Raw genomic sequence first — 144,179 nt, 5'->3', positions numbered from 1 at the left:
ATCTGAGGGTACTTGAGGGGCCCGGGCGACCTCGACTGGATATCGGCAGCGGCGGCAGGACTTGCCGTCAAAAATATTCACATGTATTTAATCTTCAATGTCCACAAGCACACTCTAAAGCTGGAGTTAAATTAGTTTCTACCTATCAACTTCAAAAAAACTTAGAATATGTTCTTCAACTGGAAATAATGTTTTTCACAATTCTTCTGTGTCACCCTCAGAAGGACATTTGGGGTGGAGGTCTGCACCGGGAGGTACACCCCAGTACCGCGCATTAAAATCTAGCGCCTAAAAGAACTCCTCTACTGGTGAAACAGTGAAATTAAAACCTATACCTACTTAGAACTTTACTCAGAAGATGTCACCACTAAAATCTGATGTAATTTTGTTATTGTGAAGTTTCCTGAACTGTGTGAATTTCTACTTGTTTTATTTTTCATTCATCAAGAAGTTTGGGCATTCTCTCATAAATGACACTACCATAGAACTATGATCATGCACCCTAGTGCGAAGTGAAAGAACCTTTGATTTAATGAAGTTTTGTATTCATAACTTTCTTTCCTAATTGATGTTCATTTATTTTTGGGTTGGCAATATTTCCTCTTTTATTTCCGCAAGTTTCGAATCTAGCCAATCCCTAATTTCTGTAATCAATTTTCTACCAATCACAGTATTCTTCTTTTTCTTCTTATTCTTCTTCTTCGATTTTCAGTGTAACGTTTAAATTCACCAATGAAAGTGAGAGGGTGTGGCTAGTTTAATCTTGAATTATCTCGAACTTCCCGCGAGGGTTTATAAACTGCGGATTTTCACGTCTCTTGGCCAATTGATCGTCATCTGACCTAGTGTGTGTGTCAAAGCAGGAGGCGGGCGGCTCCTCTTTCATCAGGCAGCAGTACACCGACAAGGTAATGACCACATAACATCTTTATTTCTTGCTAGCTCCGCAGTTTAACCACCTGAGAGAAAGTTCCGAATCATTAACTATGTAACCTAGTTTTCCTAAAAATGTAACTTTCTGCCGGCTAATGTAAAAACATAAAATCTTTAACTGTAAATCGGGGATAAAGAATGATGTACCCTCTCGAGCTCCCCCTCATATTGGTTTGAGGTGACTACGTTTTGTAACTTGTTTTCTTCCTTTCCGTAATGTCTTAATTTATTCTTATACGAGTCATCTCCATAATTTGGGAATAGCCCCTGTTACACCGGCCTAGTGCCCTTTAGGTTTTAAGTGTTCATATCTAGAAGTGTAAGTATTCGCCTCCATTCCTTTTGTGTTTCGGCCATTTATTTAGCCATTATTCTTGTTCCATGAAGGCCCAGTAGGTTGGGTATTAAATATCCCTGTTAATCATTTTCCTATTGTAAGTTGTGCTTTGAGAGGCCAGGAATTGTAAGTTGATGTTACCTTTAATAGGCTTGGAAAACTGAGAGCCTGTTAGCTCCTTTTCAAAGATTAACGAATGCCTCATGAGGGCTAGATGTTGTATTTTGGGAGCAAGTGCTCCATGGATTAGGGGGGATTTCTGCCCTTGAATGAATTTGTGCTCTTTGTAAATTTGAGCTGAGAGCTCAGGAAATGTAAAGCGAGCGGCTTGAAGCCCAGGACTTGTGAAATTCACTATATTCTATTTTCCTTTACTTATTTCTGAATTGCTAATCGTACCTGTTACATTGTTATTTGTTGATTTTTTAATTCTAAATATAACTTTAATATTGTAGTTAGACCCATTCCCCCCGGCATCTTCTTTAACCTCTTTCTGCTCCACGGGTAACTCCGTATCAATTATTATACATAACAAAATCACACCAACCTCAACAGAATCGAGTAGATATCAGTAAAATACCACGTAAGGTGAAACCTTGTCTGTGGTAATTTAGAATATTCATTACATAGAGAGAAATATATTTTTAAATGATGCCTGAAGTACGAGTATGGGTATGAGTGGATGATGGATATGATCAACAGCACATGGTGGAGCATCGAATAGAAATTGAATATGGTGACGTGATATTCTCATTTAGTTATTTCTTCAATAACAGTTTTATTATCCCTGACAAAGGATTTAAGACACTTCAGACTCATTTTCTGACTTAATGAAGTAGTTTGTAAAGAACCGGAAAGGACATTTTTGGAATGAAGTACAAGAAATTGCTCTTTGTTATGGTAAGTTTGGGTTTGTATATCATACAACGGTGGTACATCTTACTGCGTGTTGAATATTCATGTTTAATGTTCTCAATTATATTTTTGGTTTTGTTAATACATATAATTGACTACTTGGTAATAATCTTCCTTTCTAGTACATTATTCGTAATATAAGGTTTTGAACAACCTGTATTTCATTGATTACATTTTTGTAGGCTCCTCCCCATGCTAATATTCCGTAGCTAAGAATAGACTGAACTAAAGCGTAATAAATCTCTCTAAACAATTTCATACTGGATGTGTATTTTAAATTGTAAAATAAATAAACAGTTCTTCTGATTTGCTTTCTTAAATCGGTAATGTGACTTTTCCATTTCATGTTCGAATCAATTAATTATCGCTGAAGATGGTTTTCCGTGGTTTCCCATTTTCACACCAGGCAAATGCTGGGGCTGTACCTTATTTAAGGCCACGGCCGATTCCTTCCAACTCCTAGGCCTTTCCTATCCCATCGTCGCCATAAGACCTATCTGTGTCGGTGCGACGTAAAGCCCCTAGCAAATAATAATAATAATAATAATAATAATAATAATAATAATAATAATAATAATACCGGAAATCATGAACGTTACCGTAAAAAAGGGAATAAACATAGATTCAGACCACTATGTATCAGTAATCAAGTTTCGGCCAATCCCTCTCAACAAAAATAAGAACGAATCTACCATAATTCGCTTTGACACAAAAAAGCTCAGAGAAAGAGAGAATGAATTCAAAGAACTTGCCCAACCAGTGGAAAAAGACTTTAACAGCACAAGAAAGCAGATGATACAAGCTGCAAAAGGAGTGGCGGAAATCAAGAAGAGGAAGAAGCACACGTGGTGGAACGATAACTGCGAGAAGACCTTAGGGGATCGTCTGAATGCCTGGAAAAAGTATTACACCTCGAAAAAAAGAAGAAGATTGGAAGATGTACAAAACACAACAAGCACAAACAGCAAAAATAATACGCAGTAAGAAACGCAAGTATGAAAAGGAACTACTGGACAAGATTGAGCAAGACTTTCATAGAGGTGAGACCCGTGAATACTTCAGAAATTTTAATAAGAAGGTACAAGGATACAAGGCACCTTCCCTTTGCTTTCTAAGGAAAGATAGAACTCTTGCAACATCAAATGAAGAAAACTGCAAAATCTTAGCTAAGTATTTTAACGACCTTCTAAACTGTGAAAAACCAGCCAACCCCTATCAAAACAAACAAACCAGTGTGCCAAAACCTGCCATCTTCTTCACCAAATCGCGATGAAATCAAACGCCACATAAAGAGACTGAAAAATAACAAGGCTCCTGGTGAAGACTCCATGATTGCAGAACTGTGGAAACATGCCCCGGAAGAAGCAATTGACATCCTACACCAAACCATTGTAGATATATGGGAAAAAGAACAACTACCAGAGGACTGGAAGCTAGCCTTGATCCATCCTTTACACAAGAAAGGAAATATAAGAGATGTGAACAATTACCGTGGAATTTCTCTTCTGCCAGTAGCCTACAAAATCCTGTCACTATCCATCCTTGAAAGACTAGAACAGCAAATTGAGCACAAACTCGGGGAATACCAAGCAGATTTTCGGAAAGGCCGATCAAGTGCAGAACAAATACTTAACCTAAAAACCATAATAAGATACCATATGCTGAGAGGTCGAACCTATGTATCTACATTTGTAGACTTCAGGAAAGCAGACGACTCCATCGACCGTGATGTGTTGCTTAATATCCTTGCAGAAATGAGAGTCGATGAGAAACTGCTGGCGATAATAAGGGCAGCACTAACTAATACCAAATCCAAAGTAAAATTCCAAGGATGTCTGTCTGAACCCTTTGAGATCAAGACAGGCGTTCGACAGGGATATGGGCTGTCACCTCTTTTATTCAACTGCGTACTTGAGAAGGTAATACAGGAGTGGCGAAAGACGTTAAAAGAAAGAAACCTTTACAAACCCGTAAGGATTGGGACAAAGAAAAATGGAGTGGAAATAGATTGCTTAGCGTTCGCTGATGATATAGCCCTTATGGCAGAAAATTTCGAAAGTGCAACAGAACAGATCAATGTGTTGAAGGAAGTAGCAGAACAAACAGGTTTACAAATTTCCTTTCAAAAGACAGAAGTAATGTCAAATATCAAAGATGATACGGCACAACTAAACACCAAATATGGAATGGTAAACCGTGTTAGTAAATTTAAATACCTTGGGGAATGGATTCAGCAAAATGGACTTGACAAAGAGGCCATAGCAGCAAGAATCAAGAAAATGGAAGTCACTTTCCAAACCACCCGCAACATTTACAACAAAAAGTGCTTTTCCCTGAACACAAAAATTCGTCACTACAACACTGTCATCAAACCAGTATCACTGTATGCATCTGAATGCCTTATCCTGTCCGAGAAATGTTTGCTTGCGGATTTAGAGAGGAAAGAAAGAAAGATCTTACACACCATACTTGGTCCAAACTACCAAAATGGCATCTACATTAGAAAATCCAGGCAAGAAATATACTCTAAGATAGAGAAGATCACGGACACAATGCGTAAAGGCAGAGTTCGCTTCTACGGTCATATACGACGGATGATCGACTCTCGATGGACGAAACGTATCTTCAGTATATTTGACGCAAAACCAAAAACGGCAATGCCATGGTACGTTAATGTCAAGAAAGATCTTAAAGAACTGGGCCTACAAGCAGAAGATGCACAAGACCGAAATCTTTTCAGAGCAGCCATCAAGACTTTTGGGACTTTCCGGGACGAAAAACGGGCAACTGGTGCTAAATGGACAGAAGAACGTCGTGCTAAACACAGTGAGCTAATGAAGACGATGTGGATCAAGCGAAAGACGAACAAATGCCAGAATGTAGAGTGAGGCTTATCGTGGTCCCTAGTTGGCCGATTAGCGAAGTTGAATGAATGAATAATAATAATAGTAATAATTGTACCTGTTGGTGCACCTATACGCCGCACATTTGAATTTTCCGCCTTAAATTACTCCTCTACAGCTGAAACTCTAACCTTCTACGCTCTACGCTGCAAAGTTAAATCTTCCGCCAATAAATCCTCCTCTACCGGAGAAACTGTGAACTTTTAAAACTGCATTAATTCATGAGTTTTCTCAGAAGAGGTCTATACTATAAATTTTGGGATTACAAAGTTGTCTATACTGTGTGGATTTCAAAGTGTTTTGTTTTCTATGGATCAAGAAGTGTGGACATTCGCTAACAGATGTCTCTACCCAAAAACTATAATTACGCACCCTGGTGCGAAGTGAAGGAACTTTTGTTGAAGAAATTTTGTATTTATAAGTTTTGATCTTCACTAAATTTTGTTCTTTCATTTGTGGGTTGGCAATATTAAGCTTTCTTTCCGCCTGTTTTGAACTTAGCCAATCAGTAATTTCTGTAATTAATTTTCCACCTATCAGAGGTTTCTTCTTCGAATTTCCATGTGTAACTCTTAGCTACCCAATAAAGTTGAGCGGCTGTGTCTTTATTATACATGAAAGGTCTCGAATCTTCCACGAGGGTCTAAAAACTGCTGATTTTCTCGGCTCTTCGCCCCTCGAACAACATCTAGCTCAGGGTGTGGATATGTAGCAGGGGGCGGGAAGCGCCTCTTTCTTCAGGCAGCCGTTCTTCAACAAGGTAATGGCCGTTTAACATCTTTATTTCTTGCTAGCTCAGCAGTTTAACCCTCAGGGCAGGTCCGAAACTTTTAATATGTAAACAATCCATTGAAACATGTAAAATCTTTCCGGTCTTTGTAAAATGTTCATATAACTTTAACTGTAAATCGGGGATAGAGACTGCCTTACCCTCTCGAGCTCCCCTTCATCTTGAATTTAAGGTGACTACGTTTTTGTAACTGTTCTTCTATTCCTTCTTACTGTGTTTATTCTGTATACGTGTCACCTCCATAGTATGGGAATAGCCCCTGCTTATCGGCCTAGCGCCACTTAGGTTTTAACAAGCTTCATGTAGGAGTGCAAGTTCACGCCTCCATTCATCTTGGTATTTTGGGGCCATTTAATTAATTTGTTCTTTTTCCACGAAGGCCCATTAGATTGGGTACGGAATCCCCCTGTTTATATTTGTAAGTTGTGGCTTGATGGCAGTGGATTCTGAAGTCTAGGTAAAGCCTTTAATAGGCTTGGAAAATTGAGAGCATCTCAGCTCTCTCTTGGGTTTGAAAAGTGCCTCCGGGAGGCTTGAGGTTGAAAGTGGAGAGCAAGTGCTCCAGGTAATGAGGTGTTTTCTGCCCTTTGGTAATTTGTGGTTGTGAGCTGAGGGCTCAGGAATTGTAACTTGGGGCACGAAACCCAGAATTTGTAAAGACCTCTTAACTTGTGCCTTATTTGTAAAACTACTATCGTACCTGAATTTTCATTGTTATTTCACCTAGTGAAAAGTTGTTAAATTTTTGTTGTCTGTTGAAAATATAACCTTTATTTAAATTTTTAAATTCATCTTTCGGACTTATAGTTAGACCCATTCCAGCCCGCACCTTCTTTCACCTCTGCTGATCCATCAAAATACGGTAATAATAATAATAATAATAATAATAATAATAATAATAATAATAATAATAATAATAATAATAATAATAATAATGTATCCACAATCCAAGGAGAAGAAATTAAAACTCTGATTTTTTCCGATGATGTTTTTGTTTTATCTGATTGTGCAGAAGATCTGGAGAAATTGTTGAATGGCACGAGCATATTCTTGAAGAAAGTGTGCAAGATGAAAATAAATAAATCCAAAAAAGGAAAGTAATGGAGTGCAATCGAAGTCAGGTGATGCATAATATATTAGATTAGCAAATGATGCCTTAAAGTGGATGAGTATTGTTATTTGGATAGTAAAATAACTAACGATGACAGAAGTAAGGGAGACAAAAAATGAAGGCTAGCACAAGCGAGGAAGGCCTTTCTTAAGGAATGACATTTGTTCACTTCGAACATTGATATAAGAATTACAAATATGTCTGGAGTGTGGCATTATATGGACGATTACTACCACAGAAAGAAAGAGAGAGAAGCTCTTGAAACAACACAATACTGCAATGCATCATCAATCTCATATCTCAAAGTCTTCTGTGAAAAGAGGGGAGTCTGACGTCATCCACTTCTTCACGGAGATTCGTTCGGTCACCTGATTTCCTTTAATTCAACACGTCCAGTTTGTAACCAATTGCCGTGGAAGCTCAGTAGCACGGATAACTACCTGTTTACTTCTGGCAATTATTTCACACTGATTAGGCCGTTATGACAAGTCTAATAGGTTCCGGCAGTTCTGACATTCATGTTTCTTATGGCAGAAACTTTTTTCCACTCTAGTTGATCGAAAAATACTTTCATTTTGATACCTGCTTATTGAAGGTCTCCTCCTCTTTTCTGAGACATCACAGAGAATGCCGGATATACTAATAGTTCATTCCATGTTAAGAGGATGATGCGCTCTTGCTAAGAGTTTCACTCGCGGTAAATTAGTGATATGCTTGTGGGTTCGAGTATGTGAGCTTTAAGGAGGAGGATTTTTTCTCGTTTCAACAGCATCCTTCCCTGTTGTGGTCCAAGGCCGTTGAAAAAGAGGTAAATCTTCACCACTTATATTTACTACGTCTTCTTCGTTGGCGTTCTGTCGCGTATCACTGTTAGAGTCTAGTACTTCTAATTAATCCTCACTCTCGCTGAAACTTCTTCCTCTTCCACAGACTGTAAAAGACATAACGCACTTGCCTCATAGTCTTCATTAATAATTTCAGCGATAAATGATTGAATGAATTCCTAATACATTTACACAAACAAGTGACTGGCTACACTCAACCATGCTGCTGTTGTACTTTCGACGAGCGGGACTGGTGGCGCCACATCGAGCAGCTCTGCTCAACGGCACCACGGGAAAACGGCAGCAAGTATATTTGTGAACTCAGTAATTAAGTTCAAAATGAAAGGAGGAAGAAACTAAGCTGCAAAATATTTTTATGAACTCAAGGTGACTGTTAGTTTAGAGACAGCTCATTTTGGTTTTTAGGGCATAATGGGAAAAGGGTGCTGCATAAATTTGTGGAATCTGTATTTAAGTTCAAGATAAAAGGGAGAAGCTGCAAATTATTCCTTTGAAATCCGTATCGTCCCAAAACTCACGAGTCCCAAAACTCACGAATTCCAGGAAGAGGATTAGTAAGAACAGGTTTCTCTACCTGGGCCAGTCTCAAAACTCACGAGCAGGGCCAGTTCTTCCTTGAATGTGTAAATGCCCACCCTATTAGTGATGGGATAATAGAATACTTTTAATAATCGAATAACTTCCATGAGTTTCAAATATCATTCAGTACAAGTCACTGGGTGATATATCGCTTCATACCACAACATCAAAATCTTCAGTAACATCTATGAGAATATTAGAAAAACTACACACAGATGACTTCTCTTCAACAAACACAAGCTGCCGGCAATTCACAGCGTAGCGGATAACGCGTTACATGTACCAGAGCGATATAGAAGGAACATATACATACATACATACATACATTATCATTATAGACTGTTATGCCTTCCAGCGTTCAGTCTGCAAGCCTCTGAGAATTTACTAAACGTCGCCACAATCCTCGATTTGCAACTAGTGTTGTGGCCTCATTTAGTTCTATACCTCTTATCTTTAAATCGTTAGAAACAGAGTCTAACCATCGTCGTCTTGGTCTCCCTCTACTTCTCTTACCCTCCATAACGGAGTCCATTATTCTCCTAGGTAACCTATCCTCCTCCATTCGCCTCACATGACCCCACCACCGAAGCCGGTTTATGCGTACAGCTTCATCCATCGAGTTCATTCCTAAATTAGCCTTTATCTCCTCATTCCGAGTTCCCTCCTGCCATTGTTCCCACCTGTTTGTACCAGCAATCATTCTTGCTACTTTCATGTCTGTTACTTCTAACTTATGAATAAGATATCCTGAGTCCACCCAGCTTTCGCTCCCATAAAGCAAAGTTGGTCTGAAAACAGACCGATGTAAAGACAGTTTCGTCTGGGAGCTGACTTCATTCTTACGGAACACTGTTGATCGCAACTGCGAGCTCACTGCATTAGCTTTACTACACCTTGATTCAATCTCACTTACTATATTACCATCCTGGGAAAACACACAACCTAAATACTTGAAATTATCGACCTGTTCTAGCTTTGTATCACCAATCTGACATTCAATTCTGTTGGATTTCTTACCTACTGACATCAATTTAGTCTTCGAGAGGCTAATTTTCATACCATACTCATTGCACCTATTTTCAAGTTCCAAGATGTTAGACTGCAGGCTTTCGGCACAGTCTGCCATTAAGACCAAGTCGTCAGCATAGGCCAGGCTGCTTACTACATTTCCACCTAACTGAATCCCTCCCTGCCATTTTATACCTTTCAGCATATGATCCATATAAACTACAAACAGCAAAGGTGAAAGATTACAGCCTTGTCTAAGTCCTGTAAGTACCCTGAACCATGAACTCATTCTACCATCAATTCTCACTGAAGCCCAATTGTCAACATAAATGCCTTTGATTGATTTTAATAATCTACCTTTAATTCCATAGTCCCCCAGTATAGCGAACATCTTTTCCCTCGGTACCCTGTCATATGCTTTCTCTAGATCTACGAAACATAAACACAACTGCCTATTCCTCTCGTAGCATTTTTCAATTACCTGGCGCATACTGAAAATCTGATCCTGACAGCCTCTCTGTGGTCTGAAACCACACTGGTTTTCATCCAACTTCCTCTCAACGACTGATCGCACCCTCCCTTCCAAGATGCCTGTGAATACTTTGCCTGGTATACTAATCAATGAGATACCTCGATAGTTGTTGCAATCCTTCCTGTTCCCTTGCTTATAGATAGGTGCAATTACTGCTATTGTCCAATCTGAAGGTACCTTACCAACACTCCACGCTAATTTGACTACTCTATGAAGCCATTTCATCCCTGCCTTCCCACTATACTTCACCATTTCAGGTCTAATTTCATCTATTCCTGCTGCCTTATGACAATGGAGTTTATTTACTATCCTTTCCACTTCCTCAAGCATAATATCACCAACATCATTTTCCTCCTCCCCATGAGCTTGACTGTTTGCAACACCACCATGATGATTTCCTTTTACATTGAGAATATGTTCAAAATATTCCCTCCACCTCTCCAGTGATTCCCTGGGATCTGTTATGAGTTCACCTGAATTACTCAAAACACTGTTCATTTCCTTTTTCCCTCCCTTCCTAAGATTCTTTATTACTGTCCAGAAAGGTTTCCCTGCTGCTTGACCTAGCCTTTCCAGGTTATTACCAAAATCTTCCCATGACTTCTTTTTGGATTCTACAACTATTTGTTTCGCTCTGTTTCTTTCAAATACGTACAAATCCCTGTCTGCCTCGGCCCTTGTTTGGAGCCATTTCTGATAAGCCTTCTTTTTACGTTTACAGGCTGCTCTCACTTCATCATTCCACCAAGATGTTCGCCTTTTCCCATCTTTACACACAGTTGTTCCTAGGCATTCCCTTGCTGTTTCTACTACAGCATCCCTGTATGCCACCCATTCACTTTCTATATCCTGAACCTGCTTACTGTCTACTGTTCGAAACTTCTCACTAATCATATCCATGTACTTCTGTCTAATTTCCTCGTCCTGGAGATTTTCTACCCTTATTCGTTTGCAGACAGATTTCACTTTCTCTACCCTAGGCCTAGAGATACTTAGTTCACTACAGATCAGATAATGGTCTGTATCATCGAAAAATCCCCGAAAAACTCGTACATTCCTAAAAGATTTCCTGAATTCAAAGTCTGTTAAGATATAGTCTATTATGGATCTGGTACCCCTAGCCTCCCATGTGTAGCCGTTAATAGCCTTATGCTTGAAGAATGTATTCGTAACAGCTAAACCCATACTAGCACAGAAGTCAAGCAAACGCTTCCCATTCCCATTAGCTTCCATATCTTCCCCACATTTACCAATCACCCTTTCGTATCCTTCAGTTCTATTCCCAACTCTCGCATTGAAATCGCCCATTAGCACTATTCTATCCTTGCTGCTGTTCCTGACCACGATGTCACTCAATGCTTCATAAAACTTGTCAACTTCATCCTCATCTGCACCCTCACATGGTGAATACACGGACACAATTCTTGTCCTAATTCCTCCCACTGACAAATCTACCCACATCATTCGCTCACTTATGTGCCTAACAGAAACTATGTTGCGTGTAATGGTATTCCTGATAAAGAGCCCTACCCCAGACTCTGCCCTTCCCTTTCTAACACCCGTCAAGTACACTTTATAATCTCCTATCTCTTCCTCCTTATCTCCCCTTACCCGGATATCACTTACTCCTAGCACATCCAGATGCATCCTCTTTGCTGACTCAGCAAGTTCTACCTTCTTTCTTCCATAAGCCCCATTAATATTGATAGCTGCCCATCGAATTCCATTTCGTTCGCCAAGTTGTTTCCAAGGAGTCCCTCGCCTGTCAAATGGGAGTGGGACTCCATTACTCCCATAGGTCCGAGGCTTGCTTAAAGTGTTCTGAGCTCGGTAAATTCATGAAGCAGGATGCTGCCCTACTTGCACATAGTCCAAGTGAGGATCTCTCCTCTAACGGGTTATGGACCACCGGTGAATTGTGTAGTCCTAGCCGCCTGAGCACAAGGAGGGCCACGACTCAGAATATGTCCGAGATGCCCACTCCCATTCCATAGCAACTGGTATTCCGACTCTCAGGACCACTTACTAGGCCACTCAGCCGTTGCCCATGGTTCACGAACTTGGACGTGACTACAGTAACCCACAAACATGAACCATTATAGAAGGAAAATGAAGGCAAAAAAGTGATGGCTGTTCCCACCATTATGCTTCCTCCCTGTAAATGTATTTATGAAATAGAGAAAGCTGAGTAGTTATTTTACTAACTCACGGACACAAAAATGCATCATCCTTTTCCTTTCTTTCATAATACGATACAAATTACTTATACTATTCTTTACTCACGAGGAATAATGGGTGTCCTAGAGGGGGGGGGGGGTGTTCACTCATTGTAGGTCCATAAGAGCGATGGTGTTTTCTTAACATGGAATGATCTACTGCATCCTACAGTCAATACCTTGATGGACTAGAGTCTGCCGTGTAGGCAACACAGTGTACACCTATGTCCGTACTACAGACAATATGCTCGTGGACTGGCGCTAACAGTTCAAGAATCACATAGTCGTTTGACTTGCTTTTTTCCTTTGTTTTTTCCCGTCGTGGTGATCCGGATGATTTCGACTTCATCATTTCAAACGTTTCGCTAGCGGATTTGACTAATTCTCTGCAGAACTTGAAATATGGCCGTTGCTAAAACTACGACATTCTCAAGTTCCACAGCTGACATTCAGTTACCCTTCACAACAGAGACTGCCTCTTGCTGGGACTAGCGAAGAACTGTCACGGAAACATTCTGTAGTGCACCACAGCGACACTAGACGTCCAGCCCACGAATTTAATGACTCTGCTACATAGATTTCTTTCACTTCAAAAAGGAACGACAATAGCTTACTTTCGTTTGTTTTGTAGTTTTTTTTGTTTTTTTTTTTGCTTTCTTCTGCATATTATTGCCTTCTTCTTTCTTTCTTAATCAGTTTACCCTCCAGGGTTGGATTTTCCCTCAGACTCAGCGAGGGATCACACCTCTGCCACCTCAAGGGCGGTGTCCTGGAACGTGAGACTTTGGGTCGGGGGATAAAACTGGGGAGGAGGACCAGTAACTCGCCCAGGCGGCATCACCTGCTATGCAGAACTGGGACCTTGCGGGGGGATGGGAATATAGGATGGGATAGAGAAGGAGGAGGTAAGGAAGCGCCGTGGCCTTAACTTAGGTACCCTCCCTGAATTTGCCTGGAGGAGAAGTGGGAAACCACGGAAAACCACTTGGAGGATGAATGAGGTGGGAATCGAACTCACCTCTACTCAACTGACCTCCGGATGGTGAGTGGACCCCGTTCCAGCCCTCGTACTACTTTTTAAATTTCGTGGCAGAGCCGGGAATCGAACCCGGATCTCCGGGGTTAGTAACTAATCACGCTGACCACTACACCGCAGAGGTGGACGTATTATTTCCTACTGGTCATTTTTGAGGAAATTTGCATTCATTTGCAGTAACGTTTGCTCCTTAACTGTCAGAATGAATGAACTTCTTCATCATTGCAGCGTTTCACTATGGAGCAACATATCGGACGCGGGAGATTAAGTACGTAAAGGCTGCTATACAAGCAAAAGAGAGGAAGTCGTTGCAATTAGTTCCTTCGAAGTCAAATTACTGGAGAGTCTTTCAAAGTTCATCGTTTTATGCCCATCTTTGTCAAGCTTTATTAACTGCTAATACCCCACTAAAAACCAAACATTCTGCTTTAAGTAATTTTTTGCAGCATTATACGGTGCAGAATATTCCAGATGAATCTATGTTTCGAAATATTTACCTAGAAGGCTGCTACGAAAATACCATAGAAGGAATTAAATACAATGCAATCACTGATCTGCATTTAGGGCAGTCGCCCAGGCGGCAGATTCCTATTGTTTTCCTAGCCTTTCCTTAAATGATCGCAAAGAAATTGGAAATGTATTGAACATCTCCCTTGGTAAGTTATTCCGATCCCTAATTCCCCTTCCTATAAACGAATATTTGCCCAAATTTGTCCTCTTGATTTCCAGCTTTATCTTCATGTTATGATCTTTCCTACTTTTAAAGATACCACTCAAACTGATGTCATTCCACGCCATCTCTCCACTGACAGCTCGGAACATACCTCTTAGTCGAGCAGCTCGTCTCCTTTCTCCCAAATTCTTCCCAGCCAAAATTTTGCAACATTTTTGTAACGCTACTCTTTTGTCGAAAATCACCCAGAACAAATCGAGCTGCTTCTTTTTTCGATTTTTTCCAGTTCTTGAGTCAAGTAATCCTGGTGAGGGTCTCATACACTGGAACCATACTCTAGTTGGGGTCTTACCAGAGACTTATATGCCCTCTCCTTTACATCCTTACTGAATTCGCAGCTTTGTGGGGAATAAAGTAATTTCTATGGTTGAGACGAGTGATCAAGTGTGACTTTCAATTGCAAGTACAGTTTAGAGGTACATTGGAATTGGTACGCCTCCTAAATTTTTTCCTCTTACAACAGAAGTGCTTGAGAAGAACCACCAATTCATATGCAAACTGACTGATAATAGGATGTTTATTTTATTTCCACAGGGCATAGAACATGACAATTTTTCACTGTCCTTAACCAATGTTGTGCCTTTATAATGAAATTGGGTGCAGCGATTAAATAAGTTTACTAAAAAAATAGTTCATGTAACATGCTTGGCTCATGCCCTTCGTAGACTGTATGTACTAGAGCGTGCAAAATTTCCAAAAGTTGACAAACTCGTGTGAAATATGGAAAATGATTTTAAAAATCTTTCTCCAGGATAAGGTGGAAGTGCACCTGACATACCATTGTTTCCAGAACCTCTATTGGCTCGCTGGGGTACTTGGATCGATGCATGCACCTATTCTTACAATTTTAAAGTAGTGAAATCCATAATTGACGTTTGGGACAGGTAAAGTGCTGCAGGACTTTCTGGTTGATTCTGACTTGGAGGGTAGTTTGGCACACATAAATATTAACTTTTCTATTCGTCAGCCAGGTGAAACCATGGATATAATCCACCGCCTCCAGAGGGATACCAAGCAGAGATCTCGTTTGGGTACACTCTTTCGTCTAACAGGAGACACCGTGGAATGTAATCCACTGTCGCCACCCACAGGGGGATACAAAGCCGAGATCCCTATCCTATCAGGTACCCTCTTTCGTGAGACAGGGGACAGCGTGGATTGTAATCTACCGTCCCCACCTAGAGAGGGATAGCAAGCCGAGATCACTTTTGGGTACCCTCTTTCTTCAAACAGGGGACAGCGTGGTTTGTAATCTACCGTCCCCACCTAGAGAGGGATAGCAAGCCGAAATAACTTCTGGATATCCTCTTTCGTCAAACAGGAGACACAGTAGATTGTAATCTATCCCCACCTAGACAGGGATACCAAGCCGACATCTCTTATGGATACCCTTCCTTCGAAAATAATAAAGGTGTTCACTTATCCACCTATTCAATACTTTATCCACTTAAAGTGGTTACATAAACACAATAATACTTATTTGGGACATGTTTAGTCCTTAATTTAGGGCATTTTCAGCCTAAAATAATCTTCAAAAGTACATATAATAGTAATACAAATAGATGCTAAAATATTAACTAGTTACTAAAATTGGGTACATACAATGTGAATATCGGTACATTAATAAAAACGTGTTAATGGAACACTGTCAATGATCATACTAAAACTATCTTGTCAGAGACTAAAACTTCCTCCATTAAAAATACGCAGTTCTAATTAAAATGGTTCAAATAAAAATATTTGTGGATTCACCAATGTGATAAAGCGTATATTGCCAACAAAATGAGGGCGTAAACATTCAAGGCTGCTATTAAAGTCGTAAGAATGAAGGTATTAAAACATTCAAAGGTAGATATACTTAAAGGCGAAAGTGAAATATCGGTTGAATTATCGTAGAAGTGGCCCTTTGTACAGTTACGAAATATTGTCAGAGACCTTTGTCGAGAAATGCCGGTAGATTCTGGAATAATGTTCAGTGTTTAATCAATCAATCAATCAATCAATCAATCAATCAATCAATCAATCAATCAATCAATCAATCAATCAATACTGATCTGCATTTAGGGCAGTCGCCCAGGTGGCAGATTCCCTATCTGTTGTTTTCCTAGCCTTTTCTTAAATGATTTCAATGACATTGGAAATTAATTGAACATCTCCCTTGGTAAGTTATTCCAATCCCTAACTCCCCTCCCTATAAATGAATATTTGCCCCAATTTGTACTCCTGTAATCCAGCTTTATCTTCATATTGTGATCTTTTCTACTTTTAAAGACGCTATTCAAACTTATTCGTTTACTAATGTCATTCCACGCCATTTCTCCGCTGACAGCTCGGAACGTACCACTTAGTCGAGCAGCTCGTCTCCTTTCTCCCAGTTCTTTTTCCAAGTAAGTTGTTACTTGTTATCTACCGTTGCGTTATTAACCGCCCCTCTGTTGGCCAACAGTAGATTAGAGAGGGATACCAAGCTGACATCCCTTTTGAGTACCCTTCCTTCGTCAAACAGGAGACACCGTGGATTGTAATCTACCGTCCCCACCTAGAGAGGGATACCAGGCCGAGATCCCTAAAGGATACACTCTTTTTCAGACAGGACACACCCTGGCTTGTAATCTACTGGTCTCACCCACAAAGGAATCGAAGTTTGAGACCCCTTATGGGTATCCTCTTTCTTCAGACAGGAGATACCCGGGCTTGTAATCTACTGGTCCCACCCACAAAGGAATCGAAGTTTGAGACCCCTTATGGGTATCCTCTTTCTTCAGACAGGAGATACCCTGGCTTGTAATCTACTGTCCCACCCACTAAGGAATCGCAGTTTGTGAACCCTTATGGGTACCCTCTTTCTTCAGACAGGAGATACCCTGGCTTGTAATCTACTGTCCCACCCACTAAGGAATCGCAGTTTGTGAACCCTTACGGGTACACTCTTTCTTCAGGCAGGAGATACCCTGGCTTGTAATCTACTGTCCCACCCACTAAGGAATCGCAGTTTGTGAACCCTTATGGGTAACCTCTTTCTTCAGACAGGAGATATCCTGGCTTGTAATCTATTGTCCTACCCACTAAGGAATCGCAGTTTGAGACCACTAATGGCTACTCTCTCTCTTCAGACAGGAGACACCCTGGTTTGTAATCTATTGTTCCATCCACAAAGGAATCGCAGTTTGAGATCCTTTATGGGCAACCTTCCTTCGTCAAATAGGAGACACTGTGGATTGTATTCTACTGTCCCCATCCACAGATACCTACAGAGTAAACACAAGTTGAGATCCTTTTACAATGGACCCATAGGATGTGTCGTGGCCTGAGTTCAGTCCTGCTTATAAATCTCAAAGGAGCTGATATCGGCTTTGGCGATGATTCCTTGTCGATTCATCAGAACAAACGGACAAAATTAAAACGGCTGTTAGCGCATAAGAAACGAAGCGTGCGTACCTATCACACTGCACTCATTACTTTGTTTACCATCTGATGGCACCATTTACCACGCTGACATAATTACGTGTTTTACAATCGTCACGTAGTGAAGAAGTGTTCTGCATTCGATATGATAAGTTATCAGTTTCATAGAATTTAGAAAGTGTGTGAGTGTAGAACAATATAATTAGTTTGAATGCTTAAGGTGCGCCTCCTGATAACCCAGTTAGAGGGAAAAGCTGGCATGGGGCACAATCAGAATGAATACCTGGTAAGGAGGGCCATGGTTTTTAAGTGACTCAAGCCTAAGTGTAGGTTAAGAACATCATACTTCACAGCATGCCATGGATTCGCACTAAGATTGATTTTAACAATATAATTTATTTTCAAAATACATTAAATGTATCGCAAATGTTTCTAAATTTTGCCGACATTTTCCGATTATCAATTCCCACAACTTTCATGCTCGCAAGAATAAGATGCATTATCTCGAAACCTGCGGCATCAGTCCACATGGACATATTATATCGTGTTCATAATTTCTTGCCTGGATCTTTGGCGGAATGGTCGGCTTCGAAACCTTTGGTTTAGAGGGTCTCGGGCTCTAATCCCGGCCGGGTTCGGGATTTTAACTCCATGTCGTTAATTTCTCTTGCTTGGAGTCTGCGTTTTTCTAGTCCACATATCTTCATCAACGAACATCGTACAACTAGCAGTAGGGTATATATCTCGGCTCATAGGCCTAATGCGCATCAATTAATAACAATACGTTTATTCCAGCCACTGGCCATGGATATCTACTGAGAGGCCAAAAGTTATGGGAAGACACTGAATGTGATGTTAATAACGAGCTTCTCATTCCGCTAGCCCTCAGAACGGCTGCAACACGGCGAGGCATCGACTCTAAAAGGTGTTGGAATTGTTCTAGAGGGATCTGCACCCACGCATCTTGCACTGGTACACGGCTGGTGCAGCTGGTGCGGGGTTCATGAAGCGTACATCAGCGTCGACAGCATCCCATAAATGCTCGACTGGATTAAGATCGTGGGATCTGGAGGGCCAATCCATGCTCATAACTTCACTGGAGTGCTCCTCCAACCACCTGCGTGCCACCACAGAGCGGTGCCCCGTTTATTGGGTCAGTTTTCCAGTATTTTTACATGTCTTTCCTGCCCCATCCCCCAACCCTAGGAGTGTCTTTCCGCCTCAGTACTTATTTCAGATAGTAAGTAATTTTTGTACCAATTTCGGTCGAGAGCCGTGCTGGAACATACACATATACATCTACTAGCAAGATACCCGTGCTTCGCTACGGTATTTTACTGAAATTTATAATTGAATGTTTAACATTTTCGGTAGTTGGCTGTCGGTTGGGCTCATAAAATATATCCTCAGTTTGTACATAAAACGGTTTTGGAGGAATGATTATTTAATTTCGGATGTAAAACTAATATTAATACCATAGAATAGGAATGATTAAAACCCTATGTTAGTTGAAATCTAGGACGCCGAAGTGATCAACCTGCGCAATTGTGATTTGTACGTCGAACACTATTAGAGGTGTAGAATGTTTTCTTAGATAACATCTAGCACATAGAAGACCAACCTCCATATTCAACTTAAAGTTCGTACGTGAAACAGTTTTGGAAGAATGAATATTGTGCCATTTTAGAGTAAGTCCCTATCTAAACTACTTAGGGGAGAGATTTTTTTTGAAGTATACGATAATTGACACTTAGAACATAAAAACAACCTTCGTGTAAAATTACAACATTGTAGGTCAAACTTTTTAGAGAAATTAACAATTTCGTTTACCCCTTAGGGGTGGAATGTTTTCAAATATCTCCTATTTCATACCTGGGATTGAAAATATATTCCGCCACTTCCAATTTTATCTTCGTACATTGAACGTTTCTGGAGGAATGAATATAGTGTTGAGGATATTAAGCCCCATTTAACTCCCTGAGGGGTTATTTTTTCAAACCTCATGTTACTTAATACCTACGATATAATTTAAAATGTTTACTTCGTAAGTCAAGTGGTTTCAGAGAAATGAATATTTTTGTCATCAAACCTCACCCCACCTCCGCCAGTGAAAACCCCTCAGGTTTGTATTGTTTTAAAACCACCTCTTACTTGAAGTCTAAGACATATAGGAGCAACCATCGTGTGAAATTGCAGCCTCGTACGTCAAGCGGTTTCAGAGGAATATTTACTTGTATTTTGCCTGGGCGTTGATTGACAATCAGTGGATTTAGTCATTTGATAAAAGTAATCGTTCCTCGGCACTGCACTAAGACATTATCTGAAAATTCCCGAAGTGTAAAAACCCACCGAAAAATTGAGTTTCATCTACCCCAGTACCTCCTTGTAAACCACGTTTGTCGTGTTACCTTTTGGGGCTAATATGACCAGGCTACTGGCAGAGCTAACTCTGGAACATGCGACATACAACTGTCCATGTGAGAAACAGTCCTCTCTCAAGTCGATGCCGGCCAATCTCAGTGACTGCCCTTGAGATTTATTAATAGTCATGGCAAAGCACACCTTGAGAGGGAACTGTATTCTTTTAAACTCGAACGGATATTCCGTTGGGATTAAAGGTATTCTTGGGATGAAAACTGCCTCCCCCCGAGCAGACCCAGTGATTATTGTGGCTTCTACAATGTTTTTATGCAATGCTTTTACTTGTAGCCTAGTTCCATTGCACAATTTAGGCGGATTAAGATTTCTTAGTAACATTACAGGTGCTCCGAGTTTAAGAATGAGTTTATGTGACGGAAGAGCAGAAGGATTAAGAGTATTAAGAAATTCTACGGGGTAATGGATGGCGTCGTCCGTTTGGATCACTGAGTCAAAAGACCTGTATTCAACGTCTTGTTCTTTGATGACCTTTAATAGGAAGTCATTAATTGCGGCTGCTTTATCGTTCTTCGGAGTTAAGATGGCACGCTCGTACAACCATTCTATGGGCTTCTCCTTGATGTCACTTATATCAGGATATACTCTAGAAATTAGCTCAGGTAGGGAGCTAACCACTGTACCCAAATCTGAGGGGATGGTGACTTTACCTTCGACTGAAGGGTAATTTCCATCGCCTATTTTCAGTAATATCTCAGCGAAAAGCCCAGCAGATATATCACCTCTTAAATGGACCCTCATATTTCTATGAAGTGTAAGTTTCCTGATATGTTGCCACAAATATGAAGCCTTTAGGCACGATTTGACTTCATCTGCCCGTGTACCCCTAGGTATGACGGGTAATGTTTGGCGAAAATCTCCAGCTAAGAGCACGGTAACCCCTCCCATCAAGCTATTGTTTTCTCTTATATCTTGTAAGGTTCTACTGAGAGCCTCGAATCCGCCCTTGTGTGCCATTGTGCATTCATCCCAAATTATTAGCTTACACTCTCTCAAAACTTGCGCCATGTTACTCTGTTTGGAAATATTACACATAGGTGTCTCTACTCGCATCATGTTCAAGGGCAGTTTGAAAGCAGAGTGAGCTGTTTTACCTCCTTCCAGCAGCGTAGCAGCAATGCCTGAAGAAGCAACAGCCAAGGCTATCCCACGATCTTTTCGTATTCTTGCCAATAAAAGATTTATGACAAATGTCTTACCAGTGCCCCCTGGAGCGTCTAAGAAAAATGTCTGACCTATATCTCTTTCGATGCTTTCTAAAATTTGGTCATAAACATAGGACTGTTCATCGTTTAACGAATTTTCGTTAGCACTTACAAACTGTGCTAAAATATTTGCATCGTAGCTGATCTCCCGGAGGTAGTCTGTGTTTTGTAAGACTGCTTCACATCTTGATGGCTGAGGTAAACCATACTGTTGTAGGCACTGACCTCCCAAATATAGCACTGTATCTTCAAGACAAACCAAGCATTTATTGTATGCTTCACTTAAAATTAGGTGAACATATCCATGTTTTAATTCTGACTCCATTCGATGCCGTATGTCTTCAGAAAGGCTATCCTTGTATTTCTCCCAAAGATTTAAAGCATCTGACATCTGACAAAATATCAACATTACTGCAAAAAGTTCACGTAATCTAAATGGAAGACGACAAAGCGCAGCTTCTTCCATAGTTGCATCCCAGTGTCTTTCGTCTTCTAGTAAGCCTCGAGCCTTACATGCTGACTGATATGTAGGTTGAATCGTGCCATTAACAGTCTTCAAATCCAAGAAAGATGTGGGGCCTCGGACTTCATGAAGTAAAAGGCGAAGATAATAACACTCTGTATTATTAGGGTGGATAGTATACACCCTGCCTAAAGCCCGATCTTTCTTTATTCCCGGCCAGCCATTGACGTCATTTCCACGTTTTCTTCTCTCAAATCTATTATTTTTCCATATATAATAAGAGGGAACTTCAACATAAAGAAGTGTTTTTGCAAAATCATCTGTTTTGCATAAGTCAAAAAATGCTAAAAGTGTAGTTTTGGGTGGATTATTGATCATATTTATCAAGTTATTGGAGTCATTTGGATTAAAATAGACACGCTGTCCATTTTCTAAATGCACAGCGAGATGGAAGACAGTCGGGAACCTTTCATGAATGGGAAAAGCCAGAATTCTCCATACAGCCTCAGAGCTGCTTATATATCGACCATTCTCATAGAATTTAACTTCATCCTTTTCATTTTCAAGACTAAATGTTGCCTGATCACTCCCTTTATTAACATATTTACATATGTATTTGATGGATTTCACGGAGTTACAGTATTCCACATTAATATGAGCACCGAAAGTACGTGAAAGAACAGGGTTATATGGCACTACCCATCGGTTATCAAGGGTCATACCATTAACTTCAACAGTGAAACCACCATCTCCTGGAGCCCTTCGTCGATATTGTGGGTATCCGTCTTCTGCCGTTTGAGTTTCTTGGATGAGAGGTCGAGGAAACTTCTTGCTGCAGCTACCTGCTTTCATACAGGGTGATCTGGTATTTAAATGACCACAAGGCCCGTGGATCATATTCGCCTTGATAATTTCATGAAGGAGAGGATCTTCTGCAGGGTCTGGTATCTCTGCACAAATAACACTGTCTAATTTATCTGGAGAAATGCGTTGTTGTAGCCACAACAAAATGTGTATATGAGGCAGACCCCGTTTCTGCCATTCAACGGAATATATAAAACAACGCACTTCCCCAAACAAATTCCCCTTTGTTAGCAATGCCAAAAACACCTTAACTTTTAAGTGAGATACCCTAGCTGTGATATCATGACGGTCGTGAGGCTGTTGTCCAGATAGTAATTCACTTGCAATTTCTTTCCATCGAGGATTACATGTAAATGTAATGAATAGATCAGGACGACCGTAATGGCGAACGTATGTCATGGCGTCCTGAGTCTTTTCATGCATATACCGTGGTGACCCAGTGAAAGATGACGGAAGTACTATCATCTGACCAAGCTGAGCGACGTCGGTATCTTGTCTACCTATAGCATCTCTAAGGTGTATGTAATTATCAACTCTGATTTGCTCCTGGTTGCTTCTAATGAAATTTAGTCGCTCTGTCTCAATTTTCGCGTACATATCAACTAAGTATTGACTAAAAAGAGATCGGCAGTACAATAAATGGTTGGTTTCCATATGTCTGATCATTATACGGTAAGAATAAAAGTTTAACGCAGAAACTGTTTTTCGAAGGGGTAATTTCGTTTGCGGGTCAACCTGAGGGATGTCAATAGAGTAACCATCTTCACCACGAGGGAAAAGTAGTGGATACTGCAACGCATCATACGAACGGTGCACTTCACTGATGCGTTGCAATTTGTTACCATGACTTTGTAATACAATATCTCGTTTTTCAAACTGTTGTCCAACTATGACCAGTGCTACTTCGCTTGCTGTCGGTACATTAAATTGTCCTCTATGAGCATTGGCTGGTTTTCTATCAGCGTGTATTACAACTTCAAAGTCTTTAAAATTTTGAGGTACTTTCTCGAGAGTAGTTTTTAAGTCCTTTATGTATGGGTTATTATGGTGAAACATCGCCTGCAATTGTTTTACCAGGCCTTGCTTTACATCGGGGAAGTTGGTGCACCTTAAGCGCGCCTCCCTCTCATCCTCTCCAACAAAATAAATCTGTAGGAACTGAGGGTCTTTTTCAGGCAGAGGTTGCAGACTACCAATTAAGTGATACACTTGACCTTGCACTTTGAAAGTTGGCATAAACCCATCTTCCATAACTTTTTTTGCTCCAAAAGAAGTCATTTGAAAGCAGCCATTGTATATTCTAATGCGGTCCATGAAATGTATGTGCTCAGGATGCATACCCATGATCAAACTATAGAGCGGCTCAGGAAGGGGCAATAAAGCCGGAAGCTGTACTTTACCAGCGCTACAGCACATACCAGGCGACTCTTCTTTAAACTTAAGGGCGTTACAGTATACGCATTTATGACTCATAGTACCCAGGGATACGGCTGTATCGGTTTCATAAGCTATCTCCGAGTCATATTTCATCCCAGAAAAAGCTTTCGTCTTCCATGGAAGAGATCGCCTTTCCAATCGTCGTCCTGGATTATTCTGCGCATGTCTACGAACAACTGCTCTGTGAACCTCCGGATGTTTTTGCTGGTAATTAGCTGCAGCTGCTCTGTGAACCTCCGGATGATTCTGCTGGTAATTAGCTGCAGCTGCTCTGTGAACCTCCGGATGATTCTGCTGGTAATTAGCTGCAGCTGCTCTGTGAACCTCCGGATGATTCTGCTGGTAATTAGCTGCAGCTGTTCTGTGAACCTCCGGATGATTCTGCTCGTAATTAGCTGCAGCTGTTCTGTGAACCTCCGGATGATTCTGCTGGTAATTAGCTGCAGCTGTTCTGTGAACCTCCGGATGATTCTGCTCGTAATTAGCTGCAGCTGTTCTGTGAACCTCCGGATGATTCTGCTGGTAATTAGCTGCAGCTGTTCTGTGAACCTCCGGATGATTCTGCTCGTAATTAGCTGCAGCTGTTCTGTGAACCTCCGGATGATTCTGCTGGTAATTAGCTGCAGCTGTTCTGTGAACCTCCGGATGATTCTGCTGGTAATTAGCTGCAGCTGTTCTGTGAATTTCTCGGTTTTTTTGTTGATATTTAGTAGAAGATTGTAAGAGCTGTTTTTTCCTAATGGCGTCGGTAAATCTAGCACGACGTTTTCTAGTATATTCCTTAAAGGTAAGCATGCTATTAGAGCTGCCACGTACAGAAATAGATGTAGTCGACCCATCTTCATGAGGCACATACACATCAAAATGTCCATGAGACAGGTCTTGCATAGAAGTAAAACGCAGTCTCTTCACGGGGTTCCCTTCTACACCAAATTTCTCATGCAGCTCTCCATTGAGATAGACCTCGAACATTGTGAAATATATTTGTGCGGCAGCCACTAACTCGCATAAACCTCCATAAGTATGAAACTGCGACATATCAGTGAAGTAGTCGGCAGAACAGCTGTAATTATTTCCATCTCTATCATGTGACATTATACAAAAATCTTCCCAGTGACTCACCACGTGAGCCACTATCTCGTCACGAACCTCTCGGGCCATGACTTGAGTGTCATACAAAATAAAGGATATTGCCCTAAACAGGCAAGCTCCGTCACCAATAATTGGAACGATAGAATGGGGCATCATGGAGCCATTTATATTCAAATATTCAACGACCATACTAAATGTATTAGAATGCCTGAAATGTTATCAGTTGAATACACAACTGTATTCTGATTTACAATGCGTACAGAAAACAATGAACGCTAAACCAGAAAGTTATGAACTTGCGCTTGTGATGTCGTGTCTCAAGGCCACAGTCCCCACCGGACGATCCAACGCCCTAGAGAAATATCCCTTGAAGTGTATAAGTAAATATACAAACGTAAAACACTTATTTTATTAATTTAAAATAATGTGTTTATGACACCGTTTAATTCTAGGTATTCCGTGTTGCAACTCCGCTATTGTACGAACAAAGACAGATAGCTCAGAGCAATGAACACGAAGTGAAACGAAGTGCTGTTGGTGTCAGTTCCATAGTTCACGCGCATGTCAGGCAACAAACACTACACTCTCCCACCCCTACCTTCCCCCACGGACCCCTTCCGTACAATCTTACAAACGCTAGCAGGTCACGTGATTGGGAAGAGGTGGGTCTTACTCATCGATGTTCGGGGATCTAAATAAAATGCACCCTACTATTTTTGTAAGGTATGAAAACACAAAATGATACTATAGAAGGCCTCCTTTAAGAATGAGTTCAGGACGGAAGATCCAGTATGAAAGAAATACCCACAGAATAACATCTTCGGTTTTAGAGATATACGTATCGGTATCGTCATTAAACATTGTAGAAGTTTTTCACTTCTTTTTAGCTCCATTCGGTGGATTTTCGGAAAACGTTGAAATACGTGTTTATTTTTAAAGGAGATTCCAACTACCAATTTTCACGCCTGTAGCATGTAGATACATTTTAAAAATTCATCCCCCTTAAGTGGATTTTCCGTAAACAAAAAATACATGTTTCTTTATTTTTATTATTCTTATTTCTTCTATTTGTTTTACGTCGCACCGACACAGATAGGTCTTATGGTGTCGATGGGATAGAAATGGCCTGGGAATGGGAAGAAAGCGGCCGTGGCCTTAATTAAGGTACAACCTCAGCATTTGCCTGGTGTGAAAATGGGAAACCACGGAAAACCATCTTCAGGGCTGCGGACAGTGGGGTTCGAACCCACTATCTCCCGGATGCAAGTTCACAGCTGCGTGCTCCTAACCACACGGCCAACTCGCCCGATGTTTATTTTTAAAGAAGATTCCAAATACCAATGTTCATGTCTGTAACATCTTCAAATAAATGGCGTATAACTTTTAGTGCCGGGAGTATCCGAGGACATGTTCGGCTCGCCAGTTGCAAGTCTTTCGATTTGACCCCCATAGGCGACCTGCGCGTCGTGATGAGGATGAAGACAACACACACACCCAGCCCCCGAGCCAGCGAAATTAACTAAAGATGGTTAAATTTCCCGACCCTGCCGGGAATCGAACTGGGGACACCTGTGACCAAAGGCCAGCACGCTAACCGGTTAGCCATGGAGCCGGACACTAACATCTTCAGTATTTGATATATGAGTATCTTCATAAAAATAATTCAACTCTTTCTTCACTTCTTTTCAACCTCCCCCCCCCCCCCCCTTGCATAAGTGGATTTTCCAAAAAAAATGTGTTTCTTCATTTTTTAAGAAGATAGAGATAAAAAATACCATCTTTCACTTCTGTAACATGTTACGTTATACTGTAGAAATGTTCATTTTAAAAATTCACCCCCCTTTTCACCCACCCATTAAATGGATTTTCCAAAAACAAAAAAATACGTGTTTCTTTATTTTTAAAAGAGATCAAAAGTACAAATTTTCAGTTCTGTAATATCTTCAGTTTCTGAGATATATGTATCCTCATTAGAGGCATTCAACCCATTATTCACCCTTTTACACCCCTCCTATTGGGATTTAGAGACAGCAAAGAAACATGTGTTCCTTTATTTTTAAGGGAGATTCTAAACACCAATTTTTACATCCGTAAACGTTTAAAGTTCTGAGATGTAGACACACTCATTTTAAAAATTCACCCCTCTTTTAACCCCCCATTATCTGGATTTTCCAAAAACGAAAAAATACCTGTTTCTTTACTTTTAAAGTAGATCCCAAATACCTATTTTCAGGTCTGTAATATCGTCTGGTTCTGAAATATAAGTAGCCTCATTAAAGGTATTCAACCTCTTTTCCACCCTTTTCCACCCTTCCTATTAGGATTTTCCAAAAACAAAAAATACGTGTTTCTTTATTTTTAAAGGAGATTCTAAATACCAAATTTTACATCTATAAACTTTAAAAGTTTTGAGATATAGATACACTCATTTTAAACATTTCATCCCCCTTTTCACCCCCCCCATTATTTGGATTTTCCCAAAACGAAAAAATACCTGTTTCTTTATTTTTAAAGTAGATCCCAAATACCAATTTTCAGGTCTGTAATATATTCAGTTTCTAAGATATAAGTATTCTCTTTAAAGGCATTCAACCCAATTTTCACCCCCTTTTCACCCCTCCTATTGGGATTTTCCGAAAACAAAAAACTACGTGTTCCTTGATTTATAATGAAGATTCTAAATACCAATTTTTACATCTCTAAACTTTAAAACTTTTGAGATATAGATGCACTCATTCTAAAAATTCACCCCCCTTTTCACCCTCGCATTAATTGGATTTTCCAAAAACAAAAAATATGTGTTTCTTTATTTTTGAAAGCGATCAAAAGTACCAATTTTGAGGTCTGTAATATCTTCAGTTTCTGAGATATAAGTATTCTCTTTAAAGGCATTCAATCAATTTTTCACCCCTTTTTACCCCTCCTATTGGGATTTTCCGAAAACAAAAAAATACGTGTTCCTTTATTTTTAATGAAGATTCTAAATACCAATTTTTACATCTCTAAACTTTAAAAGTTTTGAGATATAGAAGCACTCATTTTAAAAATTCACCCCCCTTTCACCTTCGCATTAATTGGATTTTCCAAAAACAAAAAAATATGTGTTTCTTTCTTTTTGACAGCGATCGAAAGTACCAATTTTGAGGTCTGTAATATCTTCAGTTTCTGAGATATAAGTAGCGGTATCCTGATTAAAGGCATTCAACCCCTTTTTCACCCTTTTTCACCCCTCCTGTTGGGATTGTCTGAAAACAAAAAAATACGTGTTTCCTTATTTTTAAAGAAGATTCTAAATACCAATTTTCACATCTGTAACCTTTTAAAGTTTTGAGATATAGACACACTCATTTTAAAATTTCACCCCCCTTTTCACCCCCTTAGCGACGGAATATCCAAAAATCCTCTCTTAGCGAGCACCTACATTATAATATGAATATATCCCCAAAATTTCATTTCTTTATGTCCAGTAGTTTTGGCTCGGCGATGATGAATCAGTCAGTCAGTCAGTCAGTCAGTCAGGACAAGCTACTTTATATATATAGATGATCTCGGTCATTTTGGACATTTTTTGAGCACTTCTAAACTCCATTCCGATTCGTGCTTAAAGTGGACTTGAACGACATCCCCAGTGTCACTATTCATCTCAGCGAGACCTAAAACTATGGATTCGGCATTATTTTCGATCACACTGATCAACAAAAGGCAATTTTCGGCGGATATCTTAGTACCCAGCACCCATTCTACGACAACTCAACCATATTGATTCGATATATTCAAACCATTTGTCTCTATTATCCTCCGTTCTTGAGGTACACGACATTTACATTTACCATTACCATTTATGCAAGTCCAGCTCCATGACTAAACTGTCACAGGGGTCTCTGGTTCGATTCCCGGCAGGGTCGGGAATTTTAACCAGAATATTGGTTAATTTCACTGTCATGGCGGCTGGGTGTATGTGTCGTCTTCCGCGCAGGTCACCTACGGGTGTAAAATCAGAAGACCTCCACGTGGCGAGCCGATCTTGTCCTCGGACACTCCTAACACAAAACATTTCATTTTACCATTTACACATGTCTAACATTGAATCGAGGAAAACAACTCGCAGACAGAAGTTTCACTAGAGCACTGATTGCTACATGGAGAACTAATGAACATGGCTTTAGCTAAGATTAATTCAAATGCACCACATGGCACATATTGGATTTGTTTGTTATATAGCCGCACACGTAGAAAAACAGATTTGGCGAATTGATACAATCTCTGGATGCCAAAATGTCCAGTCATTGACAGTATAAAAATAATAAAATGATAATGTTCGGCTTTATATGAAAAATAACGAAAAAAAATTGAACACAATTCTCATTGAACACTGTTCCATAATATTTTTTGTAAAAATCTTCAGGTGTCCGCCTCTGTGGTGTAGTGGTTAGTGTGATTAGCTGCCACCCACGGAGTCCCGGGTTCGATCCCCGGCTCTGCCACGAAATTTGAAAAGTGGTACGAGGGCTGGAACGGGGTCCACTCAGCCTCGGTAGGTCAACTGAGTAGAGGTAGGTTCGATTCTACCTCAGCTATCCTGGAAGTGGTTTTCCGTTCTTTCCCACTTCTCCTCCAGGCAAATCCCTGGATGGTACCTAACTTAAGGCCACGGCCGCTTCCTTCCCTCTTCCTTGTCTATCCCTTCCAATCTTCCCATCCCCCGCTAGGCCCTTGTTCAGCATAGCAGGTGAGGCCGCCTGGGCGAGGTGCTGGTCATCCTCCCCAGTTGTATCCCCAGACCCAGAGTCTGAAGCTCCAGGACACTGCCCTTGAGGCGGTAGAGGTGGGACCCCTCGCTGAGTCCGAGGGACAAACCAACCCTGGAGGGTAAACAGATTAAGAAAGAAAGAAACATCTTCACAACTGATGCGATAGTGCAGAACGGTTTCCAGATTTTAAATCAGTACGAAAAACTGTACTAGAAACAGTAAACATCGTCCCAGGTATCTATCTCTTGTAAATTAGTGTTATTTGTGTATCTCACCCCGTCCAACCCCAACCCCCAGGATGCTAGGGGTGCCTTACTACTTTCTAAATACTCTCAAGAGTAAAATGAATAAATTGTAAAGTTTTGAACGCAATCGGTCGAGCATTTTTTTAGCCTGCAACTGATAAACAAACAAAGGAAGTTTCATTTTTTCTATACTGTAGATATGGACCATGACAATTACTGACAATGTAATGGACAGATAAATACCTATATTATGTACAGATTCCTGTCCAGCGTCTTGAACCGCTCCACTGCTCTTGGCGGGGCATCCATCAGTTCCATCTCGGCGAGAGCGTGATTACTATCTGATGGCACAAAACCTTAGTTGCGCAGTAATCGAGTCCATGTGCTGCAGAGTGAGCGCAATGGTATTGTGTCGCGGAAAATAACATCTGTAACGACGAAAAATCAGACCAACAAAGAAGAAGAAACCATGGTGGCAGCAGAAATATTCGTAGACAAAGTGTTATAGAGTGTGTAGGAGTGATCAGATTGGGTTCAACCTGGAGATGTGCACGGACAGGATATAGATTTTTAAAGGGGGAAAGATAAGTTATTGCCACAGTGCAATCTGTAGTGTCCACCACACACGGTTCCACCATAATCCCGAGAGTTACCGCAAGTGGCGAACTTATGGGGCCTTTATGCATCACCTTAAGAGAATCGAAAGGTTTGTTTCGTAAGACGGTGAAAAAGGAACATGAATATATTCATGTTGGTTGCACTAAATCCGTGGAAACAGAATCTATGCAAGTGAACGAATGGTGAATTGTTTTTTGTTATTGTGTTCGCCTGATTTGACAAAAAAACAATGGTGAACGAGGGGAATTCCTCAAGGCAGTATTATCGGACCTTTAAGCTTTCTTATATATATAAATGATATATGTAAAGGAGTGGAATCGGAGGTAAGGCTTTCTGCGGATGATGTTATTCTCTATAGAGTGATAAATAAGTTACAAGATTGTGAGCAACTGCAACGTGACCTCGAAAATGTTGTGAGATGGACAGCAGGCAATGATATGTTGATAAACGGGGTTAAAAATCAGGTTGTGAGTTTCACAAATAGGAAAAGTCCTCTCAGTTTTGATTACTGCGTTTATGGGGTGAAAATTCCTTTTGGGGATCATTGTAAGTATCTCGGTGTTAATATAAGGAAAGATCTTCATTGGGGTAATCACATAAATGGGATTGTAAATAAAGGGTACAGATCTCTGCACATGGTTATGAGGGTGTTTAGGGGTTGTAGTAAGGATGTAAAGGAGTGGGCATATAAGTCTCTGGTAAGACCCCAACTAGAGTATGGTTCCAGTGTATGGGACCCTCACCAGGATTACCTGACTCAAGAACTGGAAAAAATCCAAAGAAAAGCATCTCGATTTGTTCTGGGTGATTTCCGGCAAAAGAGTAGCGTTACAAAGATATTGCAAAGTTTGGGTTGGGAATAATTGAGAGAAAGAAGAAGAGCTGCTCGACTAAGTGGTATGTTCCGAGCTGTCAGCGGAGAGATGGCGTGAAATGACATTAGTAGACGAATAAGTTTGAGTGGCGTTTATAAAAGTAGGAAAGATCACAATATGAAGATAAAGTTGGAATTCAAGAGGACAAACTGGGGCAAATATTCATTTATAGGAAGGGGAGTTAGGGATTGGAATAACTTACCAAGGGAAACGTTCAATAAATTTCCAATTTCTTTTAAATCATTTAGGAAAAGGCTAGGAAAGCAACAGATAGGGAATCTGCCACCTGGGTGACTCCCCTAAATGCAGATCAGTACTCATTCATTCATTCATTAATGGCGTATTCAAACAAAATGCTCCCTTCTGTTAAAGTTGCGCTCATTCTGGATTCCTTTTCTGGACATAAATGTACACAAAATGAAGATGCCGTACAGCTGATGATGATGATCCCTTCTGGTGCTACAGCTTACCGATATTTAGAAATTTTATGATCCGTATTGAAGTGGGATTACAATAATTGAAATTAATAATGATCCTCCTGTTTAATACAAAGACATTTATTAATGTGAATCAATCACATGTCGTTACATGAGGTACTAGTTTCGGCGCTAAACTTGTGCCATCATCAGCCGACGAGTCAAATCAAGCAAACACAATAACAAAAAGCAACATACAACAATAAGAAAAAACAACTAGTCAAATCAGGCAAACACAGTAACAAAAAACAAATGTAAAACACACTGTAACACCTGCATAGAAGAATATTAAATAAAATATGGTGCATGATGATGTTGCACTTCAGTATAAAATCCTTTTAAAATGACGATGACTCCATTGTTTTGTACATATGGTGGTTTGTCCAGCTTGTATATGTCTTTAGTTCTTTGATCTTGTTGAAAGTATGCTGCAGAGTTTAATGTCATGTGAAGTTAACACTACGTATGATCTGTGGTTCGGTTCCGAGAAATAAACTGCATGTGATGGACTTGGTTAGACCCAAAGAATTAATTCTCACTTCAATAAGGGGGCTTTGGAACATTGAGCAGCCTACTTGATTGGTGGACGGAGTTTTAAAGTTGTTTTTTGTTATTGTGTTTGCCTGATTCGACTTGTTGGTTGATGATGGCACAAGTTTAGTGCCGAAACTAGTACCTCATGTGAACGACAAGTGATTGATTCACATTAATAAATGTCTCGGTATTGAATAGGAGGACCCTTATTAATTTCAATTATTGTGCTACAGCTTACTGTCAACCACTAGATATATATGACTTCGAGTTTAGAGTATGGAAAGGCTTTGTACGTAGATTACCTGACACTGTTCGATTATTTAATTTGGATATCATTTTGGTGCAGTGGAACACCAAGGCATGTAAAACAACTCCTATGGGATAAAATTCAACACTTCTACCACGAGCATAATTTTTGCAGAAGCTATAGGGAGTAACTTACTTTCGTGTGTAACGTCCCTTGTTATACTGATTAACACTTATTTTTGCCATAACACTATCGCCTTTACTAATCCACAATCAGTGTAGAAATTAAATTATTTATCTTAATGCCGCCGCGTTATTTTCACGACGTTCTACGCAATTACTAGTGAAATAAGAAAGAAGATTAGTACGCGGTCCCTCGACGAGTGAAACCAGCACGCGCCGCAGTCCTGTGTAGCCAAGAGCCAATTCAAACGTGCGAAATTTAACGCTTTCTGTAGGTCACATAAGCTTATTTTCCGAAAGAAATATTTTGGCAGTTGTGTTAATCTTGGCTCATTTAATGTGTGTGTGCAAAATTTACGGAAGATCCGTGATTCCCCGGTACGCGCCTTTCCCTCGTAGGCCAAAGTGCTAAATTTGAACATTTTAGATGTTCCAATTAAAGAGGGTCCATGTTTATAAGCTATAAATTTCATTTTTGTTCCGTACTGAAGGGCAATTATAAGAAATAAATTGACAAGTAAATGATATTACATCAGTCTCAGGACTAGTTTCATCCACTTAGTGGCCATCTTCAGCCAAGTAAAAATGAAACAGATTATGTGAAATATAAAACATATGTATACCAGACAAAGACAATGTTGCAGGAATAATTATAACATTGAAATACATGCAATAACAAGAATTATGGTTATGATCTTCTTGTCATAATATGATGTCCTTAAGTTGACTTAGGACCTCAGGCTAAGAAGTAAATCTCTAATGTCTGATGTTTGTTTGGTTTTTTCTTTGGTATTTGCTTTACGTCGCACTGACACAGATAGGTCTAATGGCGACGATGGGATTGGAAAGGCCTAGGAGTGGCCATGGCCTTAATTAAGATACAACCCCAGAATTTGCTTGGTGTGAAAATTGGAAACCACGGAAAACCGTTTTCAGGGCTGCCGACAGTGGGGTTCAAACCCACTATCTGCCGAATTCAATCTTACAGCCGCGCGCCCCTAACCGTACGGCCAACTCGCCCGGTAATATCTGATGTAGAACAAGCACTGACTTGTTGGAGGAAGCAGACAGACCATGTAAACAAAGGAGTGGGTAGGGAACAAACACTCCCTAACCCCACTGTCGGCTGCCCTGAAGATGGCTTACCGTGGTTTCCCATTTTCACACCAGACAAATGCCAAGGCTGTACCTTAATTGAGGCCACAGCCGCTTCCTTGCCCACGTATCTCTTTCCTGTCCCATCGTCGCCATAAGGCATATCTGTGTCGGTGCGACGTAAAGCAAATTCTAAAAAAATAATCCATGTAATCGTAATTGTAACGTAGGTAGAGAAGGAATAAATGGAACAATAACTGTTTAATCATTCATAAATTATTTGTTGAACCGCAGTTGGCCGCGATCTCACCCCAACATTTTGTCTACAGTAGTACATATTAGGTGACAGTTATGACGTTGGTCCGATATTCGAGGCCTGCAGAACACTTCACTAATTACTTGCTGTTTATCAATGGCTATGTTACTACGGAACGTGCCGTGGTGTCGAAAATATCACGAGAACTGTGAAGTTCGCGCTCAGGTGCAGGAAGACGGACGGGGTAACCTTGAGCCATTCAATCACCACGCTACTTTTAGGCAGTAGCATCCTGAAAAGTCAAACCAGATTGTTTCCTGGGATGCGGCGAGGTGTGCTGCTTGAGTGAGTAACTCCGGTATGTTTTGGTCCGTAAGTTACTATGCAGTTTGCTTCCTCATGGACACACGGCGAGGTGCGGGGTGCGGTGCGCGGCGAGAAGCGCTACTCCAGCATGATTTTACCCGTACCGTATTCATCGACACAACAGGAATAAACGACGGTGTGGCGGCGTGGTTTCGTTTTGTAGGTCAGATTTAAAGAGCACGGTTATACATACATCAGCTTCAACTGTAAACCCCGCTCCTCAGTTCATGTTCGTAGAGAATACCATTAATACGGTTAAGGTTCTCATTCCAGTAGTATACAGGCAACCTCAGACTGGGACAGGAAATAATGAGAGCCCTAAAAGACAGCCTAATGATGAATACAACACTTTACGAACATGTACTTGTATTTTTCCTTGTGACTTTGACATTAACCTAGTAACACAGACCACTGATAAGGTAAACATAATAAACCTGATAAGGTGAAGTTAATAAACTCGTTCAAGTCCCGTGACGTGGCTGTATTGCCACTTGAACCAAATAATCATGTTCGTACTGCAACTATAGCCTCAGACACGTTGATAGATCTCATGATAATGAATAATACATGTCCCTGACGTGTTTAAATATGACCTATTTTCTTTACTTATTGACAGCCTGTTCCTAAATTTCAACCTAAATACGTGACTTACTGAGATTTTAAAATCGTCGACTGACAGCAACTGAAGCACGATGTTTTTAACAGTGAATGGGAGAGTGTAATTCTGACAGAAAATATAGACGAAAAAGTCGAATTATTTAATTCTATTATCCATCGATTGTACAGCAAACATGCCCCTAAGATAATAGTGAAGGTCTCCCGGCCAGCCTACCCTTGGTTGACAACTCAACTTCATGGCTCATCGTGACATATTGTATCGACGCTATAAACAAATCTTGCCTAAAGCTATTTACAATATATGAACATTAATTAACTATCTGAAGCAAAATTAAAAAATGATCTGCAACAAGAAATACCAATATTTCCGACTTTTTTGGCAATAACTTCAACACCGGAAACAAATCCGGTCTTTAGATATTGGTATACCCGACGAACGTAATAACATTCCCCTTCATGCAACAAAATACTCACATGACTACGGTAATCCCAAATATTAGGAGAACAGTCAGTGCAAAAATACCATAAATTGTTTGCTCTGGCGACAGAGCAGGAAGTGAAGAAAGACATACTTTCGATTAAGTCTTCGGCTGTGGAAACTGATAATGTTCCTATTTCCTTAACAACATCAGTGATGTGTTGTAAATGATAACTGGTTTATTTGACGCCTGTCTTACCACAAGTCATTTTCTAGCTAAATCGAAATATTCCCTTCTCATCCCTAATCCAAAAAAGCCTCTAGAAAATTTTTTATCGGACCATCGCCCTGTATCTTTACATCAGCCCTCTCTAAAGACACAGGAAAACAAATCCATACACAATTGGTACAATGTTTGAAAAGGTATTCACTGTTGGATCCCTTTCAGTCAGGTTTAGGAAAGGGCACAGTCCTACGGCAGCCTTAGTAAGAATTACGGACGACATCATAAAAGCCTAGGATGAATGGAAACTCTTATAACTCTCCTAGTTTTCAGCAGCGCATTTAACACATTTAATACTGACATCTTCTCAACTAAGTTACAAGAACATCATCTCAGCTCATTTTCACTACGGCGTTTCCTCTCGTACCTCGTCAACAAACGTCAGCGTGTAGTTTTGGGTGATAAAATATCAGAATTGAACATTACAGTTACAGGCGTCCTACAAGGTTCTAAACTTGGACGACTTCTATGCATTCATTATATTTAAAAAATATTATATTAATGGTATCGCTAATCCCTTAAACACTGGGCGAGTTGGTCGTGCGCGTAGAGGCGTGCAGCTATGAGCTTGCATCCGGGAGATCGTGGGTTCGAGTCCCACTGTCCGCAGCCCTGAAGATGGTTTTCTGTGGCTTCCCATTTTCACACCAGTCAAATGCTGGGGTTGTACCTTAATTAAGGCCACGGCCGCTTCCTTCCAACTCCTAGCCCTTTCCTATCCCATCGTCGCCATAAGACCTATCTGTGTCGGTGCGACGTAAAGCAACTAGCAAAAAGAAAATCCCTTAAACAACTATACCCACCACTTCTATGCAGTTGACCTACGATTTTATAGCTTCTTCAAAATTCAATATATTGCCGCTTCCTTCCAACTCCTAGCCCTTTCCTATCCCATCGTCGCCATAAGACCTATCTGTGTCGGTGCGACGTAAAGCAACTAGCAAAAAGAAAATCCCTTAAACAACTATACCCACCACTTCTATGCAGTTGACCTACGATTTTATAGCTTATTCAAAATTCAATATATTGTGGTATGTTTGCTGTTTTGCTGAGCAGGGATGAAGGGGGGAACGATCAGACGTAGTCCCGCCCAATGCGTGACGTTGACGTGCCAGGGCGGCGCTTCTCGCTGCTCAGCTGATCTGACTGGAGCCGTCATTGGCCGTTACGTCCCTAGTAGCCTCGAGGGGCTGTAACTACGAGTTCCGCCGGACAAGAGATTTCTATGTCCGGAGGCTTCCACGAGCTTTGCTAGACCGATGCATTCCGAAGGGCTGGCCGCATGTACACTAGTGTCCAAAAGTTAAGCATAATCACTAAACGAGGCCATACCGCCTGAGAGGAATGTCAGACGGATTGCTGAACAAATGGAAGCTGAATCACACAACATATGTCACACAAGTTGTCCAAAAGAACAGTGTCAGAAAGGTTCTGGTGGCTAACCTACACCTTTGACAATAACTAACAAAATAAGGAAACGTATTCTACAACAAAATATAATATCGTCGTTGCCGGGACAAAACATCCTATGTGATAATATGTTTTGGAGGTATACTGACCCGCAGCACATACATTGTGAAGAGCGAGAATGCCTTGACAATATGCACACGATATTGCACCTTAGATGACAGAACCTTACAAGCCAACGTTCTAAGCTAAAATTATTTCACATAGGAGGTTCTGTCCCGGCAACGACGATATGCTGTTAATAGGGTGTATGGTTACCCCTAACGGCCACACATGTTTCGCAGCGACCTGGCATGCTCTCTATCCAAGATCTCTTATGGCAGTCGATCCCATTCCTCCGAAAGGGCAATGCGAAGGTCTTGAGGGTGCTTCGAAGAGGCTGATGGGGTGCAATTCGCCTCCCCAATGCATCCCAGGCATGTCATATAGGATTTAGATCCGCAGACCTCGCTGGCCAGTCCATGCGATGAATGTCTTCCCCAGCCAGAAATTCAACTACCAGAGCAGCGCGGTGCGGTCGGGCATTATCGTCCATTAAGAGGAAGTCTGGACCAACCGCACCTCTGAAGAGTCGAACATGTGGTGTCAGTACCTCATCCCTGTTTATCCTAGCATTAACAGTGTTCCTCGGACCACCCATTAAGATGTACAGGTCCGTACGGCCATTCAACATGATGCCACCCCACACCATGACGCCACCACCACCATACTGTTCCCTTCCACGATGTTCGTGTGGTTGTATCGGCTACCCGGTTCTCTCCAGATTAATGTGCGACGGGAATCGTTCTGCTAACTGAAGTGGGATTCATCTGGGAAAAGCACATGCCTCCATTCATTCATGGCCCAGTTTCGATGTTGAAGGCTCCACAGTAAACGGGCCCGTCTCCGTGTTGGAGAGAGCGGGTCGCACACCGCTGGACGTCGGGCAAACAGCCCTGCTGTTCTGAGCCTCCGGTACACAGTTTGCTGGGAAACGGCAACCCCTAGGACGGCTGCAAGCTCCGCCGACAATTGTCTTGCAGTGCACTCGGATTTCGTCGGGCGGTTAAGGTCAGATATTGGTCCTGTTGTGGGGTGGTTATCCTTGGTCGACCTGGTACTGGCTTACGACTAACATTTCTTGTGTCTCGAAATCTTCTCCAAAGCCTGGAAATAACACTTTGTGGCATATTGAAGGATACGGTGACTTCGGTCTGTGTCTGGCTGCTTCCAGGTGGCCGAGTATTCTACCCTGCAAAAGGGGGTCCAACTGGCGTCGTTGTGCCATAATGTTGTCACGTTCACCACGAGGCTACACTCCGCACACTGCAACAGGGCAAACACTACTGAGGGAATATGGGGCGCATGCACTGGCTGTGTTTACCTTGCGTTTACGCCGCTAGTCAAAGCAGGGAACACTCCTTTCCTATACAGAGCGAACACGCAAGGTTGGCAGGTGCATATGTCGTGCGATTTGCGGTCTATTACCTGTTGCCCTGCCTACTCGTAACTTATGCTTAACTTTTGGACACTAGTGTATATAAGTCAGGAGCGACTTGTCAGCGCAGTTTTGAGTTAGCGAGGAACTCAGTTGGAGGTCAGCTGAGAGTTGGTGTTGGTGCAGTCAGTGAGCGACCGAAGATGGCGAAGAGTGCAGTCAATCTGTGTGTAACAGCCTGCGGAGTGTTCGCCTGACGTGTGTGTGTGCTTGTCTTGGGGATGGATGCTGTGGAAGGATTTTGGGTGTCCCGGTGCAGCTTAAAGGGGACATTGAATGCCGACGTGTGCTTGCTACGATCGAAGGGTATTATTGATGTCGTTTATGTAAACACGAATTTCTTTATCACACTTCAGTTCGTACAAAGAGAAAAACATAGTGAGGTCGAAGAATATACAGAAGAATTCATACAGAGAGAAAATAAAGGCATCGTTAATCCTCCACATCCTCCCCACCCTGGCCGATCTCCAATGGTACGACCAGCTGTACCGGTCGGGTGATTGCCATTCCATCACTGAGTATGAGAACGGGAGTCCTCGCCTTCCCGTCACAGCCAGGTCCCACTCCAGTGATGCGAGCTCGTTGCCATATGTGAAGTGGATGCAGATCGTCTTGAAGCAGGACGACATCCCTCTTCCGGCACTTCGTCGACCTTCCGTCTGGTTGCCGCACCTCGTGGAAACTTCTTAGGGCGAGAAGGTACTCCTTCTTCCACCTCATCCAGAAGTCGTCTTGCATCTTTGCCCTTAGTCTTGCTTCTTTTCTCAGATCTGAATAGACGCTAGGTTCTAGGCCGTTGGACAATGTTGTTAATAGTCCCCCGTTAATTAAGTGGTTTGATGTCAGTACGTTGGGACCGTCTTGTGTAATTGGTCTGTTGTTAATGGCGGCTTCTATTTCTGCCAGTATTGTCAGAGTTTCATCTCCAATTGAGACGTGCCCAACACTTTTCTCAAACATCGTTTTGTTGTGCCCAACATTTGTGCCTGCCAGCCTCCCCACCAAGCCACCCGTGAAACAATGAATTTCCAGGATACACCGTTGTGGGCGAAATACTGGCTCGTACGTGGGTCTGTGAAGATCCGAGAAAGTTCCGCCAGTTCTCTGCTCACAGCTTGAATGGTCTTCGCATTGTCCGAGTAGAAGGTGTGAGGTAATCCGTGTCTGCTGGAGAAGCGTCTGAACGACATGATGAAGTATTCAGTACTCATGTCTGATGTTAATTCCAGGTGCAAATCCCTTGTAGTGGCGCAAGTGAACAGTACGATATACGATTTCTGTAACACGGTCCTCACCCTGACATATAGTGGACCGGCGAAGTCCACTCCCGTGGCCGTGAAAGGTTTAGTGGATTGTACGCGATCTACAAGTAGGGTCGCTTCTATTTCGTCTCCGTGGTGGTTCTTGGCGATTTTTCAATGGAAGCAAGCGTGAATGACTTTCTTAATGGACCGGCGTGCCTTTAAGATCCACTACTGCGAGCGTAGTTCGCGCAGCACAATTCTTACTTCAAGATGTTGTAGATGGATGTGCGTCTGCTTGATTAACAGTTTTGTAAATTGATACGATCCGTCGAGGAGAAGTGGATGCTTCTCTTGAGATGTCAGGTCTGCATGATCCAGGCTTCCCACCAGTCTGATGAGATCTCACTCCAGGAAGGGATTGTAGCGTACAATGTTGGAGTTAAATGGGAGATTAATTTTCTCTCGTAGACATGCGTGTTCTGCACCAAAGCTTCCCTCTTGTACAATGTAGATCGAACGCAGTTCCACAGTCTCCAGCTCCGTGGCAGTTAATTCATCGTCGTGTTTCTCCGTGCTTCGAACATACTTCATAAATCCGTAGAATCCAACCCATGATCCGAATCATCTTCCAATACGAGCTGAATCGACTGGCGTCTATGAGTCTTTCCCACGAAGCGTCGCAGAATACATGAACTTGATAGTTCTCTGGCGTTGTAGAAGATCCTATCCATCGAGGGATTTGAATGGCCGACAAGTGAATGAGGTTGCAAGTCCATATTTGCCACCTTCTTGCTAAGTCTATGGGTAGGAGATCGTCTCATGCTATCCCTCTACACCAAATATCCTGGAACAGGATTTTTCTTGCAATCGATATTGGCAACAGTAAACCAAACGGATCTTGCTGTAGCTTGTAGTACCTGTCTCTTCGCTGCCGGCCCTTCTGGTAGAGTTCCGATGACGTCTTTAGGGTCGAAAAGACAGTCCTTGAGCGTGTTCCAGTTAACCCCCAAAACTCGTGTCTCTCTCTTTTCCTCGCGCCCTTCGCCTCTCCATATATCCTTAAACAGTGCTGAATTGGTCGCCCACTTTGACACTGGCATTTGTATCTCTCGGAGAAGCCCTGTTATCTCGTAGTACACAGCAATGTTTTCATTGTCTCTTGTATACTGGCTGTGAAACCATCCATGAAGATCCCCTGATCTAGCAGTTTTGTAGCCAAGGGATACATGTCACAAAATACGGAAGCCAAATCACGTAATGTAGCTGATAAAAGGAATGAGCTGCATGTAAGTCCAAAAGGCAAGCAGGCGAATCTGTGTACTGCAGTGTTGTCAATTGTCTTCCAATCTCCGTTTTGCACTCTCTCCATTCCAAGCCATAGAAATCTCGTTAAGTCTCTGCCATTTTTATCCAGACACAACTGCAGAAAGGCTTGGTTCCGTCCCCAATTTAATCTAGTCGGCAGAGTCGGAAGCGGAGCAGTGTTGCCAGAATTTCTGGTAGGAGATTAGGCCCTGCCTCCAAAGCATCATTGAGTGATAGGGAACCCCTTTCATGGGATAAAGCATCAGAAACTATTCTCCACTTCGTCATGCCGTCTCTTTGCTTCTTTATAGCATGGTGAGGCAAATAGGTGTCGGTAACCGATTCAGCCTCGGGGGCCATCTCTACATGTCCCTTCGCAAAGTAGTCAGTCATTAGAGTGTGGTATACCTGTCGGAACTGTTTGTTACCATTAAGTTTGTTCTTCAGAGAATCAAAACGTCTCTCAGCGTTCCCGCGAATCAAGTGCAGTATTACTCCTTCCTTCCTTCCTTGGTAGTGAGACAACCCTCCTTCCAGCTTCCATTTTGAATGACTCATGAAAGCCTTCCAAGATTGAAGATTCCCTCGCAGTGAGTGCTCGTTGCTTATCTTCCTTTATATCTAGTGTCTCTGGATTCCAAAACTTGCGTAGATTGTCCTCGGAAGATAGTAATTCTGCATTGATACTGACGTGGTTTACGGACACGTGATTCACTGCAATACCAGCACTTATTTCCTCTAAGAATCCAACCGAACCTAGAGGGAAGAAATACTATGGAAATCGAAATGCGTATTGGCTGTTCGTCCTTCATCACCTGCCAGTACTGGTCTCCTATCAGAACCTCAATCGTCATATCGTCGGCATCATCTTGGGTGTCTGCTAGTTGCAGTTTGCGAAGGCATGCTAGATTCTGGATGTCAGGCGGATCGCTTGGGTGTGGTGAGTACGTGTTCCTGCTCTCGAATGCAGAGATTCGCACGGAATATTTCGTCCACATTCCTGGATGATGTGGTTCCTATCGCCATATCGTCCAATAAGAATCCTCTTGATTTCCTCGTATGCGTCTGTAGTCACCGCTATACCATCGATCAGCTCTTTAGGTTCTCCCTCACCGGGCGAGTTGGCCGTGCGCGTAGTGGCGCGCGGCTGTGAGCTTGCATCCGGGAGATAGTAGGTTCGAATCCCACTATCGGCAGCCCTGAAGATGGTTTTCTGTGTTTTCCCATTTTCACATCAGGCAAATGCTGGGGATGTACCTTAATTAAGGCCACGGTCGCTTCCTTCCAACTCCTAGGCCTTTCCTATCCCATCGTCGCCGTAAGACCTATCTGTGTCGGTGCGACGTAAAGCCCCCTAGCAAAAAAAAAAAAGTTCTCCCTCCAGGTATCCACGAAGGAAGACGTGCTTGTCGATAGTGTTGATGGTCGGTTTGTTATCTACCGCTGACCGGAATTGCTCCCAAAACTGCGACCATTTTTCTACATCTCCTGCGAATGGTTCTAGTTTGATAGTGGGTAATTTTATTGAGTGCATGATGGATAAGTGTGATGGCTCTGGAACTGCGGATGAAGGTCTGGAAGGGTCAAGATTCATAATTCCGAACGATTTAGATCATTTGTCACGAATGATGCATGTCGAATTAAATATCGCGCGCTTCGCGACCTCGATGTATTTCTCACACTCTATGACGTCTGCGTCATATTCGACGTCGGATAGACATTCCTGAATGCAATTATCGAGGGTAATGAGTTGATCTAATGTCTCTTGCAATCTCGTCAGGTTATATTCGTGATCTATTTCTGCGTCTGACGCTGCCTTTGTAATGTCATTACTGAATTTGGTTATGTTTGCTCGCACTGTCTTTCGTTTCCTCTTCATCAACATTAACGCCTTGTCTCCGTTCTCGTCTGCTATACTCGTGAAATATTACTTTAAACAGACTGCAAGGAGAGTTTTTGTCGTTTATGTTGCTATAAGTATCCGATAGATAGCAGCACTAGTCACTTATACGTTCTTAGATTATTTAGCACTCATTGTATTTAAGAAAACAAGATGGCTGCTCTTTCCATTCAAAATTACTGGCCACTCTCTCGAAAATAAAAGAATCTAGCATTTAGCTATACAACCTCAAATCAACCCTTAACCGGCAAACGTTCAACGAATAACATCCGTATAATATCTCAAAGTAATTCAAGTAGGTACTTTGGATACTCATAGCGTTCTCGATGTCGCGTGGCGGAGTACCATGTGATCGTGATGCGAAGCTCGTTTAATACAAATGTTGACAGTTTCGTTCACTTTATTCGCCAATTCTGAAGTCAACTAGTGAAAGTTTTCAAACTTGTCGTCTCGGTGTATCTTCGTGATTCATTCCGTATTTCGCTAAACTTCCCGGGTTTCGGCACCAACTTATGTCGTATATGTAAACACGAGTTTTCATTATTACACTTCATTTCGTACAAAGAGAAAAACACAGTGATGTCAAAGAAGATACAGAAGAATTCATACAGAGAGCAAATAAAGGCATCGTTAATCCTCCACAATTGAGGTGAACAATAGAAAAGTGCACATGCCATACGGCTGGAGATTTTGAGCTATTTGTATGATTCTGCAGCCTGTACCATCGTCTGTTCTAGCTACGAATTACGCTCATGTACTGTAGTTCATACCCATTTCCTAAAAATATGCTGCACGAAACATCTTCTTTATGATTTTCGATATCTATAATTGCCATTATGAATTAGGATTTTTCACTGGTCATTATTATAGTAGGTCATCAGAACGAGTTGCGCAAGCTGCTTACGTAGTTTCCAAGATGAAGGCAACAGCCAGTGAGTTTAATGAGTCTTTTGATACGAAGAGAGCAATTATAATGTTATTAGGTGGAGGAGAACATTATATATCAAGCAGATATCCTCATAACCTTAATGATACACCCGTAAATTTGCAGGCATCTTGTGGTCGTCATTGGAGCCTCGAGGATCGTGTCCTGCCTGCAAAGAATCGAAAAAAAATGAAATGTCGTATGGCTTTTAGTGCCGGCATAACCCAGGACGGGTTCGGCTCGCCAGGTGCAGGTCTTTCTATTTGACGCCCGTAGCCGACCTCCGCGTCGTGATGGGGATGAAATGATGATGAAGACAACACATACACCCAGCCCCCGTGCCATTGGAATTAACCAATTAAGGTGAAAATCCCCGACCCGGCCGGGAATCGAACCCAGGACCCTCTGAACCGAAGGCCAGAACGCTGACCGTTCAGCCAACGAGTCGGACTGCAAAGTATCGTGACAGACGAGAAATAAAGGCTCCCAAGTTCAGGGATGTTGAAAGTCTACTGTTGTCAGTACCACCTATACATGGTGGCGTCCTTCTCCATAGCTAAATGCTTAGCGTGCTGGCCTATTGGTCACAGGGGTCTTGGGTTCTATTCCCGGCAGGCTCTGAATTTTAACCACCATTGGTTAATTCCGCTGGCACTGGGGCTGGGTGTATGTGTCGTCTTTATCATCACTTCATTATCATCATGGCGCGCAGGTCGCCTACGGGAGTCAAATCCAAAAAGACCTGCACCTGGTGAGTTGAAGTCCTCGGACATATTCTGGCACTAAAAGCCATACGCCATTTCTTTTAATTTCATGGTGGTCGGAAACGAGGTGAACCTATTATATGAGCGTTAGAGGATTGGTCAAACTGATGAATAACTTAGGAAAAGCTCGGTATATCATACATGTTTCATTGTATAAGCTGCTCAAGTTAGCCAGTCAGATCATAATAATGTGATTGTCTTTACGTCCAACTAAATACTGTTCCGGTTTTCGGAGACACAAATGTACAGGAATTTAGTCCCACAGGAGTTCTTTTACGTGCTAGAAAGTCTACCCACACGAGATATTTTAGGTAAGGGTGTATTCTGCCCGAAGGCAGGTTCGAACCTCCGCAGAGGTGTGCCTGAGCGGGGGTTTACGTACGGTAGGGTGGCCAGTTCCTTTCCGCTCCTCCATTCCCTTACCCCCCACCAACAGCGCGTGGCAACCCATTCAAATATTGAACCACACCCAATTATGCTTAACTTCGGAGATCTCACGGCATCCGGTGTTTCAACACGGCTACGGCCGTTGGTACGAGATATTTGAGCATCTTCAAATACCATCGGACTCAGCCAGGATCGAACCTGCCAAGTCAACGACTCAGCCATCTGAGCCACTCAGCCCGGCCCAATCAGATCACCTCGCGGGAGAATTCAAATAGGCTTTGCGCGGTGTTACTAAATCTGTACGTGAATTAAGACCGGTATGTGAGCACCTGTAGAAGAATGAAACTTCGCCAAGGGAATACAGGTCTCCGAGCTGACAATACGCCCCCGAGCGAGTACACTCCGGTGACACTGGCTGAAATTGACGGTGTGTTCCTCTATGATGCTCATTTCTCGGCATGGCTCTCAAGCCAGATTTAGAAACACTGCCGTGCAAGGCCAATATGAATTCGCCCGCGAAGTGATCTGCTTGGCTAATTTCAGCAGCTGATAAAATGACAACGGAATAATATGGAATTATTTATTTCAAAGTATTTATCAGCATGGCCAGCACTCGTAACACTCACGTTGTTTCAGACCCCTGCAGACTCTTCCAGTTTGAGCGCTCGCCAGTGAGCAGCAGATTACTCAAAACTCACAGGAGTCTGTCTGCAACATGCAATACAGCACTGCGGCAAGGGGCGCAGGGTGAAGGGGAATATCGTTGAAGGAGTTGTTATGGCTGGGAATATATTATGAGATATTCAACAGACACGTTCAAGATGCAGTATGCAGTACTCACAGCTTGAAATCCTTTTCTTACCCTTTGTTAGTTACCAGCGTCTTGAGATCAGTTTGCTTGGTCATGAAGGATATTTAGCAAATTTAACAATATGTAAGGAATTTTTTTTATTTTATCACTTGTGGACTTTTGTCAGTTTGACAATGAATAATACACGTATAAATTAAAAATCCCCGGGGGGAGGAAAATCGCTTCTCCACGCAAGGTCTCTTTTTGTTCGGCCGGGTGATTCCACACCTCTACTATTTCACCCCGCCGATCCCAAACACGCATAACGGCCTGACACCTAGTTGGAAGTCGGCCTCCCACCATGTATACCTGTGTCATCGAAGAAGTCAGCCTTGCTCTCTCCAACGACGACATCCAGACTGCCCTCCGCGGGACCGGCGTCCATAGCGCCTCACGGCTCTATGATGGCCCCGACCCATCTCCCGATGTACTTCTGTATTTTGCCTTTGAAGACGACCGCAATCGCCTACAAGCAACCGGAGCGCTCCTCCATGGCTACCGATACCGAGCGACCTCTACTCCATCATATATATTAGCCCAGCTGCCAGAAGATGAACCTACTACGCCTGTTACAACTGCTTCACCCGTCGTAACCTCACCCCCTCCTCCATCGCCACCGTTGTTCCCTAGTCATACCAACCCTGTTACCACCACAACTACTACCACCACCGTCACCACCACCACTGCATCCACCTCCCCAACCCACCCTACCACCACTACAACTCTATCCCATCCTTTACCCCTTATGATGTCTACACTCCCTAACCCTCCCACCACTGATCAACCAAGACCTCAGTGTATAACCTTCCAGCCACCTGCCGAGCGAACAAACACTGGGACTTCAACAAACATGGCCAATTCACCATCACCACCACCGTCGCCCAACCGTACTCATAACTACAGCTGTGTTGCTTGCGGGGTGGACCCAAGTATTCCTACTGACATCATCGCTACTCACCTCCGTCAGCAAGGACTGCCCGTACAACGAGCACTTCGGATACACAACGCTGATGGTCCAACGTTTTTAGTTCGCCTCCACCTGCCGACGCCCGAAGACGTGAACCAACTCATCACTCATGGGATCAAGCTATATGACCGTCACCATCGTGTGGAACCCTCCCGTTCGCCTCCCCAACCTTCGACCCGATTTACCTTTCCTCGTCGCCGACCCCGGCCGGACCCTCCTCCTGTTTACCCATCTCCACCAGTTTGTCCTCCCCTTCCTCCGACTGGTTTCATCCCCCCAACCATCCCAACGTTTGAACTCCTTCGACTTCTCCTCACTTCACTTAATCACATGACAGCCAGCCTTCATCTCTTTACCTTGCACCTTTACCCCAGCACTTCCTTCTACACTTCATCTCTCCCCCTTGCACACCCCCTTATCCCTCACACCCTTTTGTAAATCATATATGTTTTCTGTATCATGTACTTATGACTTAAATAAAGCAATTGTGTAATACCCAGGCATAGGCACAATTCCTCTCCCATCTCCTAACTCTCCACATCCTTTACCCACCTCCTTCTTCCATCACATCTCCCCAACCCGCCCGCATCTCTTGGCCAGAGAGAGGGCGACACCCTCTAGGTGGCCCGCCCCACCCCTTCAGGGTGGGGAATGAAAGCATTGAAGCAGCAAAAATCCCCGGTCCTTCAACGACACTGCACTCCTGATGGCGTATTCACAAATCACAGAGTACGTGTCAAGTCTGATGAGCCCGCACAGTGTAATCCAGCATGACGTCTTATCGCCGCTTAGAAAAGTGTATTGGACAGGTGGACCGAGTGGTTTCGTGGGGTTTCACCCCTGGACTTGCATATTCCTCTACTAGCGCAATACAGCTCTTCATTTTTCCGATCCAGGCTAAAATCCTCCACCGCCACTCCTATATACTCTTCGTTCTAGTGAAGTCAAGTTTCTAGGAAGTTCAGCGTTCGTTTCTCTAGGAAGAGATATATCCGTACTACCAGTACATACCTATCACCACTGCTACAACCACTACAACTACCTCTACCATCACCATCACCACCGCCAATCAGCAAAGCCAATCAGCTGCCGAAGCCGCAGCAGTAGTCCATCACACAGCACTGATGTCTACGGTTATGAATCGTCCGAATTACCCTCATCACCTGTTAGTACAGCCTGCTCCTCGCCGCGTCGCAATAGAAAATCCACCTCCCAGCATCTCTGCTCCCTCTCAACCAGACTTCGACACCGTCGAAAACTCAGTCTCTCCCAACGCTATTCCCGATGCCAATTCCTTCCCTCTCCTACCAACCAAACGTCCTATCATTTCAACTCGTACGCTACAACCCCGTCCCCAAGGGACCCATTCATTACTCCGTTCCAATCCCGCGCCAGAATTCCGCTCAGCCCAGAAAATCCTTTCTACTCTCCTTCACTTCAGTATATAGAAGGACGACATTGCAGACATCCGCCCAACGGGACAAGGAATCGTCATCAAAGTGAACAACGAAGAAGCTGTAAACAAGATCTGCAACACCATCAGCCACGCTCAATTTGGTTCATCTGCACCATTTCAACAAGTCTCCCAGCCCGTCAGTACTTCACCATCGCCTCGCAACTACCTTTTCAGCTGCGTGATCGAGGGAGTTGACCCAGCCATCACGGAAGATACTGTAGTCAAAGAACATCAAGATGACGGTATTGCAGTACGGAAATCCATCCGAATTAAAAACACCACTGGACCGACCTACATGATTCGCCTCCTTTAACATCCACCAATGATTTGGACATATTGCTGGAACATGGTGTCTACATTTTTCGTCAACATCATCGGGTGGAACCCTTACGTACTCCTCCTCCTGTAGCTGTAAGATGAGGGCGATGCTTACAATATAATGATCACTGCACAGCTCAATGTCGCGCCGATAGACTGAACTGTGGCCACTGTAATCAGTCCCACTCTACACCTACTTGCCCCAACAAACGAGAACCTCCACAGTGCCACACCTCTGGACTTGCTTACACAACTTATTCAAAGACAGTGCAAAGCCGCCCCCCCCCAGCTCCCCCTGCAAACCGCCCAGATCTTGTGGCTCCTATCCGCACACTAGATAACCCCACTCTTCCGTCAGACTCCATCTACCCAGCACCAACCATAAGAGACCTCATCCGGTTTTTAACACAATCCTTGATGAACATCTTTCCATTCCATCGCCCCTTAATATTATCCCATCTCAAAGCAGCAGCCAATCAGGCATTCTATCTTCATTTTCAGGCCATTCACACAGGATTAAGCACACATTTCAACTTTCATTGTTTAGAAACCCAAGTATAATGCAGTTTGACCTACAGTAGCTCCCTCACAGACTTCAACTCTTCACAATGTGAGACAGTGCAACACTGTCGAAGATATTTCCAAACCCCATATCTGTTTGTATTAGTGTAGAATATGTGTAGATCTGTGTTTGTATAAATTTCCATTTATCATTAAAAGAACCTAATATTGCTATCTATGTATGCAATCAATCCCTATCATAGCTATTGTTACTGCAAGAAACAAATTAAATTCTAAAATCTTTCACCCAAGAGGCAAACCACCCCCCCCCACCCATTTCCTTCATTTTCTTACATCCTTTACCCACCGCCCTTTTCCATTATATTTAATCCTTGCACACATCCTCGATAAATAAATACTATCCGCACACACCATATAATTCCATACATCAAATCACCCTCCTCCCCATACCATCACTCGCTCTCCAACCTGCCGAAACTACTGGCCAGGGTAAAGGCGTTACCTTCAGGGTGGCCCGCCCCTCCCCTTCAGGGAGGGGAATGAGACATAGAAAAAAAATCCTCGACGGATACTTGCGCATCGATTCTCTATTTTTTTCGGCCAGGGTGACGCCTCATCTATAACTCGCACCTCGCCGAGCCCAAAGCACAAAGGCTGACACCACAATCGGAAGTTGGCTATATTCACTTACGTCCTCGATCCACTCCAACCTGGTCTCTTCGAAAATGGCATCACCACTGCACTTACCTCGACCGGCCTACATATATACTTCACGTCGTCCCGCCCTGGTGGTGGACCCAGCGCCTGCTCTGTCTACAATTGTTGCACCGCCGTTGACATCGTCTTATTCTTCCATCGTCCCAGCTACCACCACCACTACCACCACACCTATCACCACTACCGTCTTCGATTCTGCCGTCTCTACCGTTCCTGCCACCACTACCATTCTGTCTTATCCATTCCCTGTCATGAAGTTTCCTCCTCCTACTCAACACCATGTAGAACGGTCCGACTCACAGCAACTCAGAACACCAACTGATGCAACACCAAACACCAGCAGCAGCCGTCAGCCAACTGTCATCACCGCCGTCAACCTCATCCACTACTGCTGTCTACAGTTGTGTCGTTCGCGGCGTCGACCATTTCCATCCAGCAACAGACGTTCAACGTCACCTTCGTCGTCACGCCATTCCAGTCCGTAAGTCCTCTCGCATTTTCAACGGCTATGGCCCCACGTACTTAGTGCGTCTTCAACTATATACTGCAGCAGCCGTCGACCAACTCATAGCCAACGGTGCAACCCTCTACGGCCGTCTTCATAAAGTCGGACCTTCTCGTTCTCCTCCCCGCCCTAGATATCCCATCCCTACACCACATCGTCACACCCGGCCAGATCATCGTTCCCTTCAACCTGCACCCTACGTCCGCCCATATTCTCACCATCCATATATCTTTCCCCCCCACCGCTGACACTTGAACATCTAAGATATTTCACAACCGTCCTCTACCACATCGTCTCAACACTTCACCACCTTACCGTTCCTAGCAACTTCCAAACCGCCACTCTTGTGTAAATATTATTTTTTCCCATCCCCCTCAAACTTCACGCCTAATGCCCATCCTTTTCACTGCCAGCAGCGTAGCCCTTCCTCCTTCAATCTATCAAATCGCTTACCCACCCTTTTCATTTATCTCATCTCTCAGTTCTCTTCACCTTTCTTGGCCCGAGCGAGAGCGTCACTCTCTAGGGGGGGGGGGGGGCCGCCCTACATGAAAACAACAACAACAAAAATCCTCACATCACATCACGACAGATTCTCAAAGCCCGCTGTGGGAGACACACGCACAGGCTTTTCATCTCCAAATCGGACTACACTTACGTCCACGCATTCCTTCGGGTGGCCATCATCTATAGTTGCTACCCAGCCCACCCCTAAAAAACATAGGTTGACGCCTCGTTGGCTGTCGCCATGTACACCTGCGCCATCCTACACATTGTTCCAGCCATCTCCGAAGATGATATCTACACCGCCATCCGCTCCGCTGGCTTCCGCATACATGACGCCTATCGGCTATTGGACGGCACTAGTTCATAGCCATCTCCACTGAGTCTTCTCTACATACCAGCGGACCGGGCGAGTTGGCCGTGCGCGTAGAGGCGCGCGGCTGTGAGCTTGCATCCGGGAGATAGTAGGTTCGAATCTCACTATCGGTAGCCCTGAAGATGGTTTTCCGTGGTTTCCCATTTTCACACCAGGCAAATGCTGGGGCTGTACCTTAATTAAGGCCACGGCCGCTTCCTTCCAACTCCTAGGCCTTTCCTATCCCATCGTCGCTATAAGAATTACAGTATCTGTGTCGGTGCGACGTAAAGCCCCTAGCAAAAAAACATACCAACGTTGGACAACCAGCAGCGCCTCATCGACGCCGGCGTATCCGTTCATAAACCGTTTCTACCCCGTGGAATCTACTCCTCCATCCATACTTGCCCAACTCTCCGCAGACCCCATCACCCTCACCGTCGTCCACATGCTACCGACCATAACCTCGCAACAACCCACATCGACTTCCTCTTCCCTTTCCCCTACGACAACTATCACCACCACGACGCCTTTGTCCTCCTCTCATACGAATACCGGCTACATTTGTCATGACTTGCCACCCATCGCCCATTATGACCTTCTGCCTTCCACATTCTACATTTTCTACAACGGTAAACCCCCTCCCTATTTCTAACAACTCCTTGGCATCCACCGACTGAACGCAGCCATCGCCTCAATCATCGCCTCAAGACAACGTCGCAGCAGCACCACCCTCATCATCGTCCACGCAGCAATCCACATCTCATCATGGTCTCCCCAGCTATGTAATCCGTGGACTCGACCCTTCCATCTTTAGCCAAGACATCCTACAAGAACTTCACGCCGCCGGAATCCCTGCCTGTCGTGCGTTTCGCATTCAGACCAGTTCAGGACCAACGTATATGGTACGTCTCCTCCTCCCGACTGTCGCCGACGTCCAGCGCCTCATTGCCACCGGAGCCCCCATCTATGGTCATCGATATAGAGTGGAGCCTTCTCGTTCACCACCAGCACGCTCTCAAACCTGCACCAACCCTCGTCGCCCCCAGCCGACCCCTCCTCCCGTTCCACCTCCTCAACCCGTTAGTCCACCCAAATAATTTCTTCTTTTCGCCACCACCGTCCCCCCCCCCCCATGACCTTTTCCGCCTCTTACTCACTTCCCTTGTAACCTTCTCATCGGTATTTCATCCCCTTGCTCTTCAACTCCCTCATCACCTTGCTTAAAACTTCTCTTACCGAGCTCGATAGCTGCAGTCGCTTAAGTGCGGCGAGTATCCAGTATTCGGGAGACAGTAGGTTCGAACCCCCCTGTCGGCAGTCCTGAAAATGGTTTCCGTGGTTCCCATTTTCACACCAAGCAAATGCTGGGGCTGTACCTCAATTAAGGCCACGGCTGCTTCCTTCCCATTCCTAGCCTTTCCTGTCGCATCGTCGCCATAAGACCTATCTGTGTCGGCGCGACGTAAAGCAACTAGCAAGGAAAAAACTTCTCTTCCTTCAGTTCCGTCATGTCTCTCCTAAGTCATATATTAAACCGTCCACACGCATCTCACTATTTCTCGCTTCAAATTCCCATCTACCTACTTCTCTCGCTACTTCCCAACCAGCCGAAACTCCTGGCCAGGGTGAAGGCGTAACCTTCAAGGTGGCCCGCCCCTTCCCTTCAGGGAGAGGAACGAAAACTAGGAAAAAATCCGCAACTGTTTTCACCTTTACCTCATCCCAAACGATTTTTGATTCGGCCGGGTGACGCAGCAACTCTAACATCGCACCCAGCCGACCCAACAAAGCATATCGGCCAGACACCAAGTTGGAAATCGGCCTTCCCGCGATGTATTATATCTGTATAGTCCGTGATGTTGATCTTGCAATCTCCAACGAGGCCAACCAGACCGATCTCTGAACGCTCGGCGTTCATAGTGCCGCACAACTCTACGACGGTCCCGCACCATCACCGGATGTACTTCTGTATAACGACTCTGCAGATGCCTACTTCAACATTCACGATAATGGCGCGTTCATCCAACATCGCCTTCACCATGTGGAATCTACTCCTCCCAACGTCTTCGCGCAGCTCATGGACAACGCACCTGCTATAGCCGCTTCGCCCATCGCACCCCTCCATCCCCGTCACCACCAACACCCTCGTCCTCTAGTTACACCACCCCCGTTACTACCATTACTACTACTACCACCACCACTACCACCTCTGCGCACATGTCATTCAACACTCCTATTACCACCACAACGATGTCCCATCCCTTCCCCCTTATATGTGTTCTCTCCCCATCCCTCACACCCCTGATCTACCACGTCCCCAGAGTACATCTCATCAGCCACCTGCCGAGGGAATTATTACTCCTGATACTTTTGGAAGTATGTTACGTCCACCATCGACGCCACCACCTTCGGATCGTAATATCCTGTATAGCTGCGTTGTTCGCGGTGTGGAACCAAGTATACCAGCTAACGTCATCGCCAGGAACTCCGCCAGTCAGGACTGCCCGTGCGAAGAGCGTTTCGCATTTACAACGTCGACGGTTCGATCTTCTTAGTCAGACTCCATTTTCCAACTTCCGAAGACGCTCAATCCCCCCATCGACAACGGGATAAAGCTCTATGGCCGCCACCATCGAGTTGAACCATCTCGCTCGCCTCCCCAAACCTCGCCCCGACATACCACACCTCGTCACCGTCCCCGACCTGCCCCTCCTCCTCAAACACCTAGTCCACATCTCCGACCTTATCCACACCCACCCCGTTAGTTTTCGCCACCATCGCCAACCTCTCACCTCCTTAGCCTCCTACTCACTTCCCTTGTTAACTCCTCCTCCTTCTATCACATCCTTCTACCTCATTTTATCCTTTGCAACCTTGGTTAAACCTTCCCTTCTTGCCTTTTCTCCTATACAAGTATTTGTGAATCTGTCCATAAAGCAGTAGGTAACCTACACATCCTTTATTCTCATCACATCCTTGTACCTCATTTTATCCCTTGCAACCTTGGTTAAACCTTCCCTTCTGTGCTTTTCTCCTCCACAAGTATTTGTAAATCTGTCCATAAAGCACTAGGTAACCTACACATCCTTTATTCTCATCTCCTTAACTTCTTTATACCGCCTTTTACCCATCTCCCTCTTCTCTCAATTCTTCCCAACCCCGTCTAATCTCCCGGCCAGAGAGCTGAGCGTTACCCTCTAGGTGGCCCGCCGCACCCCTTCAGGGTGTGGAATGAAAACATTAGAAGTAAGTAAAAAATCCTCAGTTCTAGCCCTTCAGGTAGGCATCTCAATGTTGAAAACATCCTAGTGATATGAGCTACGATTTTAGCCAAATAAAATATAATAAAATATGAGAATATATATTCTTTATTTTTTTCCTAAAAATTACAAATTACAATCATTTTCTTAATCATCGCTATCCGGTCGATTAGATTAGCCATTTTCTATCACTACAAGCGCTAGTGTGAGTCAATGCATTGTTTCACTTAAGCCCTTATAACTACATTCGGTAAAGGAATTCTTCAAAAAATCCAAAACAAATGAGGGTATAGAACCAAAGGAAATATTACAGAAACAATTATGTAAATAAGTTAATTTGGCGAGGACATGAATCGGAAAGAAAACGAGTAAAGAAACATGCGATTTTAGGCTGCTTTTCGGGAACTGCATTTAGGCCGGAAGTGATTTTCGATTTTTCTAAAATTTAATAGAGCTATCCAAGACTCACAATTTGAAACCTTTCCGGGCCCTTTAGCCCTTCAACTTTCAGCACAATTGAGTAAGTTGCTTAATTTTACGTTGTCTGCCAAGAAATGTTTGCAACATTAAATCTCTTCGATGGATGCACGGCTGGTCCGACAGCGCGAGGAGGCCTACTGCTACTCAGTCGAGCTGAGTTATACTGAGATGTGAAAACAGTACAAGAAGTCTTGCACTGGAAAACAGAGATTACGAACACAATAAACATGGTCTCTCATATAAACTCAGACCGAACGCACGATGTTTGTTCTCCGCGCTATGGCAGCTGCCTCAGCCGGACTTATGCTGCGCTCGGCCGCCCTGCATTAAGCGTGTATACATTATCTGTGCTGGAAGTGTCGCCCTTCCTAGGTTATACAGACATTGTAACTGGTAACCACATTCTAACTGACGCGACTGAGTTCTGCCACTGTAATGTTTCTGATTTAATTCGTAATGCTTTTTTTTTTCAGTTACTCCAATGTGTGAGAATTTGTTCTATATTTTTTTCTTTCATTTTACCCCTGAAGTAAAAACCACACACTGTTAGATCTGGAGAACGAAGGGGAAGTAGACCAGCACTGATCACTCTGTTAGAAAACGCTTCCGAGATTGTAAGAAGGGAATCTTCTGCTGTATGAGCAGGGGCTGAATCTTGTTGAAACCACCCACGCCATTTTTCCTCTACCGAGCTCGATAGCTGCAGTCGCTTAAGTGCGGCCAGTATCCAGTAATCAGGAGATAGTGGGTTCGAATCCCACTGTCGGCAGCCCTGAAGATGGTTTTCCATCGTTTCCCATTTTCACAACAGGCAAATGCTGGGGCTGTACCTTAATTAAGGCCACGGCCGCTCCCTTCCCATTCTTAGGCCTTTCCTATCCCATCGTCGCCATAAGACCTAACTGTGTCGGTGCGACGTAAAGCAAATAGCAAATATATATATATATATATATTGTACCGCGAACGCCGCTACGAGAGAGGTCCGAAGTACTGTATGTTTGTTGAACTTCGCGCGAGGTGGAAGGTAGGCAGCCCGCCGAACGCAGTGACGTACCCAGCGAGTGACGTGGGCGCCGTAAGCCAGCTATACGTGCCATATATGGTAATGTTCCAGCTTACCCTCAAAAGCACATTTTGCGCTACTTTACCGCTATTTCGACACTGCCTTCTTAAAAACCATCACAATGGACGTAATCTGTCAAGATTTCAAGAAAATCCACCGAGTATTATAGGAGTTATAAGGGTAGATAATACCCGAGTTCTAGACACTTCCATGCGAACGTGTATAAAAGGAGGACCACCCGACCTACGAATTCAGTGTCTGTCACTCCGCCGTCTCTGTGACACGGGTGACAGGAGGAGTATTGTGTGTGTCGAACTTCTAGTTGACAGTCTGCGAAATACAAGTATTGGAACTTCGGTATTTTCTCTAAGTGTTGTGTCGGGACTTTATCATATTCTTGAAGTGCTTGATTGGGACTTTGTTATTTTCTGCGAGCATCGTGTTGGAACTTTGTCATATTGACACATTAGAACTTTGTTATTTTTCGTGTGTCGTGATTGAACTTTGATATTTTCTTAAAGTGCCATATAGGAACTTCGTTATTTTTCTGAAGCGTCTCACTGGAACTTAGTTATTTTCGCCAAGTGTCGCGGTAAGACTTTATTATTTTCTTAAGGTGACATACTGGAACATTGTCATCGGAACTTTATTTTCTTCGAGTGTCGTGACTTTAATATTTTGACACATCGGAACTTTGTTATTTCTACACATTGGAACTTTGTTATTTTTTTGAAGTGCCACATAGGGACTTAGTTATCCGACGACGATTGAAAGGACTTTGAATTTTCACGAGTGTTGTGTACCACATTGAGCTTACGTTTCGAACTTATTCGAACCTGTATTTTGTGAATCAATCTCTGGAACATTGAAATTTTCCGAGCGTGTAGGATGAACTTGTGCCCTACCAACATAAACTTTCGTGTGAACGATATGACTTGTTTTCCCAAGTGCCTCATTGAATTTACGCCTTGTAAAAACTGTGAAACTTAGGGGACGTTCAACATTACGTTTAATTGTGAAATATACAATACTTTCCAAGTGCTGCACTGGGACTTGTGTTTTGATTCTAATCCTCATTAAGGACTGTGACAATTCAGAATACACATGTCGCATTCCCAGAAAGCCTAGAACTTTCCAGTAGTTTGAGTGAATCCATAATTTATGAAGTCAGACTTTTTCTTTCAAATATCATTTTCTTTAATGGCTATTCACTTCGCCTATTGACGGAACGAGACAGTTTCCGAGTGCTATGTATTCAGTTCATTGCCAATGTGTTTTAAATCTTCAGAAACTATGCATTAAGAACTGTGGTGACTATAATCCTCTAGAACATTCCAATTTACAGTAAGCTTGCGTTATGAACTTGCATTTCTACCGGTACAAAGTCAAAATCATCTTGTCCTTCGAGTGATTATTCCAGAACGTTTTGATTTAATATGTATTGTCGCGGCCACGAAATTAGGCGGTCAGAGAAATTACGCTGTTGCCAAGGTTATGTAGCAACTGGGGAAGAAATGTCTAACTGAACACATCATTTCGGAGCGTGAGGCAAGTTGTTCTCTTTCAAGCTCCTGATGTTACTTCATACAACGTTTCGAGACAAATTATACTACAAGCTTCAGAAAAGACTGCTGATTCCAGTGGTATAATTATTTTCCATATAAACCACTTTAAATAATTATGAAAAAATAGATCTTGAACGACTAAGTTTAAATCCGTAGAATCATGTTTTGCAAATTTCAGTAAGCGGCCAAGTTTTTATTTCTTCAGCCAATAAAATTTTGTCTGCGGGAGAAATGTAAAACATCGCCTGACTTATATCTTTTATCTGAAACATATTTCCGTGAGTCTTGTAATTTTTCTGGAAAATGGCCCGGAAAGCGATCATGTAAATGTCGCTAGCTGAGGCAGTTCAGGGTGCGTGCACCAGCACAGGCTGCAGGACCCCGTAAATACTTTCGGATTACATATTAATCCGTATCAGTTTTTGTACCGGGCGGTACACCTCCGCTCCGCTAATTCAAACTTTGCGCCAGTTGAAACTCCTCTACTGGAGGAAACCTGAACTTTAACTACCGTGTTAATTCTCAAGTTTCTCAGAATATGTCCCTACTTGTAAATTTTGAAGTGTTCTGAACTGTGTCGTTTTCGATGTATTTTTGTTTTCTCTGTAGCTAGAAGTGTGAACATTCTCTTCTAGATGGCACCACTTAAGAACTACTATTGTGCACCCTAGTGCAAAGTGAAGGAACTTTTCTTTGAAGAAATTTTGTAGTCATAAGTTTGCTCTTTGTTAAATTTCTTTCTGTCATTGTTTGAGTTGGCAATGTTAATCCTTTCGTTCCGCCAGTTTTGAACTTAGCCAATCCCGAATTTCTTAAATTAATTTTCGGCCAATCGGGGCTTTCTTCCATAAGCTGCTCTGTAACTGTGTTCTGTAACCAATAAAATTTTGTGGGCGGGTTGTTATCATTCATGAAACGTCTCGAATCTTCCATGAGGGTATATAAACTGCTGACTTTCGGGTCTCCGGGCGACTTCAGTAACATCTCTCAAAGTGTAATTATGTAGCAGGGGGCGGGAAGCGCCTCTTTCTTCGGGCAGCGGTTCATCAATAAGGTAATGGCCTTTTAATAACTTCTTTTCTTGCTAGCTCAGCAGTTTAACTCTCGGGACAGGTTCGATATCTTTTACCATGTAACTTTCCTCTAAAATGTAAAAGACACTTGGTATAGATTCTATCTCTTTAAACTACATATTGGGATAGAGAGTGCTTAACCCTCTCGAGCTCCCACTCCTATTGCTTTGAGGTGAACTTATTTTCACAACCGTTTCTTCCCTTCCTAATGTAATGTAAATCGTTTTCTTATATAAGTCACCTCTTTAGTATGGGATTAGCCCTTGTATTAGCGGCCTACTGCCAAGTAGGTTTTAAAAGTGTATTAGGAGTGCAAGTTACGCCTCCGTTCAACTTTGAAGTTTGGGCCTTGTAATTTTCCTGTTTCTTTAATAAATCGGCCTCAGTAGGTTGGGTATTTTTACCCCTGTGTTTATGTCCTTGGAGGACAGCTTGAAGGTGGAATTTGGTGTGGCTTTTGTTAGGCTGGAACTTTGAGAGCGGGTTGCTGTTTCAAAAAAAAAATTGTTTCTGTGTGCCTCGAGGAAGCTTTACTATGTAATTGGGAGCAAGTGCTTCTGGGCATGATTGGGATGTTCTGCCCCTTTGTTGAATCTTGTATATGGGTAAAGTTGGGCTTATAGCTCAAGGATTGTAAGTCTGGGTCTCGAAGCCCAAATCCTGTAACCTCGGTAATTGTACATTCTTCATTTATTATTATGCTACTATGTACCTGTTATATCTGTTAATTATTGATCTTGAAAAGAAAATATAACCTTGTTAAATTTTAAATTAACTGTAATTTCGTAGGTTGAGACCTGTTCATCCCAGCACCTTCTTTCACCTCTAACTACCACGGAAAACTCCGTAACAGTTTTATTACATTATAACTTTAAATATTTGAATACTGTATATTGTACCTAGTAATTTAGAAAAAGAACTACTTTAAAGAATAGGTTTACATTAATTTACAATGAAGTAAGAATCGGTTTCTGGCTTCAAAGCAGTCTTAGTCACTGTCATCACTCATCTCACTATCTCTCGAGTCCTCTTTTACACTGATGATTAATGGCTCAATTCTTTCGTCCCTTACTATTTTCTTGGCCCAATCGTCTATTTGAATATTTTCCGCGCGATTGAAGCACTTTTCCCAATCTGCAGCAGTCACACGGTCGATGGCTTCTGACGTGAGTTTTTCTACGCCCTTTATTTTGAATTCCTTGTTCCTCTCTGCCACTTCTCTCTTGACTTGAGCCAAATCAATTCACATTCACTATCCATCTTCAACTGCACTTACGATGCGAACTCAACAGCTGCCTGACAGGGAATGACTCGGGTAAGGTGGCCTGGAGCGTATGGGCTTCAGTTTGACAGCACTGCACGATCAGTGTTGCCAATCCGTGCCCGGGGGTAAGCGACTCTCAACCATCTGTCGCTTCGCCGTTCCCATATCTGACGACAGCGCAGTTTTCCTCACCCGCCTAATTTGGTGGCCGCGACAATAGAGTGCAGTAACCATAATTAAAAGGTCATATCTGTTCAGACAGTGCCATGAATGTGTGGAGTACCGTGAAAAAAACTCAAGTGTGAATTACGTTTCAAATCGAACCCAGGAACGTGTGCCAATCTTCGAGACATTCCAGAACGTCGAGACATTCCAGAACTCCTCATCCTAGCAGGTGTGGTCCCTGCCCAGGCGATGTCCAGCACCATCCCAGGATTCGGAGGTACCAACCAGCCACGACACTTCCATGCTGCTGTACGAAGGTGATATGAACTTGCTTTTGATGATCAATAAACTCAATTTATCAAAAGAATCTCTAAAATTGATAACTATACCCCTCTCTGCACCAACTCCAATGATAAAGCCACTCCCTAGGATAAGGTCCATGCTCGTTAACTTAAAATCAAGCGCCTTAAAGATATGAACACTTTTTACGGGTACAATATATTTTTCTTCTTCCGTTAACTGATGGAAGACCGCCTTCAAAATGTCACCTTGGTATACCACTCTGCATTTACTGTCGTCTCAAAAATTAGGCCCAATTATATTACTCGTCTTGCACTAACAGCACACCAAACACCAGTCTTCCTATCATAATGAGGGACTTCATAAACAACATTAGGTTTGTCTGCACACCAATAGCTAAAGATATGACTGTTCCAAACCAAACCCCTTGGCACTACAGCCCTTGAAGGGCCTTGGCCTACCAGGCGACCGCTGCTCAGCCGGAAGGCCTGCAGATTACAAGATGTCGTGTGGTCAGCACGACGAATTCTCTCGGCCGTTATTCTTGGCTTTCTAGACCGGGGCCGCTATCTCACTGTCAGATAGCTCCTCAATTCTAATCACGTAGGCTGAGTGGACCTCGAATCAGCCCTCAGGTCCAGGTAAAAATCCCTGACCTGGCCGGGAATCGAACCCGGGGCGTCCAGGTAAGAGGCAGGCACGGTACCCCTACACCACGAGGCCGGCGATATGACTGTTAACACAACCATTAAGCTGAAACCAGAACTTTTACATACGAAAATACGGTGTTACAATCATAACTGTCTCATCATGTTAACAGCTGAGATTCAGACTGGCGACACTCATGCTTGTAGGGTGTTAATTAATTTATTATTTAACCACCTATTCAATATATTAAATCTTTTTTTATACAATTAGGAATTGATCATTGTCACCTCAAGAATGTGAGAAATGTTTCGCCTTTCATAGAAGGCATCGCCAGTCACTGTACCTCCTCAAGATTAAATCAGGCACCTAATTACTAACATCTAATATTAACATTTTTGCAATAGGAGCAGTCTAAGGGAAAGAATACAATATTCGGTATTAATGTGCATAACAACAAAAATCAACAGCTAACGGCTGTATTGAATGGGTGGTTAAATAATAAATTAATTAGCATCCTACAAGCATAGTATCTTCAATATGGAACCATAATGATATTTATCACTTGCAACAACTCATGCTTGCCAAGTCGAACACGTGCAGGGCCGCTTGCCGTAGCCCAGAGTACAAAGACCGTGCATTCGGTCTGTGTTTATGTGAGAGACCCTGTATTCTGTCAGACCAATCAATGATCATTGCTTCTTGTGTCCGGCTCCATGGCCAAATGGTTAGCGTGCTGGCCTTTCGCCAGAGGGGTCCCGGGTTCGATTCTCGGCAGGGTCGGGAATTTTACCATCATTGGTTAATTTCCCTGGCACGGGGACTGGGGGTATGTGTTGTCTTCATCATCATTTCATCACGACGCGTAGGTCACCTACGGGTGTCAAATCAGAAGACCTGAACCTGGTGAGGCGAACCCGTCCTGGGATCTCCCAGCACTAAAAGCCATACGCCATTTAATTTTTTATTGGTTCTTGTAATGATATGAGCCTTAATTCATCATCGAAAGTAGAAGCACAGTCGAAACTAGTTATAACGACAGCCAACAGTCGACTTGGGCAGATTTAGGTTGAAATGTGTCTCAGGTGATATCCAGTGGCTAGTCCATGTTCGAAGACACTGGGCTCTCCTTATCGACTCATTCTGGTGTTAATGCTTCTCAACTGACAACACAACACTCCCCGCCTCCTTTTATACTTCTCGTGACATGTGGGGTTCAATTCCGCATTACATAGGGGTGTTCGGATACTTTGGATCAGGTAGTGTATATTTTAAGTCCTCCAGGTATGTGCTTGGTGTCCTTACTTTCCATATACGCCCAAGTTCCAGGTACTAGGGGTCGAATATCAATTTACGTTTCAAAATAATAAATTAAAAAGATGGAAGAAGTAAATTTTCATTTCATTTCTTCAAGGCATTTGAGTAACTTTTAGCGGCCTTGAAGTTGTATTGTTAGAAATATTAGATCAATCAGGAAAGATAATTTAGAACAAATGCTCTCTGTTTAATCGTTTATTCAATCAAACTACTTTCAATGAGCTCACAATTGAAGACCGGATATGAGATATTAGTATAATGGTAATAACAAGATGCTCATCTCTCCATATTCATCACGTATTCTACAAAATAAGCCATAGTCACTTAGTTACATGGTCATGGAATATTGGTACTTCTGCTGAAACGACCAATGTCAGTTGGCTTTCCAGCAAGAATAACCATAGTCAAATGACATTGGTTGTTTTTGCTTGCAAGCCACAGCATGTTCCGCCATCTTGTGTTTGGATCATCAGCTGTTACTGTTCCATTATGTCGAAAGTTGAGAGTGATCCTAAGTGCAGTGTAGCATGACCAGTTAAAAAGGCGAAGAAAAAGAAGAAATGTGTTGAGAAAAGAATATCGTGTGAAGGGGGTTTCTCACCAAAATAACAAAGGTGTTTCAGTTCCTAAAAGAACGACGGGAGATGACTGCAGGTATGTTGCTCGTTAACTTTAAGGTTCTGTACGTTTGTTTACAAAGCAAATGATTCATTATTAAGACAGTGCATTTGTCGATACAAATTATAAGCATTTATGAGTTATCATTGCGTCTCACATACGGTAAGGCAATGTGCTAGTGATTATTAGGAACTGTTCTGATATACAGTATTTTCAGGTGCAAGAGGTTGAAATACTGTTCCAGGATAGGACTTAAGGACTGAGAAGAAATTCTCGCACGACTGAATGGTATGTCATCTAAGAACGAACAGGATTCTTACCTGTCATTCTCATATAATTTTCCTACATAAAACAGAAAAGGCCTTGGTTTAAGGGAAAGACTGAACTGGCATATAACCATCATGGCGCTAATTCTTCTAAAATGTAAGAGTAAATGTTGTTGAAGAAGTGTGTCACAATGCAATGATTGTTCTACATGGAATAAGTAGAGTTAGAATAAAAAGAATCCAGCATTCAGCCAAAGATATGAGAGTTAAGCACCATTCAAGATCAAACAAAGCTCATGATGCAGTTCTTACACTTATTATCGGGCACATAAAGTCATCAGGGCCAGACAGTCCCACTATTCCCGACGTGATAACACAAACAGAGTATATTTACCGGAATGTTTGAACGTGAGCCTTATGCACAAACTGTTCCTTGATGAACTAGGACTTAACGTGCCATACAAGCTTTATTATTGTGTTTTCAAAGAATTTAACATTAAATTCGTTATTCCCAGAACACATACTTGTTGCACGTGTGATGCATTACAGTTACATATACAGAGTGCTTTAGACCACGGGGGGAAAACATACTAATGCAGAAGGAGGAATTGAATCAGAGGAGGGCTGAAACATTTTTTGAAATGGAGAGAGCATGCAAAGAAGCTGCCAGAGAAGGGACTTGCATGGTAATTTCCCTCGATTTCATGCAGAACCTGCCACGTACCAGTGATGTTTCCTTCTGCAGGCAACTCTGGTATTATGTGTTTGGTGTACACGATTTGGCAGATGACAGTGCTACCAAGTATGTTTACGCAGAAACAGTAGGAAGGAAGGGAGCAAATGAAGTCACATCTATGTTGTTGCATTATTTTAATAGCAAAGCCATCACTACCGATCTGTGTTGGATGCTCTGGACAGAATAAAAATCACACAATGGCTTATTTCCAATACCCACTGGTTCACTACCTCCATCTCTTCAAGAAAATAACTCATGTTTTACCGATGAGGGACCATTCCTTCCTTCCCACTGACCAAGACTTTGCACCCATTGAGAAGAAAAAGAGAACTACTTCACCAGAAGTACCAAATGACTGGAATGAAATAATGAACAGTTGCCGCAACAAACCAGCTCCATTTGATGTCGTTGTTGTGACCCTTTACGATTTAAAACTTGCAGTAGCTCCTTACTTCTTTAAAACTGCAAGACCATCCCTGACTCTCAGAAATCCTCGCCTAATAGAAATCTCAGATGACTGCCCCTATGTTCTGAAACGACAAACGTATTGCGGCTACTGGGACAAGTGTAACGTTCGCAGCAAAGTCCTCAAAGTATAGGACTAACCCCATTGTATGGAGGTCCCATTCCCCTTCCACCATCAAAGTTGCAGGACTTAAAACGACTGCGTGCATTCCTTCAGAAGCCAGAAAGTAGGCTGTTCTACACACAGGTGGAAGAGAGTCCGGAACGCATTGCCGATGGTGATATTGATATAGATGGAGATGACAACAGTGATGGATGTACCGAGTGAAACGTTCTAGTGAACCACACTGTATTATTTTCATATCCATCTTCAATGCAACGTAATATAAAGGAAATAAGTAAGAAAAATTATAAAAATCTGTAAAAACGTAGAATAACATCCTGTTTTTTAATCAACTGTGACAATATTTATATTGAGGTAAATAAACACATGTAAAGACAAATCCAGCTTCATTAAAAGTTGAACGTAAGGAATATTATGATTTTTCATGACAATTTCAGGCAAAGCAACCAATTTCAGAATATTATTCATTTTTAAGATGAAAATTTTAAACTTTCAACATCAAAATCTTCAACAAACTGTTACTTTTATATGAAAAATTTACGAACATTTTGTCTGATTCTATTGTCACACCGAATCACATTTAGAGTTTATAATTGATTGTTTTTGCCAGAAAGACTTCAATTGCAATTTCAGTGGAGCCAGCGCATTCTACCTCATCCCAATATATTGATCACTTTCGAAGGAGCTTATCAAAATATTCGAGCTCAGAGAGAGACTAGCTCCATTTTGCTAAATAACTCAGAGTATCTTCATGAAAAGGCATACAGTCATCTTGAAAATTTAGTTTCAGGTAAATCTGCTGACAAGGTATTTACGTCTATGCTAACAAAACCTAGATTCTGTTTTTCTCTCACAGTTTTACTTACATTCGAGAGAATATTTCTAACTGCACAGACTGTACATACAACCTGTGACAATAAAGTTTGGTGAATGAAGTCAGAACGGTCGATCAGGCAACACTGATGACACACAACGCTGAAACCTGCGTAGCAGCAGGTTTTGACCACCTGCTCCCAACATTGTTCAGTTGAGCATCGTGTGTGTGCCGTGTAAGACCTGTTTGACACAGTGCGTGTTTAGTGCGTTGGTTCTGAAATTCGAACAGGATCATGAACGACCAAAACATCAATGCACAGTTTGTTTTAAGCTTGGCAAGACACCGAAAGAAACGCATGCGATGCTGGTACGTGTTTATAAATATCAAGCAATGTCCTTGAAGTGTGTGTACGAGTGGTTTGCCCGTTTTCGAGGAGGCTGGGGAAAGTGTTTCTGACTACCCCCGTAGCGGAAGACCGGCGACCGCCGTCAGTGACGAAAACATTGAGAAGATGAGGACATTAATCACGAACGATCGGCGATTTACTGTGCGCACGATAGCGGATGAACTACAGATTAACTGTGAATCCGTGTGACAAATCGTTACCCAGACGTTAGGGAAGAGGAAAACGTGTTCTCGTCTTGTGCTGCATCACTTGACTGACGATCAGAAGCAGGCACGTTTAGAGGCTTCACAGGATATTGTCGAAAAGGGGAATGCGACACCAAATTCCTTGAATTGTATTGTCAGTGAGGATGAAACCTGGTGTCTCAGGTACGACCCTGAAACGAAACGGCAAAGCATGGAATGGCGTTCTCTGGGATCCCCTCGCCGAATCGTCACGCCTCATGCATCAAACTGGCTTAGAAAGGAAAGGGATTTGACGATATTCCTGACATCGAACAAAACTTGACAAGGTTTTTGAACACCATCCCAAAGGAAGCCTTCTTGCAAAGTTTTCAGGACATGTATCGCCGATCTCAGCAGTGCATAGTTATAGGAGGGGACTATTTCGAAGGACAGTAAGGTCACTGTCGTGCTTTGTTCATCTATGTTGATAGTACAGGACTATTCACTGAGCTTTATTGTCACAGGTTGTACGTATATTTTTCACACGACATCAGTTCACAAGCGTGAATGAGCACAATGATGGTGAAGTTTTAGAATTTCATCCTCCGCGTCATAATTTACGGCCATGGAAACCTGAAGGATTGTACTTGTACTAAAAGCAAACTGTAATATGCCAATTTCTAAGTCTCATTGTGCTCATAGCAAACCAGGAGCTACTTTCAATTACATTAATGAGATCATTGAGATGCCCTTAAAAAACAACGCAATAATGTCAAGAATGCATCTTTCATCACTGGTCCCGTGAGCATTGAGAAAACGCATATGCTTAATTCAAAAGTGCTTCAATTTAGGGCTTCGTGTTTTATTAGTAGTGTGGAGAGGAATAGCCATCATTTTGCTTCCCAACGGGCGTCAGTGCACTGTATATTCAAAATAGGCAGAGATCTATAATCCCTCGAGATGACTTAACACTTTCAGATAAAATGCTTCCATTTTCTTTCAAGTGGCACCAATTTCCAATTCGTTTGGCATTTTGTATCACGATTAATAAAGCTCAAGGAGAAACAGTAGAATGTGCAGGCTTCTGCCATGGCATATGTTACAATATCAAGAGTGCGAACTTTTGACGTCCTTAAAGTTGCAAAACTGCTAAAAAGTAATCGTGAATATAAATCCTCTGTTAAATATTTACGCCATTGGCCGTCATGTTTAGACGGGTTTCGGCTAGTATTATGTTAACTTGCATTATGTTTTGAAAGAACAGCAGTTTTCATTCTGACATAAAGTATCTTAATTTTAACGTAGTACCTCATGGGGAACAATGTAAGTACCAAGGTGTTAATATAAAGAATGATCTTCATTGGGGTAATCATGTTAACGAGGTTGTTACGAAAGGTTACAGATTTCTCCACATGGTTATGAGAGGGGTTGTAGTAAGGATGTAAAGGAGAGGGCATGCGATTCTCTGGTAAGGCCCCAACTAGAGTATCGTTCCAGTGTATAGGACACGCACCAGGATTATTTGACATGCAAACTGGAAAATATCCAAGGAAAGCAGCACGATTTGTTCTGAGTGATTTCCGACAAAGAGTAGTGTTACTAAAATGCTGCAAATTTTGGGCTGGGAAGACTTGGGAGAAAGGAGACGAGATCCTCGACTAAGTGGTATGTTCCGAGCTGTCGGTGGAGAGATGACATGGAATGACATTAGTATACGAATAAGATTAAGCAGATCTCTTAAAAGTAGGGAAGATCATAATATGAAAATAAAAGTTGAAATTGAAGAGGACAAATTGGAGAAACTATTCATTATTAATGGCGAGGAGTAAGGGACTGGCTAAATTATGGATGGAATGCTTCGATAAATTTCCAAGTTCTTTGAAAACATTTGAGGACAGGATAGGTGAACAACTGATAGGAAATCTGCCATCTGGGCGACGGCACTAAATGCAGATCATTGATTGATTGATTGATTGATTGATTGATTCATTCATTCATTCATTCATTCATTTATTCATTCATTCTTTCATTTATTCATTCACTCATTCATTCATTCATTCACTCATTCATTCATTGATAAAGAGGCGAAAAACATTTATCATATGTTGTTGATCAAGAAGCGAATAGAAACATTTTTGCATATGTTATTTGTCGTCCTAAAAAAATGGTACTTGGCAATTTGGAGAGAATTCCGGAGAATATGACCAGCAATTTCTTCTGGTTTTAAGACACTAACGCCAAAACTCCGAAAAAAGTTCACCCAAAATTTAGATAATATTCCTTAAGGACCGAAGAATATTCCATCCAATAATAATAATTTCGTGTGGCTATTTCTAGCTGAGTGCAGCTCGTGTAAAGCAGACCCTCCGATGAGGGTGGGCGACATCTGCCTTGTGTAGGCAACTGCGTGTTATTATGGTGGAGGATAGTGTTATGTGTGGTGTGTGAGTTGCAGGGATGTTGAGGTCAACACAAACACCCGGCCCCTGGGCCATTAGAATTAACCAATGAAGGTTAAAACCCCCGACCCGGCCAGGAATCGAACCCGGACCCTCTGAACCGAAGGCCAGTACGCTGACGATTCAGCCAACGATTCGGACATTCCATCCACTACTTTATATTAACTGATATCTTGACACAATAATAGATAAAACGATGCTATGTATGCTGCTTGTTCGGCTTGAAAGATTTGCCAGTCGTGTAATTATTTAACCTTTACCATGGACATGCACTCTTTATTACTGTGGCAGTAAAATAAACTCTCCTTTTCCTCACTCACCCCTCTCAGGGTTTGCTCACTTGTGGTACCTTCCTGGCTTAATTAGGTCTATCACTCATGTTCATCTTGATGCCTTAGTGGCCATGATAATAAACAGGTGTTTCGTCACGGTGATCTATGGTTTGTGGGTGGAAACAGAGCACAATGGAGAGTATCTATATCTTGATATGCTGCGTGAGAACTCTCAATAATTTGTGACATCTGAAGCAATCTCGGTACAGTTTCGACTCAGGTAATTTATAACTTTTTTCAGTTGGCTTTATGTCGCACCGACACAGAGAGGTCTTATGGCTACGATAGGATAGGAAAGGCCTAGGAGTAGGAAGGAAGAGGCCGTGGCCTTAATTAAAGTACAGCCTCTTGTGAAAATGGGAAACCACGGAAAAACATCTTCTGGGCTGCTGACAGGTGGATTCGAACCCACTATCTCCCGGATGCAAGCTCACAGCCGCGCGCTCCTAACTGCACGGCCAACTCGCCCGGTAATTTATAACTGTTAGGTTCTTCAGTCCGTCTGAAAAAGAAAACATATGGTAACAGTGTTATACAACCGTGTCCGAGATGTAGTGGCTGCCACTCCCATAGGCCCGGGTTCGATTCCAGGCTCTGCAACGAAATTTGGAAAGTGGTACGAGGGCTGGAGAGGGGTTCACTCAGCCTCTCGAGGTCAGCTGACTAGAGGGGGTCGATTCCCACCTCAGCCATCCCCCAAATGGTTTTCCGTAGTTTCCCCACTTCTCCTACAAGCATATGCCAGAATGGTGCAAAACTTACGGCCACTGCGGCTTCCTTCCCTCTTCCTTGTCTATCCCTTCCAATCTTCCTATCCCCCCACATGGCCCTTGTTCAGCATAGCATGTGGGGCCGCCTGGGCGAGGTAGTGGTTCTGCTTCCCGGTTGTATCCTTTACCCAAAGTCTCACTCACCAGGACACTGTCCTTGAGACGGTAGAGGTGGCATGCGTCGCTGAGTCCGAGGGAAAAACAACCCTGGAGGATAAACGGATTAGGAAATAATAATAATAATAATAATAATAATAATAATAATAATAATAATGTTCGACTCTGTGCTGTAGTGGTTAGTGTGATTAACTGTCACCCCGACAGGCCCGGGTTTAATTTTCGGCTGTGCTACGAAATTTGAAAAATTGTACGAGGACTGGAACGGGATCCACTCAGCCTCGGGTGATCAACTGAATAGAGGGGTGTTCGATTCCCACCTCAGCCATCTTCAAAGCAGTTTTCCGTGGTTTCCCACTTCTCCTCCAGGCAAATTCCGGGATGGTACCTAACTTAAGGCCACGGCCACTTCCTTCCCTCTTCCTTGTCTATCCCTTCCAATCTTCCCATCCTCCCACGAGGCTCCTGTTCAGCATAGCAAGTGAGGACGCCTGGGCAAGGTACTGGTCCTCCCCCCATTTGTGACCCCCGGCCCATAATCTTAAGCTCCAGGACACGGCCCTTGCGGTGGTAGAGGTGGGATCCCTCGCTGAGTTCGAGGGAGAAAAAAAACAATCCTGCATGGTAAACGGATTAAGAAAGAAAGAAAGAAAGAGCAGTATTATACTTGAAAAAGACACAACTTAATTAAAATATATATATATATATTTTAATTACAATTAATTATTAAAGTAAACCCGTGTCCTCATTCTGAGCTGGTGCAGTTCTTTCCAGGCACACCTCCAATGGAGGTGAGCTGCATGTACCGTTTCAACCTCACACCAGCCCTCTTGTATTCTTCAATTTTTGGTAGTACCAGGAATTGAACCCAGGCCCAAGGAAAAAAGGTTATTTTTTCTAACCGTTACACTACGGAGGCGGAAATTAATTAATTGGAATTAATTTGTCTCTACTTTAATTAGCATTCTAACTTGTTTGTTTCACGGGTAGTTTATAAAGTTATTATTCAAATTTAGTTTCGTCACACAGATGAATCTAACAGTTAAAACACCTTATAAATAATAATAATAATAATAATAATAATAATAATAATATATTTATTGGCTTTACGTCGTACTAACTACTTTTATGGTTTCTGCACACGCCGAGGTGCCGGAATGTAGTCCTGCAGTTCTTTTACGTTCAAGTAAATCTACCGACACAAGGCTGGCATATTTGAGCACCTTCAAATAAAACCGGACTGAGAGAGGATCGAACCTGCCTAGTTGGGGCTGAGCCGGCAAAAAAAAAAACCTCTCAATGATGTTATTTAGTAGGTAAAAACCAACGAAAGATCAGTAAAATCAATATTCGCGTTAGAATGATAACCATTTCTTGCACAAAAGAAGGTCCATTTTAGGTACGAGTTGCATAAATAAAATTATTGCAGACCGACTTCCTTTCTTTCTACCGCCTCGAGGGAAGTGTCCTGGATCGTCAGAATTTGGGTCAGAATACAACTGGAGATTAGGACCAGTACCTCGCCCATGTGGGCTATGCTGAACAGGGGCCTCGTGGAGGGATTGGAATATTGGAACGAATAGGCAAGGAACAGGAAAGGAAGTGGGCTTGGCCTTAAGTTAGGTACCGTACCGGTATTTGCCTGGAAGTGAAGTGGGAAACCACGGAACACAAATTCCAGGATGGCTGAGGTGGGAATAGAACCCTCCTCTACTCAATTGACCTTCAGAGGTTCAGTGGACCCCATTCCAGATCTCGCACCACTTTTCAAATTTCGTTGCAGAGCCGGGAATCGAACCCGGACCTCTCGGGGTGGCAGCTAATCACTTCACCGCTGAGGCGGAGTTACGTATGAACTGCGTAAATAAAATTATTCTAAAGATACATTTTTTAACAAATGATACACGAAATTTATCACTAAGTTTGAAAATATTCTTTTGGATGGAAATCTAACAATAAATATGAAGCTGTCTATTATTTGGATTCCGGCTCTCCTTTAAAAACATTTGAGGATGAAAATAGAGACCATAAGTTGCGTTCCCAGGTACAAATATCCCGTAAGTTTTGTTCTATGCTTGTTTCTCAGGTATGTAAGTTGCGTCCCACGGTTCTCTCAAATTAAGGGGTGTCCATTTGCATTATTCAATGCTATTTACCTATTTCATTTATTATTTAAAAACATGCTGTATTTTTAAGAATTTTGAATATGTACCGTGCAAACTGAATTATAATCGAACATTCTCCCTTCCATTTGCAGATTTAGGATTCTATTTTTTTAATATATATTTTTTACAGAACGAATCCATATTTGTACATTGTCGACTCCGTTAATACGACATAAATGATTCATTTGTTGAAGTAGTATTTTGTCAATAAAAGTACAAATATTGTAATTCAAATTTTCATAAATTTTGTCGAAAATGTTATTGCCCTATTTTGATTAATAAAAAGCTACATTCATAATTTTAGTCAATTTTTAAGATAATTGCACAGTAAAACAGTGTCCCAAATTTCATTTGTCTGTGATTAATGGTTACAAAGATAGTAAAATTAACATTCTAAAAAATTACACTTTTACATTAAAGCAATACAAAGTAAAAAGTGAGACTCCAGTATCTCCAGTAACTGTTAACGATAGGTCAATGCAGTTCGACACTCGGTTGTAGTCTGCAATTGCCTTAGTGGTGAACTACAAACGTGACTGTAGTTCTTGGTTTATGACAAGTAGGCCATAAAATATTCAACAAAATTTGAGAAAAGTTGAATATCAATATTTGAAATTTTCTGTCTAAAACTACTTTACCAAATAATATGGTTTTAGTCTACTTTGTACCTAAATGCTGTGGGTAGTAGCTGTAAAAATATCATTAATGTCACATGATTAGTTTCCGAGTTTACCCTTCCGAAAGCTTGGAGTAATGTTGCAGCCTTAAGGAACATCGCAAGGAGTAAACTGCCATAAAAATTTAACCATGAAGTAAAACCACTAACCAATAAGTTACCAACAATCTACAATGTTTATTCATTGCACATGATAATTTTTATCCCCTAGAGTAAGTATTTACTACTTCCTCACTGTGATCTTCACAGACATTGCCCTTAAACCTTTACAGTCTATCGAAACACATTATAACATACATAATTACAAAGGGTACGGAGTGTCATTAACACTGACATCCGCTGTCCTTGTCAGTGATATAGTTTAAAAAACATTCCGGAACTACAAACTATGTCTTTGTTAGCTTTACGAGGTTCAATGTCATTACTGAGAAATCATTGCTCCGTAGTATAATTCTTCATAGATAAAAGACTTTATAAAGTAGTGTAATCAACAAAATTATTGCAAATCAATATTATAAATTAATTTGTCTCGTTATGCTTTGTCCATTGTAGCAACCATAAACTGAAGGAAATTTTTAAATAAAATTAAAATAATGACCAACCCACAGATATTGTCTTTACAAATAATATGGCTAAATTTGGCTTTTGCCGAAAGGTATTTTCATGCAGTAGTCTTAGCAAACTGTGTCTTTATATTATTACTGTTGAAAGGTAAGCATTTGCTTGTGCAGAAAGGATCTTATCTTACTTGTGATAGCTCTCCTCCATTTTATCAAATTTCTTAATGGTATATTTGTGGGGTTTTTTCTTGCAATTTGCTTTACGTCGCACCGACACAGATGGATCTTATGGCGACGATGGGATAGGAAAGGGCTAGGAGTGGGAAGGAAGTGACCATGGCCTTAATTAAAATACAGCCCCAGCATTCGCCTGGTGTGAAAATGGAAAACCACGGAAAACCATTTTCAGGGCTGCCGACAGTGGGGTTCGAACCTACTATCTCCAGAATACTGGATACTGGCCGCACTTAAGCGACTGCAGCTATCGAGCTCGGTGGTATACTTGTATCTGATTGGATAATAATAATAATAATAATAATAATAATAATAATAATAATAATAATAATAATAATCTAAGGCCACCAGAGAGTCCTGGTGTAGGTCTTCGAGATGATGCCTATGGGCGTGCTGCGTGCGCCTGTCAGGATGGGGCCTTAGGGCACGTCCAATATGCACGCTGGTTTTCTGAGTCAGACAGCCGGCGCCGAGTCGGCATAAGTATATCCATTGTTGCTAAGCGGGACTGGCCATAATGCACCTGCGGTAGTCTGACTCAGATGTTTACCGGACTGATTAGTTCATTCTGGTTTCAGACAACCTGCCGCGCAGGCTGTTGATTTTCGTGTTGAGTGTGGTAATTCGCCCAGTTCTTCGTAAGCCTGTGTTCAAATTCTAACAAAATAAAATAAAACGTATCCGAACTTATTTTGAAATATTCGAAAAATCTGCTTTCGTCGGCAAGTAACTGTGGAAAAAGGTGTTTGTGCTCCCCGTAAATATATCTTAATTCATTAATTGGATGTATATCACTTCTCATTCGTTTTAACTTGGTTGTAACATTGTCACTTAGCAGCAATAGAGCTGCAGCCTGTTCTCTTGTTAGTTCTTGTTAGTTGTATCTCATACCCTTTTCTTGTGGCAGCCATGTCTGCGCTGACAACCAGCTTTCATAATGGCCACATCCCACCTGCCGCTCGGAGTCAGACAGTCAGCGCCGACTGTCCGACTCAGAAAACCAGCGTGCATCTTGGACGTACCCTTACCCGGGATGAAATTCAATGTTGAAAATTTCACGAACACTTACTCCCAGAGCCAGAAGTACCTGAACTTAATCTTCTAGCTCCTTTATCCTCTGATTTAGTATCGCTCTTCCTTGCTTGTCTTCTCTTAACTTCTCCTTAATTTTTATTAGTTCTTTAGTTAAGCTGTCCTTTATATCGTTAACTTGTTGATACTGCATCTCGAACATGTCTTTGGTCTGGTTAGCCTGAGAAGCTTCGCGCACAGCTGTCTTGATTTTCTCCATGTCCTCCTATGACAATGGACCTGGGTTCATCTCATCGCCTCCAATGACTAATAGAGTAGCCACTATAGCTGCCGCTATCAACAGTTCTGACAGGCCTATTCTTTTATTATTTCCTATTTTTCACGGCGTCTTGATCACGGCCCCAATTTTTTCTGATTACCGGGATTCGACCGTACTTTGAGCTTGTCACACGTATTGCTGAGTCCGGCTCCATGGCGAAATGGTTAGCGTGCTGGCCTTTGGTCACAGAGGTCCCAGGTTCGATTCCCGGCAGGGTCGGGAATTTTAACCATCATTGGTTAATTTCCCTGGCACGGGGGCTGGCTGTACGTGCTGTCTTCATCATCATTTCATCCTCATCACGACGCGCAGGTCGCCTACGGACGTCAAATAAAAAGACCTGCACCTGGCGAGCCGAACCCGACCTGGGATATCGCAGTACTAAAAGCCACAGAACCTTTCATTTTACCTATTGCTGTGCCATCGCCTTATCGCACTCTTACGCCCATACTGCTTTCCCTACACTTCCAGATCGTTAACATATACGTCTGTTCACTAGCTCAGCTTAGCAAAGACTGTCGAACCAGAAGTAATGACCAGTAAAAATTAAAATCTCCGAACTATCCGGGATAGAACCCGGAACCTCTTAGACCATTGGTCAGAATGTTTACCAGTAAGCGGTATGATTGAGTGTCTTGTACAATAGTATCTGAATCAGGTTAAATATGTTAGGGTGACTGGTGGTAAGGGCGTTCCGTTCTTTTGAACGTGGCTTCTTACAGGACGCAACTCCCATGCTTCAAAATTGTTGCCTCAAATTCGTAAAGAATTGTCAAAGACCCAATATAGGATGCAGGTTACCAGCTCTCGAGTAATCAGTTATGTACCTCTCGTCTGCACATCAGCGACTGGAATTTTTATTTCCACAGAGTCGTCAGAGTTCGGTCGCCGCGTGTTGCATCATCATTCAAGATAACATTATTGTATTTTGAGGTAAGTCCCCACGCAGTAGGACCTTATCTGAGGCCCGGTGGTGGGAGACACTGGAGGCTCGTCCGCTGCTCAGCCAATAGCGATTCTTGCACACATCCTATATTAAGTGTGGCCCAGTGAGCGGGTCTTCAGTCTAGACTCAACACCATGAGTGCGCATTGCTGGAGGATTGTTGCTTTGCTGGTGGTGGCAGTGGCGGGGACACTTGTTCACAGCCTCCCGCCCTCCTGCGACAGGTCAGTACAGCTTTCTCCATAGCCGAGTGGCTTGCTTCACACATTACTTGTCTGGCAGGTGTGGCACGCTCGAATCCCGGTAGTCAGAAATAACTGTGGCCGTGAAATGCTCGGATTACCCGGAAACAAACTATTTAGTACTGTTTATGCCTGTTATTAAGTATTCAACCCGAAGGTTGGTTTGATCCTCAACAGCTCCGCCATCAGCTGTCATAGACGACCTAGGCCTCGTTCTAGGGTCGTGTACAAGAACAAGACTTTGAGCGGATACCTTACAAAATCTATCTTTGCTCCAAAGACGATTTCGGCTGAAGTAGACTTTGCAAAGTCGAGATTTTATGAACTGTATTTGAGGTTACTAATAAGTTAAAAGAAATATAAAATGGTTCAACCTTGCAATACTATTAAAATAAGAAATGTAAGTTTACATTCTTACTTTTTTTAAATTGGTACCGGTTTCGACCAGTATTTTTGGTCATCATCAGCCTATCACAAATAGGCGTAAAACAATGCACAGATAAATAAACTGCGAAGTATAAAGAATTCTGTAGGTTGCTGATAGTGAAGCACTAAAATCTTTAGGGAGTAATGTGCGTTCAAAGATGCACAGATAAATATGAAGTTGCAGTTTATGAAACACTATAACACACGTATTTATCAGCTACAGTTTATAAGGCGCTGTACGATTTTAAGTCTATGATAATATCTGTAAACAAGAGAAGAGCGCCTTCCGTCAAGCATTTTGCTTTTTCAGTTATTTCTGATTAGGTCTAATGTATCATAATTGTTCGCCTATTTTTGCTCAACCTTGGAAGAAAAAATTCAACTTGTGAAAACTTGACAAATGGGATCTTTTCTTGACAGGCAGTACTGATGCCCTTCTAATTATTCTGCTAACTGTCGTCTGACTTTCATTTCGTAAGAAAGCAAAAACTAGTTCAAAATTTCCTATTAAAATAGTCTATAACTTGACACTTATTCATTTAACATAATATCGGTCAGTAACGTGTAAAAGCCTAAATAATAAATTAACTAGAGGACCCGTACTGCTCTGCAGTATTCCTTATAAATAGGTCAGATAACTCGTCTTCATATTCCTATCGTAGTCATATTGTATGACCTGCACTTATCAATGGCTTTATGGACATTTAATAAGAAGCGCGTTATGGTATGCGGCAGTTTGTAGTCAGAATTCATCCATTCTGACGTCACCATGCCGTCTATTTGGTAAACACCTAACCGTATGTTCGCTTTTCTATCCTGCAGTTCTTGATGTACAGCTTGGTATTGTGTCGTAGAAGGCAATGGTATTTTTATCGCAGTTCTTGTATAATGAACAGTTTTCTTGTGAGCACATAGGCTGGTCTCGAAGGAACGCTTTTTTCCAGGCAAATTACTTTTTTTTAAAGATACATGGCCTTCACTGTTTCTTGTGTAGCTGGGTTATCCTTCGCTAGGTGTTCCCAGTGAATGTCTAATGCAAATGTCATGTGGGGATCTGTTTGTACGTAGACATTTTTTTCTTACCAGCATGAAAGTTATTAGGAACGCTCTGCCATCTGTTGAATATATCTGGAAGGTGGGAATGGTTAGGGAATCAAAGAGTATCTAGCAGGGAATAGTATTCTTCCGTGATCTGAGGAAGTGTATACTCTCTGGCTTGACAGGTAGTAATCAAACATGGCTGCATGCAGTGACATTACAAAGAATGCAAATCATCTATCAGAATATTAGTGAAAGTGTTAGTCGCTTAGCAACCTGCTAAGTATAGAATGTATTGCGGGTTAGAGTAAGCCTTCGCCTGCAATTATTGGAGTGATCGTTTAGTGATTTTATTAATACTCGAAGTTGCCTGAACTTAGAGACCTATCAACGTCTCATGATTCGCCGGGAGGTAATTCCGGAGAGAATCAAACAAAAATGAAGCAGTTCGGTCCAGTAGAACGGATGGACGGATTTGTCAAAGCTGTTTTTGTTCAACTCTAGTAATTCTAATAATTGATACTTACCCGTGACATAACATCATAAAGCAATTTGCAGTTGTATCATTGGAGGAACAGGTATAGGTTTTTCTGTCATTCGTACATATTCGAACATCGCGAAGATATCTATTACAGTTCGTTGAATTCCGCTATCCTTCTAGAACTCAATCAAATTTTGCGCATCTCGAATAACTCGACGAGGAATATGTGTGGCTTGGATAATCTCCTGGAAATATCAAAATCTTCCACAAACTGGTCATTTGAGAGTACAGTACTATGATTAAATCCTTTCTTTACATTATGTTCATGAGGTTCGCACTACTGGGGTAGTATTGTACTGACACAAATCACTTTTATGGTATATTTCAAAACCCTACTGTACTTATTGTATTATCCTCTACAGTCGACTTTGTGAAGCCGAAGTACGGGCCATTGACAGCTTCGAAGCAAACTCTCGGCCAAAGTCTACTTTCCGCAAAGTTTCGATTATGAATGGGAAAATGGTGACTTTGGTGGGTAAAAAGTTGACTTTACCTCAAAGTCTTGTTCTTGAATACGACCTCTAGGATAGTGACGTAGTTCCCGCTGCTTTCCTCATCAAGCCGGAAATTGTATAGGTATACAGTATAGAAAATAAAGTAATGTTGTTTTTATTCAACAAACGTGTTTGGTAAATACACTCAAGACAAGACTGACTTCAGTAGGCTACTTGTCATTTCCGTTTTATGGTTACACTTCTACTAGAGCTGCAGTATACTAGAATATTTATTAAATAAGCATTCTTTCTGGATTAAATCCACACACATATATAACAAATCTTTAACAGAAAAGGTCAAGCCTTCAAAGGCGACCTCTCATGTTAAAGATTTGTTAAATACTCATATACGCAAGACCTTCGTGGATTTAATCTAAGAATAATAGGTACTCAATAAATTATAATGAGCTATGAAAACCTACGTTATTACTAGAATATTTAATTAACTATCTGCTGCAATGTATTTAGATTTTTATCCGCTAAATGTTAGTTTAAATAATAATTTGAGAGTAGAGTACTATGATTAAATAATTTCTTTACGTTGGAAGTGGGATTTTAATGTTCTTACATCAGTTGTGGATTATGTTCATGAGGTTCGCATTGCTGGGGTTCTACTGTAATAACACACATAAGGTTTTAGGTATATTTCAAAACCCTACTGTACTTACTTCTGTTTCGTATGTACCGTCACTATTATCGTTTTATTATTATTATTATTATTATTATTACTATTACTATTATTATTATTATTATTATTATTATTATTATTATTATTATTATTATTATGCTTAACAAATACATCAAATACATACAAATACATTATGTGTAAAGAAGTAGAATCAGAAATAAGGCTTTTTGTAGATAATGTCATTTTGTACAGAGTAATAAATACGTTATAAGATTGTGAGCAACTACAAAATGACCTCGATAATGTTGTGAGATGTACAGCAGGCAATGGTATGATGACAAACGGGGTATAAAGTCAGGTTGTGAGTTTCACAAATAGGAAAAGTCCTTTCAGTTTTAATTACTGCGTTGATGGGTTAAATGTTCCCTTTGGGGATCATTGTAAATACCTAAGTCTATAAGGAAAGATCTTCATTGGGGTAATCACATAAATATGATTGTAAATACAAGGTACAGATCTCTCCACATGGTTATGAGGGTATTTAGGGGTTGTAGTAAGGATGTAAAGGAGAGGGCATATAAGTCCCTGGTAAGACCCCAACTAGAGTATGGTTTCAGTGTACGGTATGGGACCCTCGCCAGAATTACTTGATTCATGAACTGGAAAAAAAATCCAAAGAAAAGCAGCTCGATTTGTTCTGGACGATTTCCGACAAAAGAGTAGCATTACAAAATGTTACAAAGTTTGGGCTGGGAAGAATTGGGAGAAAGAAGACGAGCTGTTCGACTAAGTGGTATGTTCCAAGCTGTCAGTGGAGAGATGGCATGGAATCACATCAGTAGACGAATAAGTTTGAGTGGTGTTTTTAAAAGTAGGAAAGATCACAATATGAAGATAAAGTTGGAATCCAAGAGGACAAATTGGGGCAAATATTCATTTATAGGAAGGGGAGTTAGGGATTGGAATAACTTACGAAGGGAGATGTTCAATAAATTTCCAATTTCTTTGCAATCATTTAAGAAAATGCTAGGAAAACAACAGATAGGGAATCTGCCACCTGGGCGACCACCCTAAATGCAGATCAGTAGTGATTGATTGATTGATTGATTGATTGATTGATTGATTGATTGATTGATTGATTGATTGATTGATTGATTGATTGATTGATTGATTGATTGATTGATTGATTGATTGATTGATTGATTGATCACAATTGGGATCCCGGTGACAATGACAAGTTTCAGTAGTGTGATAATAAAGTTAAAACATAATTATTCAACAACAACAAGAACAATAAATACAGCAAGAGTGCAACAAGCAATTCCATGGAAAGAAAATATTACACCGAGCTCGATAGCTGCAGTCGCTTAAGTTCGGCCAGTATCCAGTATTCGGGAGATAGTAGGTTCGAACCCCACTGTCGGCAGTCCTGAAAACGGTTTTCTGTGGTTTCCCATTTTCACACCAGGCAAATGCTGTGGCTGTACCTTAATTAAGGCCACGGCCGCTTCCTTCCCACTCCTAGCCCTTTCCTGTCCCATCGTTGCCATAAGACCTATATGTGTCGGTGCGATGTAAAGCAACTAGCAAAAAAAGAAAAATTACAAGAAATACTACTATATAAACATTCTAAATCCAGCATCATCATATACAAATTCACACGTACGTTAAATAATTCAAATAATACAATTTACAGTGGATGAGCTTTGCATTAAAGTATGACACCATCACAGACTTTACACACAATTTACAGAATGCTGGAGTCTATTCTTAAAGCATCTTACACTTTTTGCGGAAATGCTCTAAGAGAGCTGCAGGTAATGCACACCAATAATCAATTCACCGATTTACAAACGAACATTTACCGCAGTTAGTTTTCTGCAATCTACCTTTTACTTTATGGGGATGATCTGACCTGCTTTCTTCGCTCGTAGCAGAACACGCTGTCCTAAGGTCAGGCATAGTCCTGCAATATTGCTGTAGGTTGGGGTCGACGTACAAAACATGTGAAGGAAATGTCTTGTAATGAGCATCGTTGAAAGTAAATAGTGATCAATATTCAAGTTATCAGAATCTTAAAAACCTGCTGTTTTTTGAAGCATCATCTACGAACTCCAACGATGTACAAAACGGGAATCTAAAAGTACCACTAAGAAGTAAGCTTGTTGACATATATATGATTTATGGTTGGGGCCTCATCTGAAAATTTGCGTTGCGGAAGTTGGCCTCACAAAATGTATAACGGAAGTGTAACCCTAACAACCGTGCATGTATGGATGGATGGTCAGACAACGTTTCCTAGCAACCGTGCAGACTGTTATGTGAGGAATGAATGGATGGTCAGACAGTGTTACCTAGCAACCGTGCAGACAGTGATGTAAGGTATGGATGGATGGTCAGACAGTGTTACCTAGCAACTGTGCAGACAGTGATGTAAGGTATGGATGGATGGTCAGACAGTGTTACCTAGCAACCGTGCAGACAGTGATGTAAGGTATGGATGGATGGTCAGACAGTGTTACCTAGCAACCGTGCAGACAGTGATGTAAGGTATGGATGGATGGTCAGACAGTGTTACCTAGCAACCGTGCAGACAGTGATGTAAGGTATGGATGGATGGTCAGACAGTGTTACCTAGCAACCGTGCAGACAGTGATGTAAGGTATGGATGGATGGTCAGACAGTGTTCCCTAGCAACCGTCCAGACAGTGATGTAAGGTATGGATGGATGGTCAGACAGTGTTACCTAGCAACCGTGCAGACTGTTATGTGAGGAATGGATGGATGGTCAGACAGTGTTACCTAGCAACCGTGCAGACTGTGCCTTATTACTGGTGGTCATCTGTAATTAGCAGCAATTGACCGAGAGACATATTTACCATCATTTGATTTTCGCGAAGTGAATTGTGATTTTCTTTCGTCACGAATATGTCTCATGGCTGGGAGTCCTCCGAAAATTTGTGTAACGCGACAAAGTGTATGACGGAACTGACGTCACACATTTTGCCGCGTTACGTTACAAAAATTTTCGGAAGACTCCCAGCCATAAGACATATTCATGTCAAAATATAGTTATCTAACTCCCCAGCTACATCCCACCAATATTTACTCGTGACGCAGCAGTAGTCCTATCTATCGGAGATGAGTGGCAGCAGGAAAGAGAAATATCATCACAACAAACAATGGTTAATGCAATGTTATTCTTGATCAGTTTAATGAGGGTTCGACATTAAATGCATTCACATTTAATTTTTCTTCCGACTCTATGATATTAGGACATCTACATTAAAGGCAGTCCTTTCATGACACCTCTTATTCTTCAAGCGATCCCTCCTTTACGAAGTTTCTTCTCATTTTTGTAATCATCTCCACAATTTTCTTTGTCAATATGGGCTAATGACCGTGCGATTTTACACCTTCGGACAATCATGGCAAAATCCATCGCCATTTAATACGATTGAACAAAATGTCCATGTTAGCATGGCGCTGATATGCGCTAAGCAGCAAAAGTCTAAATTAATGAATTCTATCATCGCAGTCGATATGGTAAAACTGTACAAGATATAAATGGTCCTGTATTGTATTGTCTGTAACATTTGTTGCGTAGTAGCCTACTTTTCGATGGGGCCAATAACATAGGTAGGCAACATAAAAATTAAATTTTAGGCATCTTCCCCTAAACTACCATTTTATCCGATGTGAATAAAAGCATCTATAGCGTAGACTGTAGTGCCTTATTTCCCGACTTTACATACCGATTTTCATTCATTTCTATTCTCCCATTTTTCTCGTAGCTCGGCGTTGATATGGACATAGCAAAAAAAAAAAAAAGAAAAAAGAAATGAAACTTGAACATCTCTGTTATCATAGCTGGTACGGCCCGACGCGTTGGCTGAATGGTCAATGAACTGCCCTTCGGTTCAGAGGGTCCCGGGTTCGATTCCAGGCCAGGTCGGGGATTGTAATCGCTATTGGTTAATTTTTCTGGCTCGAGGACTGGATGTTTGTGTACGTCCCGATACTCTCCTCTTCATATTCAGACATCACTCTACATTACCAACCACCACAGAAACACATCCTTTCATATAGAGTTGGCGTCTGGCTCCGTGGCTAAATGGTTAGCGTGTTGGCCTTTGGTCACAGGGGTCCCGGGTTCGATTCCCGGCAGGGTCGGGAATTTTAACCATAACTGGTTAATTCCACTCGCACGAGGGCTGGGTGCATGTGACGTCTTCATCATCATTTCATCCTCATCACGACGCTCAGGTCGCTCACGGGTGTCAAATCTAAAAGACCTGTATTTGGCGAGCCAAACTTGTCCTCGGACACTCCCAGCACTAAAAGCCATACGCCACTTCATATAGGGTTGCGTCAGGAAGGGCATCCGGCCGTAAAACAAAGACAAATCCACATGTGCAGTGCTGTTCGCACCCGCGAACCCGCAGGTATGGGAAAAGCGGTAGAAAAGGAAGAAGAAGATTATAGCTGGTACGGTAAGAAATGTATGCTTTTCAGAGTTCAGTCTGCAAGCCTCCGTGATTTTACAAAATTATTCCACAGTTCTCTATTTATAACTAGCTCTGTGGTCTCGTTTAGTCCTGTATCTCCAGTGGCGGCGATAAGAGGGTTGGGGGTGGGGAGGGCAGTCAGCTCCCCCCTCCCATTTTTGTAGAAAAACCATATTCTTTCTGGAATTAAGACATAAATTATAGGATATGTTATTCTATATAACTTTATTATGTAGTATTTATTGATAAGACCAGTAATATATATATATATATATGAGAGTAACATTTTAGGCCTTCCCCTAAACTGCCATATCACTCAGCGTGAATAAAATTGTTTACAGCCTAGATTGAAGTGCCTTATTCTCCGACTTTACGTACCAATATTCGTTAAATTATTTTCAGCCATTTTCTCATAATACGCGTTCATACATACATAATTTAAAGTGCATTTCCTTGTTATATAGGACACGACCAATACAGAAATATCATTTTTTTTAAAATTCTGAGCAATGTACAGACAGTCGGTGGTGACTGTTGGTTGACAGTTGATGTTGTGCATATATTTTACCCTAGTTGATGATATTTGGTAATCGAGGAACAAATAGTTCCGTACATATGAATACGTAGAAGGCAACACCCCTCTCATACTGTATGCTCCAGCGTAGTGCTAATGGAGAATCTCTCGTTTTGTCTTCAGTACATTGACGAAGTTCAGTGGTATCGCGCAACACTGATCCCTGATTGTATGGTCACGTTCAACTTCCAATATGATTGTAGTCATTATCTTGTCGCCGATGTCAGCTCTTATCACAGACAGCAAGTGTCTGATTTCCCAAGCACAACAGGAAAGTGTTGCAATTTTCCCGTTCCAATCAACATAACAAAACTCACTTTCATATACAATAGGAGCCAACAATAAGGAATTCATAGAATTTTAGGCACTACTTGTATTTTTCAACGTTGGAACCACTCAGCTGAAACAAGTTGATCATTTGCTAATTAGAGAGTAATGTTGCTCATGATGTCGCGCCCATACTGGGGAAGTCACGACTAAGTTCCATCGACTCCAGCCCGTATAGTTGGCAACCTCTATCTCTAATAGAATAAATGCATACATCTGTTATGCCTTTCAGCGTTCAGTCTGCAAACCTCTGTGATTTTACTAAGTTCTGCCACAGTCCTCTATTTGTAACTAGCTATGTGGCCTCGTTTAGTTCTATACCTTCAGTGGACCGGGCGAGTTGGTCGTGCGGTTAGGGTCGCGCAGCTGTGAGCTTGCACCCGAGAGATAGTAGGTTCGAACCCCGCTGTTGGCAGTCCTGAAGATGGTTTTCCGTGGTTTCCCATTTTCACACCAGGCAAATGCTGGGGCTGTACCTTAATTAAGGCCACGGCCGCTTCCTTCCCATTCCTAGGCTTTTCCTGCCATATCGCTGCCATAAGACCTATCTGTGTCGGTGCGACGTGAAGCAAATAGCAAAAATACCTTCTTTAAGCTCCCTCCATTTTTTTGGAAAACCAAACTTTCTGGAATTATGATTCGGTCGTTTATTTGGAGATGGTTTTCCGCCTGGTCCTAAACATTTTGAAGGAATTACATTTTCTTTAACTTACCGTGTCTAAATTCTTCCTCTGATAGTAATAGAAACTAGGTTTCTTTAAAAATGCAATTTGTAGAAGTCCTGTTGTCTTATCAGCTAATTTCATTTTTTTAATTATCAACAAACTGTTGGCGGAAATACCAACAAATTGCCGTTCGCCGCGACTGGCCGAATCGTACAGCGCCACAGCAAGTAGTGCAGACAGCGTGTGCTGTGAGGAAGGGTAGCAGGGGCATGGTCATGGACACTGAGGTATGATTCACCCGTTTGCCGCACACATTCATCAGTATGGCTGTCCCTTTAGTGTCTGTTAGTTTGTTAGTGTGTAGTGAAATAGGCCTACTAAATGATTTTTAACTGTATAATTACGCCGTACTTCGATTGAATTGCATTATATGTGCCATTATTGTTCCTTTCGCGTTCTTCCATGAAATTTGAAACGTGGTAGGAGGAATGGAACAGGGTCCACTCAGCCTCGGGAGGTCAACTGAGTAGAGGAAGTTCGATTCCCACCTCAGACATCCTCGAAGTGGTTTTCCGTCGTTCCCCACTTCTTCTCCATGTCAGGATGGAATCTAACTTAAGGCCACGGCCGTTATTGGTACCGTACATAAGTTGATACACTGTCAATCATTATTTCTCTGTCGAAATTCACTCAGAGAGCATAAAGAAATTTACCGTTTGTAGCTATTTCGTCTGTTCGATGTAACTTATACCCCCGCCCTCACCCGCAATATTCCTCAAACTCGGGTGCCGTCTACAATTTTTTTCCCTGAACACCCCCCCCCCTTCCAATTACCAACCACCGCCACTGCATATCTCTTATCCTTAAATCATTAGAAATTGAGTCTAACAATCGTCATCTTGGTCTCCCTCTACTTCTCTTACTCTCCATGACTGAGACCATTATTCTACTAGGTACCTATCATCCTCCTCCAATAGAATATAACGTATATAACGTAGAACAAAACGTATTCCATCACTCTGATAGGGTTCGAACACCACTGTCGGCAGCCCTCAAGATGGTTTTCCGTGGTTTCCTATTTTCACGCTAGGCAAATGCTGGGGCTGTACCTTGATAAACGCCACGGCCACTTCCTTTCAACTCGTAGCTCTTTCCTATCCCATCGTACCATAAGGCCTGTCTACGTCGGTGCGACTTAAAGCAGATTGTAAATAATAATAATAATAATAATAATAATACTAATAATAATAATAATAATAATAATAATAATAATAATAATAATAATAATGAACGTCAATGACCGAGCTCGATAGCTGCAGTCGCTTAAGTGCGGCCAGTATCCAGTAATAGGGAGATAGTGGGTTCGAGCCCCACTGTCGGCAGCCCTGAAGATGGTTTTTCGTGCTTTCCCATTTTCACACCAGGCAAATGCCGGGGCTATACCTTAATTAAGGCCACGGCCGCTTCCTTCCACTTCCTAGGCCTTTCCAATCCCATCGTCGCCATAAGACATATTTGTATCGGTGCGACGTAAAGCAAAATAGCAAAAATAAATGTCAATGAAAATAAAACCATATAAACCATAAACAAACGTACGAATTTGGAATAGTTCACTGGGGCCCGGTTGTATAAAGACATCTGACTGGAGATCAATTAAGAACTTAGTTCTGAAAATGAACTGAGATTACGACTTCATCGCGTTGTATAAAACTGAACTCGGTTTACACATGTGTAGTTCAAATGTAATCGGAGTTCAAAAAATTGGACGTGGCAACACCGCAAAACAAATGAAATACGAAATAGCTCGGCCCGTTGGATAATACTTAAATAGTGGGATTGACCTCGCCGTGACTGTCAACAAATGAAATACGAAATTGCCGTGACTGTCGAAGAAGGAGAAGAAGATAATATTGTAATCTCGCGAAGTAAACATGCAACTTCACACAGAAAGAAAAGGGCAATCTGCTGTATATTGTACTATCAATGTACAAACATATAATAGAAAATAAAAGAATCTATATGGTGACATCAAAGTTGAAAGAGAAAGCCGTTGACTTGTCAATGTTAAAGAGCTCTCCAACAACCATTTGAAAACTTACTGTAGCATAAAACCTAAGAGTTGTTAGGAACATACACTTGGGTGACAGGGGATAATTTATTTGACTAGGTTTTTGTAGTGTGTCCCTTAACTTTAGTTCCAGTCGCTCCACAACATCTTTCGATAAACGAAATCTTATTTTGAACATTTCACACAATTCAATAATCGGATTCCGTCTGTGCCGAAAGACGCGAGGAGCTCGTTGTAAAATTAACTATTCTTCATCAGACGAAAAGTCGGAATAATCTGACATCCCTGCTAAAGAAAATATATATGCTTTGTTTTGTAAACTTGAAACATAATAGAAAACTAAGTAACAACATGTTGGTATAGCAGTATGCTATTGTTTATATGATATTCACATAACCTCACTTCTGAAAAAAATCGAGCGATCTTTAGCAATATTATTTAACTACTAGCATTCAATATATTTATAACGCACCTCGATATTATTAAGGTACGGTATTCTTACGCAGATACGATACAAGGAAACACTTCTCAAGTCTTCAGGTCTAGTTCAATGTTTAATATGAATGATAATGATCTAAGTTCAAGGAGATTAACCGACGAATATTCGGCAGTCAAATCTGAACGTAGATCAAGACGAGATGATCTTAGATTAGCGTTTATACAACAGAAAATCGAAGTTCAACTTGACTGGCAGCCATTTTTCCTCTTTAAACTCAGATCAAAAGTTTTATACAACCGGGCCAAAGAGTAACAATAATGTAATACAAATGTTCAGGGCACATTCGTCACACGTAGGGGAAGAAAATATGGACATGGGTCTAAAAGCGTTTTATTTCCATGTTAGAGCTTACTTCCTACAACTCTAATCACACTCACCATCGTCGTCCCCGTTCAGTTCTACTACAGCAAAACCAGTAAGTAGCTTCACCCCCCGCAGTCCCGAGTTCGATTCCCACCTCAGCCAACCTCGAAGTGGCCTTCCGTGGTTTTCCACTTCTTCTCCATGGAATCTAACTTAAACCCACGGCCGCTTCCTTCCCTCTTCCGTATCTATACCTTCCAATTCCCCCCCCCCTGCCCACAAGGCTCCTCTTCAGCGTAGCAGGTGAAACCGCCAGGGCGAGGTACTGGTCTTCCTCCCCAATTGTATCGCCGTCAAAATGCCTCACGCTCCAGAACACTGCCCTTGAGGCAGTAGTCTCTGAGTCCGAGGGAAAGGCCAACCCTGAGCGGTGATGAAATGAAATCAAATGCCGGGAGTAAGGCTCGCCAGATTCAGGTCTTTTGATTTGACTCCCGTAGTTGACCTGCGCATCATGATGAGGATGAAATGATTTTGGAGACAACACGTACACATACAACTGGGGAGTTGGACCAGTAACCTCGCCCAGGCTATACTGATATTTTTCAAATTTCATGGCAGAGCCGCGAATCGAACCCGGGCTTCCAGGGTTTGTAGCTAATCACATTAACCACTACACAACAGACGCGGACGTTTATAAAAGTAGGAAAGATCACAATATGAAGAAAATATTGGAATTCAACAGGACAAATTGGGGCAAATATTCATTTATAGGAAGGGGAGTTAGGGATTGGAATAACTTACCAAGGGAGATGTTCAATAAATTTCCAGTTTCTTTGAAATCATTTAAGGAAAGGCTGGGAAAACAACACATGGGGAATCTGCCACCTGGGTGACTGCCCTAAATGCAGATCAGTATTGATTGATTGATGTATTAGCCCTCGTACCGCTTTTTCAAATTTTGTGGCAGAGCTAGGAATCGAACCCGGGCCTCCGGGGCTGGCAGCTAATCACACTTATCACTACACCACAGAGACGGACGGCTATAAATATTTTGTGAAATATAGGTGTGTGGCTCTGAGTAGTTCGCTGACGATACAGACTGGCCTTGCGTGTAGAAAGAACCGATCGTCCTATCTTAAAGTTAGATAAAACTCTTTCTATCGAAAATGAGCATTCGACAACACGAACAGAATTTGACGCTCTACCTACCTATTATACAACAAGTAAGTTTACACTAAATGAGGGTAAACATTGTTTGAGTTTCAATAATTCTGTGTCGTTTATAATGGAAGAGAAAACACACCGAAATGAGCAGTCTTACTTTTTTTACAGGCCTAGTATTTGCCTGATGTAAAAATGGGAAACCACGGAAAACCATCTTCAGAGCTGCCGACAGTCGGGTTCGAATTACTATCTCCCGGATGCAAGCTCAAAGCTGCACGCCTCTAACCGCACGGCGAACAAGCCCGGTAGCAGGCTTACTAGCCTTGCAGCTCTTCATTCGGGAGGTGGAGGGACTGGTCCACACCTTCGGCTGTACTGACAGTGGTTTTCCATTCTCCTGCACCAGTAGCGGCGGTTGAGAATGAGGAGTGGGGAGACATAAAGAATTATAGAAAACGAAAACGTACCGGGGGCCTGGGAAATATAACTGGGGGTAGACAACAAAATTGAATCAATCAATCAGTCAATCAATCAATCAATCAATCAATCAATCAATCAATCAATCAATCAATCAATCAATCAATCAATCACCACTGAGCTGCATTGAGGACTGTCGCTCAGGTGACAATTATTACCTATCGGTTGTTTACCTATAGACTTGTCTTAAAATTTAAAACTGCAACTACTGTTTGTTCGCCTCTGTGGTTTAGTGGTTAGTGTGATTAGCTACCACTCTCAGACGCTCGGGTTCGATTGCTGGCTCTGCCACGAAATTTGAAAAGTAGTATGAGGGCTGTAACGGTGTCTACTCAGCCCCGGGAGGTCAACTGAGTTGAGGGGTTTCGATTCACACCTCAGCCATCCTCGAAGTGGTTTTCCGTCGTTTCCCACTTCCCCTCCAGACAAATGCTGGTATGGTACCGAACTTACGGCCACGGCCGCTTCCTTCCCTCTTCTTTGTCTGTCCCTTCCGATCTTCCCATCCCCCACAAGGCCCCTGTTCAGCATAGCAGGTGATGCCGTCTTGCGAGGTACTGGTCCTCCTCACAAGTTGTATCCCCCGTCGCAAAATCTCACGATGCAGGATTCTGCTCTTTATGCGGTATAGGTGGATCACTCGCTGAGCCCGAGGAGAAAACTAATCCTCGATGGAAAACGGATTAGGAAAGACAGAAAGAACACCATTAGTATATACATTTTGTTTTATGCCAGAGTGACTACTCCCTTGGCTCTTTTCAGTCGCACCCCGAATTGAGGTGAGCTTCACGTACCATTTTAACCACATGCTAGTACTCCTGCTCTTCTGAAAGTTCTGGCAGTACCAGGGATCGAAGAAGTCCTCTGAGGATTGCAATTGTACTAACCTTTACGCTACAAACACTACTACCATTCAGTTTATCACCCAAGTAATCATCCCAGAATATTTCACTTCATTGGTCTGGACCAACCCAGAACAGTTAGCTGTTAGAGGACCTTACATGGCTTAGCAGCAGGACTGCATGTAAAGCATCCGGCTTCACAGGTTTTAGCAGGACATTTCTACTTACCTGGTATTTATTTCCGCGTACCTTGCAGTCTACATTACAAACCAATTCAAGAGTGCTGACTTCAGCTGGGCAGAAGGAAGAAGTCAACAGCATGTTGATAGTGCGATAAGAGTTCTAAAGCTAGGCCAGTAGGTGTGCAATGCGAAGTCTCAGAGAGATGACTCGCGCCATCGAAGGCCACCTGCATATCCCACGAAGTAGGTTACCTCACTCCCTGCTCAATTTACTTTGAAGTTTGTAGATTTATTTATTATTTTCAAAATAGTTTTTATTTAGGGTAATCACAAAAATGGGATTGTAATTAAACGGTACAGATCTCTGTACGTGGTTATGAGGGTATTTAGGGGTTTGGTAAGACCCCAACAAGAGTATGGGACCTAACCAGTATTACTTGCTTTAAGTACTGGAACAAATCCAAAGAAAATCAGCTCGATTTGTTCTGGGTGATTTCCGACAAAAGAGTAGCGTCACAAAATGTTGCAAAATTTGGGCTGCTAATAATGTTATTCACTTTATGCCCCACTAACTACTTTTATGGTTTTGGGAGACGCCGAGGTGTCAGACATTAGTCCCGCAGGAGTTGTTTTACGTGCAAGCAAATCTTCCAACACGTGACTGACGTATTTGAGCACCTTCAAATACCACCGGACTTAGCCACTCAGCTCAGCAGTTTGGGCTGCGAAGACTTGGGAGAAAGGAGACGAGCTGCTCGCCTAAGTGGTATGTGGTATGTTCCGAGCTGTCAGTGGAGAGATGGCGTGGAATAACATAAGTCGACGAATAACTTTGGCTGATGTCTTCAAAAGTAGGAAAGATCACAATATGAAGATAAAGTTGGAATTCAAGACGACAAATTGGGGTAAATATTCGTTTATAGGAAGGACAGTTACGGATTGGAATAATTTACTTACGGAGATGTTCAGTAAATTTGCAATTCCTTTGCAATAATTTAAGAAAAGGCTAGGAAATCTACAGATATGAAATCTGCCACATGAGTGGCTGCCCTAAATGCAGATCATTGTGAATGATTGAAATAACAGCTAAGTTAAGAATAAATTCGACTGTAGGAGCTGTGCGTGTTAAAATGGTGGGATCATGTAAGGTGAATGGAGGAGGGCAGGTTACCTTGGAGAATAATGGAGATCAAGGCGATGATGATTAGACTTGGTTTTGCTTGTTTAATGATAAGAGATGTGGAACTAACATGTATCAACATGTATTCTTTAATATTTTGCGGTTCCTAAGTCTCTTGGCTAGCAGGAGTCGACCGACACGCAAACACTGCTCTGTATAACCTTGCAAGAGGCTACAAGCTGATAAGACGAGGAAGGAAAGTACAGTTTATCTGTAGCTTACGCGGAGTGAGTGGGGAAGTACTTTAAGAGGAAAGCCAACCTTACAGTCTTCATAAACACTCTACATAACCTCCTTTCCTACGTTTCGTTTTGTGTGTACATCTCGAATGTTCGGTGTTAACTATAGTTTTATTTTTATCTCGGACAATATGAATAGTGAAGAGCCCCACTATTAGTTTGTTTGTGTGTGCCAATGTGAATGGCTTAGATGATAGAGCGTTTGCTGTCTCTTGGCGGATTCGATTCTAGCGCATACCGAGCGAACTGGACATGCGGTTGGGGTCGCACAGTTGTCAGCTTGCATTCGGAAGATAGTGGATTCGAACCCCACTTTTCCGTGGTTTTCTATTTCCACACTTTAATCAAGGCCAAGGCCAATTCCTTTCCACTCCAACCCCTTTCCTATCTCATCTTCGCGATAAGTACGGCTTCATAGTTAATGGTTAGCATGCTGGTCTTTGGCCCTGTGGTTCCCGGGTTCGATTCCCGGCCAGATCGGGGATTTTAACCTTCTTCTTCTTTATCTGTTTACCTCCATGGTCGGTTTTCCCCTCGGAATCAGCGAGGTATCCCACCTCTACCGCCTCAAGGGCAGTGTCCTGGAGCTTCAGACCCTGGGTCGGTGTACAACTCGGGAGGATGACCAGTACCTCTCCCAGGCGGCCTCACCGGCTATGCTGAACAGGAGCCTTGCGGGGGGATGGGAAGATTGGAAGGGGTATACAAGGAAGAGGGAAGAAAGCGACCGTGGCCGTAAGTTAGGTACCATCCCGGCATTTGCCTGGAGAAGTGGGTAACCACGAAAACCACTTCCAGGATGGCTGAGATGGGAATCGAACACACCTCTACTCAGTTGACCTCCCGAAGCTGAGTGAAACCCGTTCCAGCCTCGTACCAATTTTCAAATTTTGTGGCTTAGTCGGAAATCGAACCCGGGCCTGCGGGGGTGGCAGCTAATCACAGTAACCACTACACCACAGAGGTGGACGGATTTTAATCTTCATTGGTTAATTCCATTGGCTCGGGGCTGTGTATTTGTGCTGTCCCCAACATCCCTCCAATTCACACACCACACATAACAATATATACCACCACAATAACACGCAGTTACCTACACATGGCAGATGCCGCCCACTTTCACCGGAGGGTCTGCCTTACAAGGGCTGCATTCGGCTAAAAACAGCCACACGAAATTTATATTATAGTCGCGATAAGACTCATCTGAGTCAGTGTGACGTAAAGTGAACTGTAAAAAGATTCCAGCGCAGGTCGGCTGTACTTGAAGGTGCTCAAGTACCTTGTCATCATGTTCGTACATTTAGCGGCAGATGAAGAAACTCATTTGTGACACAATTCGGGCACCTCTGCATCTTCGGAAATCGTAAAAAGAGTTCATATCTTACTATGACGTGATTGCCTTCTTTTTGTAGTCGAAAGAAATGATACTTTACCACGGTGTAATTACTTTCCACACTGTTTTGTTCGAAATAATCTCTGAGTATAGTCCACCTGTGTCGTGTAGTGGTTAGTGTGATTTAGCTGCCCCACCCCCGGAGGCTCGGGTTCGATTCCCGGCTCTGCCGCGAAATTTGAAAAGTGGTACGAGGGCTGGAACGGGGTCCACTCAGCCTCAGGGGATCAACTGAGTAGAGAGGGGTTCGATTCCCTCCTCAGCCAAACTGGAATAGGTTTTCCGTGGTTTCCCACTTCTCCTCCAGGCAAACACCGGGATGGTACCTAACTTAAGGCCACAGCCGCTTCCTTCCATCTTCCTTGCCTATCCCTTCCAAAAAACTTCCCATCCCCCCTCAAGCCCCTGTTTAGCATAGCAGGTGAGGCCACCTGGGGAAGTACTGGTCATCCTCCCCAGTTGTATCCCTCTACGCTGAGTCTGAAGCTCCAGGTGGTAGAGGTGGTGTCCCTCGCTGAATCTGAGGGGAAAACCGACCCTGGAGGGTAAACAGATGAAGAAGATTTTTTTTTTTTTTTGCTTTACGTCGCACCAACACAGATATGTCTTACAGCGACGATGGGATAGGAAAGGCCTAGGAATTGTAAGGAAGCGGCCGTGGCCTTAATTAAGGTACAGCCCCGGCATTTGCCTGGTGTGAAAATGGGAAACCATGGAAAACCATCTTCAGGGCTGCCGACAGTGGGGCTCGAACCCACTATCTCCCGAATACTGGATACTGGTCGCACTTAAGAATAAGTCTGTGAGTGGTTGAACTCCGCTTCACAAGAACGTAAACACACATAGTCAGAGAGATTATGAATCAAGGAACACGAAACTTAACCTTGAAGAATTGTTTCTCCGCCCGGATTTACTGCCTGTGAGGATGAATTGTCGAGCGTCGGCCTCCCGATCAATAGATAGTGGGTTCAAACCGGCCAGAGGTTGTCTGCTTTTGGGAAAGGCGAAACTAAGTCCATTCTACAATCCATATCGTACGATGTGACACATTTGGTGTTCATCGACGACATTCATTAAAAACTCAGTCAAAGACTCCCAAGAAAGATTCCGTTTACTCTGCCAGCGAGCAGACAACCAGATGGCGTCAAATTTTAAAAATATGTCTGCACATGTTTGCTGAGGCCACACGATTATTATTATTATTATTATTATTATTATTATTATTATTATTATTATTATTATTATATCTTAATCCGTTTACCCTCCAGCATTTGTTTTCCCTCGGACTCAGCGAGGGACCCCACCTCTACTGCCTGAAGGGCGGTGTACTGGAGCGTGAGGGTTTGGGTCGAGGGATATAACTGGTAAGGAGGACTAGTACCTTGCCCGGGCGGCATCACCTGTTGTGCTGAATACGGGCCTTGGGGGGGGGGGGAGATCGGAAGGGATAGACAAGGAAGAGGGAAGGAAGTGACCTTCGCCTTAAGTTAGGAACTATCCCGGCATTCGTCTGGAGGAGAAGTGGGAAACCACGAAAAAACATTTCGAGGATAGTTGAGGTGGGAATCGAACCCACCTCTACTCAGTTGAGCTCCCGAAGCTGAGTGGACCCCGTTCCAGGCCTCGTACCACTTTTAAAATTCCTTGGCAGAGCCGGGAATCCAAACCGGACCTCCGAGGGTGGCAGCTAATCACGCTAACCACTACACCACAGATATGGACGATTTAGATGATGATGATGATGATTATTATTATTATTATTATTATTATTATTATTATTAGTCTATTATTATTATTATTATTATTATTATTATTATTATTATTATTATTATTATTATTATTATTATTATTATTATTAATATCCTTTCACATGAAAACAAATATTTTCAGATATTACACTCCTGTTCATAACCGCGGTGGACAATTATCCATCTTCTTTTTCTAGATCCTCGTGACATGAACTAAAGCTGCTTCCTGACTGGGGCAGGAAGGACAACAAGGCTTTCTGTCGACGTGAAGAGAATAACTAACCACGGACTACGGAAATACCGGCTGACTAACGGTGTACGTTTCTACACCACCCACCAACCCACCTAGGTAGCAGCTATAGGCTAACCTACTTCCTATAAGATCGTACATTCGTATGTTCTTCTTCGGCCACCTTCATGGTTTTGGGATACGTACCGAAATCCGTGGGTCGAACGCTGGTTCTGCTAGAGCGCGACAGGTGAGCTCAATTCGTGACTGCACCAGTGGAGTGGCCGCGCGTGTTGGCTGTTCATTCGGGAGATGAACGGGTTCGATCCCCACCGAAGGCTGTCTTAGGAATGGTTTTCCGTGATTTCTGATCATCACTTCAAAGCAAATGCCAAGACAGTACCCATTCATAGGCCACAGCCGATTCCTTGTCGAACTTCATTCACCATCATTCATTTTCACTGGCTCCACAACTGAGAAGGGTATCCGGTCGTTAAAACATGCCGTTTCATCTCTCCTAATAGTTAAAATTGGGGGATTCTGCGAAATCCACAATCCACACGCTGTGGGTCGGGCCTGATCTTCACGGTGATGTTACACCTTATCTACGGTAAGCTCAGCTATTCTAAGGTAAACTAACCTAAGCTAAGGATAGCTTAGAGTGTAGGCCTAACTTCACGCCAACCTAACTGGCTGCCCTTCCCTACCTTTAGCACAAGTTTGGGCTCTGAAGATAATCTACTACTCACTTGCCTCTCCTCACTGTATCCTCTGAAGATCACATGCTCCTCGCCTGCTCTTCAGAGGATACACTGAGAAGCAAGTGATCCTCAGAGCCCAGACTTTTACCAAATGTAGGGAAGAGCAGCCGGTTAAATTAGCGTGAGGTTAGGCCTACACTCTTAGCTATCGTTAGCTTAGGTTAGCTTAGCTTAGTTTGGCTTAACTTAGCTGAGGTATGACGTCGCCGTAAGGATCAAGCCCTATCCACAGCATGTGGACTGTGGATTCCGCACAGCCCCAATAACTACGGTACTTCTCCTCATTCCCAACTCCGTATCAAGAAATATCTCCGCCATACGAAAAGCATAGAATAATGGATACATTTTTGGGCTTAAATGACGAGACAGCGAGTAATGCTTTGGTTGTTGCCCTCCTAGTAGCCTCTTACGACATGCAGGGGGTACAGATGATGCATTCTTTCATTCCACCCACAGGGGAGATGAAGAGTTCTGATAAACCGAATTAAATATGTAACATCATGATCTACGAGCAACAATGTGGCATATCCATCACACTACATTGCCATACCTTGCCACAAGATAGCGGCACCTATCAAGATCTACGCCCAACAAAATGGTGACTGTTTTACCACACAATTTTATGGCCCTAAATATTCGCAAGATACGTAGTATGAATATATTTCTCCTGCCTTGTTTGACGTTATCGTGTGTAAGGGGCTTTGCTGTGACCTAAACGAAACGCCAGTCAAAGACAGTGGAAACTCCTTTAAAACACGGCGCCATTTGTATCTACTGTATGTAGAAGACAGTGTCCTGGCACACGCTAATATCGTGTGGGAAAGACGAAGACTTCAGGTCGGTTTTCGAGGACGCGACCCTCGAATAGGAAAGTGGTAGCACCGAAAAGAAAATGGCAGTCTCCTTTATTCAAGTACAGCCTCAGCAGTCTCGAGATGTGGGAATGGTGATACCACTAATAAACATAATAAGGGGCGCTGCCAGAGGGGTTCGAACCTAGTATAGATAGATTACGAACACTGGTTGCTACGGTGACGATTTTCTGTCAGCTCCAAACTGACGACGCTGCAACCAGATAGAACCGCAGCCAAAAATCATGTCCATTTTAAAACAGGACTAAGGAGTAAACAAACTTCCATTCAATGTGTCCGGCTACGGTGACAACAGTGTTGTTCTTTTCTGCTTGCTGATCACCATGAAATACTTTTTTAGTAAAGAATTAATTGACCGAGGGAGTTAGCCGTATGGTTAGGGGCGTGCAGCTGTGAGCTTGCATTCGGGAGATAGTGTGTTCGGGCCCGACTGGCGGCAGCCCTGAAGATAAATTACCGTGGTTTCCTATTTTCACCGGACCGATGACCTTTGATGTTAGGCCCCTTTAGACAACAAGCATCATCATCATCAACTTATTTTCACCCCAGGCAAATGCTGGGACTGTACCTCAATTAAGGTCACTGCCGCTTCCTTCCTATCGTCGCCGTAAGACCTAGCCTATCTGTGTCGGTGCGATGTAAAGCAATTTCTAAAAGAATTGAGGGAGATTCAGGTTAAGTAAAACCATGGTCCCCAATATTTTAGTCACAGCCTGTTCCTATCTCTGCATTGACAAAACCTGATAGAGCTGAAGAGGTAGGAAAGAGAAACAACACGATCTTGCGGCTTGTCACGATTGTCTCTCGCGTAACTCTGCTCCCTGACTCTCGAAGAGGCCACTTGACTATTGAAGAACAAACTGGAAATTTCTCTTCAGAAGAGCATGTCGTCAGAAGTACGCTCCATCTGAAGTCCATGAGCCGAAATATTTACATGACGATGACTCGTCACTCTCATGTCTCCTGTTTCCTTTGGAAGTGAACAGCTTACACGTTATACTTTCTGCGCTACTGCCAATAACTATGTTTTCGTTTTACAGACACGTCAAGAGACCTACATGTTGTCCTTCAGGAGTTCTTTAACATGACACACGGCTGGCGTGTTTCAAATACTACCGCAGTGAGGCGGATCAAACCAGCAAATTAGAGCTCATTTTACTTTTTTAAATCGTACAGCGCTGCAGATTGCTATGGAGACAAAGAATAGGCGAATTTAATTTTCGTTCGGTATGAACTTATTCTTCATAGAAATGCCATAATCAAAAAAAGAAAGAATAACTTTCAATGCATTAATTGCTATGGTAGTGATGAACAGACCTCGGATTTTTAGGTGCTAAAATTTCTATTTTAGGCGTTTAAAATAGGCTCTCAAATGTGAAAAAATTAGGTTCTAAAATATATCTTAGGCAGCCTCAATTTTCTTTATTTTTTCTTTCTTAATCCGTTCACTCTCCAGGGTTGGTTTCTCCCTCGGTCTCGGCGAGGAATCCCACCTCTACCGCCTCATGGGCAGTGTCCTGGAGCGCACGACTTTGGGTCGAAGGACGAAACTGTTGAGGAGGACCAGTACATCGCCCAGGTGGCCGCACCTGCTATGTTGAACAGGAGCCTTGCAGGGTATGGGAAGATCGGAAGGGATACACAAGAAAGAGACATGGAAGCGGCCGTGGCCTTAATTAAGGTACAGCCCCAGCATTTGCCTGGTATAAAAATGGGAAACCACGGAAAACCATCTTCAGGACTGCCGACAGTGGGGTTCGAACCCATTATCTCCCGAATACTGGATACTGGCCACAATTACACAGATAATGACTCCGAGCATTGCTGATGTGGGAATCGAAACCCCTCTACTCAGTTTACCTCCCGAGGCTGAGTGGGCTCCGTTCCCGCCCTCGTACCACTTTTCAAATTTCGTGGCAGAGCAGGAAATCGACCCCGGGCCTCCGAGGGGTGGCAGCTAATCACACTAACCACTACACCACAGAGGCGGACAGTTTCAAATTTACGTATTTTAATAGGAATTTATCAATTAAAATATGATTTTTATTTTGCTTTGCTTTTACAATTGCATTACGTCGCACCGACACAGTTAAGTCTTATGGCGACAATGGGACAGGAAATGGTTAGTAGTGCGAAGGTAGTGGCCATGGTCTTAATTACGGTGCAGCACCAGTATTTTCGTGGTATAAAAATGGCAAACCACGGGAAACAATTTTCAGGGCTGCCGACGGTAGTCCTTAAGGACTTCCGGGAGTGTGGTTTACAGCTTCCCAGTTTTAAGATTTTGCTTCAAAAGTATTTCCAGGTCCGCCTCTGTGACGTAATGGTTAGCGTGATTAGCTGCCACCCCCGGAGGCCCGGGTTCGATTCCCGGCTCTGCCAAGAAATTTGAAAAGTGGTACGAGGGCTGGAACGGGGTCCACTCAGCCTCGGGAGGTCAACTGAGTAGAGGTGGGTTCGATTCCCACCTCAGCCATCCTGGATGTGGTTTTCCGTGGTTTCCCACTTCTCCTCCAGGCAAATCCCTGGATGGTACCTAACTTAAGGCCACGGCCGATTCCTTTCCTCTTCCTTGTCTGTCCCTTCCAATCCCACCCCCCGCCACAAGGCCCCTGTTCTGCATAGCAGGTGAGGCCGCCTGGGCTAGGTACTGGTCTTCCTTCTGTGTTGTATCCCCCGACCTAATGCCTTACGCTCCAGGACACTGCCCTTCAGGCGGTAGAGGTGGGATCCCTCGCTGAGTCCGAGGGAAAACCAACCCTGGAGGGTAAGCAGATTAAGAAAGAAAGAATGTACAGAATATACTGTTCAAAATACTTACGAGTCGGCACATATATCAGTTTCTCGGAATAAATTAAAAGAATGTTTATTCGATTAAGAGATAAAAGTAGGAATTATAGGAATATAGGTTCTAATGTCAATTTATGCATTTTAGGCACTATCTAACCACCGTTTTGTACCTTATGAATACATGAAACGTGAAAATAGAACTTAATCTTAAGTTGTCTCTTGAATGTTGTTGGGTATTCAGCCCGAAGGCTGGTTTGATCTTGCACAGCTCCCCAACAGCTGTCATAGTTAGCCTAGGTGTCCATGGAGAGGCATACTAGGGAAATGAGGAGTGAGCCGGAAATTGCTATTACATATCAGTCTGCCAAGTCCACTGAAATGCATGCACCAACCATCATTATGAGCGATATTTTCACACCATTCATAACAAGGACTGCTGCATAAGGAATGGTATACTAGTGTAATGCTCTGAACACTTTACTAAATATATATTTAATAGTTAACATTATTCTATTTGGACATGCATTTGCTGCACAGCATGGCGTTTCTAATCATTACAATCAAAGTCCCAAGGAGAAGAAGAACTGTTCTCTCCAGAGAGTATACATCTCTGTGTCCTTAAGCTGATGTTACCAGCGCACTCAATGTTTTAAAAATACACTACAACTAGCATCGCTTATACCTCGGTCACTTTCATATTGTCAACGCCAAATATGAGACTGAGACAGGTCAATTATTCTAGCCCATACCAGAAGACATAGTGCACTAATTCTCTCTTAACGATCAAAATAGGTTTTTGCCTAAAATCCTAGGTCTAGTGATGAAGGTATCGAGAAGTCCGAACTGCTTGCAGAAGTCTACAGAAAGCTACAACAAACAACGCAATACGAAGATATGCCTGGTTGAAACTATTGTGTTCTCCCTCTTCTCATAAGGCTGAGAGACTTGGGAGGAAAAATAACTGACAGGAAGTGTATTGATGCTTTTGAAATGTGGTGTTGGCGTAGAATGCACGCAAAACTTGGACCGGCCGAAGAACTAGCATTTGTCATCCAGAAATTGAAGATCCCTGAACGCCTTTCCTTCCGTGTCAGCCGAGGAATTTTCAAGTTTGTTTACCAAGTTGTGAGGCTTGAAGGAGATAATCTTGAGAAAACAGCTATGGATGGGAAAGCGGAGATCAGGAGACCGCTGGGAATGCCTGCCAACAGATAATAATAATAATAATAATAATAATAATAATAATAATAATAATAATAATAATAATAATAATAATAATAATAATAATAATAATAATAATAATAATAATTTTTCGTGTGGCTATTTGTAGCCGGGTGCAGCCCTTGTAAGGCAGACCCTCCGAAGAGGGTGGGTGGCATCTGCCATGTGTAGGTAACTGCGTGTTGTTGTGGTGGAGGATAATGTTATGTGTGGTGTGTGAGTTGCAGGGATGTTGGGGCAGCACAAAACACACAGCCCCTGCGCCAAGGGAATTAACCATTTAAGGTTAAAATCTCCGACCCGGTCGGGAATCGAACCCGGGAACCTCTGGACCATAGGCGAGCACGCTAACCATTAATTTAGCCATGGAGCCGGACTGCCAACAGATAGACAGGACATACGACATCATGGCGGTGCTGTATGCGTGTGATCACAACGCTCAGTGATGAACACGGGTGTTGATGATCACTATGATGATAATGATGATGATGATGATGATCTGAGTCACCTAGACCGGCTACGCGGATGTAGAAGGAATTACTGACCGTGATGTCACAAGCACTACACTCCTTAGCCCTTAGGGGCGCAGAAATTAGGTTACCTAGCACTGGCCTTGAGCCTTGACAGAGAATTGAGGTTATATAGATCGTGGAGCGATAGACTGATCGAGCGACTACCAGTGAAAGTAGACCATTTCTGTACCAATCTACTCTGAACTGTATCGAGACCGCCTGTAAGGGGCTTGTGGGGGCGTTAAATGAATTTCCAGGTCAAAAAGTGAAAGAGAAATGTAATCATTTTTATAACTGGGCATCTGACAATATAGCAAAATCGAAATTACTGACTTCTTCTTGAACTTTTCTCGACATATTTCAAATCAGCCCCTGGTTAGATGTAGTTGAAAATTAGCAATTTAGAAAATACACATTTCCGCCTCTGTGGTGTAGTGGTTAGTGTGATTAGCTGCCACACCCGGAGGCCCGGGTTCGATTCCCGGCTCTGCCACGAAATTTGAAAAGTGGTAAGAGGGCTCAAACAGGGTCCATTCAGCCTCGAGAGGTCAACTGAGTAGAGGTGGGTTCGATTCCCACCTCAGCAATCCTGGAAGTAGTTTTCCATGGTTTCCCACTTCTCCTCCAGGCAAATGCCGGGATGATACCTAACTTAAAGCCATGGCCGCTTCCTTCCCTCTTTCTTGTCTATCCCTTCGAATCTTCCCACCTCACCAAGGCCCCTGTTTCCGCATAGCAGGTGAGGCAGCCTGGGCGAGGTACCGGTCATCCTCCCCAGTTTTATCCCCCGACCCAATGTCTCACGCTACAGGACACTGCCCTTGAGACGGTAGAGGGGGATCCCTCACTGAGTCTGAGAGAAAAACCAACCCTGGAGGGTAAGCAGAATAAGAAAGAACGTAAATATATTCATAATTAAATAGGTTTTCAAGCTTAATGAGGAATTAAGGAAACACACACACACTCGCTGACCGTCACCCAATTTAATGTTATATATTTCCGCCTTCTTTTTGATATACGCATTACTATAACCGTATTCATCGACATTTGCTTTGTGTAAATAATTCAGCTCTCTTCTTGAAATTTGCCATTATTTGTCGGACTGAAGAGAAACCACGCTGTAATAATACACAAAGGCTGAGTCTGCAAACAGTACCAAATTCGTGACAAGACAAGGTTAGGTTAAGTTACGTTGATGATGAAATTTCCTTCCATTTGAACCCTCTTAGACTGATTCTGATTGTTCGGTCAGCATCCGCTTCGAACGCTAGCGCTGTGTCACATGCGGGGAGCCATCTAGTGACGAATGAACGTACCATTTCCACTTCAATTATAACGTCTAAATTTTAAAATGTCATAGTTTAAGAAGCCTTTCTCGTGGACAGTCGAGATTTTCTTCTGATGACGCAGAGCACAGTTCTCTGCGAAACGTAAAGAATTTCCCCTTATTTTCTTGACACGGCATAAACCCAAAAGCCTATACAGTATCATGTCTACCTTCAGTATTAACAGGGAGAGTAATGTTGTACCCGGAGTGTATAGGCTTAGGCGCCTCGGAGTATACTCCTTTGCTATCCCATCGTCGCCATAAGATCTATCTGTGTCGGGGCGACATAAAGCCAATTGTAAAGAAAAAAAGCTCATTTATGTGAGAATAGAAAAGATACACTCACACATATATGTTGTCATGATAGGCATTAAACCCAATATTTCCCTCCTAAGAGATGTAGTGTTTAGGGGATGTCATGGACCCAAAAATCAATCAGAGACGTGAAGTTGTGATATATTCCTGGAACTTCCTGGAGTTAAACAGGCCATTCCACCTGATTCTACACCCATATCATATTTCAGTTTATTTTTTTACTTACTTTACTTCGGCTACTTGATCTTCCTCAAGGGACGGTAGTTGGTGTCAGTTTCAAAGAAGATATACTCTATCTGATCCACGAAATTTTCTCAACCAGTGACGGAAAATATGGTCTGAGTGTGGATACTAACAATTCCAAGCGTTTCACAATTACATCACTTACATTGCCTTGTAGTATGTCTTATTTTTCCGCTGCTAACTTGTACCATCTATTGGCCAGGTTAAGAGTTACATACACTGTATGAACGTTATACAACAGTGAAGACATGGTTCCTAAATTTCATGTAACTAGAGGACCCGTGCTTCGCAGCATTCCTTATGAATAGGTCAGATAACTCGTCTCGATATGCCTGTCCTTTTCAATAGTCTTATGAACATTTAATACGAGTACATAATAACTGATTCATTCGTAATCGAGTTTCTAACACTTCTGTGTGTTTTCACCATTCCGTAGTATTTTCTAACGATCTTGTCCGAGATAGTGCAGCATACAATTGGCCGTGGCTGAATTCTGGTTCCGGTAAGTGGACACCCACTGTTTCAAAAGTTTGTCCCTACGTTTTATTAATGATCATACAAAAGGTTAGTTGACTTGATACCTTCCCTTCTGTACGTACGTAGACTTTTCTCTTAGCAGCATGTATGTTATTAGGAACGTTCTGCCACCTGTTGAGTATATTCAGAAGCTGGAGAAGGTCAGAGAATCAAAGAGTATCTAGCAGAGAATAGTATCCCATTATCAGAGGAATTGTGTACTCTTTGGCTTGACAGGTAGTAATCAAACATGGCAGCGTGCAATGACACTACTAAGGATGGAAATTACATATATCAATATTAATGAAAGTGTTAGTCGCTTAGCAACCTGCCAAGTACAGAATGTATTGCGGGTTAGGGTAAGCCTTCGCCTGATATTATTGGAGTGATCATTTAATGACTTTATTTTATGATTACTCACAGTTGGCTGAACTTAGAGTCCTGTCAATGTCTTGTGATTCGCCAGCAGGTGATTGCGGAGAGAATTGAACAAAAATGAAGCAAATCGGTCCAGTAGAACGGACGGACGGATTTGCCAAAAGCTATTTTTGGTAAACTGTTTTTAATATATATATGGTCTATGAATTGTGTGTACAGTAACATTTCAGTCTTCAAATACTTACAAATTATATTATTATTGCGGATCCCTTTGATTATTGGTACGGTCCCCAGGGGTTCGTGGACCACAGTTTGTGAATGGCTGCTCTAGAGAAATTATTTCATTCGTGATAGTGTCATAGGCCCTGATGCATTTTCCTATTTTTCATGCACTGAGTCCTACACATGTTGACTCCAAATTCCATAACAGATGTTTCTCGAAAACGATTCGCCAGATGCAAATAAATTAATGGCTGTTAATTTGAGTTTCATTAATTGAAAGACATATTTATAGTCATCTGATCTTCCCAATGGGAAGTTTGACTCTATGTTTTATTATTATTGTTCTTCTTTCTTTCTACTTTAGGGTCTTCTTGGGACCAAGTGCAAATTTCAATGCTTCATCCTCTGTTGTTCCTTCTTTTTCCTCCAACACACCTTCATCTGCTCACCATGTCTCCTTTTCGTCTCCTCAAACCATTTTCATCCAGGTTTCTTTCCCTCCCGACTTTGGAATCTTTCCATTTTTAACACCTTCTCTCTAAAAATCTCTTTCTGTTGTTTCTTCTTCTCCTATATTGTTTCTTTCCAAATCTTCCTTGACTTCATGAATCTCTGTTGTTGTTGACTTCTTATTCCAATTATTTTTATTATTATTAGTAAGAATGTTTCATCTTCTTCTTTTCAGCCCGATATACTGTTATGGAGAACTCCTGTACACCGTCCAAGTAAAGCCAAATCCTCCGTTTTATGATGACTCAAAAAAATTCGTCGATATGAGAATGAAATATTCGCCGAACGAAGTTCTGCAGAATTTCGAGGACCTGAAAGCTAGAGAAGGTGGTGACATACCTCAAGAAGAGCTGTTGAAGTTCGTCAACGACAACTTTGAGGATGGCAACGAGCTAGAAGCAGCCGTACCTGGAGACTGGAAGGAGTCTCCCGCCGTGCTGAACCGTATCGCTGACCCAGACCTCAGGCAGTGGGCCAAGGAGCTGAACGCGTTGTGGAAGAACCTCACGCGGAGGGTGAACGACGACGTGAAGCAGAACGCTGACAGATACTCGCTCCTGTATGTGCCGAACAACTTCATTGTCCCCGGGGGGCGCTTCAGAGAACTCTACTACTGGGATACCTACTGGATCGTCCGAGGTCTTCTGCTGTCGGAGATGACCTCGACTGTCAAGGTAACTCCAACCATAACCACTTAACGAGAATTCTTGCTGGTTCTACTGTACCATCCTCACACAGTCCACGGTCCAGCTAATGTGGACATCCATTATACAGGGTGTTTATAAAAATGTGTAACAAACGTCGGAGGGTGGGAGGTGATTACTGGGATGAAAACAAGAAACAATGTCCCTGTGAACATACAGGGTGGTCGGAAACAACGTCAGCCGGGTATAGGAGCTTAGCGGGTTGATAATACTGATAAATAATTCGAAAAAATTAAGCTCTTTGGGCCTTGTCAACCGTGAAATTACCAGCGTTTCGCCCCAGTGTAGCACTGGGCTCATCTTGGAAAGGAGCAGTGTCACGATACAGATTACGGTCAGTATCAAGGTGAAGGACGGAATTCGTGAAGAATTGTTTAATTCTAGCCGGTGAGGAATACTGTACTTTACCACTACTACGTGCCTACTACAAAGTGAGGCAGTCCCTTCGCCCTACTCTACGACTGAAGCGCCTGACCACTCTGCGCTCTTACGTCACAGGGCTCTCCGACGTCACACGTCAACCAGTTGGCGTACACTGGCGTAGACCATAAGGCTGATGACGCACGGAGCGGTTTTTGCCGACAGTGACAAAACACACGACCGAGCGAGACGTTAGACGAGGCAAGACAAACTACAGTTCTCAGGCAATTCTCTGACCTATCTAAGGCATTTGATAGGGTGGATCATGGGAGACTACTGGTAAAAATGAGTGCAATTGCACTTGACAAAAGAGTGACTGAATGGGTGGCCATGTTTCTAGAAAATAGAACTCAGTGATAATTAAGAGGGGAATTCCTCAAGGCAGTATTATTGGACCTTTATGTTTTCTTATATATTTATCAATGATATGTGTAAAGAAGTGGAATCAGAGCTAAGGCTTTTTGCAGATGATGTTAATCTGTACAGGATAATAAATAAGTTACAAGATTGTGAGCAACTGCAAAATTATCTCGATAATCTTGTGAGATGGACAGTAGGCAATGGTATGATGATAAACGGGGATAAAAGTCAAGTTGTGAGTTTCACAAATAGGAAAAGTCCTCTGAGTTTTAATTACTGCGTTGATGGGCTGAACGTTCCTCATGGGGATCACTGTAAGTATCTAGTTCTTAATATAAGGATAGATGGTCATTGGGGTTATCGCACAAAATGTGATTGTAAGTAAAGGGTACAGATCTCTGCACATCGTTATGAGGGTATTTAGGGGTTGTAGTAAGGATGTAAAGGAGAGGGCATATAAATCTCTGGTAAGACCCCAACTAGAGTATGGTTCCAGTGTATGGGACCCTCACCAGGATTACTTGATTCAAGAACTGGAAAAAATCCAAAAAAAAGCAGCTCGATTTGTTCTGGGTGATTTCCGACAAAAGTGTAGGGTTACAAAAATGTTGCAAAGTTTGGGCTGGAAAGACTTGGGAGAAAGGAGACGATCTGCTCGACTAAGTGGTATGTTCCGAGCCGTCAGTGGAGAGATGGCGTGGAATGACATCGGTAGACGAATAAGTTTGAGGGGTGTCTTTAAAAGTAGGAGAGATCACAATATGAAAATAAAGTTGGAATTCAAGAGGACAAATTGGGGCAAATATTCGTTTACAGGAAGGGGAGTTAGGAATTGGAATAATTTACCAAGGGTGATATTCAATACATTTCCAATTTCTTTGAAATCATTTAAGAAAAGGTCAGGAAAATAACAGATAGGGAATCTGCCACCTGGGCGACTGTCCTGAATGCAGATCAGTAGTGATTGATTGATACAGAAAAATATGGCTGCCGTACTGGGCCTAAGTTGACATAGCGAGGAGTAATCTAATAATGTATGTACTGTATGTCTAGCCCATAGCCTCATTTCTTGATATGAGGTCCGGGATGATGTGAGATGAATTGATATGGTATATTTTCATAGCCAGATGACCTTCTTGATAACAACCGTAGTTGAGGAGCTAATTAACATGAAACGAATGATGGTGAATGGTATTGGGTAAGGAGGTAGAAGAAATCTGCACTGGTCTATGAGTAGAAACTATCCCTGTATTTGCCTAGAAGTGAAAATGAGAAACTGCAGGAAACCATTCTCAGGAAAGCCAACGGCGGGTTTCGAACCCACGAGTCTACCGAATGTTCAGCTCTATGGACGGAACGGGTTAATAATCTAATACAGAAACACCAATGATGCAATCGCCGCGTAAATTAAGCTGAATGTATCCAATCTATGGCCCTAGGACACGCACAAAGTCTTCAAAACGCTCGCTGCGCCGCCAGCAAACGACAGGCCGAGTCGGCAAATCCGCCGCCTGTCGGCGATCACCACTGTGTCTGTTTTATCCCAGCAGATACAATAGAACCATGCGCCGACTCGGCAAAAAACCGCTCCGTGTGTCGTCAGCCTAAAATTCTGCGTGGGTAGGAAATGGACACCGTGGTAACCAGTGTTCGTCATCTTCTTCCTCATGTCAGAACTCTGCCTTCTGTATACAGTAGGTACTAATGGCGCCATGATTTTAACGTGTAACTACTTCGACTGGCGTCTCTAGGTCATACCAAAGGCCCTTTCACACGGTAACGTCACGGAAGGCAGCAGCATTTTTCTCATACATGTCTTGCGAATATCTATGGCCATGAAATTACGCCTATGTGCTTAATCAGCGAGGATCTTGCTAATGGAGCTGTCTTTTAACATGGCATGTGAACGTTGTGTGCCTGATCAGCCGCCATATTGCTGGACGTAGATCTTGTGACGTGACATGGGAACGTTGTGTCCCTGATCAGCCGCCATATTGCTCGACGTAGATCTTGTGACATGACATGGAAACGTTGTGTGCCTGATCAGCTGCCATATTATTGGACGAAGATCATGATGCTACATATTTTCATCGATTTATTGGAACTCTTTATCTCCGCTGTTGGTGGAGTCAAAGAATGCATTATCTAGCCTATACCCCCTGCATGTCGTAAGAGGCTACGGGAACAACCAAATTATCTGTACTCGCGCTCTCTTGTTCTAAACCCACAAAAACATTTCCATGATTCTATTCTTTTCCGTGTAGTGGGGAAATGGGATGGTGTTATGCATCACTTGATAAAAGCGCCAAAAAAAAAAAAGGGTTTCCAGATATACAAACATAAAATCCTTCGTATTAATTCATCTTTCATGTAAAATGTAAAGTATTATACACCAAAATAAAGAAAAAACATGAATTTTCTTGCTAATTTATCAAAGTGATATTTTACGTATAAATATTTTAAATATTGCCGTAATCTGAAACGCATTCGGGGATAGAGTGTTCGACCTCTATTGTCGGCAGCCCTTTCGCATTTTCACACCAGGTAAATCCTGTGGTCCGCCTCTGCGATGTAGTGGATAGCGTGATTAGCTCCCAATCCCGAAGGCCCGGGTTCGATCCCCGGCTCTGCCACGAAATTTCAAAAGTGGTACGAGGGCTGGAACGTCTCAGTCTCGGGAGGTCAACTGAGTAGAGGGGGTTCGATTTCCTCCTCAGCAATCCTCGAAGTGGTTTTTCCGTAGTTGCCCACATCTCCTCCAGGCAAATGTCGGGATGGTACCTAACTTAATGCCATGATCGTTTCCTTTCCTCTTCTTTGTCTATCTCTTCCAATCTTCTCATCCCTCCACAAGACTCCTGTTCAGCATAGCAGGTGAGGCCGCCTGGGCGAGGTGCCAGTCTTTCTCCCCAGTTTTACTGCCCGACCCAGTGTCTCACGCTCCAAGATACTACCCTTGAGGCGGTAGAGGTGGGATCCTCCGCTGAGTCCGAGGGAATAACCAACCCTGGAGGGTAAATAGATTAAGAAAGAGAAAGGAGGAAATCCTGAGGCTGTCACCTTAATTAAGGCCACGACCGCTTCCTTCCCACTCCTAGACATTTCTATCGTCGCCATAGGAACTATGTGTGTTGGAGCGACGTAAAGCAAAAGAAAAGAAAAGAAATAATGGCGCTTTGTCGTTTTATGCCTTCGTGCGCTTCGTTTAGTTTTGTTGTGCCGGACTGAGTTTCTCAGACGATTGATGCGCTGGCTTCCTGAACCCAACTTGGCAGGTTCGATCCTGGCTCAGTTCGGTGGTATTTGAAGGTGCTCAAATACGTCAGCCTCGTGTCGGTAGATTTACTGGCACGTAAAAGAACTCCGGCGGGACCAAATTCCGGCACTTCGGCATCTCCGAAAATCGCAAAAGTAGTTCGTGGTACGTAAATCAAATAACTTTGTTTTTATTTAGTTTTATTGTTTTACATCACTTGACTTACCAACAAAATTGTCCTTTATTCATTCGGTTTGATTTTGAAGGAATCAGTGTATTGTAGAATAAGATACTTTTTAACAAATGTTGTTGTTCAGTTAAGTACAGAAATATATTCTGTCAAATACCACATCCAGCTTCCACTGATCGTATTCGACAGACTTCTTTCAAAAATGCCGAGTAGTTTAACAGAACAGAAGCTTTCAAACATTAGAATTACTCTTTAATTTGCTCGTATAAAGTGTTCCATAATAATTTTCTACACAATAACAGCATATTGCTGTTTGAGTCATCAGTCCATAGACTGGTTTGATGCAGCTCTCCATGGCAGCCTATCCTGTGCTATACTTTCCATTTCTACGTAACTACTGCATCCTACATCTGCCCTTATCTTTTCGTCATATTCATACCTTGGTCTATCCCTACCGTTCTTACCACCTGCACTTCCTTCCAAAACCAACTGAACAAGTCCTGGGTGTCTTAAGATGTGTCCTATCATTCTATCTCTTCTTCTCATCAAGTTTAACCAAATCGATCTCCTCTCAACAATTCGATTCAGTATCTCTTCATTCGTGATTCGATCTATCCATCTCAACTTCAGCATTTTTCTGTATCACCAAATTTCAAAAGCTTCTATTCTCTTTCTTTGCGAGCTAGTTATCGTCCATGTTTCACCTCCATACAATGCCACGCTCCAGATGAAAGTCTTCAGAAACACCTTACTAAATCCTTTATCAATGTTCCAAGTGAGCAAATTTATTTTCTTAAGAAAGCTCTTCCTTGCTTGTGTTAGTCTGCATTTTATGATCCTCCTCACTTCTTCCATCGTTAGTTATTTTACTACCCAAATAACAATATTCATCTACTTCCTTTAAGACTTCATTTCCTAATCTAATATTACCTGCATCACCTGCCTTCATTCGACTGCACTACATTACTTTTATTTTGGACTTATTTATTTTCATTTTATACTCCAGCATACAACATCAAATAGCGTAATTCTGACTCAGAATAGGGGGTTAATCACTTGATGCAAAACATTAATTGACTATTAAGGGTTTGGAGTTTGGTCAAAATTAATTTCTCATGGAAAAATCTCCGAATAATAAACTACTATATATAAATACGTTGACTTTCACGACCACTGAGTGACATAATACTAATTTTGGGATATTAGGTTGCGAAATGTTAATAATCAGCTGCGACCAGGATCTTCAGAGCAATAACAAATCGGTAACGAATAAACTTATGTAGCAAAGAGGGTTAAGGAACATAATAGGCACTTACGTCTTTGCAAGCCAGAGAAGTCTGCTGTGACAGAACATGCCATTCATAATAACCATCAAATCTTTTTTGATGCATCATCTGTCATTTATAAAGAGAAACGTTTTATACCTAGAATCATTCGTGAGGCGATAGAAATGGCTAAACACTCAAAAAATGTAAACAAAGATGACGGCTATATGCTGAGTAGATCATGGCTACCCTCCGAACTTAACTCGTCTATATCTTTCTCCTTAACTCTGTTGGACCTGGAATGAACTATATTTCTAACAGGGTCTCTCTGTCTTGAGTCTGGTTGCTATGGAGTGACAGTTGCCAATACATTTGTTATCGCTCTGAAGACGATCCTGGTCGCAGGATCGAAAGGCATCAGCGTGACCTAATATCCCCAAATTATTATTATGTTTCTATATATAAAGTTTATACCTTTAGCTAGCAGATGGAGCATTAATTAAAAAATCAACAATACAGTCCTAAGGGCCATCTATACGTGTGCGAGTTTTAAAACGAATTGGTGTTCTGACGGTCTGACGCTTTCTAAGTATTAGCAAAAGAAAGTTCATTCACTGAACACTTGTCCCCCATTTATCTTTTCTTTGCGAACTGCGGGGTGTTTAATGGTTTTTGAGGTTGCCGCTACATGTCTTAACGCTTCGTGATGGACCGACTAGAAGAGTGTTTATAGTTACACATAGCGGACTGTTCAGATCCGTTCCTTCAGATTTAAACTTTGTTTATACCTTTTTCAGGGCATCATCGGAAACTTCGTGTACATGCTGGAGAATTATGGGATAATCCCCAATGGAGGACGTGTGTACTACCTGCAGCGTTCACAGCCACCGACGTTGACGCCAATGGTCGCGAATTACTACGTCGCTACTAAGGATGTCGAGTACGTGAGGAGTATTATAGGCACATTGGACAAGGAGTTCCAGTTCTGGATGGACAACCGGACTGTCGAGGTGCAGAAGGATGGCAAGACTTACACACTCGCCAGATACTTCTCTCCGTCGGAAGGACCAAGGCCCGAATCCTACAGGTACTTAGCAAATTTTATTTACTAGCTTCCAGTTAGAACCCTGAGCACAACCACACCTAAGCCATATCCGTACAGGCAGTCAAGTTCCAGGGAGAGTACAAGGTGTAAGGATCCTAATCACAGCACTAAGTTGAATAATACAGTGGTTAGCCCGATAGTTGGCCGAATTCGCTCCCATAAATTAAGCAGGTACTATTTTTTTGTGTAGGCTGAGTGAACCTCTGGGTCATATGCCTCTCCTAAATGTTTCGACTTCATGACAGAAAATCAAACAGGCGTCCTTGCAGAAGATTGAATGGTGTTCTTAAAAGTAGGAAAGATCGCAATGTTAAGGGAAAGTTTCAATTCAAGAGGACGAATTGAGGCAAATATTCGTTTATAGGACGAGGCGTTAGAGATTGGAATAATTTATCAAGAGAGTTGTCAATAAATTTCTAAATTCCTTACAATTATTTAACAAAAAACTAGGAAAACACCAGATAGGGAATTTGCCAACTGGAAGACTGTTCTAAATGCAGATCAATGGTGATTGATTGATTGATTGATTGATTGATTGATTGATTGATTGATTGATTGATTGTTTGATTGATTGATTGATTGATTGATTGATTGATTGATTGATTGATTGATTGATTGATTGATTGAACTCTACCACCTCAAGGACAGTGTCCTGGAGCGTAAGGCATTTGATCGGGGATACAACTGGGCAGGAAAGCCAGTACCTCTCCCAGGTGGTCTCACTTTCTGTGGAGAACAGGGACCTTATGCGAGATGGGACGACTGGAAGGGATAGGCAAGGAAGTGGGAACGAAGAGGCCGTTGACTTCAGTTAGGTACCATTCCGGCATTTACTTGGAGAAGAAGTGGGAAACCACGGAGAACCACTTCGAGGATGGCTGAGGTGGGAATCGAAATCCTCTACTCAGTTGACCTCCCGACGCTGAGTAGAACCCGTTCCTGCCTTCGTACCTCATTCCAAATTTCGTGGCAGAGCTGGGATTGGAACTCGGGCCTCCCGAGGTGGCAGCTAATTACACTAACCACTGCACCACAGAGGCGGACTACACAATTATTTTCGAGGAATATTAAAACGTTTCATTTGAGATTAGGGGCTATGTGCATTATGAATTTATTATAACTGTGTTGGGTTAATTATGTGTGTTTGTGTTGTCTCAGAAATATACAGTTGCTGCTGATTGTTGCTTAATATTGCTTTTAAATATTCATTTTGAATTTTATCAATAAGTTTGTGTTGTGGATAATTATATTACTTGGTGTCTGTAACTTTCTAGAGCTTCTAGAATGCTCAGTTTTATCCCGTTTGGATGAGGGTGTAAAACTCTGGAAGAATTATGTATATTTGATACTACATGTCCTGTGTCACGTAGATGTGTAGCAACTGCTGTCTTTTCATGCTTGTACAGGAGGGAAAAAAATAAAACTGGCCTGGAAAATATGTATAAGACTGACGCGGAATTGACCCCTGTTAATTAAAACGTAACAAAAATATTTCCAGTCTGTCAAACACACAACAATATATATTATAATACTATAAACACAACTACAAAAATACACACTATTATATAACACGAGAACTGCCCGTCACAGGAAATGCTGGAAACCGTGATTTGGATGCACCAATCGGTTGCTGAAAAATGTCTGCGCGTGCGCATCTCCCGCATGGTCTGTTCCGAGCACGTCGCTGTGCAATTACGTGTGAGTAAGTGAGAGGACCAGACGTGTTTAGTGACCAGTTGAATGCAACAGAAATTGTGCTCACGATAAAACAGCGCGTGAGTATTGTCGAGTGTTATACGAAGCATAATCCGTTGAAAGACCTGAGCGGAACTGTTTGCGCTAAAACTGGAAGTGTTTTGTTAAAACTTCCAGCAAAGTCTGCAATGCAAAACGTAGTGGCAAAATGGCGTGAAACGGACTCTGTAGTGAATAAAGACCGTAACTCTCCGAAAAGAGTTCGAACACCAGGATTAAAAGATCGTCGTGTCGAAACTTTATAAAAAAAAAGGACCTCTTGTGGATGTGTTTTAGTGTCCGGACGAACCTTCGCGTGTTGAGTTCTGCTGGTGGTTTCTGAGTGAAGTGGAGTGAGGACTTTTGGATCCCCAGTTTTTCATAACTCGGGTAGAAATATGGAGTCCGCCCCCGCAAGGATTGTTACATCATGTGTTAGTTTCAATGCTGCTATTCTTACCTGGAAATGATTCTGGAGGAGAGTTGTGTTCAATACGCCAGCCAGGGCCCAACCTACCCGCCCCTAGAAGTATATTTACTTTTATAACCTAACGTAGTGGTCCAGGCGTCATTATCCATTGCTTCTGCCGAGAATCACGGATATTGGCTGAGATATCGAAGACTAAGAAGTCATTCCCACCAAGGAAGAGACAGAGATTTCATTACCAACCATATGTATGTTTAGTCATCAGCCCGAAGGCTGGTTGGATCCTCAACAGTCCCGCCATGAGCTGTAATAGATGGCCTAGGCATCACTGAAGAGGCGTACTAGGGAAATGAGGAGTGAGGTAGTTTCCCGTTGCTTTCCTCACCGAGCCAGAAGTTGATATTACATGTCAGTCTGCCAAGCCCACTGAAATGCATGCACCACTGACCCTATGAGCAACAGTTTCGCACCATTCATAGCAGGGACTGGCTGCGTAAAGAATGACATTACTAGCATCGCTCATACCTCAGTCACTTTCATTTTGTCAAAGCCAAGGATAAGACAGAGACAGATCAATGAAAGTAACAAAATTGCTCTAGTCTATACCAGAAGACATAGTGCACTGTAAACACTAGGTCCTGCCAGCAAAGGCATTGCAGAAGAAAAAATGCTAAAGAGGCCCGCGAAGTTTGAAAGTGTCTTGGCGTCGGACGATAACCTTACACTTCCTCCTTTAATCTCGGGGCTTACGGCAATAAAAGAAAAGGTCATTTAATAGCTGTACGTATTTTTGCAAATCCAGGCTAATCTCTGGCATGAGAGGCTCTTGTCTATCGCCGCGGCGCATACTGTCCGCGCGGCAAGAAAAAGGAAAAGACGGCCGTATCAAACCAACAACTAACAGTGCTATTCAACTTACCTCAGCACTGCTTGTGGAAACCTAAGTATTAAACAAGGGACAGTCACTTCGCGTGCGCCACACAGTGGTGCCTCGTGTTACTAATATTGCAGGGCGGACTCTACTGTATAGTTATGCCATTTCTTGAGATGAGACAGTTTCCAGCATTTTCTGTGATGCTCAATAACAAGGGTCAATCCCGGGTCAGTTCCAGAGTAAATATTTTCCGGGCCATTAACATTAATTATTTCATACCGAATTAATTCACTGTCACGGACAAGGAGTAGGCCTATATTAAAACATGGATATGCTTTAAAGAATGAAATTATTTTAGGGTTTAAACTATATTTCAATCCAGACGTAACATAATGCAGACTGGACATAAATCCGTAAAATAAGTTGTTGCTTTAAGTTTTTTAAATTCAGCAATATTTCTGATATTGAAATATTAAGAACACGATTATTACTGGTTGTTAAAATAATAGAATGACACCTCCGCGACACGACATTATTTCGCAATTGTTCTCAAGTATGATGATAAGAAAGAAGTAAACTGTTTTCTCTTACAGAGAGGACTATGAAATTGCCCACAAAACGTTCGACACAGACGAAAGGCGGCAGCAATTTTATGAGGACATCAAGAGTGCCGCAGAGTCGGGATGGGACTTCTCCAGCCGATGGTTCATCAGGGATGGCTCCAACAATGGTGAGTGCTTGGCTGCGCTTGAGAAAGTGACTCCACTGACTTCATTTCATTTGGTCACGATCATGACAGGGAATCAATCAATCAATCAATCAATCAATCAATCAATCAATCAATCAATCAATCAATCAATCAGTCAATCAATCAATCAATCAATCAGTCAATCAATCAATCAATCAATCAATCAATCAATCAATCGCCCAGGCGGGAGATTACCTCTCTCTTGTTTACCAAGTATTTTTTGTTAATGATTACAAAGAAGTTTGAAATTTATTGAAAATCCCCCTTTAGTAAATTCTTAATTTGCTTTATGTCGCATCGAAACACACAAGTCTTGCGGCGACGATGGGATGAGATGGAAAAAGTCTAGGAATGCGAAGGGAGTGATCGTGACCTCAATTAAGGTACAGCATTTAGCCTGGTGTGAAAATATGATACCAAGGGAAACCATCTTCAGGGCTGCCGAATCCACTCCAAAATACTGACCATTGCATAGAAGAGACTCTGCTCAATCAACATATTTATTTATTTATTTATTTATTTATTTATTTAGTTAGTTAGTTAGTTAGTTAGTTAGTTAGTTAGTTAGTTAGTTAGTTAGTTAGTTAGTTAGTTAGTAAGTTAGTTATTTTTCTGACTCGTTGGCTGAATGGTTCACTTCATACGGTTCCGGATTAGATTTCCGGCTGGGTCGGGGATTTTAATCGCGTCTGATTAATTCTTCTGACCCGGGGACTGGGTGTTTGTGTTTGTTCCAACACTTTCCTCTCCATATTCAGGTAACGCACTGCACTATGTGCAACACAGTTCGCACCCGCGACCCCACAGATGTGAGAAAAGCGGTAGAGAAAGAAGAAGAAAAGAAGAATGTAGTTAGATATTTGCCATGGAATTTTATTCCTAATTAATCTTCAGTCAAATAAAAAAGAAAGTAAAAACGCCATTGTTAGGAAACTTACTACGTCATTTTTATTAGATTTATTATTATTCTTAAGTTGGCAACAAGTCCGCCTCGGTGGTGTAGTGGTTAGTGTGTTTAGCTGCCACCCACAGAGGCCCGGGTTCGATTCCCGGCTCGGCCACGAAATTTGAAAAAGTGGTACGAGGGCTGCACGGGGTTCACTCAGCCTCGGGAGGTCAACTGAGTAGAGGTGGGTTCGATTTCCACCCCAGCCATCCTGGAAGTGGTTTTCCGTGGTTTCCCACTTCTTCTCCAGGCAAATTCCGGGATGGTACCAAACTTAAGGCCACGGCCGCTTCCCTCCCTCTTACTTATCTATCCCTTCCAATCTTTCCCTTCCCTAGCAAGGCCCCTGTTCAGCATAGCAGGTGAGGCCGCCTGGGCGAGGTACTAGTCATCCTCCCCAATTGTATCCCCAGACCCAGAGTCTGAAGCTCCAGGACACTGCCTTCGAGGCGGTAGAGGTTGGATCCCTCGCTGAGTCAGGAAAAAACCGACCCTGGAAGGTAAACAGAAGAATAATAATAAGAAGTTGGCAACAATGTAAGCTGATAGCTATGTCAGCGCACCCACTTGCTCGGTAATCCGTAATTGCTCTTCCGAATATTTGCAAAATATTTCTTCTCTTGAATTCCAACCTTGTCTTCATATTATGATCTCTACTTTTAAAAACCCAATTCAAACTTATTCATCACCTAATGTCATTCCGCCGGGCGAGTTGGCCATGCGGTTAAGGGCGCGCAGCTGTGAACTTGCATCTAGCAGATAGTGGGTTCGAACCCCACTGTCGGCAAGCCAGAAGATTGTTTTCCGTGGTTTTCCATTTTCACACCAGGCAAATACTGGGGCTGTACCTTAATTAAGGCCACGGCCGCTTCCTTCCCACTCCTAGCCCTTTCCTGTCCTATCGTCGCCGAAAGAACTGTCTGTGTCGGTGCGACGTAAAGCAACTTGTAAAAATATTGCCATATGCATAATTCCTCTCGCCGTAAAAAGCATTTGTTATGGTTATTTCTGTGTTTATAATCCATTCCTGGTTTTAAAAAGAAACATGTTTACTTCGGTCTCTGGTTACTATTGCTGGCTACTGATGTTCCAGGAACCCTGTCTGATATTCACACTAGAAATGTCATCCCTGTGGATCTCAACGCCTTCCTTTTCTGGAATGCACGGATTTTATCAGACTTCCACAAAATGCTTGGAGATTTCAACAAGGCTGCCAAATATACAAAAATTGCCTCAGACTGGAAGGAGGCTGTGACAGCGGTGTTGTGGAATGAGGACGAAGGTTCTTGGTTCGACTACGATACACTCAATAACAAGCAGCGAGAGTATTTCTACCCTTCCAATGTGGCACCACTGTGGACCAAGTGCTATGATGAGGTAAGGCTGTAGCAGAGCGACATGGACGTTGGACTACCAAACCGCTGGTCCGTGTTCGATTCTTGGGCGTGGCGTTCTTGTTTTCAATCAGTATTTTCTCGGTCAGGCTGATAATATTCTGATAACCAGAATAGTTTTCTTTGCCTTTTAGTCGAAGAAAAATATTAGTTCAAGTAATGTTCAAAATTTTTACGATATGCATCTTGTGGAAGGAACCCTTCTTGAGATGATTTTATCGAAAACAAATACTTTAATAACTCGAACATTTCTAAATTTAGACCCCTTATTATATGAATAAACATGTTTTAGACGATCTTTCGATGTATAGCGTTGAAAATATGATTTTCATTCATCAACTTTGACATCGATTTTTTTTTAAACTAGGGAGTGTCTAGAAAAACGCCGAAACACGTGTCTCTTTATTTTCAATATAAAACGTCCGTGCAAAATGTTATCAAAATCGGTCATGTCCCTCATGTCATACCCTTTCCTTGTAAGTATTTTTCTTAATACCGTAATTAAAGAAATTAAAGGGAAAATTATTTAAAAAACAACAGGGATTGTACAAATTGATATTCATATAATTCCCTGTTTTTAATAACTGTCGGGATCTTCAGTTGACCACAACTAAAAAAATATTGGAGTAGAATAAAAATGTAATTTTTCTCAACAAAGGCGCGGGGGGGGGGGGGACTGCGTCCCCCTCGCCCGCTCTCCTTATCACAACCACTGTGTAAATTAATTGTAATATTACTTATTACTTGTTCAAGAAGTAATTTGTAATTTTGTAAAAGTTTGAGACGTTAATTTTAATAAATTGAATGTATTGTTAGATAATGGACGAGGATGACATTTTTTAAACTGTAGAAAGAATAGTGTTTTTATATGTCATTTAGGATATATTTTATTTTAATTATGATAGATATTAGGTTTTCTATTAAGAGATGTTTTAGAACGTTGGTGTTTGATGTGTAATATTAAGTTAAGAGATCCAAGAGATAATTGGAATTTTAAAAAAGTAGCTGAGGAAGAGGACAGTAAGGTCCTCGAAACAAGTACAGTGTATAAGATGATAAAAATTAAGTAAACAACTCTAAGTATTGACAAGGCTGACTTTTAATTGCCAAAGGTATATTTATTGGAGTAGTAATTTGTAATTCAGTAAAATATATCTCAGATAACTGTAATTCAGCCCAGTTACTATTTTCTCTTACTTTCCCATCACTGTGTTATCATCTGTATGTACAATGAGGAAGAGAAAAACACTATATATTCCCATTGTCAACAAAAGCAATTTTTCTTCCGAGTGGAACATGATATAAATGTTACTTTCCAGTCGAGGGCTGCGATAATTGGCCGGAAGGTGGTGAACTACCTGGACAGGTCCAACATCAGGAGTTACCTCGGAGGAATACCCACCTCGGTGAACAGGAGTGGCGAGCAGTGGGACTTGCCCAATGCATGGCCTCCACTACAAAGTATCGTCGTCCAAGGCCTCGACGAAACCAACGAGAAAAGTGCTAAAGATCTGGCTTACGAGCTCGCCAAGCAGTGGGTTCGTTCCAACTACAGAGGGTACCAGGACTCCATGGAAATGTATGAGAAGGTAAGAGTACATCTCAGACTAGTGATAAGAGTGGACATAAGGTGTAAATGGAGATGTATGGAACATTAAGAATAGGGGAGTGGGTCGACCTAATAAGGGAAGATATCAGAAGTGTATGGAGGTGTGTGGGAAAGTATGAGTACGCGAGCGGATTTGATCAAGCAGGAGAGGATATCTGGAGTGTATGGAGATATATGTAAAGATAGGAATAGAGAAGCGAATTTGATCCAGTAGTACGAAAAGATATATAAGTATTTGGAGATCTGTATGAAGTTAGAAATAGGGAAATGAGTTGATCTAGTTGTAGGAGGAGATAGCTAGGTACATTGAGATATATGTGGAGCTAGGAATAGGGAAGCGAGTTTGATCTGGTAGTAGGAAATATGTACATATATGGAGATCTACGTGAAGTCAGAAATAGGCAGACGAGTTTGATCTAGTAGCAAGAGCTGTCTACGTATGTGGAGATCTATGCGAAGTTGGAAATCGAGAAGCTACTTTGATCTACATAGTAGTAGATGTCAACGTATTTGGAGTTAGGAATAGAGAAGTGACTTTGATATAGCAGTAAGATTAAATATCTAGGTACTTGGAGATATATGTGGAGTGTGGAGTAGGGAAGCGAGTTTGATTTGGGAGTAGGAGATGTCTCCGTATACGAAAATCTATGTTAAGTTAGAGATAGGAAAGCGAATTGGATCTAGTAGCAGGAGGGGACATCTGGGTATTTAAAGATACATGTGGAGTGAGGAATAGGGATGCGAGTTTGATTTGGGAGTAGGAGGAGATATCAAGGTAGCAATAGGGAAGAGAGTTTGATCTAGCAGGAGGAGATATCAGGAGTATATGGAAACGTATGAGAAAAGGTCTTGGGGTAGAAGTGAGCAATGTTCTAGGTAACAGAAATGTTCCACCTGTTGCTTTTCCTTTATGGCAGCAGTACTTTCACGTGTATCTTCTGGCACAGGCCAAAACAAAGTGCAGCTTCCACCGAAGTTTTAATCTCATTCATGGTTGTCACAGTATGGAATCTTCTGAGATACGGGGTGGGGGGCAGGGGGGTTGGGGGCTGAGTAATGGCACTCAGAGCACAACTACTGTTCATTAATCAACCAATCAATCAATCAATCAATCAATGAATCAATCAATCAATCAATCATTCACCACTGATATGCATTTAGGTTGTCATCCAAGTGGCAGACACACTGTCAATTTTTTACCAAATATTTTTGGTAAAATTAAAGAAGTTGGGAATTTACTTATAGGACCAGTTGCGCTGCAATTCGGCACTTTTCACCCCAGTAAGGAAAATACTTCACTCTTCATTACTCCTTGCACGCGTCATTTTTACGCCACCACTGAATTTTGCAGTCTTCCTTTAACATATACGGTGATCAGTCAGTCACCATTGATCTTCATTTAGGGCAGTCGCCCAGCTGGCATATTCCCTATCTGTTGTTTACCAAGTCTTTTCTTGAATAATTGCAAATAATTTGGAAATTTATTGAACATCTTCGTTGGTAGATCATTCCAATCCCTAACTCCTCTTCCTATAAGCGAATATTGGCTCCAATTTCCCCCTTGAATTTCAATTTTATCTTCATATTCTGATCTTTCCTACTTTTAAAGACACCACTCAAATTTATTCGTCTTTTAATGTTATTCCATGCCATCTCTCCACTGACAGCTCGGAACATACCACTTAGTCGAGCAGCTCGTCTCCTTTCTCCAGAGTCTTCCCAGCCCAAACTTTGCAAACATTTTCCTAACGCTACTTTTTTTGTCGTAAATCACCCAGAACAAATCAAGCTGCTTTTCTTCGGATTTTTTCCAGTTTTTGAATCAAGTAATCCTGGTTAGGGTCTCATACATTGGAACCATACTCTAGTTGGCGGTGATGCTAGTGGGAGATCCAACAGGCCTTCAAACTGAAGACTTACCAGAAAACAGAAATGTGCCAAGAGGAATCGTACGAGGAAATTTAAATCTCTAGAATTTGTAAGTCAATAGTAAGGAAGTAACATATTTTATTATGCGCGTCAAAAAATTCGAGAAATGTTTCGTTATGTGATCTAGAGTTAATTCTACCTAAAGAACTCCCGCACCGATACAATTCATTTTGTTGAGGGCCAGGTGTTATTTACTGATTTTAAAAATAATCTGCAGAGATATTTCCCTACCACTACAAATGAAATTGATATCTTCAAACCCTATCAAATAAAACAAACCTGTCAGAGTGAAGACAATAGAATATAGAACAGGTTACAGATTGATCTTTAGACCCTGACAATAAGACACATTTCTCAGAGTAAAGATAATAGAATACTAGAACAGGTTACAGATTGATCTTCAAACCTTGACAATGAGATAAATATCCCAGAGTAAAGATAATAGAATACTGGAACACGTTACAGATTGATCTTCAAATACCAACACTAAGACAAACCTGTCAGAGCGAAGACATTAGAATATAGAACAGGTTACCTCCTTTTAATTATTTGAGATGGTTGCTTTTCTACTATAGGCCCAGAGGTATTGACCTTCAACTTTATGAAAACCCGTTGGTAGTATTAAGACGAGGTCCACGATGCTGCCTCTCTGATGTAGAAAGCGCTAAGTAGGGTTAACTACTCCTTGAACTGCCAACCTTCTATGAGGGGGAGGCTTCAGAAAAAGTTGAACTTTGCCAAATCGTTCACCCTCTTCAACTTGACTCTGAAACTCTTCACGTGTGACCTGATTTATCAGTTTCATCTCCATTATTCTTCAGTAACATTTCACAGGTTTTTCCTCTTTCTGTCTACACTATTTATTAATCTTGGTTCACTTCCATACAGTGTCACGTTGTATACAAACGCTCCAGAAACATCTATAGTAAGCGCAGATCTTTCATATCTTCTCTCAAAGCAGCTGCTGCAAAGTACATTGTCCACACTATTATTAGTTTTTTCTTGACAGTAGTCCTTAAAACATATGAGGAGTGCAGATTTCTACAGACGAATTATCCATCCTGTGGTATGTTTGAAGAAATGCAGCCTAAAGTTTTATGATGAAAAGAATAAAATGTTATTGTTTTCGTTTACAGTACGACGCTGAAAATCCTGGAAAATACGGTGGAGGGGGAGAGTATACGGTACAATCTGGATTTGGCTGGACGAACGGAGTGGTGATGGAGTTTCTAGCGACCTACGGAGAGAGGCTCACAGCCAATGGGAACAACAAGTGAGTTTACCGTTTCAGATGCCTATTATTTTAGGACGAAATACGTCCAGCAAGACGGAATTTGTGCAAATATTTATATTGCAATGTAACTTGGAGGTATTTTTGAATTATCTGGCTTAAGTTCATTATTGTGTCAGCGCAGACCATACTACAATACCGTACCATTTGAAATTGGGAGCATGCCAATCTTTATTTCCGTATTTAATTAGTTAATTATTTACATTGACAACTGTGGTCTACGGTTGCACAAGCTACCTACTTCTCTTACTTACACTTACACCTTTTTGTTTACTTTGTAACCAAAGGTGGTTCGACCTTACGGTCCTTTTCAGCAGTTCTTCCCCCAAGATGTTCCGCGGTTTAGTAGGTTCTTTCTTTGGATCTTCCTTCAACCCAGCTACTTTCTTTCTAAAGATGGTCCTCTCTATTATGTCCTCTGGTCTTACGTCATTTACCCGCACCTCCTTCAGCCAGTGGGGATGAGATTTCCATTTTACCTCTTTTTTATTTTTAGTTCTGGCCTACTAAGGACCACGGAGCTCGTCTTAACTCTTAGCTATGGTCTTCTGCTTTTTCTGGGCCCAACACGCTTTCATTTTGTGCCTGTGTGCCTGCTTCCTGCCATCTATCCACTTAGGTCTGGTGGTCCCTGTACCCTTTTTGCTTGTGAGGGACAGTGGGAAGACTCCCTGTAGGATGGCCTGTCGGTACTGAGATCGGTTCTCTGTGGTCTCTAATGGGACCCGCAGTTCCTCTAGGTCTGATTTTATTGTGGTGATACACTTGGTCTTGGAAGCCTTTCCTCTACTGTGAGGATTCTGTTGGTGAGCCTGCAGGGTTCCAGGCGGGTCATGTGCCCGTAGAAGGTCAGTAGCCTTTTCCTCATACATGTGACTATGTCTTCCTGATGTCCGTAGAGCTCGTTGTTGTGCCTGGTCCTGCAGGTGCTATCCTTCTCTCTTACGGGTCCTAGTATCCTCCTCTAGATCTTTCTCTCTTTAAGTTCTAGTTTACTGAGTGGGCCCTTTGGATTCATCCTTTTATTTATTTATTTAATTTAATTTTTTTATCGGATGGATTTTGGTGCCGGGAGTGTTCTGAGACATCTTCTGTCCGCCTGGTACAGGTCCTTCTATTCGACACCCATGCAAACCAATTCTTACAATGAATGTAGTACCAGGAGTACATGAATTAATTTACGCTGGTGATCTTTTGTTCAGTCAATCATCAGTGATCCACATTTAGGGCGGTTGCCCAGGTCACAAATTTCCTATCAATTGCTTACCTCATATTTGCATTTATTTATAATTGTTTACTTAGATTTTTTCTTAAATATTTTCAACGAACTTCGAAATTTATCGAACATTTCCCTTGATAATTTACTCCTCGTTCTATAAATGAATATTTGACCCAATTTGTCCTCTTGAGTTCCAACTTTACCTTCATACTATGATCTTTCCTACTTTTAAAAGCTCCACTACTTATGTAATTCCACGCCAACTCACCACTGACAGCTCCAAACATACCACATAGTCGAGCATCTCGTCTCCTCGTTAGATACTGCATTTCCTTATGTCCTATCATGTACTTCACTCTTCTGTGTTTTAAACCTATAACTATCCCTTTTGTTTTCTCTTTATTTATTTTCATTCCATATTCCTCACATGCCTTACTTACATCAATTATTTCAAGTAAGTTGGAAAATTAGCTTTCTACTCGGATGGCCCTGGGATCAATTCCCGGTCCGATAGGGTATTTTAAAGTTAAGTGATTAATTTACTTGCCTCGGAGACTGGGTGTTTGCTCTGTCTCCAACATCCCAGGAACTCACACACCACGCGCAACACTACCTTTCACCACAGCAAGGCTGGGCAAAAGTAGAGACGCAGGATGACGCTGGGAACCAGGCTCTGAACTCAACTGCGCGCAGGGAGAGCTAAAGTTGATGTGGCAGTTCTATCACCACTGCGAGTGACTTTGTGGCGATAATGTGTGCGGTAATTGCAATGTGTATTACATTTTTACTAGATACTAGAAGTTTTCTTCTAAACAAAGGTTTAATAACACTAAACGGAAAAACATATCCAAAACATTACACGGAGAAACTTAATGTTAGTTCGTAGTGAATTAAATCATTCTCAGAAAATGCGTCATTTCAAATAGTGTGTTACGGAGCATGGAGCAACTTTTTTAAACATATTACTGTACGTAATTATAAACAAATTGCGGAAGTTGAAAATTAATTTCAAGATTACGTGTTTATTTTATTTTTAATGACAAATCTGAATCCTCCCAACTAGTTATCATTCATTATTATTAGTTCGTACAAATTATGCCTAATTTTACAAAAAAGAAGTCAGTTAAAGAGGGAGTCTACTGAATATAAAATATCATCTAAAAAATAATATAATTAAATAAACACATTGTAAAAACTTGCATCTGCGATTTTAAATTGATGTTCATGTAGTCAGCATGTGAAGTGTCATATAAAAGTTTTCTCCCTCAAAGTGCCTCGATGAGTTTCTCCTCCATCGTGGACTTTTTTTTTTTCAGAAAACGAATCTAGTCACTAGTGAAAACTGCGGCACGGGCACAGACCTTCACAGCTCACGGACACCCTGGGTTCGAACATTCGCTGTTGTATGCATTTCCGTGTTTGACAGAAACTCACGGTGAGTCACCCCACCTCACCAAACTGCGTCTCAACTTGCGCCCCACCTTTAACACGCAGTTTCCTCTGCACGGCTGATGCCAACCACCCTCGTCGCAGGGTCTGCCTTACAAGCTAGAAATAGCCAAACAAATTTATTCTGCACCCATGATCGTTACATTATCTGTTTCCTTCGTCAGATTCTCATTATCATCGATGGCGTCGTACATTTCTTCAATTTCCTCATCAGGACTTTTCGCTGCTGGAAAATAAACTTGAGCTACAACCACGTCTGTGGGACTTGATTCGAATTTTACAACTAGCATCATTTCATTTACTGTACATGGTAAGTGTTCATCTAATTCAGTACCCAGTTCCTCCGGATGAATCATTGAACTCCACTCTTTCCTTCGATTGTGCTACCACTGCAAATCAATCGAAAACCACTTCTATAGTATTTGCCCTTCCCTGCACACCTTCTTTCGCACAATTGCAGGATATCTGCATCTCTTTCATTTATTACTTCATTTGTTTGTTGCATTTTCTCGTGTTTCCGTTAGCGATCTCACATTCCATGCATTTCTATTTTTGCTATGGGTGGGTTACAAAGGGTAACGACCTGGAAACACTCGCTTCTTCCCCTGACCGATATTGCATTCCGTTTCTCGTGATGAGCAAATTATATGATGTCTTACTGTGAAAATAGTATGGTTGCTTCACTTGGGAAAAGCATTGCAGTGGTTTCCCGTGGCCATCTGCATGCATTAGTTACCTAATGCCAGACAAAGATTAGGCTGCAGATAACCTGCAGAACAGCTGATGTTGAATTAAGTGACATTTCCTCCAAAGGGGACGTCCGACCACCTAAAGGAATTCTTCTGCCCGAAGACATCGTCATGTTAGGTAGTCAAGCTTACCGAGCAAGACACTGTACAGACACTCTGCATTTTCGGTCACGTAGCTATCAGCTTACATTCGGGAGATAGTGGGTCCGAAAGAAACTGCCGGCGGCCCTGGAAATGGACTTCCATGGTCTTCCATTTACACACTATGTAAATGCTGGGGCTGCCAAGGCTACGGTCACTTCCTCCCCACTCCTAGCACTTTCCTACCCCATCGTCGCCTTAAAACCTATCTGTGTCAGTGCGACGCACAGACAATTGTTGTCATGTTATTCACCGCCGCCCACAATTGGTATACAGGTGCTGCCAGTACGGTCTATACTATTCCGTATTAACAACAACGACCAGATGGATCGCTGTGTCTTAATGACAGCGATTGTACCAAGACCCTAGCTAACTACTTCAAAGGACTCTTAAATGCAGAAGAACCTATTGAACGTCTCCAAGTTACAGAACCAACTAACCCCAATACTGAGTTTATCCCTCCTCCAACGTATGAAGAAGTCAGAGATGTAATTAAATTACTCAAGAACAATAAAGCTTCTGGAGAAGACGGGATAGTAGCAGAAATGCTAAAACATGCCGGAGAACACACCTTCAGGAGCATACATAAAGTAATTCTGGACATATGGACTAGTGAGAGGCTCCCAGATGATTGGACGTCAGCCATTATCCATCCAATCCACAAGAAGGGAAGCAAAACAGATCCCAGTAACTACAGAGGAATATCACTCCTTGCTGTTACCTATAAGATATTTTCCAAGATTCTGGAACGCCATGTCACAAGACAGTTGGATAAAGAGTTAGGAGAATATCAAGCAGGGTTCAGAGCATCGAGGTCCTGTACCGAGCAGATACAAAATCTGAAGACCATCCTTCAATACAGCAAATCAAGAGCTCGACAATGGGTAGCTATATTTGTCGACTTCCAGAAAGCATACGACTCAGTAGATAGAATTACTCTTTACAATACATTAAGAGAACTAGGACTTAACGACAAGATCAACAGGCTGGTGCAAGCAACCTTGCACAATACCACAGCCAGAGTAAAGTTTAGAGGACAACTCTCGGAGAGTTTCGCCATTAAAACAGGGGTGAGACAAGGAGATGGCATCTCATGTATATTATTTAACTGCGTTCTGGAAAAGATAATTAGAGAGTGGATGAGATTCCTTCCAGAGAACACTGGATTACGGATGGGGATTAAAGCAGACAACCTGAGGATACCATGCCTAGCCTTTGCAGACGATCTGACTTTATTGGCAAATGACATACAGGAGGCTACTACTCAGCTCCAAACACTGCACTCAATAGCGGCTAAAACGGGTCTTTTGATCAACATAGGAAAGACCGAGTTTGTTACTAACATCAAAGATGCCCCTGGAAAGATGAGAGTCAGTGATAATATCTACATCAAGAGAGTCAAAAGTGTAAAGTACCTTGGGGAATGGTTCTCAGAGGACCTCAGTGAAACAATGGCTCTTGAACACAGGAGACTCAAACTAGATAAGGCTTACCATGCCTGTAGAAAGCTGTATGCTTCAAAAAATCTGTCGATGAATGTCAAACTAAGACACTACAATGCAGTAATCAGACCGTCAGTCCTCTATGCAGCAGAGTGTCTATATTTAACTAAGAAGACCCCACTAAGAGCCCTCGAGGTACAAGAAAGAAAGTTCCTGAGACGGATAGTGGGACCAAGAATTTTACCAGATGGAAGCCGATGGTATCAACCAAATCGTGAGCTATATAAACACCAAGAAAATCTCATAGATGCCATCAGAAGAAGGCGACTGGCTTTTTACGGACACCTATCCAGAATGGACTCAAATAGATTATCTCATAGGATCTTCAAGGCTGCTAACAAGGGCAAAGCTACTGGGTTCGTGTGGATGAAGCAAGTGGAGAAGGACCTTTCGGAACTCCACATAAATCAAAACGACATAGCTGATCGGAGTAACTATCATACAACTCTTAAAACTAAATCCTTTTTAACATCCCTCACAGAAGTTACCCACAGACCAAAAGACGAGACCAGGAAATGGTCTGAGGAACGTAAGATTGAATTTAGCCGGAAAATGAAGGACTACTGGGCCATCAGGAAAGCTCGAGGTACCAACAAGAAAACAGCTGCCAAACCAGCCGCTAAGAACACCAATTGTGGCAAACAACGACGATGACTTCAAGAAACAGCTAAAACACAAGCACCGTGGTCCATAGATGGCCCTAACGAATTAAAAAAATAATAATAATAATAATAATAATAATAATGAATGTTGCTGTACGCATACACCGGCTTCAGTGGTGGGGTCATATGAGACTAATAATGATGGCGTAATGGTGCGGGTCTTTTTCTTGTAGACGTCCTATTAAATGACTTGCATGTCTGTGAAGATGTTGGCCCTACATAGGATGATTTCTAATGCTGAATACGCCACACACAGCCAGCCCCCGAACCATTGGAATTAACCAATTAAGGTTAAAATCCCCGACCCGGCCGGGAATTGAACCAGGGACCGTGTGAACCAAAGGCCTGCACGCTGACCATTCAACCAACCAGTCGGACGATGTGAGACTTACGGGGGAGGATGGGTTACTTAGGAGGAAAATGGACCCGGTAGTGGAGGATAAGAGAAGTAGAGGGAGACCAAGACAGCGATGGTTATTCTCAATTTCTATTGAGTTAAAGGTAAGGGATATGGAACTAAACGAAGCCAAGGGCTAGTTACAAATAGAGGATTGTGGTAGCGTTTAGTAAATTCAAAGGCATAACAGTCTATAATAAATATGTACGTATTGTATGTTGGGTATTCAGCCCGAAGGCTGGTTTGATCCTTTGCAGCTCCGCCAACAGCTGTCATAAATAGCCTAGTTGTCACTGAGGAGGCGTAATAGGGAAATGAGGAGTGAGGTAGTTCCCCGTTGCTTTCCTCACCGAGCCAGCAGTTGCTATTACATATAAGTCTGCCAAGCCCACTGAAATGTGTGCACCAACGACCCTATGAGCAACATTTTCACACCATTCATAGCAGGGACTGGCTGCATAAGGAATGGTATTACTAGCATCACTCATACCTCAGTCACTTTCATATTGTCAAAGCCAAGGATGAGACTGAGACAGGTCAATGAAAGTAACAAATTTGATATAGCCCATACCAGAAGACATAGTGCACTGTAAACACTACATCTTGCCAGCAAATGCATAAATATGTATAATAATAATAATAATAATAATAATAATAATAATAATAATAATAATAATAATAATAATAATAATAATAATAATAATAATAATAATGGTTCATGGTGTGGGTTACTGTAGTCACGTCCTAGTTCGTGAACCATGGGCAACGGCTGAGTGGCCTAGTAAGTTGTCCTCAGAGTCGGGATACCAATTGCTATGGAATGGGAGTGGGCATCTCGGACATATTCTGAGTCATGGCCCTCCTTGTGCTCAGGCGGCTAGGACTATACAATTCACCGGTGGTTCATAACCCGTTAGAGGAGAGATCCTCACTTGGACTATGTGTAAGTAGGGTAGCATCCTGCTTCATGAATTTACCGAGCTCAGAACATTTTAAGCAAGCCTCGGACCTATGGGAGTAACGGAGTCCCACTCCCATTTGACAGGCGAGGGACTCCTTGGAAACAACTTGGCGAACGAAATGGAATTCGATGGGGAGTTATCAATATTAATGGGGCTTATGGAAGAAAGAAGGTAGAACTGGCTGAGTCAGCAAAGAGGATGCATCTGGATGTTCTAGGAGTAAGTGATATTCGGGTAAGGGGAGATAACGAGGAAGAGATAGGAGATTGTAAGGTGTACTTGACGGGTGTTAGAAAGGGAAGGGCAGAGTCTGGGGTAGGGCTCTTTATTAGGAATACCATTGCACGCAACATAGTTTCTGTTAGGCACGTAAATGAGCGAATGATGTGGGTAGATTTGTCAGTTGGAGGAATTAGGACTAGAATTGTGTCCGTGTATTCATCATGTGAGGGTGCAGATGAGGATGAAGTTGACAAGTTTTATGAAGGATTGAGTGACATCGTGGTCAGGGTCAACAGCAAGGATAGAATAGTGCTAATGGGCGATTTCAATGCAAGAACTGGGAATAGAACTGAAGGATACGAAAGGGTGATTGGTAAATGTGGGGAAGATATGGAAGCTAATGGGAATGGGAAGCGTTTGCTGGACTTCTGTGCTAGTCTGGGTTTAGCTGTTACGAATACATTCTTCAAGCATAAGGCTATTCACCGCTACACATGGGAGGCTAGGGGTACCAGATCCATAATAGACTATATCTTAACCGACTTCGAATTCAGGAAATCTGTTAGGAATTACGAGTTTTCCGGGGATTTTTTCGATGATACAGACCACTATGTGATCTGTAGTGAACTATCTATCTCTAGGCCTAGGGTAGAGAAAGTGAAATCTGTCTGCAAACGAATAAGGGTAGAAAATCTCCAAGACGAGGAAGTTAGACAGAATTACATGGGTATGATTAGTGAAAAGTTCCGAACAGTAGACAGTAAGACAGGTTCAGAATATAGAAAGTGAATGGTTGGCATACAGGTATGATGTAGTAGAAACAGCAAGGGAATACCTAGGAACAACTGTGTGTAAAGATGGGAAAAGGCTAACATCTTGGTGGAATGATGAAGTGAGAGCAGCCTGTAAACGTATAAAGGAGGCTTATCAGAAATGGGTCCAAACAAGGGCCGAGGCAGACAGTACGTAGATGAAATAAACAGCGAAACCAATAGTTGTTGAATCCAAAAAGAAGTCGTTGGAAGATTTTGGTAATAACCTGGAAAGGCTGACCAAAGGTCAGCAGGCTAACCATTCAGCCATGGATCCACACAACTTTCTGTATGTCATATTCTTGTACCAAGTGGTAATTTTTGGTTCTTATCTATCTCGATGAAGAACGATATATATTTTCCAGACATGGAAAACTTCGCTTTATGTTATGACTAGCTGATGTACCCGTGCTTCGCTACGGAATTCTACATTGTATACAGAACTGCAGGTTAGGTAGAGTACACGTTGTGAGCAAGACTGTATTAAATTGCATAGCTCTTACTGTTACCCTAGAAACGCGACGGAGAAATCACCAAACGTCTTTTCTCATATGAAGACTGTGTTGGGGAATTTTCATTGTAATGGTAGGCCCGCTTGCCTACCATCATTAACAATCAGGTTGGGCAGTTTTCATTATAATGGCAGACACTCACTCTCCATCTGCCTTTTTACATCCTCAGAAAGACTGTTTTAGTGGTTTTCCCAACTGAAATGAATATATGTCATTACAATGACGTCAGTAGGAATAGCGCGAGTAAAAGCAATGATTTCACATTAAATACTTGATCAAATGGAAAACCACACATTTGCTCACTTTTAACGAACAGTACTACGCTGCCGATCTAACAGTCCAAAGTTCCAGAGCTGGAATGACCAGCCCGCAGACAGCCGTGATCCGTGAACACTGTTAGTCCTTTTTCGGACGGGGTGGGGTCGAATGGTAAAGAGTCTCAGGGCAAAAACTATGCCCTTTCACTAATATGTTTCCTAGGAGTATCCGATGAGCCGTAAAATCACAATTCACTACACTGGCGGCGGAAAATCTATCTGACTTGGAGGCAATTTTTTCCTCCAAGCCAGAGGAGAAACCCCCTCTTCACTGCTAATTTTGAATAAAATGAATGTAGAATTTAATAAAAGTGAAGAGGAAGTAGTTCTTTTTAAGAAACGGCTCCTTTCAGGGTTGAATGTTGAGTTATTTAGTGAATTGTGGTGCTATAATTTGGAATATGCCTTACTACTACTACTACTACTACTACTACTACTACTAAGTGAGCCTTTGCCTTAAGAGTGCACACTACTCATTCAAAAAAGCACGTCAGAGTAGGGATCGAATAGCTGGAATACTATGATGAACCTGTGAGTTACATACCAGCAGAACGGTATCAGAAAATGTATGAACCAGAGGAATGACATGCTAAAGAAAAGAGTTTTCTAACTCCCCAGCTATTTCCCGCCAGTATTCCGTCAGGTTGTTATACTCGGTACACAGCAGCAATCCCATCTATCCGAGTTGAGCGGCAGCACAAGAGACCAATAACATCACCACAAACAATGGTCAATGTAATGTTATTGTTATCGATGTTATGCATTTTCAATATTGTAGGCCTTCACATTTAGTTTTCTTCCGACTCTGAAATACCACTCCTATCATAGTCGGTGCGGTAAAATTGAATAAAACATAAATGGTCGGAAATTGTATTCCCTATAACTTTCGTTATGTAGTAGTTTTCGATAGGACCAATAACATAGGTATTTAAAAATTAAATTTTAGGCGCCTCCCCCTAAACTACAATTTCATACAGGGTGAATAAAATTGTTTATAACTTAGTCTGTAGTTGCTTATTCCCTCACTCTATATACCGACTTTCATTAAATTCTGTCAAGCCATTTTCCCGTGGCTCGGCGTTGATATGGACTTGGCAACAAAAATACAAATTCGTGAATATCTGTGTTATCAAAGCCGGTACGGTAACAATGTATGACATAAATGATCGGAAATTTAATTATATATAGCTTTAGTTATGTAGTATTTATCGATAGGACCACTAATAATACAAATATTTGAGAATTAAATTTTAGGCCTTCCCCTAAACTATCATTTTACTCAGCATGAGTAAAATTATTTATAGCCTAGATTGTAGCGGCTCACCCCCCGTCTTCACATACCGATTTTCATTAAATTCTCTTCAGCCGTTTTCTCGTGATGCGTGTACATACATACAGACAGACAGACAGACAGAAATTACGGAAAAGTAAAAATTGCATTTCCTTGTTACTATGGAAATGACCGATACAGAAATATCATTCTGTTCAAATTCTGAGCAATGTACAGACAAAACTCTTATTTTATATATATAGATTTTCCCATTGACAGAGTGTGATAATTTCACATAATAATACTTCGGTGACTACCATAATTGTTAGTATAGAAGCTTTCGAAAGTGTGAAAGCATTAATAAATAGGGCGCAAGATTATGTTCTTCTTTTTATCTTGTTAATTTCAGATTTAGGTCTTGTATCGTTTCCCACGGACTGTTGACAATTTTTATTTACGCTTACAGTGCATAAATTGATTAATGTAAGCCTTTAATATAAAATAGGCGTATTTTTCCCACCCTGAAGTTATACTTAACAATGGTTCATGTTAACTGTGGCGACGACAGAGAACAGACACCGTATTCGGCATTAATATACAGTATTTGACAAATTCATTAAGACCAAAATGATACATTCTTATCTGGTTCCCTCACGCTAATGCAATAATAATTTTGTTCTGTTTCAGGCACAGACGAAGATCTCTTTGGAACAACTTCGTCCCTCGAGGGCATGGCGGTAAATGAGTTGTTTGTTTTAGCTGTTATTGTTAGTCCTTATTTTAGTGCACAGCAGTATTTTAAATGTTTCTTCGTACAGGAAGAGGAACATAAAGAGGTTCACTCATAAGTGATCCTACTAGTCATAAGTTATCGGCCAGAACTTAATAATTGTATAAATAACTTCTGAACTGCGGCTTGGGCACAAGCAAATAGCTATTTTACTTCCTGCGTCCTGCATATCTTATGGCTGTATGTGTGTAAGTTTAAGACACTGATGTGTAACAGATTTCAGTCTATTAAGCGAAGAAACTAATTGAGTGATGATTTCAAAAGACTATACCCTGATGTTTATGCGAATGTTTGTAAGGAGGGAAGTGTCCTCTTCATGTCAAAACCTGCTTTGAAACTTTGGTGAAATCCAATGAGCTGTGAAAAGACCACATGCAGGGAAAACACACACACTTCTACCTTTGCAAAAATAAAATGATCATAAATATATCTCCCGGTCTTGGCCATCCATCAACGGCTGCTAATTTTAGATGGCTACCAGCCATACGACATAGCCTGCACGGTTGCTAGGTAACATACTTTACATCACAGCCTGCAAGGTTGCTATGGTTACACTTCCTTCACACGTTTTGTTGCGTTTACATTACAATAAGTTTGGATGACCTCCAGCCGTAAGATATATTTGTGTAAAAAACAAAGCTTCCTGATTCCATCGCAAGGGACCGAAATAAACCCCTGAACCGTAGATTAGTGAAGTGGTACTGGTTGCTACAGGTTACATTGCACAGCCTTCACTGTAGTGGGGTGGTGTGCAGGAGTCAAGGTCCACACAGATCACCAATGAGGCAGGGATGAAACAACAGAGTTTCAAGTTACACATTGTAGTAACTTCACGCTACCATCTTAACAGTATGCTAACACACTATTGCTTGATACTGGGATCCACCCCTACAACTGCAGTGTCAGTAGCGATGATAACAGATGTTATGTAGCAGTGGGCCTTGTAACTACGCCAGCCGCCACACGGAACCTAGAGGAGACCTTGGAATTACTTGAAGAAAATAATAAAGTAATAAAATAATGTAGAGAAATTAGCAATCCTATAAAAACACTATTTCGATGACCTTCAGTCGGTAGGCTGGAAAATGAGGAGTCACTCACTGAAATCTGTTCAGCCGTTTTCTCATAATTTCCATTGCCGGAAAACGGTTCATCAAGTTATATTATATTGAATGTTAATGCTAGAAACCAAATGTCGTAAAGATATGCAGAACGCTAAACAGTGCAGTAGTCAATATCTTTTGCCTCCCTGGCGTAGTTTACTGTGATAGGAAGTGACCGGATTTTGATGCTGTAGTAGGATATGGTAGATTGCATTTTTATTTGTCTAATCCTAAGGATCTTTTAACCCGCACTTGAAATCCGCAAGGAAAATTGCTTAAATACTAGGGGCCTTAACATTACATGCCCCTAATGTTTATGCTAATCTCTTTACGGAGATGTTCTGCGGCCTACACGATCCTGAAGACATAACTTATTTCTGCATACAAATCCGTTCGCTTGTGATAAGTATGTTCTAGTCACTGTTGGCTATAACATCAGAAATTTTATCAGTTGATTTACATACCATTTCCTTTTCAATACAGGAAGGATGAAATGGTTTCATTTAATTCTAAAACTGTTTGATGACGATACTTCTATGAAGTATCATCTAACTTGAAGAGGCCTGGACGACAAACCCAGAATACAACTCGTACTATTACGTTTGAAAATACTCCTTCCAGTCACTTAACGATAAGAAAAATTAAATTCTTGATAATTTCATATTGTAAATCTGCAACTATTTAAAAAGAACTGTTCTGAAAATGTTATGCAACTACCTTCGAATATAAAATCCGATATGTCCGGCCGATTTCAGGAGTGCGTTGACCTCAGCAAAACAACCACTTGACTGGCATCTGCGGATGCATAAAATAAACGGAATAAGCTGATTATATTTCTAATTTTATCCATTCTTGCATCAATACTTTCTAGAAAAATCTGACTGGCTTCATAAGTTGTCGCGGATATTGGAAGTAGTATTATAACTATGTTCGGGAAACTGTGTGATGTAATGTCGTCTTGGTCCTCCATGTCTTGACAAAATGAACACCAGATCGTGTATAACGATTTTAATTTATTATTAGCACAGTTTGTTTTCACTTTGTGAAGTTCATCACTTGTTTAAGTCATATTGCTATTCATATAAATACAAAGTCCTTGAAAGTGTAGATAATATGTGGTAGATCATCAACAAAATTAATTCATGTTCTCTCTTTCTCTGGACTTCCCATTCTTGATACTAGTCGAAAACAAACATAAACTTTTGTTTTACTAACAAACATTTATTGCCACTCATAAAATATTGTTCAGAGAGAATCCTATCAATTACATTTAAGAAACTACGCAACAATTGTCATACTTGGACATATACCGTATATTGTAATAAGTGTCACACATGGGCACCCATATGACAGTTTGTAAGTGGAGGGGCCTAGACCTGGGGTTATGTAGTATTTTTAATATTTTGAAAGATGAATGGCGACTTGTAGTCCGCGGTAGAATAACACCCACGGTATCCTCAGCCTGTTAGTGGGGGGGCGGTACTACCAGTTCTACGTAATACCGACTTTTAAATAATTTTCTTGAAAGAAAAACACCTGACTACATTAGATTTTTGCCTTTCCCTGAGAGATAAGGTGGGGCCGCGCCCCCCCCCCTTGCCCCCGGGCATGGGCGCCCTTGGTGTCACACGTGGACGTATACAAACATTGTAACAAGTGTCACACATGGACTTTTACAAACATTGTAACAAGTGTCACACGTGGACTTTTACAAACATTGTAACAAATGTTACAGTTGGACATAAACATTGTAACAGGTGTCACACGTTGATATATACAAACGTTGTAACGAGTGCCACACGAGGACATAATAGAAACTTATATTCGGAAGAAGTAGAGACAGTTATTTATATCCAACAGATTAAAGAGAAAAGTAAATCTTTCGATTAAAGGTAATGTATTAGTATACTGTCGCAAAAGAGAATTGCTAAAGAACACCCGTTATCGCTTAGTGAGAGAAAACTTAGCCTCTGCACTGAGAGATTTATTGTGAATAGTTTGTGAAGAAGCACACTGTATCTCTTCCACGGGGTCGAACAGAGAGCAGGTATTGTTGCCCTTCCCCAGCAGACTCGGGCAGCTGTTATTCTTGATCCAACCATCCGATTCGAAAGTGACATACTAGGCCAAGGAAGTTGACTAGGAAAATAGTGAGAAAAATAACAATCTCCCAGAAATCTGGTCCGTGATTGGTCTGCTATTTGGAAGCAGAGACAGTGTACCCAAGCATACATGGGAAATCCTGAAAAGCTTGGAATCCAGCACAGGACTCTGAAAAAATATTGGACATGTCAAAAGATTCAGTGACTATTTTAAATCATCGCTTATACTACTCCTAAATGATAAATCATTTAGAGTTCTCTTTCTTTACAATATGTTTAATATTTTCTGTTATCATCATGTAAATTGTAAAATTCAATATCCTTGTAGTCATTCACGGTTTTTGAACCGATGTCCTTTGAAAAAATTCCCTATTCCACAGAGATACAGGCCTACCTCCCGCTAAATCCACATAAATAGTCACACAAGTCTAGAGATGCGTATAAAATCATTACTAGAATGAATGAGTCTTCATAACCTGTATTTATATGAATAGCCTTTCCATAATTCAAAAATATTAGTGCGAGAGCCTGGAAGAAGTCTCCCATCTTTGTTATTTGTTTAAATAGAAAATTCGACAACAAAATCATTTCTTTGTTTAGGAATTAATGTTATGGAAAGAGAGTTTGGGATAGTTTGCCGATGAGTTGACATTTTATCTAAATTTATCAGATTCGAAATATACAAGGTGTTCTCAAAAATGTGGGGATTAATCGGGACGCGGATAGTAAGTTAAGCACAAAAAGAACCTAGATCGTCCCTTGACTATACGTCGTATTGTCAACAGTTTATGAGTTATATAGACATTCCAAAATTGTACGGAATAACTGAGAACAGGCCTATTTGCCTCATCCGTCACTGAGCAGCTGTAGTCCTCTTTGTTTATAAAGAGTACTCGAAACGTGTCACATCTCTAAAGGCTTTTAGGCAACTGAACGGTGTATTTGGAGTGTTTATCAATTAGAGGTTCGTACTCTAGTTTGTCCATAGAAGAATGACGGGCATAATTAAACTCATAATGATATTAAATCAAAAGGAAATTTGGGGACGTGTGTTTCTGAATCCCTCGACTCTCCTTATAAATACGTGCATTGCACTCATAGCAGTAAGTCAAAGAATGGGTTCAAAACGTCGAAAAATGAATGTAAGTTGAATGCGTTATGGAAAGTATGAAAATAAAATAATCCCTAGGTCTTGAAAAATCTAATTCCATTGGTTATAAAAGACAACACTAAATGACCAAATGGGGTTAGACAGGAAAGGTGAAATTGTGTAGCTGTTCAAACATTCGACTCTCTAATATTTGTGACACAGATGTGTGATCCCAATGTCTTTAGTTTAGATAGTACATGTCCCTCTTGAACGAGACTTCCTCTCAGCTCGACCACTGCACGTGGCACTTGGGAGCTTCATTTGTTGTTAACTGCTGGAACGGTTACAGGTATTTATGAACGCACGAAAAGTGCTGGCACGTACAAAGCTATATACTTGTTTTGTAAAATATTGTTATAACCAACGAAGCGAGCAAGAATTATATGCACTGTATATATTTTGTACAAATATATGAGTTGTAAATTACTATCCTGTGTTTTTAATAGTAGCCCACTACCTCACCAGATTTCCCTCAACTAGAACAACTGGGATATCAGATCAAGAGTTCTTTACACTCGCCTGTCAACATTCCGTACACAATTAAAGACCTCCCCGGAAAAAATATGTAACCAAGATCAATGATTTTTCAGGAGTCAAAGTCTCCGTACAGGCCATGGAGGCCCTTGGAGGGGTGGAAGGTAAAGGCTTCCACTATTCGTAACGTCGGCACTTGATGGGCCTGGCCGCCTTTGCCCCCAGGAATTAACCTGGTACTCATTTTTGGTGTAGGCTGAGTTAACCTTGGGGCGATATGCACCTCCGGAAGAGAAAATCTTGTTTCTTAAATTTTTACAACTTCCTGACGGGGATTTGAATCTACGTCCTTCCGGGCGAACCGAGCACGCCTTTACAGCCTCGGCCAGGCAGCCCCTGATTTTTTCAGGAGAGAGGAAAATTATTTTGGGGGTTTATATCCTGGTGCACGCTACTTGAACCAATCGTATATGTAAGTGTACAAATGATTTGATAATATACTAACAACAATACTTTATTTTATAACTTGAAAATATAAAAAAATAATGTATGAACTGCAAGTGACAAAATGGAAAATATACTGCAAGCACGTCTTACATCTGTATACAACAGAAGAGATGTCCTGTACGAGCACTTGAAACACTATTAAGAAATAATATTAGTATAATAATAAACAAATAACAACAACAAAAAAGTCAAGACAATTTTTTAAAATTCAGATGTGGTTTCGTGTCCGACTCATTGGCTGAATGATCAGAGGCGAGGCCTTCTGTTCAGAGGTTCTCGGGTTCGATTCCCCGGAGGGTCGGCGACTTTAATCGCTTCTGATTAATTATTCTGGTTCGGGGACTCGGTGTTTGTCTTTGTCTCAATACTGTACTCTTCATATTCAGACAACACAGCATACTACCAACCACTAAACAAACACGCAATAATTACATCCCTCCATATAGACTCGGTGACGGGAAGGGCATACGGCCGTAAAACGGCCAAATCCACGTGTGCGACACAGTTCGCACCCACGATCGCACAGATGTGGGTAAAGCGGTAGTAGTAGAAGAAGAAGATATTTCGTCTATGGTCAGTGCTTCGTATAAGTTAGGAAATTTGTTTGGAAGGGTAATAGGGAGGTACATTCAGGGAAACAGGGTGGCCTAGGGAGCGGTGATAAGGGAACAGGGAACTGGAAATCAAGTAGGGGTGACATAAAATTGTTAGTGTTGAACTGTAGAAGATTTGTAAAGAAAGGAATAGAATTAAGTAATTTAATAGATATATATTTACCAGATATTGTAATAGGAGTTGAATCATGGCTGAGAAATGATATCATGGATGCAGAAATTTTCTCATGGCACTGGAGTGTGTATCATAGAGATAGGATAGGAATGGTAGGAGGGGGAGTATTCATTCTAGTGAAAGAAGAATTTGTAAGCTACGAAAAAGTTAAAGATGAGACACATGAATTTCTAGGTGTAAGGCTCATTTCTAAAGATAATAGGCAACTTGATATATTTGGAGTGTACAGACCGGGAAAGGGTAGCACTGACACGGATTCAGAATTATTTGATAAGATAATCAGCTATGTAGGAAACGACACGGAAAGAAATGTGATTGTAGCGGGAGATCTGAATTTGCCAGATGTCAATTGGGAAGGAAATGCGAACGACAGGAAGCATGACCAACAAATGGCAAATAAGTTAATATGGGAAGGACCGCTGATTCAGAAAGTGATGGAACCAACCAGCGGGAAAAATATCCTGGATATGGTGCTGATAAAACCAGATGAGCTCTATAGAGAAACTGAAGTAATAGATGGTATTAGTGATCATGAAGCTGTTTTTGTCGTAGTTAAAATTAAATGTGATAGAAAGGAAGGTCTTAAAAGTAGCACTATTAGGCAGTACCATACGGCTGATAAAGCAGGCATGAGACTGTTTTTAAAAAGTAACTATTATCGGTGGAAAACGGTAAATAAAAATGTAAACAGACTCTGGGATGGGTTTAAAGCAATTGTTGAGGAATGCGAAAACAGGTTTGTACCTTTAAGGGTGATAAGGAATGGTATTATAATAGAGAAATAACGAGACTAAGAAGAAGGTGCAGACTGGAAAGAAATAGAGTTAGAAATGGCTGTGGAAGTAAAGAGAAATTGAAGGAACTTACTAGAAAATTGAATCTAGCAAAGAAGGCAGCTAAGGATAACATGATGGCAAGCATAATTAGCAGTCATACAAATTTTAATGAAAAATGGAAGGGTACATATAAGTACTTTAAGGCAGAAACAGGTTCCAAGAAGGACATTCCACGAATAATTAATGAACAAGGGGAGTGTGTATGTGAGGATCTTCAATAGGCAGAAGTATTCAGTCAGCAGTAAGCAAAGATTGTTGGTTACAAGGATAATGTCCAGATAGAGGAAGAGACTAAGGCTAAATAAGTATTAAAATTTACATATGATAACAATGACATGTACAATAAGATACAAAAGTTGAAAACTAGAAAAGCGGCTGGAATTGATAAGATTTCTGGGGATATACTAAATACAATGGGTTGGGATATAGTACCATATATGAAGTGCTTATTTGATTATTTTTTGGTCGGAGGAGCTATACCAGGTGAATGGAGAGTTGCTATCGTAGCCCCTGTGTATAAAGAAAAGGGTGATAGACATAAAGCTGAAAATTACAGGCCAGTAAGTTTGACATGCATTGTATGTAAGCTTTGGGAAGGCATACATTCCGATAAAATTAGACATGTTTGCGAAATTAATAACTGGTTCGATAGAAGGCAGTTCGGTTTTATGAAAGGTTATTCCACTGAAGCTCAACTTGTAGGATTCCAGCAAGATATAGCAGATGTGTTGGATTCAGGAGGTCAAATGGACTGTATCGCGATTGACCTGTCTAAAGCATTTGATAGGATGGATCATGGGAAACTACTGACAAAAATGAGTGCAATTGGACTAGACAAAGGAGTGACTGAATGGGTTGCTATATTTCTAGAAAATAGATCTTAGAGAATTGGAGTAGGTGAAGCTTTATCTAACCCTGTACTAGAGTATGGCTCCAGTATATGGTACCCTCACCAGGATTACCTGATTCATGAACTGGAAAAAATCCAAAGAAAAGCAGGTCGATTTGTTCTGGGTGATTTCCGATAAAAGAGGGGAATTCTTCAAGGCAGTATTATCGGACTTTTATGTTCTCTTATATATAGAAATGATATGAGTAAAGAAGTGGAATCAGAGGTAAGGCTTTTTGCGGATGATGTTATTCTCTATAGAGTAATAAATGTTACAAGATTGTGAGCAACTGCAACGTGACCTCGATAATGTTGTGAGATGGACAGCAGGCAATGGTATGTTGATAAACGGGGTTAAAAGTCAGGTCGTGAGTTTCACAAATAGAAAAAGTCCTCTCAGTTTTATTACTGCTTTGATGGGGTGAAAGTTCCTTTTGGGGATCATTGTAAGTATCTAGGTGTTAATATAAGGAAAGGTCTTCATTGGGGTAATCACATAAATGGGATTGTAAATAAAGGGTACAGATCTCTGCACATGGTTATGAGGATGTTTAGGGGTTGTAGTAAGGATGTAAAGGAGAGGGCATATAAATCTCTGGTAAGACCCCAACTAGAGTATGGCTCCAGTATATGGTACCCTCACCAGGATTACCTGATTCATGAACTGGAAAAAATCCAAAGAAAAGCAGCTCGATTTGCTCTGGGTGATTTCCGATAAAAGAGTAGCGTTACAAAAATGTTGCAAAATTTGGGCTGGGAAGAATTGGGAGAAAGGAGAAGAGCTGCTCAACTAAGTGGTATGTTCTGAGCTGTCAGTGGAAAGATGGCGTGGAATGACATCAGTAGACGAATAAGTTTGAGTGGTGTCTTTAAAAGTAGGAAAGATCACAATATGAAGATAAAGTTGGAATTCAAGAGGACAAACTGGGGCAAATATTAATTTATAGGAAGGGGAATTAGGGATTGGAATAACTTACCAAGGGAGATGTTCAATAAATTTCCAAATTCTTTGAAATCATTTAGGAAAAGGGTTGGAAAACAACAGATAGGGCATCTGCCACCTGGGCGACTGTCCTAAATGCAAATCAGTATTGATTGATTGATTGATTGATTGATTGATTGATTGATTGATTATTGATTGATTGATTGATTTTATTTAAATGAAGGACAAAGTTCTACTGGCTGTAAACCAGCTTGAAGTTCAAATATAAGACACAAGATGACACCACAGCATAGAGACGTGATAATACACAGTATTTCCACTGAAATCTCACTTTTTCAAAAATTTGTCGGTTACATCCTTTAGTTGAGATATTGGTTCCAAACAAGGTTATTAAATTCCCCTCTGAGAAAATCAAATGTCAGTAAGTACACCTTACAATAAAATGTGTAACGCGATGTTACCTAGCAACTGTGCAGGCTGTGAAGTCAAGTATTGACCTTTGGCCATGACATACAGATCCATGGTCTGTGCAACTCTCAAGGTACTGTTGCTAGGTAACATGGCGTCACACATTTTGTTACATGACACTATTTCGTTACATAAATTTCGTATGACCCGCAGCTGTAAGATATATTTATGTCAAATGCAGATTAGTCCAAAAATTGGTTAAAATTATGATCCCTGCAGGTACTCCTCAACTACCGCTACCGAGTAGTCGTCCTTGCTTCAACAAGTAACAGGCAGCTTCTGAGATATACAGGATGAATGCATTGTTTAACTTAAGCACCACTACGAGCGCTAATGTTAGTCAATGCAGAATTTCACTTAAGCCCTTGTAACTACAATCGGTGTGGCCATCTTTCAAAAAATCAAAAATCACCAGAGG

The 144,179-nt window shown here is 41.9% G+C and overlaps 1 protein-coding gene across 1 annotated transcript; it reads left to right on the top strand.

Annotated features, from left to right (window-relative positions):
* The first annotated feature begins 75,939 nt into the window (after window positions 1-75,939).
* On the top strand, window positions 75,940-139,281 carry LOC136872807 (trehalase). The gene is made up of 8 exons (XM_067146646.2): window positions 75,940-76,031; window positions 105,420-105,918; window positions 112,237-112,526; window positions 116,173-116,309; window positions 118,367-118,650; window positions 119,987-120,256; window positions 123,342-123,478; window positions 134,398-139,281. The coding sequence occupies exons 1-8, from the start codon at window positions 75,943-75,945 to the stop codon at window positions 134,453-134,455; spliced, it is 1,764 nt and encodes a 587-aa protein (XP_067002747.2). The 5' UTR covers window positions 75,940-75,942; the 3' UTR covers window positions 134,456-139,281.
* Window positions 139,282-144,179: the final 4,898 nt, after the last annotated feature.

Source organism: Anabrus simplex, chromosome 4 (assembly GCF_040414725.1).
Source record: "Anabrus simplex isolate iqAnaSimp1 chromosome 4, ASM4041472v1, whole genome shotgun sequence".
Classification (NCBI taxonomy): domain Eukaryota; kingdom Metazoa; phylum Arthropoda; class Insecta; order Orthoptera; family Tettigoniidae; genus Anabrus; species Anabrus simplex.
This window is presented reverse-complemented; position numbering and strand designations above follow the sequence as displayed.

Coding starts and splice junctions, on each gene's coding strand:
- LOC136872807 (XM_067146646.2), top strand. CDS start 75,943: ATGAGTGCGCATTGCTGGAGGATTGTTGCTTTGCTGGTGGTGGCAGTG. Junction 116,310..118,366: donor CAGGGATGGCTCCAACAATG/GTGAGTGCTTGG, acceptor CTGATGTTCCAG/GAACCCTGTCTGATATTCAC. Junction 120,257..123,341: donor CCATGGAAATGTATGAGAAG/GTAAGAGTACAT, acceptor TTTCGTTTACAG/TACGACGCTGAAAATCCTGG.